The sequence below is a fragment of the Epinephelus lanceolatus genome, chromosome 20 (genome assembly GCF_041903045.1).
Source record: "Epinephelus lanceolatus isolate andai-2023 chromosome 20, ASM4190304v1, whole genome shotgun sequence".
NCBI classification, from domain to species: Eukaryota; Metazoa; Chordata; class Actinopteri; order Perciformes; family Serranidae; genus Epinephelus; species Epinephelus lanceolatus.
The window spans coordinates 8,063,046-8,176,225 of NC_135753.1; the positions used below are offsets into that span (position 1 = coordinate 8,063,046).

At 40.5% G+C, this 113,180-nt stretch overlaps 3 protein-coding genes across 13 annotated transcripts; all 3 read right to left on the reverse strand.

The window, feature by feature from the left end:
• Positions 1-453: 453 nt before the first annotated feature.
• On the reverse strand, positions 454-41,858 carry LOC117264967 (uncharacterized). Of its 6 annotated transcripts, XM_078162760.1 has the most exons (10): positions 41,479-41,858; positions 28,271-28,588; positions 27,872-28,132; positions 27,351-27,641; positions 5,092-5,192; positions 4,971-5,018; positions 4,398-4,561; positions 1,380-1,556; positions 1,026-1,285; positions 454-904 (listed from the first exon to the last, which is right to left on the reverse strand). In XM_078162760.1, exons 1-7 carry the CDS (start codon positions 41,546-41,548, stop codon positions 4,484-4,486), a joined length of 1,167 nt encoding a protein of 388 aa, XP_078018886.1. In that variant the 5' UTR covers positions 41,549-41,858; the 3' UTR covers positions 454-904; positions 1,026-1,285; positions 1,380-1,556; positions 4,398-4,483. The 6 variants fall into 6 exon arrangements, with proteins under 6 accessions (XP_078018886.1, XP_078018884.1, XP_078018885.1 ...); XM_078162758.1 differs by lacking the exons at positions 4,398-4,561; positions 4,971-5,018; XM_078162759.1 differs by lacking the exons at positions 4,398-4,561; positions 4,971-5,018; positions 41,479-41,858 and adding an exon at positions 28,709-29,841.
• Positions 41,859-43,120: 1,262 nt separating this feature from the next.
• On the reverse strand, positions 43,121-66,700 carry LOC117264509 (meprin A subunit beta-like). 4 transcript variants are annotated; one of them, XM_033638505.2, is made up of 16 exons: positions 66,569-66,700; positions 63,666-63,795; positions 63,533-63,560; positions 63,078-63,128; positions 62,945-62,988; positions 58,461-58,536; positions 58,223-58,340; positions 55,618-55,796; positions 52,775-52,993; positions 52,180-52,329; positions 49,420-49,635; positions 47,824-48,080; positions 45,539-45,749; positions 45,264-45,440; positions 44,913-45,169; positions 43,121-44,778 (listed from the first exon to the last, which is right to left on the reverse strand). In XM_033638505.2, the coding sequence occupies exons 2-16, from the start codon at positions 63,705-63,707 to the stop codon at positions 44,737-44,739; spliced, it is 2,067 nt and encodes a 688-aa protein (XP_033494396.2). In that variant the 5' UTR covers positions 63,708-63,795; positions 66,569-66,700; the 3' UTR covers positions 43,121-44,736. The 4 variants fall into 4 exon arrangements, with proteins under 4 accessions (XP_033494396.2, XP_033494398.2, XP_033494395.2 ...); XM_033638507.2 differs by having other exon boundaries at positions 43,121-44,781; XM_033638504.2 differs by having other exon boundaries at positions 44,898-45,169.
• A 16,730-nt stretch (positions 66,701-83,430) lies between these two features.
• Positions 83,431-99,331, reverse strand: LOC144458924 (CD276 antigen-like). 3 transcript variants are annotated; one of them, XM_078162766.1, is made up of 8 exons: positions 99,203-99,331; positions 96,526-96,557; positions 96,316-96,416; positions 90,842-91,162; positions 90,281-90,541; positions 89,888-90,178; positions 87,863-87,962; positions 83,431-87,366 (listed from the first exon to the last, which is right to left on the reverse strand). In XM_078162766.1, exons 3-8 carry the CDS (start codon positions 96,380-96,382, stop codon positions 87,348-87,350), a joined length of 1,059 nt encoding a protein of 352 aa, XP_078018892.1. In that variant the 5' UTR covers positions 96,383-96,416; positions 96,526-96,557; positions 99,203-99,331; the 3' UTR covers positions 83,431-87,347. The 3 variants fall into 3 exon arrangements, with proteins under 3 accessions (XP_078018892.1, XP_078018891.1, XP_078018893.1); XM_078162765.1 differs by having other exon boundaries at positions 96,522-96,557; XM_078162767.1 differs by lacking the exon at positions 96,526-96,557 and having other exon boundaries at positions 99,203-99,323.
• Between the last annotated feature and the right edge of the window lie 13,849 nt (positions 99,332-113,180).

Genomic DNA, 113,180 nt, shown 5'->3' on the forward strand with positions numbered 1-113,180 from the left:
CCTTTGAATGCTGACTGGCCTAGCATTGGCCAACTCCAACATAAGGTTCAACAACTACTAATACAGCTGTGCTCCATAGATGCTCATGTGATTGTTTCAGATTTTCCTTATTTTCAGGCTGATTTTGTGGATTTTGAGCTAGTCATGGTTGAACGCTGTGACTGGAGGGATGTGTAATAGTGATACTCATACTTAGAGTTTGAAAAGAGATTATAATTATTATTATTATATAAATTAGATATTTCTTCAGGGTGACAGCAGGCTTCATGCTCGCTCCAACAGCTTGACAAACCACCACAAAGGGGCGGGGCTTGGTTAAGGGTCAATTAAAAGTCTTCAGGCTGCCTAAGTAGCCTCACAGCTTACAAGGTTGAAGACCTTGGAAAGTAAGCACAATATTTTAATTCCAAAACGTTGAGCTGCAAATCTGGAAATGATGAAAGAAACACATGGTTTTAATATGCATACTCTTGGAGATTTTATTTCAAACATAATTTCAAATAAAACATAAAAACTAGTAGTAGACAAAAGTGCCTGAACATTGGAGCAAACAGAGCAGTTGCACCCCCACTAGGGAGCGAAGGTGTGTTTTTGCATCCCCACTTTTTGATAAAGAAACTTTGCTATTTTTAAACATTTGAGCTAGTTGGAATCAAAAGTACTTACACCTGGCTGTTTCATGTAGTATGAATTAAAAACTACAGTGACTACAAGTCACTGTACTTTCCACACCATGAATTTCATGGACCTTCAGTGGTTGGACCGCCTCCCAACTCCCCACTGGATCAGAAAACTTTCCAGGGGGAATAAATCAGAGGGGCTGTAGGTGCATTGTGCAGAGGGCTGGCTAGCAGTAGGCTGACAGCCAGTGATCAGTCCTTGACATCTGGTTGCCCACCTTCGTCTTGTGGAAGTAGGTGTGGGTTGGAAATATGATAGGCATGGGGGAGGACATCAGTTTGCATTAGCACAGTAAATAATTTCTATGATATGAACTAGTGCTGATCCTAATGTTTAATACTCACTTCCATGAATCCAGGTATATCCTGTAGGATCGCCACCTTGTCGATCTGCTGTCTCCTCCTCCTCATCCCCCAGGTGTTCCCTATGATCAGCACACAAACCACCAACATAGCTGCTGCCACAGACGTTGCCACAGCTGTAACCAGTATGGGATTATTAGCGGCTCCCTGCAGAGCACCTTGGTCTGCAGCCTTCATCAGACCTGCATCAGCTTGGACTGCAGAGCGGGGAAGAGGCTGAGATACCAACAGATCAGATATATCTGAGGACAAACAGATAACAACTGTGACGTTTCAGAGACAGGATGATATATAATATGGTTGTGTGTGATATCTTGGTCCTGTCTGACTCCACACCTTCCAGACTGAAGAGGAAGAAGGCATCGTCTCCTTTGATGAAGTTTCTGCTCTTTTGTCTGCTGTGGCTGTTGAAGGCACTGGTTCCATAACCTGGGCCTCGATAGTAAAAGCTGCCATCAGACTCACGCACTTTAGAGCCCACTGTCCTGGGATTATCCCAGAAGTACTCAGTGCCTGTGAAGAAACAGGTGAACTGTCAATCTCTCTTTGACCAACAAAGCAGCAATAACAGGTGAGTCGAGCTTGGTACACTAAAAGTTATCCCCCGTTCTCTTACTGAATGGCATATAAAACATTTTGCTTTCAAAAATAAAATGCCCCAAGTGGTGAAAAGGCTGCTTTTTTAAATATTTAGCATCATACTTTTTTCTGAACAAAGAAAAGCTAATTTTAGCCCTGTAGTCGTTCAGAATGTGTCATTTTACCCACAAAGTTAACTTCAAATTTATATTATTTATGTTATTCTATTGTAACAACAGATGTATGTTCTCATAAACAGACAACATATCACATGATTTACATGTGTTTCCGAAGTATTTTCTTAGTATACAGAAATATATTAAGTACCACAGATCTTATAAGCTGTAGAATCTTTGCACAAAACTGCACAAGTGAGTCACTTTGGAGCATGTATCTTATTTTTTATTGATTGATTGATTTTTATCTCATTGTTTTATTCTTATTATATTGAACTGTTTTTATTCTTTTAACCTATGTCTTGTAGGGAATTTTGCTCTTGGCGTTTTTAATTATTTGCTTTTATTTCATGCTTTTATTTCATGAATTGCAGCACTTTCTGTCGATTTTTAAATTTCTTTGTTCTATTCTATGTTTTATGTTTTGTTTTGATTGTTCAAACTGTGATGGATGTTTTGATTCTCGCACTCTCGCAGTGACATGACGCTGTGTTGTGTTGTGGCAATATTGGAATATTCTTTCTAACTTCACACCTCAGATTGACACTGACTCAAGTGACATCACTCGAGGACATTTATCAGCCTGCACACAGCTCCCTCTGAAGGCACATAGACATCACACTAGATTTTACACATGAACTAGCAGCTGCTGTATATAAGGCACGTGTTCATCACAAGCAGTGCAGCGTTCAATAGAAGTTTCTCCTAACCAGAGATGGGCAACAATACATCAAAATGTATTTTTTATTTTTTTTAAAGATATTTTTTGGGGTATTTTGCCTTTAATGGACAGGACAGGTAAGCATGGGCGGTGACATGCAGCAGGAGGCTGCAGGCTGGATTTAAACCTGGGCCGCTGTGGCAACAGCCTTGTGTATGGGGCGCCTGCTCTACCCACACCGATGCCCCATCAAATTGTATTTTGATACAAAATACAAAATACCCCTCAAATAAATGTATAAAAATAAAATACAAAATACTGGTGCCAGAAAATGTATCAAAATAAAATACATGTATTTTGTATTTTTAAATACAGAAAATACTTTTTTTCTTTTTAGCAGCGAGCTGCAGCTTTATAGGTCACTCTGTCGGTCGGTCGGTCGGTTGGTCAGTTGGTCCACAAAGCTTTTCATAAATAACTCAAAAAGTCCTTGACCAAAAATGCTCAAAGTTTGTATACTGCAACTAGAGACCATGAGTAACTATACCAGAGAGAATGCCCACAATTCGTCCATAGGTGGCGCTATACTAACTTATTCAAATCTTTTTGTGAATAACACAAATAGACCTTGACCAAAAATGATCAGAATTTACATGCTGCAATTAGAGACCACAAGTAGGCTAACTATGCCAGAAAGAACAACCATGATTCATCCATTAATGGCGTGATAGTAGCAAATTTGGTCGCAGCTATTGCAAATTTGTGCTTGTTTTCTTACAGTTTGGTATAGCAGAGTATTCAGGTTTGGGCTATAGGATATATATCACAGGGTGTATTTGTGTGTTTTGGTTTGTGGGTCTGCCCTTTTATTAGTTTGGTTTTGTTGTGGACATTTGTTTGATTAAGAGTGGTTTCTGTTTTGAATTAATAATTGTGACTCTTATTTTAGGGGAGCAACACTTAAGGCTGCACTGTCATATTGTTTATTTAGGAGCCATCTACAACAGATTACAGTTAGACTCTGAAGTAACTTACCATTTTTTTTTTTTACATGTAGGCTATACCGCTCCACTTCTGGATGCAGCCTGGCCCAGCTGATTGGCAGCTGGTGAACTGGACTTTTTAAAACTTTAATCGTGGACTATTTTAGCAAAACTTTTATTTAGTTTTTAAAATAAATTCTTTGTAAAGACTTTACTCTCTGTGTGCTAATTGGCAGAAAAATTCGGGGTTTCACTCCCCGTGACACATACACAAAGCTCTGTTGAACCTCACAAAAAGGCAGAACAGTCACAGAACGAAGTGTAACTAAGCCATTAAAAGAAAACAACTTGATTATGTATACTGTATATATTAATCGGACTTAACAGCCCATAAACTTTTTTGTATCAACAAATAAATTATTTACAGACACCGTGATAATAACATATGAATAGCATTAGGCCTATGTGTACTATAAAAGTCATATAAATAAAAACATCAAGCTCTGCACAGAAAAATGAATAAAAATAAATGGTTAATCAATACAAAAGTGAACAGGTAGGCTAACTTAACAACAAGTGAGTAGCCTATACATTTCTTCTCTTTCGTTGGCCAGTGGGATGGTAGAAGGGTTAGGGTTAGGCTATTTTGGTTCTTGAGACCCAACCACTAACAACAACAAACAACTTTATTGATCCCACGTGAGGCAATTCATTTGTAGCATACTCATCCCAAGCATCAACCACAAAAACATACAGTTTCCTATGTTATGCACAGTCCAGTAAAACAGGCCACTAGGTCATTGAATAGCCCAGGTTTAAAAAAACATATAGATAAAAATATATTTTTTAAAAAAATAAGTAAAAAAATATGGTTACATCCAATATTATAAGAATGTGTAGCCCATTATTTTTGTTTTTTGATTCGTGAAGAAAGTATTTTGAGTATTTTGCTCACAATAATTACAAACAGTCACACTTCAGTGCAGCGCAGTGTGATCTTGATTCACTGCAGCAGTGGGTTGATAAGCAGCTTGTAGGAAGTTACTCAGGGTCAAACGTTTGCTGCTTCCACACTTTGACTTTGTCTCTTGTCAGGCATTTGTTGATTTGTAGGCTATTCTGTAAAAAAAAGAACAGAATTTATAACAATTAATTTCACATCAAAGTGAAACTCAAAATAAACTTTATTTAAGCGTCTTCAGTATAGAGAATAAAATAAGGTGAATGACATAATTTGGGAACATTTAATGTCAGTGTCAGATTAAATTTGCAATTCTGATGAACTGCTGTAGCCTACAGTAAATTAAACTACACAACAGTATAATTAGCTCGACTGCAGCCAGCTACCATATCAAAATGTTTCTAACATGTAACTGCATCAATAATAATAAAACCAATATTATAAAAATGTAGTGAGAAAGACCATCATAGTGAGTACTTTTATTTTTAAAATGTGGTCTGGCTACTTAAATAAAGGATCTGAACACAGCAGCAGTGCTTCTGTATTTAATATGGAAGATATACTTACACTTTGAGTGACATGTAGTTCCACGTGCTGTCTTCTTAGTGTCTGAGTCTAACACACAACATCATCAGAACAACATAGACAAATAATAATTAGCAGATTAAGACAGAATGTGTTTTCTTACCTTTTTATATATGCAGTAAAACACAAGACCTGCTATCAATACAACCACGACTCCAACCACCACGACTCCAACCACCACGCCTACAATAACTCCTGTAGCTCCTGAAACAGAAGAAGAGTCAGTGTTATGTTGGGAATAGAATGATGTTATGTGTTTTACTATAAGTTGTGTTTCACTATATAAGTTTTAGATGTGTGAACAATGAGAATACTGAGATGATTTCAGCTGATCTGAATGTGTTTGCTTTGCAGAAGTGGAGAAGTACAGGAGAGGAAGAGACATGAAGTCTGAGGAGCACATACCGCAATGCTTAGATAACTAGTTTCATATATGGTAAAAAGAATAGAAAGTGATGTACAGATAGTAAGGTACAGCACGTGTAGGGAGTTGTGTTGTCTCTTGTCTTTCAAAACAGGAACTACGCCCCCACCGCCAGCGGGAAGGAGTCAGATTAACACGAGGCAGGGGCGTGGTGTGGTGAAGGAGGAAGTGGAACTGCCAATGAGAAGAGGACAACGCCTTGCGTGCACAATGACACTCTGTTACGCTCAAATATAGGCCTACTGGGTCAGGGGAAGGACAGGAGGTCAGACTTCGTGAACTGACACACCTTTGTTGTTCGTCAGGGACGTGAAGTTGAGACCCAGAGCTCTGTAATTTTATTCCTTTATTGCTTAATAAACTACATTAACTGAGACCGAATATCTTCTCCTATTGCTTCATTAAAGAACACGCAGGACTGAGCTCACACATAGCACACTGGAGAGTAGGATGAGACTCTTAGTCCATCAATTGGTGACCCCGACGTGATGAAGCCGGAGGAGTGACGGGACAAAAGACATTCAACAGCGGAGGACAGCAGTATCGTGACAACACTTGCCGCGGCCTAAAAAGAAGGTAAGCAGACGCCTGTTTTATCAAAGTTCTGCAATTGGAAACACTAAAACTTGTGTTGTCATTGTACTAAAGTCTCCTAGTCTAAAATGTAAAGGAATAAAATTAAAACAAAACACAAAAGTGAAATGCCCCGGGGCAGGGTGAAAGGCCCTGGAGCAAATCATAAATTTGACTCCTAAATACGAAACATAGTCGGGTGTAAGGCCCTGGAGCAAATCATAAATTTGACTCCTAAATATGAAACATAGTCGGGTGAAAAGCCCTGAGATTAGGTTTTCCATCTAATCTCTAAAAAAGAAAAAGACGAGTGTCCTGAGGTGGATAAGCTCGGGGGGAAACCCATAAGGTTGCTCCTTAGACAGCTGAGAATATAGTCTGAAGACACGGGTTGTCTGAGGTTGAAAGACCTTTGTGTAGATTGTTACAACACAAAAAAGAGGTTACAGAGTTCTGAGGGCAGGGGAGCGTTTTCCATGTGATCCCTGAATACTATCGCTCATGTTGAGACATCTATTCAATGGTCCGCAGAACCACCCTGATATTGGGAGTGTAAATAAATAAGTCTTTTAAGGGGTTATTGTTTTGTGGGTGGCTTACCGACAACCAGCTATTTTTACGGGGCGAGAGAGTTGTGTAGAGTCTATTAGAGGTGACTCAAATTCCTGTTCTCTCAGTGCCTGAGCGGTGGTCGTGTTCTGTGGGGAAGAAAAAGAGGAAGCTGTGTAATTTTGCCTTAAGATAGAAGCTAGTTGTCGCCGAGCCATAGGCATCCCGCACCCTCCTAGGAGAGTGGCGTAGAAGCTTGGATGTGTCGGCCTGCAACTGGTGGAACTTAAGCAGCGAAATCACAGCGATAAAAGGGGAATAATAAGCCCGCGTGAACTGCATTGTAGAGCGGTCACGTGGCACAAAGCATTGTGTACAGTTTTGTTTTTTGAATAATAAGCCTGCGTGTACTGCATTGTAGAGCGGTCACTTGGCACAAAGCATTGTGTATAGTTTTGTTTTGTTTTTGTTTTTTATTGTGTGCAGCAGTACCTTACCGGTAGAAACAAGTCAGAGCGGAAGAGGGACAGAGAAACGTGATGATCGGCGAATTCGACAGGGACTGTCGCGAGCAGGGAGGCTGCCCTCCCATGCTGGTAAAAACTCAGTTTAGGGAAATTTGAAAACAGTTGTTGTCAGGAGTAGAGGATAAGCGGAGACAGGAAGTTGGTAGAGAGTTTGATGAGCTGTGGAAGGCATTACAGGCACAAGGTGAGTTGCCTGGGGATGATGAGGAGGGAAACGTCACAAAGAAATTGCAGGCTGCAGAAGTAAAAGCACAAAATGATGTGGAAGAACACGCTAAAAAGGAGAATGAACCTAAATTTATAAAGAGAAAATGGAAAAATCAGAAAGAAATGAAGGAGCGCAAACGAGCTCTGCTCCATCAGATGGCAGTTACAGCCATGGCCTATTGGAAAAACACAGACAAAAGTCACAAAAAACAAAACAGAGATAAGCAACCTCTGTCTGCTCCTGCAAAGGATCCAGCCTCACCCCCACCAGAGCCCACCTCTAATAGGTTGTATCCTGAGCTACCCCAAACACCCACAGCTTCAATTCCCCCACCATATTCAGGGAAGAATATGCAAATGCCAATGTTGATGATTAAAGACGGTGTGCTTAATACAGATGTGACAGGGGAAGAAGAGTATGTGAAGGCCAAAGAGGAAGTGATGAAGGAAATAAGACAGGGAATACTACAGGTGGAAGCATTGAGACAGGACGTGATGAGTATTGTGGTGGGCGCGCGGAATGTGCATCAGGAGACTCTGAGATCCGCAGACAGTAGTAGGGACATGCAGGATGATGTGCGCAGCATAGAGAGCAGAGACAGCAAGAAAAGCATGAAACAGAGCCCTCTTTCCTCCAGCACCCCTAAAGTGGAAGCAACGGAGGAGGAGCCGAGACCACTAGCAGAGGCAGTGTTTCAGTTGAGGGCACAAAGAGAGAGGTCAGATAGAAGCAACAGAGAAAGGAGAAATGAGGAAAGGATAGAAGAACCAGAGGAGTGTTCTGAGATAGAGGAGATGGAGGATGAGGAAAGTCAAGGATGGTCAGGGTCAGACTCTGAGGGTGACTATGATACAAAGGCTGTAAGACTAACAGGAATAATGAAATCAATCAAAATGCCACACAGTGCTGCGAGCTCACGTTCAGGTCGTCCACGTTCTCCTTATAATCTCCGACAAAATAAGAACAAGCCAAAAACATTCGCCATGCCACTCCTGGAAAAGACCCCAGGAGGAGGAGAGGTATACCAACCCTTCTCCTTTACAGATATGCACTGCATCCTAGATAAGATGCCCCCGCCATTAGAGGGAGGAGGCCCCTGGATGGAGCATTTCTGTAAACAAACCATGGGTCACAAATTAGCATTAGGGGACTGGAGAGCGCTATTGGGACAACAGCTCTCCAGCTGGGATTTAACTGCACTTGAGACGCTGGCAAAAACAGTTAATTTAGCAGATAAAGAGCCATTCGCCCACCATGCCACTGCTATCGGTTGGGCCATGCGACAACAGTTTCCCATTCCGTCTGGCGCCATGCACACGCTCACATTTCACATCAAACCTGACGAAAACACCGCAGCATTCCTTAGCAGATGTAAGAACACATGGGTAGATGTGGCTGGAGTACACCCAGGGTCCTGTGACCTACAAACCACCCTGTTCAGAAAGGCCGTGTTAGAGGGACTGCCCACGAAGGTAAAAGAATCATTAGAGAACAACCCTGACCTTCCTGGCTGTTCCACTGAACAGTGGGAGAAACACCTCACACACCACATGAAAAGACACAGAGCTAAGCAGGCGGAAGAGATATCCTGTGATCAATGCGAAGGTTTGAAGCTCCTTTGAAGCAACACTTTGCCCAGAGTACGTTGGAGTAATATAAAGCCAGGATACTAGAAAGACTCGCTTGCAGAACATTTACACTCCATATTTACTCTTATATTTTACACGTTTATATTTACCTTTTTGCAATACAAAATGAAGAAATGAAATTGTTATTAGAATTATTAGAATTAGAACCACGCCACCATAAGTGGTGTGTGTTGGGAGTTGTTGTGTTAACCTGTGTTATTGTTTTACCTCTGTTGTATTATGAGTCTTCCCTCAGAGACAAAGCCGTAGAACCACCACGAAACCGAACCAGGAGAAACACACCAGGGAGTGGAACGTCAGACTCCTGCATAGCTAAGTATGGTGGAGTAGAATTGACATACATAATGGGGCAAAGTACAGGGTTCCAGTTTGACTTGTGCTCCGTAATAAACTGTAAAGGAAAGGATCACCCCTAACAAAAATGTGGACAGAATTAATTATGTGCATTACAATGTTCTTAGACTGGCCAACAGCACTAGGGACGCAGTTGGGGGACTCTCTGAACAACTGGCAGCCACCTCCCTGATGACAGTACAGAACCGAATTGCGTTAGACATGCTTTTGGCGGAGAAAGGGGGTGTCTGCTCTATGTTCCAGGGCCTCTGCTGCACCTTCATCCCAAACAACACAGCTCCGGACGGGTCAGTAACTAAGGCGCTAGAAGGGCTGCGCACGCTCTCTGAGGAAATGCATGAACACTCAGGCATTGATAAACCCCTGGGTGGTATCTTCGAGAAGTGGTTCAGTAAGTGGAAAGATTTAGTGGTATCGGTATTCTTGTCTCTGGTGGGAATGCTCGTGGTGTTAGCATTATGTGGTTGTTGTTGTATCCCATGTATCCGGTCACTCTGTGAAAGAATCATAGTGACAGCTGTGGAGAGAAAACATCCACAGCCCCCACCATATCAAATGACTCAAATGGAGACGGCCACCCTGTTAGGAGAGCCGCCTACTGATTCAGATTCGGACTCAGACTCAGGAGAAGACAAGGTGTGAGTGGTCTCATGTGTATGAGACCAAAAGGGGGAGTGATAACTTTTTGTTTCAAAAGAAACAAAAAGTGCAGTAATCAAAAGACCTAAAAAGGGGGACCTGGATACATTGGGACTGAAAAAAAAAGTGGCCTCAGTCCTATGAGGCCAAAAGGGGGACTGTTGGGAATAGAATGATGTTATGTGTTTTACTATAAGTTGTGTTTCACTATATAAGTTTTAGATGTGTGAACAATGAGAATACTGAGATGATTTCAGCTGATCTGAATGTGTTTGCTTTGCAGAAGTGGAAAAGTACAGGAGAGGAAGAGACATGAAGTCTGAGGAGCACATACCGCAATGCTTAGATAACTAGTTTCATATATGGTAAAAAGAATAGAAAGTGATATACAGATAGTAAGGTACAGCACGTGTAGGGAGTTGTGTTGTCTCTTGTCTTTCAAAACAGGAACCACGCCCCCACCGCCAGCGGGAAGGAGTCAGATTAACACGAGGCAGGGGCGTGGTGTGGTGAAGGAGGAAGTGGAACTGCCAATGAGAAGAGGACAACGCCTTGCGTGCACAATGACACTCTGTTACGCTCAAATATAGGCCTACTGGGTCAGGGGAAGGACAGGAGGTCAGACTTTGTGAACTGACACACCTTTGTTGTTCGTCAGGGATGTGAAGTTGAGACCCAGAGCTCTGTAATTTTATTCCTTTACTGCTTAATAAACTACATTAACTGAGACCGAATATCTTCTCCTATTGCTTCATTAAAGAACACGCAGGACTGAGCTCACACATAGCACACTGGAGAGTAGGATGAGACTCTTAGTCCATCAGTTATTAGCAGAAATCTCATTTAACTCCTACTAATACTACTACCATAAATAACCTGGGGGCAATTAAATCAAAGTCAGCTCTCTTTAAAATCCTGGGGACTCAGAAGTTTTATTATCTTACCAGTAGAGGGCTCTTGAATGCTACTAGAACCTCCTCTCTCTTCAGACCTCCAACAAGCTGCAATAACATCACAAAGGCTGATATTGTTTTTCACCTGATGAGTCTCTGTGTGTGTGTCATCAGGACAAAATGTGGTCCAGGTCACACCAATTGTAACAAGAACTATTACAGAAGCTGTTCTGAATATTGTGCCAAGTGATTTTATGTCTGTGTCTGGATAGATTTTGTCAGTGTGATAGCATCACAGTGAGTGGTGTGTAATTGAGATCAAAATAAAGGCTGAGTTAAAACATGGGCGTGGTCCCAAAAAGGGGGCCAGATGTAGGGCAGCAACCCTGGCCTATACTTGTTTCAAGTTGTGGATCCCTGTATCGCAAGTTCATAATGAATACGTCCACCCCATTTATGAGTTCAGAATTCAAACTGGTTAGCACAGCAGAAAATTCATCACCACACACCTTTCATTTCAATGGATTTTCTCCTTCAGTGAATCCTGGAGGAAATAAGCTCTGAAAGGACAGTCAAAGATAATCTCAATTTCTGATGAAACTAGAGCAAAATAACTGAGCTAAATGACAATAACCTGCTGACCAAACCCACATTATCTTATCACTGTTTTTTGTACCTACAACAGCTGCTGTTAAACCGTTGGCTGGAGTTTTCAGCAAAACCACCAGCTTAACTGTCACTGAAAGCTGTCTACCCTTGAACCCATGAGAAGCACTGTTGGACAACCACACACAGGAAAGATTTATGGTCTGGAGGAAGTATTGACAGTATGTTTCCTTTTTTACTTTAAGAATGAGGAATATGTGGTTATCTGGCTGTAGATTCAGTAACTTTTGCAATACTTGCTTTTATTTTCTCTTACTATGTTTATTGTTATGTGACAGTTATGCACCAAAACACCAAGACAAATCTTTTGTACAGTGCCCTCCAAAAGTATTGGAACAGTGAGGCCAATTCCTTTATTTTTGTTGTAGACTGAAAATATTTGGGTTTGACATCAAAAGATGAATATGGGACAAGAGATCAACATTTCAGCTTTTATTTCCAGGTATTTACATCTGGATCTGATACACAACTTAGAAGATAGCACCTTTTGTTTGAACCCACCCATTTTTCATGAGAGCAAAAGTATTGGAACATGTGACTGACAGGTGTGTTTTGTTGCCCAGGTGTCTCCCAATTACATTGATTATTCAAACAATAAATAGCACTGAATGTCTGAGCTCAGTTTCAGATTGGGTAGGATAGGTTTTGCCCGTGCAGACTGCATTTAGAGGTGGAACCAACATGAAAACCAGAGAGCTGTCTATGGGTGAAAAAGAAGCAATTGTGAATCTGAGAGAAGATGGACAATCAATCAGAGCCATTGCACAAACATTGGCCATAGCCAGTACAACCATTTGGAATGTCCTGAAGAAGAAAGAAACCACTGGTGTACTAAGCAACAGACGTCGAACAGGTAGACCAAGGAAAACATCAGCAGTTGATGACAGAAACATTGTGAGAGCTGTAAAGAAAGACCCTAAAACAACTGTTAGTGACATCAGCAACAACCTCCAGAGGGCAGGAGTGAAGGTATCACAATCTACTGTTCGCAGAAGACTTCATGAACAAAAGTACAGAGGCTACACCAGAAGATGCAAACCACTCATTAGCAAGAAGAATAGGAAGGCCAGGCTGGAATTTGCCAAAAGGTACAGAGATGAGCCTCAAAAATTCTGGGAAAAAGTTTTATGGCCTGATGAGACCAGAGCCGCCCCTCCCTAAACGCAGAACACGCGCTGTGCGTAGGGCCTCATCTTCCATGGGGGGCCACATTTTGCGCGAGGGGACGCATTTGCGCATATGCGCAATGGATGCGCACATGCGCTACCGTGAGGCGCGCGTAGAATCAGCTCGAGGAAGGAGAGAAGAGACCTGACCGCCCATGCGTCGCTGCAGTGATTGACAGCACTCGACATATGAACAATAAGAGGGGTGCGCCGGCAGGCACTTGCAGAGCTGCAGCAGGTGAAGAGTTGTCGACATGTCGTCCCAAAGAGCCTCGGGAGTATGTGCGGGGACGGTAGGGCGGGCGGGCTCCACGGAGGGGGAGACCCGAGCCTCGGGGGTATGTGCGGGGCCGGGAGGTCAGACACTCCCAGAGAGGGGAGAGGGAGAAATATAGCTAAATAAGATGAAAATAGAAAAGAATGTCTCTGTATTTTATTTCTGTTTTCAGTGTTTAATTAAGGTGGGAGAGGCGGAGGGCTGAGGAAGATCGGACGCCTCCAGAGAGGGGAGAGGGAGAAATATAACAAAATAAGATTAAATAGGAAAAACCTGTCTCCCTCTTTTATTTTATTTTCAGTGTTTAATCAAGGGTGGGGGATTGAGGTGGTGGAAGTTACTTTCTTTTGATGAGTAATTGATGGCTATTTGTGACTCAGATTTGTTTATTTATTTATTTCAGTTTGAAGTTATTTTTATTTAATATTTATTTATTTATTTCAGGTTGAATTTTTTATTTTATTTGACTCATACAGCCAAACTACTGTATCTACAGTACATTTGTTATTGCCAGTAAAGGTTGTCAAGTTAAATGGCAAGTTGTTGTACGGTCATTTTGTACCTATGATACATTTGGGATGGGGAGAGATGGGGGCCTCCAAATAAAATTTCGCTTAGGGCCCCAATTTGGTCAGGGGCAGCCCTGGATGAGACAAAGATTAACTTTTTCCAAAGTGATGGAAAGGCAAAAGTTTGGAGAAAGAAAGGATCTGCTCATGATCCCAAACATACAAGCTCATCTGTGAAACACGGTGGAGGTAATGTCATGGCTTCTTCTGGGACGGGCTCTTTCATCTTCATTGATGATGTAACACATGATGGCAGCAGCAAAATGAACTCAGAAGTCTACAGAAACATTTTGTCTGCTAATTTAAAGAAAGATGCAACCAAACTGATTGGGAGATCCTTCATCATGCAGCAAGATAACGACCCAAAACACACTGCTAAAACAACAAAGGAGTTCATCAGGGGCAAGAAGTGGAAGGTTTTAGACTGGCCAAGTCAGTCTCCAGACTTAAACCCAATAGAGCATGCATTTTACCTGCTGAAGAGGAGACTGAAGGGAGTAACCCCCCAAAACAAACAACAACTGAAAGAGGCTGCGGTGAAAGCCTGGAAAAGCATCACAAAAGAAGAATACAAAAGTTTGGTGATGTCAGTGGGTCACAGGCTTGATGCAGTTATTGAAAGCAAAGGATTTGCAACTAAATATTAAGTCTCATTCACTTTAATCTATTTTAAGTTTATATGTTCCAATACTTTTGCTCACCTAAAAATTTTGTGTTCCATTACAAATAATGCTATCTTCTAAATTGTGTATCAGATCCAGATGTAAATACCTGGAAATAAAAGCTGAAATGTTGATCTCTTGTCTCATATTCACCTTTTGATGTCAAACCCAAATGTTTTCAGTCTACAACAAAAGTAAACGAATTGGACTCACTGTTCCAATACTTTTGGAGGGCACTGTATATGAAAAGCTACTTGGTAATAAACCTGATTCTGAGGTCTAACATACATTACCCTACATTTTACAAGGAGATCATTATGGAAGCTGGTTTCAAGATAACATTGTACATGCACAGTCAGTAGTTTCTGTAGCTTCTGCAAATCATAGTCAGAAACAGAACCACACCAAAACATGGTTTTGCTTCTCTTTTTGTTCAGCACTGTATAAGCTCTTTATTTTGACCTGAATCACAGTTAGTTTGTTGCCATTTTGCTGGTGTGACAGAGGATTCTGTTGACTTAGTGAAAGACAGAGAGAGAGAGAGAGATATTGATTGATTGATTGATTGATTGATTGATTGATATTGATTGCTTTTGCATGACTCATCACTCAGGAGATGTAATAAATTTCCCACTGCCTTTTCCTGTCGTCACCTTGATAACTTCTATGAGCGATGGTATTCTTGGTATACTTGGATTCTTTCTTCAGCCTGTATTTTTATCAACAGGTGGACTGTTGAACATGTGATAGTTAACTCTGTTGTTATAACATAGCCTAAATATAATTGTTATTTATCAATCTTATTTTTATTTGTTAATAAGTCCTTTTTTTCTTAATTAAATATTTCCTAATCACGTGAGGGGGAGTCACAAAGGAAGACATATTATTCACATTAAGGAAACATTTGAGTTTCCGTGAAAAAAAAAAAATTGCATAAGAGAAACTGAGATTATCTGGGTGGTTTGGTAAAAATCCCATCAGTACATAGACTGATCCAGCAGCACACACAATTTTTGGGAAGCATCTCACAGAGTGGATTAGCCGGTACACAACAGCGTCTGTAGGAGAAAATCACTGCAGAGAAACGTGTCACATACCTCCTCTAACGGGAGTCCACAGGACAGACAGTATCAGGAAACAAACGACGGAACCGTTAATCCCGATCATTCTCCGTTCATCCTCCCCTCTGTATCACTGCTGACCATACAGGAGACTTCCTGAGTGGTTTCGGTTTGTAAATCCGTCAAATGGTTTCGACTCTTTATTGAATCCGAGAAAAAACAACACCTCAGATGATTTCTTGTCAAACTCCGCAGTAAGGAACTGACTGAACTTATTGAACTTATTAAGAACTGCTGGATCACTGGTGACGGACCGCTGCGCAGCTGAAAATCGTGCTAGAGACAACCCATCGATGACGTCACGCTACCCGTGCTGAGAGTCCACAACAGTGGAGACAGTCAGTCAGTTCTCCTACCGCTACATTTCCACACACTGATACTTCCTGCTCCTTTGGGAAACAACATAAACTGTTTCTCATCGTTTAATAAGGTGTAAAATATCCAAAAGATTTTGGACCAATTGGAATCTCACTTCTTTGAAACTTGATTCAGTTTGCTCTTGACATTATTTGTTATCATGATAATCCAGATAATAGGGCTCTGAAATATCTGATTAATCTTGTTATTCTAAATGCTGAACATTTTACTCACAGACAGAAATTCTCTGAGTCACCTCCTGAATCTTTATCTTTTCTCCTAGAATTTAAGTCTCCTCTCAACTCACTCACCCCCCACCACCAAATCACCACCAAATCACCACCAAATCCTCTGACAGAGGATACACTTTGTTCTCTGTATGCTTTTACCCCTGTTTCAGTCTTGAAGTACTGTTACTCTCCACATATACTTTTGTTGTACTTATTTGGTTTCATATTTTTACATGTGCTGTTATTAAATACCTGATGTATTGACAGCAGTGGAGACAGAGCTTCACTTTGAGACCAATATTTTACTTATAGAGAAAAATATTCCCAGAGTTCCTCTACCTAAGAGACTGAGAGAGACTTCAGTCCTACTTGGAGAGAGGGAGGACAGCTGCAGACTGACAGTAAGATATAATGTAGCAGCCTGTCCCCTGTCTCACATCTCACACCTCCGTCTCCATCTGTTATATAGTCTACATGTAAGCTATATGTCATTCACATCTATGGTCCTGTTGGTATTTTTATATAGTTCTATAGTTCATGAATGTTTAGAGTCATCAGTGTTTTATTAGACTCAGTAGAAGAAGTCGCATGTCCCTAATACAACTGGTCTTAAATTAGCAACGTTTTCTTGATTAATCTCTCAGTGAACCTTTTGTTTTTATTCATTTCAGACAATTATACTAATTCATCCTACAATTTGATTTTCAAATGCAGAAAAATAAAAATTCACTCTGTCAGTGTCGATCCAGTGTGGCATGTGTTTGTAATATACTGATTCATCAGTTTCCTGTTTTTAAAGTTAACAAGCAAATATGCTGAATCAAAAGCACTCTGCTGGCCATTTTTAATGTAAACTTTCAGGTGATTAAAACTGTGATATTCACTGAAACAATATAGAAGACGTGCCCTTGGTGTCCTCAAAGGTAGCTATATCCCTAACAGAATGTCTTATAAATATGTATTGCCTTTCCTCTGAAGGTTCTCAGGCTCAGAAGTCTTTAGGCTGGAATGATGCCTTCCAGAAGGCTCAAAATGGAGCTGCAGCTGAGCCACAAAGACACGGCGTCTGAGGGACGAGTCTTTCACAACCATGTTTTCCATTCACCATTCACCAAGTCCTGCCTTTGAATGCTGACTGGCCTAGCATTGGCCAACTCCAACATAAGGTTCAACAACTACTAATACAGCTGCGCTCCATAGATGCTCATGTGACTGTTTCAGATTTTCTTTATTTTCAGGCTGATTTTGTGGATTTTTGAGCTAGTCATGGTTGAACGCTGTGACTGGAGGGATGTATAATAGTGATATACTTAGTGTTTGGAAAGAGATTATAATTATTATTATTATTATTATTATTAATATAAATTGGATATTTCTTCAGGGTGACAGCAGGCTTCATGCTCGCTCCAACAGCTTGACAAACCACCACAAAGGGGCGGGGCTTAGCTAAAGGTCAATTATAAGTCCTCAGGCTGCCTAAGTAGCCTCACAGCTTACAAGGTTGAAGACCTTGGAAAGTAAGCACAATATTTAAATTCCAAAACGCTGAGTTGCGAATCTGGAAATGATGAAAGAAACACATGGTTTTAATATGCATACTCTTGGAGATTTTATTTCAAACATAAATTCAAATAAAACATAAAAACTAGTAGTAGACAAAAGTGCCTGAACATTGGAGCAAACAGAGCAGTTGCACCCCCACTAGGGAGCGAAGGTGTGTTTTTGCATCCCCACTTTTTGATAAAGAAACTTTGCTATTTTTAAACATTTGAGCTAGTTGGAATCAAAAGTACTTACACCTGGCTGTTTCATGTAGTATGAATTAAAAACTACATTTCCCATCCTAACCAAGCTGTTTTCTCATATGAACTCCAGACAATGTTTAAAGATTGAGATCTGAATGTGCCCTTTCACACACGTGACATACTATAGGAGACTTTCTGTGACAGACGCATTCTTACAATGGATGTATAAAGAGACCTGGATACAGTATTAGCAGTGGAGCCCCATTCATTCCTATGAATGTTGGTCAGTGGCGCAAGAGGCCAAAAATGTTCAACTTCCATTTGTAAGATAACCCAGAGCTTTCACATCATTGGGCCCATAGAGCAGGTGCACTAGAAACTTTCCTATCAGAGCAGCTAACTTCCAGTTTAGACCTGCGCTAACTTCAAGGGGAATAAAATTATTTAAGCATGCAGTCCCTCTACACTCTTGAAATCGGACTGAATCAATCAAATCCTGATATTTAAACAAATCATTTGCAGGGGATGTGATGCTTGAAAACTGTATCCATTGGTTTACAGATGTCTCTTTCACAATGTAAATCTTTGGGCCCAACTCATCCCAACTCATCAAATACCGTTGCTTTGCCAGTAGACACACATGTCAAAATATGATGCACTCGGCACCCTCCTGCATCTGTTTTAGATGTTCATGTACAGCATGTCAATTTATACTTGTTACATGCATTGTGTCTTATACCTATATTTTCACAGGAAATGTACAGTTCTGCTCTTTAAATACATACAAATTTTTAAACTAAACTGACAATGTAGGTAAAACACTTCGTTGTCAGATTGATTTCCTCAGGCTTTGGCAACAAAAGCATGTGGTTAGGTTGAGACAAAAAAACATCATGGTTTGGGCTTAAAATTCACATGCAAAATGAACAGCTGCCTCCTGTGTGACAGTCTGGAGTTTGTTCTGAAGTTTTAAACATAAGCAGAAACCTTGCTGTAGCACAGATGAGCTATTAAAATCCAGGTGTTTTTAATGAATTAATCTATCAATAATGTGAAATGGTGCCACATGCATATCTTAAGAGGTTACTTCTCCAACACAAAAGACACAAAGGAGGACTGAGTAAATCATGCCTACATGTGTGTTGACTCAGCAGAGATAACATTAAATGAGAAAAGTTGAGCTGCAATTGAGTAAATATTTGAAAGCAATACAGAATGTCTGAGAGCCTTACTGTATTATAATACATTATATCTTTATATTTTGAATTGTTACCTGACGCCTGAATTTTGTGTTTTCCTTGATGTAAATAAAAACATTTCCACCATAAATTGGAGCGTAAAAATTCACCAGAATGCAGGAAATAAAGTGTTTGAGGCTTGAAAATTTCTGGCTGAAGATGTCTATCATTTTTCCAACTTAAACGTAAAAATTAGATGACACCATGCTCACTTCCACATGACGAAAACAGGCTGCCAAATGTCAAGGCCTGATAATTAGCTGCGAGTGGTACACACTGTGGCACACTGGGTGCTGTATGAAACAACACAACCTGAGTTCATCAGTGGCTTAGGACACCACCATTGCCAAAAATCACAGAGGAGCTCTACCCCTCTCATCCCTCTCCTTAGAGGCAGGGCATTGGGTGGGGGGACATGGGGGAGGACATCCGTTTGCATTAGCACAGTAAATAATTTCTATGATATGAACTAGTGCTGATCCTAATGTTTAATACTCACTTCCATGAATCCAGGTATATCCTGTAGGATCGCCACCTTGTCGATCTGCTGTCTCCTCCTCCTCATCCCCCAGGTGTTCCCTATGATCAGCACACGAGCCACCAACATGGCTGTTGCCACAGATGCTGCCACAGCTGTAAGAAGCATGGGATTATTAGCAGCTGCCTGCAGAGCACCTTGGTCTGCAGCCTTCATCAGACCTGCATCAGTTCGGACTGCAGAGCGGGGAAGAGGCTGAGATACCAACAGATCAGATATATCTGAGGACAAACAGATAACAACTGTGACGTTTCAGAGACAGGATGATATATAATATGGTTGTGTGTGATATCTTGGTCCTGTCTGACTCCACACCTTCCAGACTGAAGAGGAAGAAGGCATCGTCTCCTTTGATGAAGTTTCTGCTCTTTAGTCTGCTGTGGCTGATGAAGGCAGTCGTTCCATATCCTGGGCCTCGATAGTAAAAATTGCCATCAGACTCAAGCACTTTAGAGCCCACTGTACTGGGATTATCCCAGTAGTACTCAGTGCCTGTGGAGAAACAGGTGAACTGTCAATCTCTCTTTGACCAACAAAGCAGCAATAACAGGTGAGTCGAGCTTGGTACACTAAAAGTTATCCCCCGTTCTCTTATCAGAGAACTTCTCATTGGGGTCAGTGGGGACCATTTTGTGCATGGTCATTTGCTGTCTATTGTCAGATTGTTGATCCATCAGGGCCATAGTTGCCTGCTGCCACAGATACAGCCACTTGAGTTTGTGGTCGTCGGGGCCTGAAATCAGGTGGAAGAAGGTGGCCAAGTACCCTGGACGGTTACTATTTCCATTTATGTAGACACCTACCTATAGATCACAAAGCAATCCCATTGGCTATTAGTTTGATGACAAATCTGGCCTCTGGGGGCAATGGCCGATATTTCAGGGGATCCGTTTTAGACAGTGGAACCTGATATCCAGGCCAAGACTTCCTTTTTTTATGCGCCACTCATTGCTTACAGCTCCATTAGCAACTTGAGACACAAGATTATAGTTGGATGGACATTTCGACTAATCTTTATACAAATGTGTTTTATTCTATTAAAGGTAAAGGAAAATACATTAATGGATGTAAAAAGGATTATGGGGAATGTAGTTGCACAGCCATATTACCGGCTCTGTAGGAGAATGCAGATATATAACTACCGTGGCATTCCCACGATGGTATCGAGAATTTATTTCATCGCACCACCGCGAAATTCGATATATCGTTACATGCCTATAATGAACTAATAAATATCAATTCCTGTGTAGTTTTCTGTTACAAATAATAGTCGGATAACACTGCACAGTCAACAATTTGCATACCATATGATTTTTTTCAGTGTCAAAGGTGTTGTGGCACACAAAAGGTTGAAAAACACTGGCCTAGGCAAAAGAGCCTAAATGTTTTTTCCTCCTGTCATTTGCACCCACAAATTGCTTGCAAGATGACTTCTTGTCCAGTAAGTCAAGTTTATCCTGATGGACAGTGGCGACTGGTCAATAGAGGGCGCTAGGAGGCCGCCCCACCACTCTCCCCACATTTCAAAAATAAAATAAAAATATTTTGCAATATATATAAAATTTTTCTGATGAGCAAGATAAATATGGTATAGTTAGTGAGTAAAATGTATCATCTGCAATAAAACGTAGATTAAAAATGTTCTACGTTGTCTTAAGTTACTGATTGGTCAGTTGTTTCCTCCCTGGGGCGCAAGAATCTTTGCCCATAGACTCTCGTTTTAAGTTGTACATGCACAGTTCGCTCCTCTTCAATACAAGAGATAGGAGCTGTCGGGGTGCAGCTCTTCTACGCCCAAAGCTGAATGCAGCTGATTTACATCCCACCGAATCACTAGCAGGATGACAAGTCAGTCACTTATATGCCATTTACTGAATGGCATATAAAACATTTTGCTTTCAAAAATAAAATGCCCCAAGTGGTGAAAAGGCTGCTTTTTTAAATATTTAGCATCATATTTTTTTCTGAACAAAGAAAAGCTCATTTTAGCCCTGTAGTCGTTCAGAATGTGTCATTTTACCCACAAAGTTAACTTCAAATTTATATTATTTATGTTATTCTATTGTAACAACAGATGTATGTTCTCATAAACAGACAACATATCACATGATTTACATGTGTTTCCGAAGTATTTTCTTAGTATACAGAAATATATTAAGTACCACAGATCTTATAAGCTGTAGAATCTTTGCACAAAACTGCACAAGTGAGTCACTTTGGAGCATGTATCTTATTTTTTATTGATTGATTGATTTTTATCTCATTGTTTTATTCTTATTATATTGAACTGTTTTTATTCTTTTAACCTATGTCTTGTAGGGAATTTTGCTCTTGGCGTTTTTAATTATTTGCTTTTATTTCATGCTTTTATTTCATGGATTGCAGCACTTTCTTTCGATTTTAAATTTCTTTCTTGTATTCTGTGTTTTATGTTTAATTTTGATTGTTCAAACTGTGATGGATGTTTTGATTCTCGCACTCTCGCAGTGACATGACGCTGTGTTGTGTTGTGGCAATATTGGAAGGGACACACCCCCCCATACTCCCCAGTTCCTATGCCCTTGGTTGGGAGGATGGAGGCTGGTAGCTGATGTATCCTGGAGCCTCTAACCTGCAGCAGAGATGAGCAGCAGCTACAGAGGTCTCACTTCTTTGTAACTTCACACCTCAGATTTTTTTAAATTTCAAACTTGTAGTCTTAATGTGACACTGACTCAAGTGACATCACTCGAGGACATTTATCAGCCTGCACACAGCTCCCTCTGAAGGCACATAGACATCACACTAGATTTTACACATGAACTAGCAGCTGCTGTATATAAGGCACGTGTTCATCACAAGCAGTGCAGCGTTCAATAGAAGTTTCTGCTAACCAGAGATGGGCAACAATACATCAAAATGTAATTTTTTTTAAGATATTTTTTGGGGCATTTTGCCTTTAATGGACAGGACAGATAAGCATGAGGAGGGCGGTGACAAGCAGCAGGGGGCTGCAGGCTGGATTTAAACCTGGGCCGCTGTGGCAACAGCCTTGTGCATGGGGCGCCTGCTCTACCCACACCGATGCCCCATCAAATTGTATTTTGATACAAAATACAAAATACCTCTCAAATAAATGTATAAAAATACAATACAAAATACTGGTGCCAGAAAATGTATCAAAATAAAATACATGTATTTTGTATTTTCAAATACAGAAAATACTTTTTTTCTTTTTAGCAGCGAGCCGCAGCTTTATAGGTCACTGTCGGTCAGTTGGTCGGTGGGTTGGTCCACAAAGTTTTTTATAAAAAACTCAGAAGTCCTTGACCAAAAATGCTCAAAGTTTGTATACTGCAACTAGAGACCATGAGTAACTATACCAGAAAGAATGCCCACAATTCGTCCATAGGTGGCGCTATACTTACTGATTCAAATCTTTTTGTGAATAACACAAATAGACTTTGACCAAAAATGCTCAGAATTTACATGCTGCAATTAGAGACCACAAGTAGGCTAACTATGCCAGAAAGAACAACCATGATTCATCCATTAATGGCGTGATAGTAGCAAATTTGGTCGCAGCTATTGCAAATTTGTTTGGTATAGCAGAGTATTCAGGTTTGGGCTATAGGATATATATCACAGGGTGTATGTGTGTTTTGGTTTGTGGGTCTGCCCCCCCGCCTCCTGTGGTCAGCGCACTGATTGCTGTGACTAGCAGCCACGGAGCCGTGAGGAAGCATCCAAGGAGAGAGAGAGAGACAGAGAGACAGACAGACAGAGAGAGAGAGAGAGAGAGAGAGAGAGAGAGAGAGAGAGAGAGAGAGAGAGAGATGTGGGATATTCGGAGGATCATGATCCAGAGAGACATCTACAGCTGTGTTCACCCCCCATTAGAGTCTATTTAATTGTTTTCTTTTTATTAGTTTGGTTTTGTTGTGGACATTTGTTTGATTAAGAGTGGTTTCTGTTTTGAATTAATAATTTTGATTTATTTACTTTAGGGGAGCAACACTTAAGGCTGCACCGTTGTATTGTTTATTTAGGAGCCATCTACAACTGATTACAGTTAGACTCTGAAGTAACTTTTTTTTTTTACATGTAGGCTATACCGCTCCACTTCTGGATGCAGTCTGGCCCAGCTGATTGGCAGCCGGTGAACTGGACTTTTTAAGAGACTTTAATCGTGGACTATTTTAGCAAATCTTTTATTTAGTTTTTAAAATAAATTCTTTGTAAAGACTTTACTCTCTGTGTGCTAATTGGCAGAAAAATTTGGGGTTTCACTCCCCGTGACATATACACAAAGCTCTGTTGAACCCTGCAAAAAGGCAGAACAGTCACAGAACTAAGTGTAACTAAGCCATTAAAAGACAACAACTTGATTATGTATATATATACATATATTTATTAACCGGACTTAACAGCCCATAAACTTTTTTGTATCAACAAATAAAATATTTACAGACACCGTGATAATAACATATGAATAGCATTAGGCCTATGTGTACTATAAAAGTCATATAAATAAAAACATCAAGCTCTGCACAGAAAAATGAATAAAAATAAATGGTTAATCAATACAAAAGTGAACAGGTAGGCTAACTTAACAACAAGTGAGTAGCCTATACACTTCCCTCTTTCGTTGGCCAGTGGGATGGTAGAAGGGTTAGTGTTAGGCTATTTTGGTTCTTGAGACCCAACCACTAACAGCAACAAACAACTTTACTGATCCCACGTGAGGCAATTCATTTGTAGCATACTCATCCCAAGCATCAACCACAAAAACATACAGTTTCCTATGTTATGCACAGTCCAGTAAAACAGACCACTAGGTCATTGAATGGCCCAAGTTAAAAAGTTACATCCAATATTATAAGAATGTGTAGCCCATTATTTTTGTTTTTGGATTTGTGGAGAAAGTATTTTGAGTATTATGCTCACAATAATTGCAAACAGTCACACTTCAGTGCAGCGCAGTGTCATCTTGATTCACTGCAGCAGTGGGTTGATAAGCAGCTTGTAGGAAGTTACTCAGGGTCAAACGTTTGTTGCTTCCACACTTTGACTTTGTCTCTTGTCAGGCATTGTTGATTAGTAGGTTATTCTGTAAAAAAAGAACAGAATTTATTACAATTAATTTCACATCAAAGTGAAACTCAAAATAAACTTTATTTAAGTCGGGGCGTCGGTGGTGTGGTGGATGGTGCCGGCGCCCCATGTATAGAGGCGATGCCTCGCTGCAGCGGTCGCAGGTTCGACTCCGACTTGTAACCCTTTGCTGCATGTCAACCCCCACTCTCTCTCTCTCACCCCATTTCACTCTGTCCTGTTCATTAAAGGTGAAAAGCCCCAAAAATAATCTTTAAAGAAAAAAAAAAAACTTTATTTAAGTGTCTTCAGTATAAAGAATAAAATAAGGTGAATGACATAATTTTGGAACATTTAATGTCAGTGTCAGATTAAATTTGCTATTCTGATGAATTGTTGTACAGTAAATTAAACTACGTACTGTAACAGTATAATTAGCTCGACTGCAGCCAGCTACCATATTAAAATGTTTCTAACATGTTACTGCATCAATAATAATAAAACCAATATTATAAAAATGTAGTGAGAAAGACCATCATAGTGAGTACTTTAATTTTTAAAATGTGGTCTGGCTACTTAAATAAAGGATCTGAACACAGCAGCAGTGCTTCTGTATTTAATATGGAAGATATACTTACACTTTGAGTGACATGTAGTTCCACGTGAGGTCCTCTTAGTTTCTGTGTCCAACACACAACATCATCAGAACAACATAGACAAATAATAATTAGCAGATTAAGACAGAATGTCTTTTCTTACCTTTTTATATATGCAGTAAAACACAAGACCTGCAATCAATACAACCACGACTCCAACCACAACGACTCCAACCACCACGCCTACAATAACTCCTGTAGCTCCTGAAACAGAAGAAGAGTCAGTGTTATTAGCAGAAATCTCATTTAACTACTACTAATACTACTACCATAAATAACCTCACATTAAGATATTGTCATTGAACAATCCACATTCTCACACACACCGATTTTTAAGAAACTTCTGGGTAGGGCTGGCTGGGAAATACATTGATATTATATCTTGATATGAGACTAGATATCAGCTTGAATTTTGGATATCCTGATATCATAAGTGTCTCTTCCTCATTTTAAAGGCTGCATTACAGTAAAGTGATGTAATTTTCTGAATTTACCAAACTATTCGAACTGTTATTTGTCTCCATCCACTGAGTCATTATATCCATATTACTGATGAATATTTATCAAAATCTCATTGTGTAAATATTTTGTGAAAGCACTGATAGTCCACACCACACTATCGTCGCAATATCAATATTGAGGTATTTGGTCAAAAATATCATGATATTGATTTTCTTCATATCGCCCAGCCTCACTTCTGGAACATTTTGAATACTGCTCACTTGTCCATCTCACAGAGCAAATAATATTTTTCCATTTCTACAAGTGGTAAATGGACTTGTTCTTGTAAAGCATCTTTCAAGGCTTCTGAAAGCACTTTTACACTACATGCCTCATCACCCATTCACACACACATTCATACACTAGTGTCAGAGGATACCATACAAGGTAATAGTAATTATGATGCATTTCATTTATGGGCGCCTTTCAGGGCATTCAAGGACACCCTACAAGACAAAAAACAAACAAAATCAAATCCTGGTTTTCTTCAAATCTCCTAAAACTCAACAGTGACAAACTAACAAACGCAGACTAACAAACAAAAAAACATGTTACTCATAACAAACCAGAAATTAAATGACCATAGGTCATTGCTCTGCTGCACATTTCATATTTTACTGTGTTGATGATTGATTTTAATTTTAATTGTCTTTTACTTGTTCTGTAAGGTGACCTTGAGTGCCTTGAAAGGCGCCTTTAAATAAAATGTATTATTATCATTATCGTTAAAAAAAAAAAAAAAAACAAGCAGCAATGTATCCACAGATCACAAAGTCAAACAGTTCAGTAATATGCAATAATAAGTTAATGAAATAACTAGACAAGAATCCAAATTACAAATATTAGGTATAAAATCATGATCATAAACTCATAATGCGTGTCACACATTAAATCAGACTGAATACGTCAGTTTGAGAGGGTGTGTTTTCAGATGGGATTTGAATGTGGACAGGGAGTCAATATTGCGGATGTCACAGGAGAGAGAGTTCCAGAGCGGCTGAAGGTTTTAGAACCCATGGTAGTCAAGATGCAGATGGTGATGTGAACTGGATTGCAGAAGAGGATCTAAGAGTATGAGAAGGTGTGTAGATATGAAGGAGTTCAGAAAGATAGAGAGGGGCTGGGTTATGATAAACAAATTAGTGAACACCCAAGCAAAGCCCTAACAACCACATGACAACCACCACCACGCAACGTTTTAACAATGAGCTATGATGCCCTCGCAGCCACCTACAAAGTCCAGCTTACTTACATCCAGTGGTTGGATAGTTTGACGGCCGCCCTGTTTGGTTCATCCTGCTGTCGCTCTGTTTTCTAAGGCTGTAGATCTGTCTGAGGTTAATAAGCAGCATGGAACACACTGAGGTCAGGTGTGCATCATGCTTAAAATCATTTCTGAAGTTAACTGGCAACATATGAGGGAGGCGAAAATTGGGGTGATGTGACCTACGATTTGTCCCGGTGAAAATTCTCAGTCATCCAGGTCATGGTTATCTTAAGTGCTATCTTGTAGGCAATAAGAAATGCAAGCAAGTCCAGCTGCCTACGAGATAGCACCTCCAACCTGTGCACTAAAACACCACATGGACCAAACTGTCAGTCTTGCTTGTTCTGATCATTGCAACACCAGAAAAACTGATAAGCTGCCTCTTTGACCTCTGGTTGAAACCCTGTCCAAATATTAAACCTCTAATTTTCTTGCTGATGATTTGAATGACAGTTGTTGCTCAGACAGACTGTATCTTACCTTCCTCTATCATCAAAAGAGTGTTTGTCACATATGTCTCCTCATCATCACTGAGCTCACAGGTGTATATCCCCTCCTGAAATGAAGATAAGTGCTGTAGTGTGAGGCTGCCTGACTCAGACACACTCTTCACCTGCTGCCTCCACTCCTTTGACACTGTGTAGAGGACGTTGGCCCTGGTCTGGTTCAGGATCATCTGACTGTAGCTGAACCTCCAGATGAGGCCTGTTCGGGAAGCATTTGAAGTGGTGCAGAGTATTGTTGTTTCACTGCTGGAACCACTGACAGAAGCTGAAAAGAAATAACACAAAAAGCAGGTTTTGTTTGTGTTCCTGTTTCTTTCTCTGTTAGTTTGCAGTAAATCAGAGAAGCTAACAACCAAATTTCAGTTTAACTGAAAATAGTTTCATCACAGCTGCAGGTTTTATACTGTGTAGGTGCAGTCAGAGAGGAATCTTTCTTTACTCAATGAAGGGCTGATATCAACATGACAATCATGACAGATTAGAGATAACACTCACGCAGTTGCCTCAAACTGGCTCTCCTCCTGTTTCTGCGAGTGCTGACGGTGCAGCTGTAGACAAGATCAGTAACTGAAACTGTCAGATAACTGTTGATGTTGTAGAGCTGCTGTTCAGTCTGATGGACTGTGGTTTTGTTCTGGAGGGTCATGTTGGATGGAGGGTTGGTGGACCAGGTGAGCTGAGGCTCAGGGTAGATCCCCTCTGAGCTGCAGGTGATCCTGTTTTCTACCTGCTGAATGTCGACCTTATGGACTGGAGCTGCAGAAACAGAGGATCTTAATGGCATATACGGATAAATTCACTGATAATTTAAGATTTAAAATGTTTTCTTTTAACAGTTTCATACAGTTTATTTTAAGTCAACGACTGTGTGTGTTTACTGTGTGTTTCTCATACCGTCCACTTTCAGGTTGATAATTGACTCCTTGACTCGTCTGGTGGTGCTGGTGATGCACTTATATGTGTTCTGGTCCTGAAGCTCCACCCCTGATAGCTGCAGCGAGGCATTTCCTCTGGAGATCTGGTCCTTGAACAGTGACGTCCTGCCTCTGAAGCGCTGGTCCTGCTGTGCCAGCCGGTCTTGGTTGAGGAAGTAGGAGTGGACACGAGGGTCTCCTGCTTTCACCTGAATCCAGTGGATGACTGCTTCAGTGCCGACCTGGAAGCTGCACGGTAAGATGCAGCTCTCCATGAAAACACAGGACACCTCAGCATCTGAGAATGAAATAAAGAGACACTCAATAAGGTGTGACATTGGGGTGGGGTGGGGGGGGCAATTAAATCGAAGTCAGCTCTATTTAAAATCCTGGGGACTCAGAAGTTATCTTGTCTTACCAGTAGAGGGCCCCTTGAATGCTCCTAGAACCTCCTAGCTCAGAGTTCTCTCTTCAGACTTCCAACAAGCTGCGACAACATCGCAAAGGCTGTTATTGTTTTTCACCTGATGAGTCTGTGTGTGTGTGTCATCAGGACAAAATGTGGTCCAGGTCACACCAATTGTAACAAGAACTACTACAGAAGCTGTTCTGAATATTGTGCCAGGTGATTTTATGTCTGTGTCTGGATAGATTGTGTCAGTGTGATAGCATCACAGTGAGTGGTGTGTAATTGAGATCAAAATAAAGGCTGAGTTAAAACATGGCCGTGGTCCCAAAAAGGGGGCCAGAGGTAGGGCAGCAACCCTGGCCTATACTTGTTTCAAGTTGTGGATCCCTGTATTGCAAGTTCACAAAGAATACGTCCACCCCATTTATATCAAAGAGTCAGAGGCCGTTTACATGTTGCCGGCTATTTTCATAAACGGACATTTCACCGTCTCTGTTTTTAAAAAGATCTTCGTTTACACTTACCCGTGTATATATACACAAGAGCATGCCAAACCTGTAGGTGGCAGTGTAACGAGAAGCTCAAGCCTTCCATGTATCCATTGTCACCATAGCAACATAGGTTGCACTTTTGACACAGGCGCAAGTTCCGGTGCATGCTGTGACGTCGGCTGCCTATAACTCCGTTTATCTCCGTTTATCTCAGTTTACATGCAAACGCGCAACCGGAGTTTTCCAAAATCTCCACTCTGGCCGGAGTTTTTAGAAAGACTCGTTTTCAGAGGAGAAATCTCCGTTTGCGTGTAAACGAAGGGCACAAACGAAGGAAGACGTCTCCGTTTATCAAAATCACTGTGTACGTGTAAACGGCCTCTCAAACTGGACACCACAGCAGAAAATTCATCACCACACACTTTTAGGCCCTGTTTAGACGACAACGGTTTCTCTAAAAACAGAAAAGTCTGTCCTTTGCGTTTTAAAAAACTTCTGCGTTTATATTACGACGTTATTGAAACGATCCCCGTTCACACAGAGCCGGAAAATCTACTGAAAACACTGTAGTATGCACACTAGGCCAATGGGTGGCAGTGTAAATTTGCAAAGCAACACCACGGCATGACGTCATGCGACGCGCTGAAGCGCCTTCCTCTACAACGCGGTGATTACAAATCAAAACAAAGAAGTCACAATGGCGAAAGCATGCACAGATAACTTGAGAGTAACAGATCTACACTTCACTTCAAATCAACAGGGTGAGCAGCACAAACAGAGCTTGGCATTGTTGTTGTGACGGTCGGCATGCCTAGTGACTGGAACCGTAATGTGCATGTGCGAAGTCTCCGTGTCAGACAATGTTAGTACACTAAACTTAGCTTTATTAAATATCAGATTTCTGGCTGGCAAGTGTAATTGTAATTTCATTTTCTTTGTGTATTCTTTGTGTTTTCAAATACTTCAGAATGTCTAGACCTCTTAACCTCACACCTAGATACAAAATCCTGCAGGATACGCCAGGTGTGAAACACACCCTAGGGGGTTGGAGCCAATAGCTGCGGCAGACGAAAGAGTTTGAAAACAACGGGTAGGGGCACTGCTCCCTGCCGCAGACAGAAGGGTGTGAAACACACCGTAAGAGGCGTTCCTCAGGTATAAATGTTTAGGCTTTCCTATGTTCGGGGTCTTTTGTCATTTTGACCGCTCGTGTGATGACTGACCTTTTCTTTACAAAGAAAATAAAAACCTTGTCAGTCGGCAGAAGTCTCTATTTCATTATTCACCAGCAGCAGAGAATTTCCACAACAATTTGGTGTCAGAAGTGGGATCCCTTGAGCGATCGTCTGGACGGGACGCGGACAGTGACAGGCCATCCTGGAAAGAAAAAGATTTCCAGCCTCCAACCTCAAATCCTCTTCTGAGAAGGGAGGACTGACCACAAACGCCCCAGATCGTCGCCGCTGGGATTTCCAAGAACGCAATTCAGCTAAATTCATCTGGTGAGCACTGAAATATTGACATTTAACTTTTCTTTTCTTTAAAATTTGGGTTTAAAATTGGCATAACATTTCCGTTTCTCATGTTATCCACAATCGATCTTCGGCTTTTGTCGCTTGTAGCCTAAACGAAGCGAGCGGCTTTTGTCGCTTGTAGCCAAAACGAAGCGACCTGCTTTTGTCTCTTGTAGCTTAAACGAAGTGACCTGGTATTTTCTATCACTTGTGGCCGTAACTAAGTGATCCTTACAGAGACGTCTGTATTGTAATAGTCGTGCATGACCTCCATTTGGAATGGGGAGTAAAAATTCCATCGAGGTTGGACCTCCGGTGGGGCTGATTGTGGATATTATGAGAAGGAAATATGGGGATAAAAGTCTAAAATATTTAAATGTCTGGACAGCTGAGTTTGGTTTCCCAATAGGGGGATCCCTCAGTTTAAAAAACATATCAAAATTAGAAGAAAAACTGAAGGGCAAAGAACAAGAAATGAGAAGGAAAAAGAAAGTTTCTGTGAAAAAAAAAAAAAATTGAAAAATTGAAAAATTGAAATTATAGAAGGTCAAAAAGAATGTTTACAGATGTGGAAAGGAGAAGCTTTAAATGTGAATAGGTTGAAACCAATAAAAAGCAAAATTCACACACACAAAGAACACCAGACTTGCAGGTCTCCTCTCTCCACAGTTGGCGGCTTTGAAGCTGGATCCAGATCTCAACGGCAACCCACCATTTCATCCTTCATTCAACACCTACAGTGGCCTTCAACTACCTGATGAGTCAAGCGATTCTCCAGATGTATGGGAAATTCATCTCTGCAATTGTTTCTTAAATGGACTAAAACCGGACATTGCCTCAGCTGTTACAAGTGCCTGCATCGTTTGGAATGATGCACGCCTGTCCGAACTTCGCAGACACGCCATACATGCCCATGACCAAATACCCTAAGATAAAGAAAAAAAGAAGAGACAACACAGAAGGAGCTTCACATGGCAGCAATAACCATGTATAACACAGTTATACAACATGGACAACCAGGTCATGAACTTAGAGGGAAAGAACGCGGCCGACACAAGAACTGGGGAAGAAAAACTCCAAATGATGTCTGTTTCCTCTGTGGCCAATGTGGACACTGGAAACATGATTGTCACAGAAATACCTCATCAACCTCAGCAGACAAGTCGGACTGAAAATGGTTGGGGGTTGTTGGAGAGAGATGGACTCCTGCTGACAAGCCAAGCCAACTTGTGGGGCCGGAAGAAGGTACTGCACCACACTCAAACACACACACACACACAGACACACTGAGCAGATTAATACACAAGCTATTGAGAGTTCAGACAACACATATGCAATTGCTCTAACATATGTTCACTACACATCTGATCATTTCAACAAGTTTCCACAACATACATTGACCATCACAGAACAAAATGTTGTATTCTTAGTTTGACTCAGGAGCCACACATTTCTGTGATAAAAGTTTTAGAATTCACTAAAAAAAACAAAATTAAGTGGAGATTATGTGTACTCTGTTGGTTCATCAGGTCAAACAATTAGAGAAAACATTACTATCCCACTCAAATGTGCGGATGAGTCAAATACAAGCTCCAAACATGAATTCTTGCTCTCTGAAGTCTGTCCCATTAACCCGATGGACAGGGACTTGATGTGCAAATTAGGCCTTTGTCTGATCTCAACCCCAGACGGTGTCAAAGTTCACAGACTATCGGATCTAGAGCCAAATTTTCCACACTCCTTTGTTCACCACACCCCAGACCTACAGTATATCAATGGAAATTGCAACCATTAGCTGCCTCTGAGATTGTGACTTTAGCTAGAGAAACAGTTTCAACAGCTACAATAGATTTTATGACACCAGAGGACCTGCATTGCACCTCTCATGTGTCACCAGGACCTGATGAGCCATATGAGGAAGGTTGGTTGAGGGAGAGATTTGACAAACTCACATTGACACACATTTATTGAACACAACACAAGTGTGCTATATCAGTCTCTCTCACACCAGCTCAATGTGACATATACCATGGACCATTCAGTCCCACACCTCACACTTGCAAAACACACAGATAACTGGGAAGATTTGGGCCCATTTATAAAATCATGTCAGCGCGCAGCCGATTGGCAAGAAACATCTGATCGATCTATTTTATTTTCACCAACACTGCAGTGCTACTCTAAAACTTTAACATCTGTTGTGCACACTCAAAGAAAAATCCAGCTGGTACCTAAAAGCACTTCTAAATCTTTTGGGGTTTTTTTGTCTGAAGAACAATCTACACAGCCCTATAGGAGGTCCCTAAGACACTGTGGGCTGTCCGTAAGTATGATGTTGGCCTCATCAAAGACTGTGAACCTGTTCTCATCACTCCAAAATCAGACTTTAGACCTTGCAAGGCTCAATATCCACTTAAACAAGAAGCCATCAATGGCATACCACCAGTCTTTGAGTCTCTTAAAGCAGCAGGAGTAATTGTTCCCTGTGATGACTCTCCAGTGCGCATACCTTTGTTCCATTTAGCTCCCAAAATTCAATGCTGCTGTTTGTAAATGCCTTGCTCATACTAACAACTCAGATTCTGTCTCTCTAGGAAACGCAAGAGCCGATGCCGCTGCAAAAAGAGCTGTACTCCAACCCACTATCCTTGATACTTTGTTTGTTTCAACTCCAGTCTCTATTCCCAGCTCTCTTACAGCAATACAGTCCTTGCCACACCACAAGAAAAGACGTTGTGCAGACGCTGTGGTGCCACACAGGAAGAAGCAGTGTGGCGGGGCCCCGATGACAAACCTTGCCTGCCCAAACATTTCTTTCCTCACTTTGCGAAATTGACACATGGATTGGACCATGTGTCAAAAGGGGGGATGTTGGATGCCATAACTCAACACTGGTTCACCAAAGGGTTTTCAGTTCATGCACAGAAGTTTTGTCAATCATGTATGGTTTGTGCAACAGATAACGCAGGTAAAACCAAAACAATCACACACGCCGTTCACCCACCACAAGACAGACCATTCCAACATTTGAATACCAACTAAACTGAGCAGCGATAATGGCTCACACTTTGTCAATTCTGCAATAACCCAAATCAGTAATTTTCTTACCATTGACCTCAAACAACATTGTGCATACCACCCGGCCAGTGGAGGTGCTGTCGAACAAGAAAATTGCACTCTGAAATCAAAATTGGCCAAGTGTTGTGAGGAAACGGGACTGCCATGGACAAAAGCTCTGTCTATTGTCCTAATGCATATGAGAATGAGAAAAAGGTCCAGAGTGAACATGAGTCCCTTTGAAATTCTTTTTGGCAGACCTCCATCCCTAGGAGTGGAGCCTGTAACCAGGCCACTCCCCTCCACTGGCCTATGTGAGGATGACATGTTACAATATTGCAAAAACTTATCTTCCACTCTCTCTCTAATCTCTCAGCAGATGAAATCAGCCCTTCCACCACCAGCTTCCACATCACTCCATGATTTCCAACCTGGCGACTGGGTGGTGATAAAGGACCTAAGAAGGCAACACTGGCACTCCAAATGCTGGCGAGGTCCATTCCAGGTGCTCCTGACAATGCATACAGCCACGGCAGGAAGGTCCCTGAGCCAACAGAGGAACTCAGCTGTCGATGCGAGGACGGACAACGCCAGGACGAATGAGCTCATCAGAGGACGACACGAGGAGTAACTCTGTGAATTCATCAGACACCAACTAGATGTGCAGGACTAGCAACGCAAACCTTTTCCCACCAGACTACACCATGCACCACCTGATCCTGACCCTATCATGCGATGCTGATAGAGGTCTACACCTACAAACCTGCCAAGACTGTCACTCTGACAGAAGGACAAAGTGTAACATTCAGCTGTACTGTTTCACCCTGAAATTTGACAATCAGGTCAAATTCACACATATTATGAACGTTAACAATGCCGATCAAAATTCAGCCTCATTTCACATTCCTGATCCCCATCATTACCCCAGCTCAGACTCAGACTCTGATGATGACATTTTATAAATAATGTTTTCTTTTTTTTTTTGTTTTTTTTGTCCTCTCTCTCTCTCTCTCTCTCTCTCTCTCTCTCTCTCCTTCAATTTTTACATACGTATTTTTTGTTCCCTTTCTTTTCTTTTTTTTTGTTTTAGTGATTAATCAATAATCAAAAGGGGGAATTGTAATTGTAATTTCATTTTCTTTGTGTATTCTTTGTGTTTTCAAATACTTCAGAATGTCTAGACCTTTTAACCTCACACCTAGATACAAAATCCTGCAGGATACGCCAGGTGTGAAACACACCCTAGGGGGTTGGAGCCAATACTTGCAGCAGACGAAAGAGTTTGAAAACAACGGGTAGGGGCACTGCTCCCTGCCGCAGACAGAAGGGTGTGAAACACACCGTAAGAGGCGTTCCTCAGGTATAAATGTTTAGGCCTTAACCTGTTTTAACCTTGTCGGTCGGCAGAAGTCTCTATTTCATTATTCACCAGCAGCAGAGAATTTCCACAACACCAGTCACTATTAATTAATGATTTTATTATCAAGAGAAACCTTGATTTTATGTTTTTAACTGAAACTTGTGTGGCATCACAAGGGGACATGTAATGGAGGGACGCTACATTCCCATACAGGAGCAGCTGCCACATCACAAAATGGCAGCCGTGGCACACACTACGGCCTAATCCCAAACCACTCCCTACCCACTACCACTTCACTACCGAGTGTCACTCCAAATCAAGTTACACTCGCAGCTGCGGAGGGCACTCCTGATTAAGGGGAAGTGTATGAAAGAGAAGCCAAACCACGGGACGCCCTCACCACTCTACCGGAAGAAGGAAGCAGATGTAACCATGGATACCGACATACGCTTTGTGAAAGCAAAATAGAGCAACAGGCTATATAAAAAAAAAAAAAAACATTTAAATATTAATTAAAATGAGTTATATTAAAAATAAACTTGGATAAGTCAGATAAGAGAATTATAGATTTTTTTTAAAAAAAAATCATGAGAATGGGATGAGGAATTTTTTTAGACAGTTTTAAATAGTTTATTTGAGCATATGGACGTGGAGGTTTTCATCTTTTGACACCAAACATTCTGAGTTTGTTTGAGACTGTAAAGTCAGGGTGAGGAAAAACAAATGTGAGTGTTTGATCTAAAATATTTTACAAAGTAGTAGTACGTTGTTTCCTCCATTGTGATGTTGCGCTTCCTGCTGGGACACACTGGGTGCGTCCCAAGTCTCTTATTTTATACTGCTAACTCCTAACTCCTTACTTTAACCGGAAGTCGTTCAAGGTCCGCCATCTTTAAGGCTGTCTCATGTCTCTTATTCCTGCCAGTAAGGAGTTAGCGTTAGGCGTTAGGAGGGATCTGTTAGGTGTGATGAGTAAGGTAACACGAGAGGTTCCTAACAGGAAGTCTTTTTCAGCTTGAGGCCATGACGTATAAATACCCGCCCCCTTTATCTGGCTCATTTGAACAAGATGGCGGAGAAACAGCGCAAGTGTACCCGTTACATGCATTCTTTGCAATGAAACGCTGTAATTCACATGCCTACGTGACTACAAAGAGTAACGTTAATGATATTTCCTGCAAGACTGTCATGTTGTAATTAAGTTTATTTCATTCACAACCCGTTGCATTATTCAGCGGACTGTCTGTGATGTGTGGCTGTTAAATGTGCAGCTGCTTGAGTGATATAACACCACGCACACACACATACACAAACACATTTACCCATCATTAATTGTCCTGCATGTTATGTGAGTGGAATAATGTTTAATAGGCTGTAGGTAATTATTAATATTAATATTAATTATTATTATTACTTTCATTAATGTTGTTGTAAGCTACTGTCATTACCGTCTGTCCTGCATCTCTCTCTGTCTCTCTCTCTCTGTCTGTCTCTCTGTCTCTCTCTCTCTGTCTCTCTCTCTCTGTCTCTCTTTCTGTCTCATTGTGTCATACGGATTACTGTTAATTTATTATGCTGATCTGTTCTGTACGACATCTATTGCACGTCTGTCCGTCCTGGACGAGGGATCCCTCCTCAGTTGCTCTTCCTGAGGTTTCTACTGTTTTTTCCCCCGTTAAAGGGTTTTTTTTGCGGAGTTTTTCCTGATCAGCTGTGAGGGTCCAAAGGACAGAGGGATGTCGTATGCTGTAAAGCCCTGTGAGGCAAATTGTGATTTGTGATATTGGGCTTATAAATAAAATTGAATTGATTGAGGCAGACTGACAGGTCTGATGTCTTATTCACTCAGCAGCTGACTTGTTGAATGATGGCGAGTGGATTTAATAATAGTGATAATAATGATGATGATAATAATAACGATAATGATGCTCATCACAGTGACAGTGGCAGGGCTACAGACTGTTCTTTAATTGCCACAAACTTCGGCAAATGACTCAATAACAATGGTAAGGGGGGGGGGGGGGGTTACGGCTTTGATCAGCGAATATAATGGGACTTGGGATGTAAGCCAAATGCTGGCTCCGTTATGCAGCAGATCCAGCTGTGCCGCCGTCATCAGGACAGGACGTCGCTTCACGTGACGCTTCAGAGTAAGGCCGTCTCATGTCTCTTATCAGCAATCCTCACTCCTCACTCCTAACTCCTGACTCCTTAAATGTTTTCCTAAGTGGGAGGGACTAAACAGTTAGGTTAGGTGGCTAGGTTAGGTGGTTAGCAGAAATTTTAAGAGACTTGGGACGCACCCACTGAAGAAGACATTGGCCCAATCCCAAACCGGCCCCTATCCCCTCGCCCTATTCACTCCCCCTCCGTTTGCGCGGTCACGCGGAGCTTCGCCATATTAAGGGCTGTCCCAAACCAATTATCCCTGAGTGCGAGTGGACTGCTCAGCCCTTAGATAGCGAGTGTGCATCAGTGCAGGCTTCTGATGAGCCCAGCAGGAAGCGCAACATCACAATAGAGGAAACAATGTACAAATGAAAGAGTTCCGTCTTTCTACTTTGTAAAATATTTTAGATCAAACACTCACATTTGTTTTTCCTCACCCTGACTTTATAGTCTCAAACAAACTCAGAATGTTTGGTGTCAAAAGATGAAAACCTCCACGTCCATATGCTCAAATAAACTATTTAAAACTGTCTAAAAAAATTCCTCATCCCATTCTCATGACTTTTTTTAAAAAAAATCTATAATTCTCTTATCTGACTTATCCAAGTTTATTTTTAATATAACTCATTTTAATTAATATTTAAATTTTTTTTTTTTTTATAGCCTGTTGCTCTATTTTGCTTTCACAAAGCGTATGTCGGTATCCATGGTTACATCTGCTTCCTTCTTCCGGTAGAGTGGTGAGGGCGTCCCGTGGTTTGGCTTCTCTTTCATACACTTCCCCTTAATCAGGAGTGCCCTCCGCAGCTGCGAGTGTAACTTGATTTGGAGTGACACTCTGTAGTGAAGTGGTAGTGGGTAGGGAGTGGTTTGGGATTAGGCCTTTCTGTCGAAACGTCTGTGTTTCTGGTAACGCCACCCAAGTTGGTTTATTAAATTTACCAAAAGGACATTTGTGAGTGCTGGCTTCTTTTCTTTTTCGCATTTCCTGCTGGGCTCATCAGAAGCCTGCACTGATGCACACTCGCTATCTAAGGGCTGAGCAGTCCACTCACACTCAGCGATAATTGGTTTGGGACGGCCCTTAATATGGCGAAGCTCCGCGTGACCGTGCAAACGGAGGGGGAGTGAATAGGGCGAGGGGATAGGGGCTGGTTTGGGATTGGGCCTACATCTCCCAGGAAGCATCACCACTTGGACAGGTGTAGGTGTTTAAGCCACCTGATTAAAGCAGGTCTGAAAAAGGCGAGAGGAGAAGCAGAACAAAGAGAGCAGGAGGACAGAGAGCAAGGGGCTGGAAGGAGCTGGACAACCCAACCGTCGAGGAAAGCACTGAGCACAAGAAAGGACTTGGAAAGAACCCACCTGAAAAAGGAAAGTGGACACTTTATGTTGGACTTTTGATGATAATTCTGTTAAGTTGAGAAAAACCACTTACTCCGTTGGGACGCTTTAAGTTGGATCTTGGACATTGATTTGATTTGAAGTACTTATCTGAGTTACCTTTTTACCCTGCCCCTTTGGAAAATAAAACTCCATCTTGTTTTGAACCTGACATTTTGCCTGTTTTTCCAGTTTTTATTGCACTGCCTCATCCTAGCCTGCCCTGGTGACCTCTCATGACATTACACTTGGTTAAATGAAAACAACAGTACAGCAGTACAATTGAATCAGCCCCCCCAAACTTCCATTCTATCAGCTCAGTTAGAGAACTTAGGAAAGGAGGTGGAGTAGCCACTTTATTTAAGGATGTTTACCAGTGCAAACAGTTGTCATATGGGAAGTTTGAGTCTTTTGATGATTTTAATATTCATATTGATAATCCCAAAGATGGCAGTGCGAAAAAACTTTTCTACATCCTGGACAACTTTGAACTTTCCCAGCATGTAACAGAGCCAACACACAATAAGGGACATATTTTAGATCTAATTATCTCCAAAGGGCTCAACATTTCTGAAGTTGTGGTGACTGATGTTGCCTTTTCTGATCATTACTGTGTTTTCTTTAAAATGGCCATCTCCGCTGACACCAGTAAAATTACAACAGAGGTAATCAGAAAACGCTATATCAACGAAAACACCTGTACACTATTCACCCAGGACTTTATACCCACACTAGCTCTGCCCTCAGTCTCTGTCAATTATCTGGTTCATAGTTTCAGCTCTAAAGCTATGAATATAATAGACAATATTACCCCCATGAAGGTCAAAGTTGTCTCTAGTAAGAAAAAACCACCATGGAGGAACGCCACACAGGTAAAAGCTCAAAAAAGAGAATGTAGAAAAGCAGAACGCAGGTGGTGAAAAATCAAACTCCAGGTTCATTATGACATCTATAAGGAAAGTCTGCACATCTATAACTTGGAGCTAAAAAGGGCGCGGCAGTCCTTTTTCTCTGAGATTATCAACAAAAATAACAACAATGCACAGACTTTATTTACTGTTGTTGACAGACTGACAAACCCATCAGCGTCAGTCCCTCCTCAACTGCTATCCACCAAGGCATGCAATAACTTTGCTTCTTTTTTCACAGACAAGATTTTAAAGATAAGACAGACAGTCTGTAACTCCAACACAGTGGCTATTTCACCTGTGCCCTATAAGACTACTCCAGTTAATCTGGCACCTTTTCACCCATTAAATTATGCTACTTTGACAGACACAGTAAGAAACCTTAGGTCCACTATCTGCTGCCTTGACACTCTGCCTACAAGCTTTTTTAAAGATGTTTTTAACTGCATAGCATCAGATATACTACAGATAGTCAACTGTTCTCTTCAGTCAGGCCTTTTTCCAACGGCCCTGAAGACTGCAGTCATTAAACCTCTCTTAAAAAAGCTTAATCTGGATGCCTCAGTAATAAATAACTACAGGCCCATATCAAACCTACCATTTTTAGGAAAGATCATTAAAAAGGTTGTTTTTCAGCAGCTTAACACCTTCTTGGAGTAAAACAATTCCTTTGATGCTTTTCAGTCTGGATTTCAAGCACATCACAGCACTGAGACTGCACTTGGAAAAGTTTTAAATGACATTCATCTGAGCAGTGATGCATCAAAGATTTCGGTTCTGGTATTACTGGACCTCAGTGCTGCATTCGACACAATTGACCATAAGATACTGCTCGACAGACTAGAAAAGTTTGTGGGACTTTGTGGCACTGTGCTAAATTGGTTTAAATCTTATTTACAAGACAGGGATTTCTTTGTGTCACTTGGCAATTATGAATCTGTGTGAATAAAAATTACATTTCTGTCTAAACAAGATACAGAAAAACTTGTTCATGTTTTCATTTTCAGCAGGCTGGACTATTGTAACGGTGTCTTCACAGGCCTGAGTAAAAAATCAATCAGACAACTGCAGCTCGTCCAGAACGCTGCTGCCAGAGTCCTCACCAACACCAAGAGAGTGGAGCACATTACACCAGTGCTTAAGTCACTGCACTGGCTTCCTGTTTGTCAAAGGATAGACTTTAAAATCTTGTTACTTGTCTATAAAGCACTAAATGGTCTCGGGCCTAAATACATCTCTGATAAATTGTAGCCTATGTTATGAAGCATCCAGACCCCTCAGATCATCTGGAACAGGTTTACTCAGTGTTCCCAGGATCAAAACCAAACAAGGTGTAGCAGCCTTTAGTTTCTATGCTCCCCGCCTGTGGAACAAACTTCCAGGATATCTGAGGTCGGCTGAAACTGTCAGCTCATTTAAATCAGAGCTTAAAACATTACTATTTACTGCAGTTTACCAGTGAACTAGATATGTATCTTATTGTTAGGCTAATCTGTATGGGGTGCCGTTTGTAAAGTGTCTCACGCTGAAAATACCATCAACATTTTGTCACATTTAGCTTCAAACAATGTTTAAAAAAGTATTGTGAATTTTTTAACGTCACCTTTTACCACATTTACAGCAATATTTGTTAACTTAGAAATATATTAAATAGTTAAATCTAAATATTAAATGTGGCACCTAAATGTTAAATCTAAATATTAAATCTAAATGTTAAATCTAAATGTTAAATCTAAATGCTAAATATAAATATAAATCTAAATGTTAAAATGTTAAATAGATTTAACATTGCTTTTGCTTTTAGCTTTTGTAAAGCACACTGAATTGCCTTGTGTATGAATGGTGCTATATAAATAACATTGCCTTGCCTTGCCTTGCAGAGAAACGTGTCACATACCTCCTCTAACGGGAGTCCACAGGACAGACAGTATCAGGAAACAAACGACGGAACCGTTAATCCCGATCATTCTCCGTTCATCCTCCCCTCTGTATCACTGCTGACCATACAGGAGACTTCCTGAGTGGTTTCGGTTTGTAAATCTCACACTGGGATCCAGACCAGTATCTGCTGTCTTAAAATGGTTGTGACTCTTTATCCGAGAAAAAAACACACCTCAGCTGATTTCTTGTCAAACTCCGTAGTAAAGAACTGTCTGAACATCCCAAGGAGCGGCTGAATCCATAAAGAGCACCGCACATTGTTATTAAGAACTGCTGGATCACTGGTGACGGACCGCTGCGCAGCTGCAAATCGTGCTGGACTACCCATCGATGACGTCATGCTGCCGTGCTAAGAGACCACAACAGTGGAGACAGTTGGTTAATTCTCCTACCGCTACATTTCCACACACTGATACTTCCTGCTCCTTTGGTGAACAACATATAGAAACTGTTTCTCATCGTTTAATAAGGTGTAAAATATCCAAAAGATTTCGGGCCAATTGGAATCTCACTTCTTTGAAACTTGATTCAGTTTGCTCTTGACATTATTTGTTATCATGATAATCCAGATAATAGGGCTCTGAAATATCTGATTAATCTTGTTATTCTAAATGCTGAACATTTTATTCACAGACAGAAATTCTCTGAGTCACCTCCTGAATCTTTATCTTTTCTCCTAGAATTTAAGTCTCCTCTCAACTCACTCAGTTTGTGAGAAAATGCAGAAAAATAAAAATTCACTCTGTCAGTGTCGATCCAGTGTGGCATGTGTTTGTAATATACTGATTCATCAGTTTCCTGTTTTTAAAGTTAATTAGCAAATATGCTGAATCAAAATCACTCTGCTGGCCATTTTTAATGTAAACTTTCAGGTGATTAAAACTGTGATATTCACTGAAAATATATAGTAGACGTGCCCTTGGTGTCCTCAAAGGTAGCTATATCCCTAACAGAATGTCTTATAAATATGTATTGCCTTTCCTCTGAAGGTTCTCAGGCTCAGAAGTCTTTAGGCTGGAATGATGCCTTCCAGAAGGCTCAAAATGGAGCTGCAGCTGAGCCACAAAGACACGGCGTCTGAGGGATGAGTCTTTCACAACCATGTTTTCCATTCACCATTCACCAAGTCCTGCCTTTGAATGCTGACTGGCCTAGCATTGGCCAACTCCAACATAAGGTTCAACAACTACTAATACAGCTGCGCTCCATAGATGCTCATGTGACTGTTTCAGATTTTCTTTATTTTCAGGCTGATTTTGTGGATTTTTGAGCTAGTCATAGTTGAACGCTGTGACTGGAGGGATGTGTAATAGTGATATACTTAGTGTTTGGAAAGAGATTATAATTATTATTATTATTATTATTATTATTATTATAAATTGGATATTTCTTCAGGGTGACAGCAGGCTTCATGCTCGCTCCAACAGCTTGACAAACCACCACAAAGGAGCGGGGCTTAGTTAAGGGTCAATTAAAAGTCTTCAGGCTGCCTAAGTAGCCTCACAGCTTACAAGGTTGAAGACCTTGGAAAGTAAGCACAATATTTAAATTCCAAAACGTTGAGTTGCAAATCTTGAAATGATGAACGAAACACATGGTTTTAATATGCATACTCTTGGAGATTTTATTTCAAACATAATTTCAAATAAAACATAAAAACAAGTAGTAGACAAAAGTGCCTGAACATTGGAGCAAACAGAGCAGTTGCACCCCCACTAGGGAGCGAAGGTGTGTTTTTGCATCCCCACTTTTTGATAAAGAAACTTTGCTATTTTTAAACATTTGAGCTAGTTGGAATCAAAAGTACTTACACCTGGCTGTTTCGTGTAGTATGAATTAAAAACTACATTTCCCATCCTAACCAAGCTGTTTTCTCATATGAACTCCAGACAATGTTTAAAGATTGAGATCTGAATGCCCTTTCACACATGTGACATACTATAGGAGACTTTCTGTGACAGACGCATTCTTACAATGGATGTATAAAGAGACCTGGATACAGTATTAGCAGTGGAGCCCCAATCATTCCTATGAATGTTGGTCAGTGGCGCAAGAGGCCAAAAATGTTCGACTTCCATTTGTAAGATAACCTGGAGCTTTCGCATCATTGGGCCCATAGAGCAGGTGCACTAGAAACTTTCCTATCAGAGCAGCTAACTTCCAGTTTAGACCTGCGCTAACTTCAAGGGGAATAAAATTATTTAAGCATGCAGTCCCTCTACACTCTTGAAATCGGACTGAATCAATCAAATCCTGATATTTAAACAAATCATTTGCAGGGGATGTGATGCTTGAAAACTGTATCCATTGGTTTACAGATGTCTCTTTCACTGCTTTGCCAGTAGACACACGTCAAAATATGATGCACCCTTCTGCATCTGTTTTGGATGTTCATGTACAGCATGTCAATTTATACTTGTTACATGTATTGTGTCTTATACCTACATTTTCACAGGAAATGTACAGTTCTGCTCTTTAAATACATACAAATTTTTAAACTAAACTGACAATGTAGGTAAAACACTTCGTTGTCAGATTGATTTCCTCAGGCTTTGGCAACAAAAGCATGTGGTTAGGTTGAGACAAAAAAACATCATGGTTTGGGCTTAAAATTCACATGCAAAATGAACAGCTGCCTCCTGTGTGACAGTCTGGAGTTTGTTCTGAAGTTTTAAACATAAGCAGAAACCTTGCTGTAGCACAGATGAGCTATTGAAATCCAGGTGTTTTTAATGAATTAATCTATCAATAATGTGAAAAGGTGCCACATGCATATCTTACTTGCATAGGTTACTTATCCAACACAAAAGACACAAAGGAGGACTGAGTAAATCATGCCTACATGTGTGTTGACTCAGCAGTGATAACATTAAATGAGAAAAGTTGAGCTGCAATTGAGTAAATATTTGAAAGCAATACAGAATGTCTGAGAGCCTTACTGTATTATAATACATTATATCTTTATATTTTGAATTGTTACCTGACACCTGAATTTTGTGTTTTCCTTGATGTAAATAAAAACATTTCCACCATAAATTGGAGCATAAAAATGGAGGGGCTGTAGGTGCATTGTGCAGAGGGCTGGCTAGCAGTAGGCTGACAGCCAGTGATCAGTCCTTGACATCTGGTTGCCCACCTTCGTCTTGTGGAGGTGGGCGTAGTTTGATCCAAAGTGGGTTGAAAATATGATAGATAGATTCCTTTAACCGGGACATCATGGAGTGGTGAGAGGAGATGTAAAATGTTGGGATGGCTGCTACTGTAATGAAAAACATATTTAGAACAGATCTTTTAAACACAAACTAAGAACATGACAGTTTGCTTCAGTTTGCATTAGCACAGTAAATAATTTCTATGATATGAACTAGTGCTGACCCTAATGTTTAATACCATGAATCCAGGTATATCCTGTAGGATCGCCACCTTGTCGATCTGCTGTCTCCTCCTCCTCATCCCCCAGGTGTTCCCTATGATCAGCACACAAACCACCAACATGGCTGTTGCCACAGATGTTGCCACAGCTGTAAGCAGCATGGGATTATTAGCAGCTGCCTGCAGAGCACCTTGGTCTGCAGCCTTCATCAGACCTGCATCAGGTCGGACTGCAGAGCGGGGAAGAGGCTGAGATACCAACAGATCAGATATATCTGAGGACAAACAGATAACAACTGTGACGTTTCAGAGACAGGATTATATACAGTACGGTTGTGTGTGATATCTTGGTCCTGTCTGACTCCACACCTTCCAGACTGAAGAGGAAGAAGGCATCGTCTCCTTTGATGAAGTTTCTGCTCTTTAGTCTGCTGTGGCTGATGAAGGCAGTCGTTCCGTAGCCTGGGCCTCGATAGTAAAAGCTGCCATCAGACTCACACACTTTAGAGCCCACTTTCCTGGGATTATCCCAGAAGTACTCAGTGCCTGTGAAGAAACAGGTGAACTGTCAATCTCTCTTTGACCAACAGCAATAAGAGGTGAATCCAGCTTGGTACACTAAAAGTTATCCCCAGTTCTCTTACCATCAGAGAACTTCATGTCGGGGTCAGTGGTGAGCATTTTGTGCATGTTCATTTGCTGTCTGATGTCAGATTGCTGATCCATCAGGGCCAGAGTTGCCTGCTGCCACGGACATGGCCACTTGAGTTTGTAGTCATTGGGGCCTGAAGTCAGGTGGAAGAAGGTGGCCAAGTACCCTGGATGGTCACTTGTTCCGTTCATGTACACACCTACCTACAGATCACAAAGCAGTATGAAGCAATCCCATCGGCTATTAGTCTGATGACAAATTCAGCCTCTGGTGGCATTTCATGGGATCCATTTTAGACATTAGATATGCTTGAAACTGATATTAGCCAAGACTTCCACTTTTGTGCACCAGTCATTGCTTCATAGGCGTCATTTAGGTATGGCAAGGTATGGCAGCTGCCATACCTTGGAATTGGGAGAAAAAAAGAGAGAGGTTCTGTAGTCATCTTACTGGAGGCGCACTGGCTGGTTGTTTTCATTGTATTGCACTTAAATAGGTCAGTAATATGCTCATCAGTGAATACGAGTGTTATTGAATCAAATTGTTTGCCACTTCGCTCCTCCGTGAGTTATGAGTTATGTGAGTTACCGTATCTGTGTGTTAGACAGCCTGTCTAAATGATGTCTTGAAGCCTGTCTGATTGGGTTTTTTTTCTTCATGTCGGCATGTTAAGCTTGTATTTTCGGTCTCTGGAGACACTCCAATAAATTCGCCTATACAGTATTGTACCAGATTGGCCTTTGTTTTACTGTGTTTCATACACCGGACCCCTTGGTTATCTTCTAGAAATGGGCTTGTAATTAATTTATTTTCTTTATTTTCTGTGAAGTTAAACACATGACTAATGATAATTAAACGTCCGCTCGCTGTCCGTGGTGCTGAAATATGCACCGAAATAGGTCCGATATTTTCACTGCTCTCACCAAGTCGTGCATTACATGCAGACATGAGATATTATGAATGTGAGAAACAGCTTCATGTCCTTTGAAACAGTTTTCAATAGCATAGTATGTACTTCTGACAGGTCAAAGACCAAAGTGAAGTTTTATATAAGTTCATATTTTTGAAACTCCATCATCAGTAGCTCTGTGACGTCATGTCATACCCTTTGTTAACACATTATTTTGAAAAGCAGGCGCAGTCATAATAATTGTATCCTTCGGCTAACTTTGCCATGCCATCTGCTTATAGAGAATAAGTAATGTTAAAGCCTCAGTGTGTAAAAATGGTGAGTAACAGTGACATCAGCGGTCAAATTCTAGATTGCAGCGCTCACCCGCGCTCACTCGCTCACCCCTCCCATCGGGTAAGTAACGGTGGCCTTGTAGGACAAAAAGCCTTGCACTGGTTTTTTGAGTTTTTCAGGAGTACCTAGCAACGAGGTGAATATTTATTTAGCAATCTAAACCATGTTACGATATGTTATAGCTTACCAGTGAGATATAGGTTATCTGTGAGATATATGTTAGGAGTGTTTTATTTCTAATTGTTTTGGTAACGCGAGCAACCGTTAACACAGTAATGCTAAAATAACACGTTTTATATGTGATAGTCATGGCACAGTGCGGCAAATGATTTTAAAATATCAGATTGAATTACCTGTCTAGCAGAAAGCAGGCAACCTCCGCATCCCTTGTGAAATCCTTTTCCTTCAGGAGTTCTTTCCACCACTGGAATAAGCAACACCAACACTCGCGTTTTGTCCCGCCCTCGCTTATCTGATCTTTTTCTTTTATGTGATGGCGTGGTTTCCCTCTTACGGGGCAAAACATATGTGTGATCCTCGATCCATTTAAAATGTGACAGAATCATAAAAGTACAAAGCAGGTTCACGCAGAAGCGCCCCGGATTGATCTTCACCTTCACCTTGACCATTAACGAAAGGCGAAGCATGTATATCCCTTTCGGCCACTGTATTCAAATATGGCGACGCAAAAAGGCAGCCTCCAGCAGACCGCACCCTGCCTGTGTATATGTAGAGAAATCATTCTGAGCCTATGAGAAAGCTTCCATTTGTATGTGAATTGCATTACACTTTAGCAAATATATATTTATGAAAGCAATAGTTGATATTTGCTAATAAACAACCACGTAAATTACACATTGTAACTTTAAAGTACTGTACAAGCATGTGTTAGTAATTTTAGTTCATTGACCATTAACGTAACACCTCCTCAGAACAGATGTTGTTCAATTATAGCAACTAGAACTACAATAGGTGTGTCAAGCTTTGGATTTCTTCAGCATCGAGAGAATCAGATATTTAAAAGGCATTACCTGGAAGGAGTAACCAGCTGGTGACAGAAAGCGAGGGCTGTACAATTTTTCTCCTGCTGGTGTGGTGGCTAGCAGGCCTGTAATGTTGCGGATGTGCCAGGTGTGTTGGGGACACTTGGTGGATGACAGGTTAATGTCATCCAAAGAGAAACCTCCTTTTGAGGGTTTCTTTCCCCTCACACCCTCAAAAACCACACGGGCCTTCTGTGTCATATTCAGATTGATGTTATGCAGTTCCCAGGAGCCCTTGACACCTCCTGTAAAGAGCACAGATAAAACAGAGATGAAACACTAATTTAAAACCATGGTTGGGGTTGTAGGTAAAATATTTGAGTTCTTGATTTGACCTGAGCTGATCTATTCTTACTATATATTATATTTGTTTTTGTTTGATACATGCTTTGAGTGTTATCAGTCCATTTAATGGTCATTATCAGTTGTCAGGGGCATAGATTTGAGGTATAATGTCCTATCTTCTCTATTTATATTTACTCTTAGTGGTGACCTCTAGTGGCCATAGATATAATGTCATAAAACAAAAACCAATCTCTTCAAAAGACAGTAGCTGTATTCTGAATACCAGCAATTAAAATTGTAATGGAATACAGATACTCATGTTTTGTATTTTGAATACATAACGCTGTTACTTGTGTTCTGTTACCCTCTGACCCTGGCTGTTTCTGCCCCTTGTGAAACCAGGAGTTCATGCTGAATTTTTGAACTGACATGACTAATTAAATTTATGTTACATACCTTAGGTCAAAACAGTTGTACTTAATTGAATCCAAACCACGATCTCTTCCTTAACCTGACCTGTAGTTTTAGCACATAAACCTTAAAGTGAAATCTAACAAAACTGTAACTAGAGCTCTAAAGTAAAATTATAACATGAACCAAACCAACTCGTGTGGGTTGAAGCCCAAAACTGGCCTGTCTGATATCATCACATAAAATACTGACCCTAAGCCTGAGCCTGACCAAACGAAACCCTCCAAAAAGCACTGGTCGGTCTGTAATGGCTGGGACACACCGGCTGTGTGGCAGAAAAGGGATCAGCTTGGTGGATCACTGAATCTCCACGCTGTATTTCCCCACAAGAGAAGCTCTCTGCTCTGGCCCGGAGGAAGGACAGAGAGCCTAGGACTGAGCCTGGCTGCTTTCTCTCCTTCACTACCTGCCAGATTTGATGCCACACAGGGTGCTCACTTATTCAATATTTTTTATTTATTAAAAGAAAAAACCCAGCTCGAGCCCTAATTGACCTGTCACAGTGCAGCCTGTTGGGCTTTGGGTTGAGAACTGTTACTACAACCATTTCATAGCTTTTGATGTGCACATTCTGGCCTACTGGTAGGTTCACTTTGCCCCATTTGAAGCACTTTAATGGTAGTGACAACAACTGATAACGGCCATTTAATGGTCTGATAACATTCGTGAAGGATGTTGTTGAAAAATGAGGGACTGCAGGTGAACACAGGGGCAGTCAAAGTGTTGCTCTGAGCCGCTGATGTCACAAACTTCCAAATTGTGCATAGAGAGGCTTTAATGATAACAACACTGTACATCACACACAACATGTAATATTTCATTTGTTACCTGAAATTCTCTTGAAGAGCTTTAGTTTACCGCTGGGGTTGGCCTTGTCATACTGTCGCACCTGGATATTGAGAACATCATCAGCTGCCCCGCTGTTATAAAGGAAGAACTGCAGACACTGGGCACCAGGTTTGGGGTAAAGCCAACGACTCTCCAGGAAAGCACGGGCACCACATGTAGCAGAGGCTGTGCGGAAGTGCATGAAGTAGCCTTTTCCTGAAGGAGACAACAGTTCAGTAATGTTGGGCCTCAGAAGTTTGTCGTGTTATATTTTATGGTACCATATCCAAGGACTGGCTTTATCATTGTCAATTCAGCAAAGTCTCCTCCAGGTCCTACTGCCTGCACTATGAGTGACTCAGAGTTTTGTGGGTAGCCTTGTAGCTTAGTATGAGCAACAGTAAATCTCAGAATTATGTCTCAGCTTTTTTTAACAAGCAATGAAGGAAACACGCTGTAAATTATATCTATTAAATCAGTACTATGATAAAATAGTACTAAATCAGTGTTTTTTGTTTTACTTATATATTAAGTTTTAATTGTCTTTTGTCCAGCCATATCACTAAGGTTTACTTACATTACTTTTTTGTAAGATTTTCCTTGTGTCCCTTAAAAGAACTGATGAAATCACTGAATCGTGAAACTTACTGCCTCTAGTCACTAGAAAAGTGAGCTGTATTTTTAAAAGGAAATTAAAGACTGATATCTTAATTTAAAAAATATGTGTTTGAAGCCTAGAAAGCCACCAGAAACACAGCAATGTCAAGCTGCTGTGGTTCCCTCCACCTCCACAGTGACCGGGTCAGCTCATATACGACGTCACTTAAGACACACTGATACCTCTGAAATGTGTTGCTCTGTGAAATCTTCAGGCATCTGGGCTTTTTTTTTTTGTTTAATTTTGTGTTTCAATTTTGACATGTGAAGCACTTTGGGCTACAAGTTTGTATGAAAAGTGTTATATACATTTCAAATTTGTAAGTTTATGAATTTATATTTACCTTCAAACAACAATCATTGTGTTTACTGCCAGCTTATGTTTTGTACAGGTCATGTTATAAAATCACTTCAGGCACCTTTTTGTTTTTAAATATCTTCAAGCACAACACACCAAGTATGAACATGAAAAAGAATTGTTTTCACAGGAAATACAGTTTCTACTCGTTACATGCATAAAGTCTGTCATAAAAATTTAATTAGATTGTAGGAAAAAAAAACTCATTTTCAGCTTTACTTACTTAAGGTTAGGCAACAAAAGCATGCAGTTAGGTTTAGAAGAAAACCTTATTTATTTATTAATTCATTCGTTTTCCGTAACCACTTTTCCTGTTGGGGGTTGTGGGGGGGTTGGAGCATATCCCAGCTGACACTGGTCAAGAGGTGGAGTACACCCTGGACAGGTCGACAGACTATCGCAGGGCCAACATACAGAGACAGACAACCATTCACACTCAAATTCACACCTACCTCAGTGGGTCACCAATTAAATTGCATGTCTTTGGTCTGTTGGACGAAGCCAGAGTACCCAGAGAAGGCCCACACTGACATGGGGAGAACATGCAAGCTCTACATAGAAGGGCTTCCCCACCCTGGATTCGAATCACCCACCCTGGATTCAAATCAGGAACCCTCTTGCTGTCAGGCCACAATGCTAACCACTGCACCACCGTGCTGCCACCATTAGTAACATTTGTTACTCACATGATGTAACTGGTATTGTATGATACCAATACTAGCACACTACATTGTTACTAAAACAACTTGATCAACTTTTGGTTTCACAAGGGACACAAATAGTGGTCTCCCAGGTGAAAGTCTGGAGTTTGTTTGACCCATCCATCTCCACTCCCACCCACCCTATGTGGACTTTCTTGCTCTTTATACTATGGTAGTTGCCCAGAGCATCAAGAAATGCGGCTGCCTGTCGCATCCCATTCCACCACTCAAAAATGTGCACGTGTCTCTGAGGCTGAAAGGCCACTGACCAAGAGTCAGTGTTTGACGTGTTGGGAATGAGACTGGGTTACTACTTCCCTAAAATTGAGAGTTCTGGATATTTCGTAACATATTTGGTATCCTGGAAGTGTTCGGAGTCAGGCTGTTCTCACAGTTTGTGTGATTCCCTGCAAAAAATAACGCAGCCAAATTCATACATATCCCAGATGTTTCGAAAGGCTGCGATCACATGACCAATGCACTGACAGGAGTAAACAAGTAAAGTTAGGCTGGTGGATGGGTCACAAAAACCTGGACTTTCCCCCCAGACTTTCCCCTGGAGTCATATGTTTGGAACGGTGTGAACTTTGAGTCATTTTATTTTAGATTATTTTTGGGCACTTTTGCCCTTAATGATAAGACATCTGTAGATAGATAGGAAAGGTGGGAGGGAGGGGGGATGATATGCAGCAAAGGGCAGCAGGTCAGAATCGAACGTGTGCTGCTGCAAAGGACATAACCTATATGGGGCACACACTCCACCAGGTGACCTAGAGGTTGCCCCTGAGTCATTTCAAGGTATTTTCCTAAACCTAACCTCAGTAACTTTACTTTCCTAAACCTAACCTTCATAACTTTACATAAGATATGTAACTGTATGTTTAGTACGAAAAAGTTATTTGTGGGGCACTAATTCGTACAATATCTTAAGAACCGCTCTATCAGAATGCTTTGTTGGAGTCTACAGTAGATTTTAAAAGGAATGTCCAGGACATTATAAAAGGTCCAACTCCATAACAAACATTTGTTGTGATTGACTGTCACCTTTGCACTGTCCCATGTTGGAGAAGTCAGTCTTAGGCCCTCCACGGGCACTACTACGTCGTTCCCACTTTGCGTGGCCAGGAGCCTGAATCATCCCACAAATGTTCTCCTCCTCAAAGTCACAGCTGTCCACAAAGGTAGAAGACTTGGCTGCGGAGAGGAAACAGACACTTCAATGCAGTGCTTGATAACTGAAGGGAAGGTACTGCATGTAGAGAGCAAAAATGCCACCACACAAATATGGTTACATCGTCAACAGAAGTTAATCTGGACCCAGAAGAACATGAAACAGGCAAGATCTGGCAACCCTCGGCAGAAAGACAATGAAAACTTTCTTGATAAGAGAGGCTGTGATGATAAATAAATGATCATTGAGGTTGTGAGGTTTGATGAATTAGAGGTTATTGTCAAAGATTATTGATATCTATTATCATCATCTCCTGCAAGATAAACTCTGACCTGTCTTTTACCTCTGTGGGATTAAAATATATTTTATTTTATGAGGTGATTTAGTTTATGGATTGTTCAAACACTCAAAGTGCAAGTTGTCTGATTTATTGTTTGATGAACACAATGACGGGTTGACATGACTCACTGCAGTTGTAAAGACGGTTGAGCTTGGTTAGGTCACTAGCACTGAGCCCCATCTTCTGACCAATCACATCCATGAACTGGGGGTTCTTGGTGACGATGGTGGGCTTGGAGCTGATGCTGAAGGATGTCTTGGCGTAGTGCATGACAGAGCCGTAGTCGTAGGGAACGCCGAGCGCGCTGGACACTGTGTCATTGTATTTTATGAAGTTGTGCTCTTCACCTGGGGAATGCAGTTTTTGTTTTTTAACAAGACTAGATGGACCAACAGTACAGCAAACTACTTCCCCTCTATTGTAAAAATGTATTCAGATAGAAGGCATGTATTTGGAGAAAAACACAGGAGATAATAAATACTTTCATTCATTGAGCGCGTTTACATGCACACTAATAAACCGATCATTATCTGATTTCTGGAGTTACCTGATTATTCAAGTGGTCATGTAAACAGCATAATCCGATAGGCTTTATCGGATAAAAGCCATTATCTGATTATGAGAAATCAGATAAACACACCTAGCTTTTTCCCCAATAGTCAGATTATTCAGTGCATGTATACCCTTTAATCTGGTTTCTTTTGGGTTTTGCTATTTTATACTCCCACTCCACTACATTTTAGAGGGAAATATTGTACTTTCTACTCCACTACGTTAATCTGACAGCTTTTGTTTCCTTTCAGATAAAGATTTTACATAAAATAATATATTTTTATATTCTCAGTGTTTAAATTGTCACTTTTATTTTATCTTACTTATATGTTATGCACTTTGTGTGACAAGTTTATATACAGTACAGGCCAAAAGTTTGGACACACCTTCTCATTCAATGCATTTTCTTTATTTTCATGACTATTTACATTGTAGATTCTCACTGAAGGCATCAAAACTATGAATGAACACATGTGGAGTTATGTACTTAACAAAAAAAGGTGAAATAACTGAAAACATGTTTTATATTCTAGTTTCTTCAAAATAGCCACCCTTTGCTCTGATTACTGCTTTGCACACTCTTGGCATTCTCTCCATGAGCTTCAAGAGGTAGTCACCTGAAATGGTTTCCACTTCACAGGTGTGCCTTATCAGGGTTAATTAGTGGAATTTCTTGCTTTATCAATGGGGTTGGGACCATCAGTTGTGTTGTGCAGAAGTCAGGTTAATACACAGCCGACAGCCCTATTGGACAACTGTTAAAATTCATATTATGGCAAGAACCAATCAGCTAACTAAAGAAAAAGGAGTTGCCATCATTACTTTAAGAAATGAAGGTAAGTCAGTCCGGAAAATTGCAAAAACTTTAAATGTGTCCCCAAGTGGAGTCGCAAAAACCATCAAGCGCTACAACGAAACTGGCACACATGAGGACCGACCCAGGAAAGGAAGACCAAGAGTCACCTCTGCTTCTGAGGATAAGTTCATCTGAGTCACCAGCCTCAGAAATCGCAAGTTAACAGCAGCTCAGATCAGAGACCAGATGAATGCCACACAGAGTTCTAGCAGCAGACCCATCTCTAGAACAACTGTTAAGAGGAGACTGCGCCAATCAGGCCTTCATGGTCAAATAGCTGCTAGGAAACCACTGCTAAGGAGAGGCAACAAGCAGAAGAGATTTGTTTGGGCCAAGAAACACAAGGAATGGACATTAGACCAGTGGAAATCTGTGCTTTGGTCTGATGAGTCCAAATTTGAGATCTTTGGTTCCAACCGCTGTGTCTTTGTGAGACGCAGAAAAGGTGAACGGATGGATTCCACATGCCTGGTTCCCACTGTGAAGCATGGAGGAGGAGGTGTGATGGTGTGGGGGTGTTTTGCTGGTGACACTGTTGGGGATTTATTCAAAATTGAAGGCACACTGAACCAGCATGGCTACCACAGCATCCTGCAGCGACATGCCATCCCATCCGGTTTGCATTTAGTTGGACGATCATTTATTTTTCAACAGGACAATGACCCCAAACACACCTCCAGGCTGTGTAAGGGCTATTTGACCAAGAAGGAGAGTGATGGAGTGCTGCGGCAGATGACCTGGCCTCCACAGTCACCGGACCTGAACCCAATCCAGATGGTTTGGGGTGAGCTGGACCGCAGAGTGAAGGCAAAGGGGCCAACAAGCGCTAAACACCTCTGGGAACTCCTTCAAGACTGTTGGAAAACCATTTCAGGTGACTACCTCTTGAAGCTCATGGAGAGAATGCCAAGAGTGTGCAAAGCAGTAATCAGAGCAAAGGGTGGCTATTTTGAAGAAACTAGAATATAAAACATGTTTTCAGTTTTTTCACCTTTTTTTGTTAAGTACATAACTCCACATGTGTTCATTCATAGTTTTGATGCCTTCAGTGAGAATCTACAATGTAAATAGTCATGAAAATAAAGAAAATGCATTGAATGAGAAGGTGTGTCCAAACTTTTGGCCTGTACTGTACAATACACTTATATATTGCTCTTTGCAGTACTTTTACTCCGAATCTACCCAAAGTATAAAATTGGCTCCATGTATTTGTTAATGATAAAAACAAACAGTACTGTAAGAATATAAGCTGTCAGCATGAGTGCTTTATTTTGCAAATATATGACTTGCGTACTTTTCAAGGTTTTTCAAGGATATGAGTACCTACTGTAACAGGAAGTTTGAGTTTTATGTCATGTACTTGAGGAGAAATCCAACTGAAGGACTGAATCATGTAAACCAGGTTTTTCTGATTATCAGATTATTGAAGTGCACGTAAACATGTCAAATCGGATTATTACCATTACCTGATTATTCCCAGTTATCTGATTATTGTGCGCATGTAACCGTGCTCAATGTCTGAAGTTTCTACATAAAGATTCACCGATCATTGATCAATGTTACCTGATTTGATGTTTCCCCACATGATGGTGATGTAATCATCACGGTCAGCTCTGGACTGCTCGTGCCAGAAGCCCAGAGCGTGCAGGAACTCATGCTCAACAATTCCTAGAGTATCACAGTTTTTACCAATGGACAGCTGCTGCTTCCCCACACGCTGGTTGCCTACATGGGAGGAGCATCTATACAGAGGGGGGAAGTGACACACACTTTTTAATGAGTGGTCTTTTAAGCTGCAGGAGAAGGTCAGCATTCAAAAGCTTTAGTTCAGAACTGGCCTCAGTGTCAGAAGACTATTTGTGCAAAAACCTAAACTAACAGTACATTATACTTGAATTAATGCTGCATATTTATTAGGTTTTTATTGAAATTCTCTGTGGCTTAAAGCAGTAAAATACACTTTGTTTTAGCCAATTGACCCTTTGCTAAGCCCCGTCCCTTTGCGTTAGACTGTCAAGCTGTCATAGAGCCCTGCACTCCACATAGAAATAATATCCAATTTTTGGAACACGGAACAAAATTAGGATTTATTGGTAATCCTGTTTGTTGTCACCCAACAACTACAAGTCCAATATTCACTCTTTTTTATTTCTTTATTTATTTTAGCTCTGATAAGGTCTCTATCAACCCCTGAGAAAAATATTGCTCTACCTGACACCTCATTCACTTGCTGGTGGCTAACTTTGTCTACTGGGCAGGTAATGTGTAAGGCGTGTGCTGTAAAACCAAAACAACCAAAGCAAACCCATCCTCATACCTAAACGGCAGAATAGGTCATTTTCCTGTGTTTCCCAAAATGACATATATGTAACTGTTAACAGTCACAGGTTTAATCAAGAGGTTAATGTTGTGAAACAGTCAGTTACTTAGTTAGGTTTAAAGTTTTAAAATGATTTATATCAGGGTTTTGTGCTTAACTTAAAATAACTCAGTGTTGACTAAGTGAAAGTCCCTTGTTTGTTTGACCCACCCTTCCATCCCGACCTCATCCCTGCACAGACTTTGTTGCGCTTCATACTACGTCACAGATGATTCAGAAAGGTTGTGTCCAGATGGTTACTTTAGAATCACGAAAAACTGCAGCTTGATTTGTTACATCATTTTTCCAATGATCATTTTAACCCAAACCATTATCTCTACCTAATCCTAATCAAGTGCTTTTTGTGCCCAATCTATTCAAACTGCAACCACAGCGTTGTCATAGAAAACAGCGAGACAAGAATGTTTCAAACAGCTTGGGAGAGTTTTGCAAATCTAAGCTTACCACCTAGACACGACCGTTCAGAAAGAAGACAGCTCACTTTAGAGTCATTTCCTGTATCTTTGTCACATGGGTTTTGCCACTGCCCCGTGGCGGAGAGTGGCGGTCCTGAGGCTGTTCACTCCAGTGAGAGAAGTAAATGTGAACACAGACTGACCGATTCTTTCACGTCATAGTCACCAAGGTAAATTTTCGACCAATTTTTGGCAAGCTACATGTCTTTTGAACATTCTGACACTATAGTAGCATGTTTATATAAAAAAAAACCCAAAACAAATAAGGAGAAAACTAACTTTGACATTAACCCAGTGCAACATTGTATCAGCTGTTGCTAAATCTCATGAGAGTGTGTTGCTGAGACATGAGACGTGTCTTGAACAAATATTAAGCTAACAGATAAAAACAAGCTACAAAATAAGGAGCAAAAATCACATTCATAATGTACAGTATCTAGTGTTGTGTTATGTTGAATCTGCTTTCATCCAGCCACTCTACGTTTACACCACTTCCAAATGAGTTGGGGCAGCTGTGCGCACTTAGAAGACTTGAAATGTATACTATCTTATACCAGTAGCGCTACTTTTAATGTGTCATCTTTTGTTGTAGACCAGCTTTTGACCCCTAACTTGATACACATTAGGTCACTTTCCCTCCAGGAACCTCCATCTAAAAAGATTCTGGCCCCAGATCTAAAAAAAACTCCTGGATCTAATAATGTATAACTTTGGTCATGCATTAAAACTCTCATAAATGACATAGTTGATCAAAAATGCAAATTTTGGGCCCCCTGTGTCATTCAAGCAGCACATTTTATGTGATAACGTGCAAAAGACAGCAAGCGCATCAGTAATCACTTTGATGTTATAGCTGGTACAGGTGGAGCTCATTTTAATGACTTTATATACTGCTGGGTAATTTAATCTATAAAAATCTATCATTATTTCTTAGTTAATGATATTTTGCATTTATGATCTGAGTCTACAAAATATCGAAAGCAGACAATAAATGTAGTGCAGTAAAAAGTTTCCCTCTGAGATGTAGACAGGGAATTAAATAGTAAAAAATAAATTATTTCTCCATTTTTCTGGGAACCCCCTGGAACTCCCTTTGCGACTCCTGGCTGAGAACTACTGTCACAGGATATCTTTGCCTGTATCACCTGACTTTCCTCTTTGCTTCTGTCATAATTATTACGGCCACTAGAGGTTGCCACCTAACAGTGAACAGAGATATGGTCTGCTTGCACAGACGACCTACACGGCCTTCATGGGGGAGGATGGTTTGAATAAACACTGACATAGTTGTGTCCAGTAATACAATTTTTATGAAGCGAACAGAGCAGCTCACCCGCTCCCTTTGTACACAGAGATGTAGTTCTTCTCTGTTTTCCATGGTGTGAAGTCAAGGCAGGTCTTCAGTCTGTACTGGTCAAATGCCTTCAGGATCACTCCCTTTGCATTCATCTCTACATGTTACAAAGTGTAACACAAAGAAACAGATGAAATAGCCTCCTAATTTGGTGCATAACCATACTGTAAATGTAAATACTGTGAATGTGAGTTTCCATAATAATGCAGTGTCTTACCCAGGCTGTCCTCTAGGTAGTAGGGAACGGTTGTTGGCCAGCGGTACTTGTCTCCTATGATGGTGTTTCTGAATGTCTGATAGGAATGAAGAGAACAATGCATTATGCAACAGAGATGAATAAAGAAGAGAAGAGAGCGATCTCTCTTCAGTGATCTAACTTAAACCTTATGTTTTCAAATTGCTTGCGTTCCGGCCATGTAAATTAGATAACCTTCAAGCCAAAGAGGTAGTCCATCCTATTAGAACACTTCACCATCTGTTAGTTTGTAGTAGTATAAACTGATCCTGTCAACGAGGGGAATTATTGCTCAGTGGCTTTCCAAACAATCAATTGAAAAATGAGACACAAAATGAGACCTGAGACCAATGAAGTTGTATTATCTCTCAATGCTGAAATGACAACATCTCTACATGGGCATTATTTTCATTATTCAAAGGTTTTATCGTCACATTAATACTGTTCAAATTACCCAACTTTATGTCCTGCATATACAGCTCAAATTCAGAATCGGAGTTGTGTCTTAATTCTTAGTGCACCATGGGGCATTTTGAGGACAGAAAAAGATTTTTACATATCGTAAATGGTGGATAAATTATTATCCCAGGGGACAGGACAATATATGACTTTATTATAATCTATGACTTTGTAAAAACAGGCTGCATACACAGTAACCTCAAAAACTCCAAAATTAAGAAACCACAAAACATACAAGAGACACTCATGTTGTTTTGCACTAACATTTCAGACACACAGGGTTGGGGAATGATGAATACAAGTTCACAAGCGCCTAATTTTCAGGGCACAACAGCTGCCCTGAGATAAACACAGTTTAACTTTTGGAATGTTTCAGCACCGCCTGTCATGTAACAAAGATCGACCAATCACAGCCAAAAGATATTTTTCTTTCATCTGTAAATATCAGTCTGTAATTAATATGGAGAAGAGGTTGTTTATTTTAGCGCAGAGGTGACAGAGCTTTACATCTGTCCCATGGATGATAGGCCTACATACAAACAACACCTGGACAAAGATCAGCTCTGCACTCAGGATTTCAGGTAAATAGGCTATGATACAGTGCTGGTTAAGGTTACTTTGCCGCCGTGTTCTTGAAAGCTGCCACAGAAGAGGCACAAGAGTAGTGCCCATTGCCTGACCTCACGTTTTCCAGGACGTAAAAGAAGCGGCATGTGTACAGCGTCTTAAGTTGAGCTTTTGTTGGATACATGGATGAATTACTGAACAGGCCTACTGCAGGCCCAGGGGCCCAAAGCATCAGTGGGCTCTCCTGGCCTTTACTTGCAAAATTTTAAACATCAAATTAACATGAATCAACCAGAAAGAGACTCAAAATGACAAAAACAGACACAAAATGACAACAAAGGGAGACAAACCCACAAAAAAGATGCAAGACAACTACAGAAAGATGCAAAATCACCACAAAGTCTGTGCGTCTTGCTCCTGTGTAGGAGAGGTTGCGGGCCCTTTGCATATCTGTGCTCAGGGGCCCACTGTCTTATTATCCACCCATGTTGGTTTGAAAGCGCCACAATGGACAAGGAGCTGATTCATGAATTCAAATGAAGATGCATTCACATTCCATCCCAGAAACCTAAACAAGGTGGCAGCTGGCTGGAGAGAGATCGCCAGACAGCTGAACATTTCTGGTAAATAACCATCACTGATAACAACCTTCTAACTGTTAGCTGTATAGTATGTCATTTCCAGTAAATCTACTCGCTCATCTTTGAAAAAGTTACGTCTCCAGTCGAGCTGATTAAAGTTGTTGTTTTCATGTCTTGTCTAGTTTAATTGTTGACATGTAAAGCACTTTGTAACTCTGTTATAAACAGAGATTATTATTATTATTATTATTATTATTATTATTATTATTATGGGTAGCCTATGTGGTTTGTTTACATGACGTAACAGAAGTGCACATTTAATAACAGATTCAGTGTGAAGAGAGAACGATATTTGGTTGCTGTTAGGACATAGTGTAAAATTCACAAGACGCATTTCCCATAGACAGCAGTCAGGACACTGTTGTGTGTTTTTGGCATGTAAATATCAGACCCACACAAATGAGCTCAGCAAGATTATTGTAAAGTATTCTTGAAGTAATCCAAAGTATTTATATACTTAGTTTGAGTAATGGAATGTTACAAAGTTCATTTTAGGGCATGTATTCAGTAATCTGTAGTGTAATACTTTTTAAAAGTAATCCTCCCAACACTGCAGGAACACCGTAACACTGTGATTAGCCTACTGCATGCATTTCAAAGACCATCCAAAAGCCCTATAAACAACAGGCATCTAAATAATAAGCTACAACATACTATATTATTATTGAATATAGCCCAGAGAAACATGTGGTAAAGTCTACATCAAGCAGGCAACACATTCCCTCATTTAGCAGCATCATCATAAAAACATTTAGGCATGAAGATAGTAACAACAATTGCAACAAAGAGACCAAACCAAGCTGTTATAATTAACAATCAAAAAGCCTTATACTCCTGAGATATGTCTTCAAGTGACATAAACAGATGAAGGAGCGTTCATCACTGGCATATCATTAAGAGGATCTTCATGGCAGTGTTCGTTTGATTAGAAGTCTGCAGTAAATCTGCCGGATGTCACTAATGGCATAAGGAAATGTATGCAAGGTGTATATAGGATTATGGCTGCCGGCTCTACTGTAGGGAGATATGTACTATTTCAGATAGTTGGAAAGTGTGTTTTTTAACATTGTTTGCCCTTTTTTCACTTAAAAGGATGCTCAAAAAAGCAAGAATTACTGCCTTGTAGTTGTGTGCCTCTGCGAACCAGTCAAGCTGCAGTTACATTTAACATCCATGTCTGTCCAGAGTCATGTAGCCATGACAGCTGACATTGACAATACTGCAAAGAAGCTGCATATTCAAAAACACGAACGCTTCACACACATCTTGGACACCCAAGATTAGTGTCACTAATTCAGTATCTGACCAAATGTCTCCCCTTCTGTTATGGCCAGAAAAGTGTTTTGCAGAACATTGTGACATCACAGTGAAGTTGACCTTTGACTTTTTGCATAATAAAATGTCATCTCTTCATCGTGTTATCCTATTAGACATTTGTGTGAAGTTTTGTCATAATTAGTGTATGAATTCTTGAGTTATGGCCAAAAATATGTCTTGTGAGGTCACAGTGACATTTGACCAACAAATTCTCAACATTTGTGTCAAATTTAAGGAAGTTCCCTTTAGGCTTTCTTGAGATATTGCGTTCACGAGAATGAGATAGATGTAAGGTCACAGTGACATTGACCTTTGACCCTTTGACCACCAAATTCTAACCAGTTATTCTTGAGTCCAAGTGGACATTTGTGCCAAATTTGAGGAGATTCCCTCAAGGTGTTCTTAAAACAATGCATTCAAGAGAATGTGACGTATGAACAAATGTACATAAGGACTCAAAATCATAATGCCGTTGACCATGGCTGTCACTGGTGCTGAGGCATAGAAAGATGTATGTCCTCTCTGTGATGCAATAGAAGTATTTGGTTCCTAACAAAATGCAGGGTTAGATGATCCCTATATGTTTTAGTGCCATTTTAAATGTTCTTAGTATATTTTGCGGATTATTGGAATAATATTGTGAATTGCAATGATTTTGGCTATAGACGTGACATGATTTTTTTCATATCATTCCATAACTAATGATCATGCAATGGTAATCTAATCTGAGAAGACAAAAACCTGTTCTGCTCACTTATCTATGTAAACACAATGTATCTACCAATTTTTGGATTTTTTTTTGGATTTTTTTTGAAATTTTAAGGATCATCAGTGACGATGGAAGTATGGATGGACATTACCTTTCTAAAATAAAATTTGTGTGCAAAAAGATATTTTTCTGTGCTCAAAATGTCCCATCACACACCCGATACTTAGACACAAATGAAGCTCCAGCTAAAGTTAAGTCAGGAGGACTATACTTCTGCACGATTATGTCTGTAATTTATTCCTCATACCATCTGCCATTCACCCTGCCATTCTGTCAGCTGATTACAGTTAACCAATGGCACGGCGACACACATTCTCTGCTTCTTGGTTTAAATATGCTTCTCTTTCTGCCTGTAGGTCTTTCATGCTGTGGTTGTACATTTCCTCCACCTCCATCAGCGCCTAGTCTTCTCAGAGTCATTAGCCTCATCATCCATCAGTCTCAGAGTCATCAACCACCACCACCACCGCCAGTGTCTGGACTGGCTGGTGGTGGTGTGGTGGTTACAAATCTCTCTGGAGTCCAAGCACCTAAATCTTCTGTCAAATCTTGATCAGCACATAATCTGTTAATCTCCACACCCTAATCTGTATTAAATAATTATCTTTACTTCATTCATCTGTCTCTCCTTACTCAAATAGGCCCAAATATGGAAATTATTGAAGAGTAATAGCAGCCTCTGGAGTCTTTGGTGCCTGTGTACACCAGCTTACTTTGTCCTGTTCGATATCTCCTTCCAGCAGGTTCAGCCCTGCAGCTGCAACAGAAAATCGTATCGGTTTATGAAAATCCTCAGAACCATGCACAGATTATACAACAAAGCAAAACAATAATGTGTCCACAAACCTTCATTGATGTCAAAGATGTCCCAGTCATGACCTTCATCAACATCAGTTTCTGTAGATGTAGAATCAATAAGGTGCTGCTCAAAAACGGGACTACAGAAGTATCTTATTAACATAATTATTATTGTACATGTGCAATAAGTGTTCCTCCCTGTCCCACAGACCTGAGACGTGTTTACTTTAAAAGGTAGCATATGTTTAAAATGCTTATTTATTCTTAAATTAAAAATCTGAAATTCTGGTGCCTGGCCTGAAGATTTGAAATGAATTTCTAAATTATTCTGAGTGACAGCCCTTTAGCCAAAACAGATTTTTTTCAGCCTGCCAAAAGATCTCAAGTGCATAGGGTATTTGAAATCTTCTCACTTTGAGTGTATCTAACCTCAGCCTAAGTCAAGTTTTTGTCCCCCTTTTGACAGGAATTAACATGAGAAACATTTATAACATGTGACTCACCTGTATCACCTGTAAGCTTAGCTGTTGCCTGGTAAATACATGAGAAAATACATCATAATCAATGTCAATGTTTTGCACTAGAGATATAATATGACTGTTAATGTTGCAAAAAAAAGCAAAAGTTTACTGGTACCAGTCCAAGGCCATAGAACAGAATGATGCACCTGAGTGCCATGGCTCCAGCTGCAGACACACTCAACCTGCCTCAGCCCTGCTGCGCCTGGAGAAATGCTCTTCCTTTGTTTTAGAACATAACCGATGATCTATCAGATAATAAGGACATTTACAGACAGTGTCATAAGTTGTACGGACAAGCAAACATGTTAGGTCACAAATCAAATATGTGTTCAGTGTCTGCGAAGACCTTGATTTCTAAAGCTTTTTGTACCCCACTATTCACTGTCCACCTGTGGTGTTGCTATAGAGTGCCGCAGGAATGAGTCCTTAAACCCAGAATGAGTTAACGTTTTAGCAGTCCCAGTTCCCTCCTCTTAAAGTCAGTGAGTTTTTTTTGGTTAGATCTCTGAAATAAGGTCTGAGGTTTTCACAAGTTTTAGAAACTTTTGTTCTGTTCTCTCTTTCACATGGTGGTTGCTAACAAGTGGCTAAATGAGACTATAGAACATCATCACACTGAGCACGACTTTACAACCTCGTTGTGGTGGCAACTTTAAGTCATGTGACCGTAGTGTAGTTTGTTCATAGACTGTTAGCATTTTAATTCTGGTGTTTGCATTTATGCTTCAAAAAACATAAAAGTGGTGTTTATTTGTCAAGTTTTTCTTGCTGAACAAAACGTGTCAGCAGACGTGGCCAGATGTTGTTTGTTTCAATAATTTTATTTTTAGTTTTTAAATTTAAAAAAATGTAGAAATATATGCACATCACTTCTGGGTTGAATGAAAAACTTTAGAAAAAAGTTTTGTTTTTCTAAAAAAAATTAAAAAAAAAAAAACTCTCATTAGGCTCCAATTTTGGAGCCTAATGAGAGTGTGCGGGCTCTTTCTCTCTTTTTTCTAAAGTTTTTAAATTTAACCAGTGGCATCAATTCTCAATTGAAAACGTGCTGTGTGCCTGACAACTGCATCTGAGTCGATCCTCTGCCCCTCCCACTTTAACTTCACCTCTTGTCACAATCACCACAACATCCAAGCCGGCACGACTCATCCTTACTCATCCAGAGGCTAGCGGCATAATTGACCTTGTCTAAGGGTCCAGACTGAATATGTGTTACCTGCCCTGACCGGTATTCCCCAGTCGTCGAACCCCGATCTTCAAAGTCATTAACCTTAACCACACACAGCCATGTCTAGGGTTTACAGAAGATGGTCCGAAAAAGAGAAAATCTCCAGTGAGCAGCAGTTCTCTGGGTGAAAATGCCTTGTTAATGCCAGAGGTCAGAGGAGAATGAACAGACTGGTTCAAGATGATGGAAAGGCAACAGTAACTCAAATAACAGCTCTTTACAACCAAGGTATGCAGAAGACTATCTCTGAACGAGCAACATGCCGAATCTTGAAGCAGATGGGCTACAGCAGCATAAGACCACACCGGGTGCCACTCCTGTCAGCTAACAACAGGGAACTGAGGCTACAATTCACACAGGCTCACCAAAACTGGACAATAGAAGATTGAAAAATGTCGCCTGGTCTGATAAATCTCGATTCCTGCTGTAACATTCAGATGGTAGGGTCAGACTTTGATGTAAACAATATGAAAGCATGGATCAATCCTGCCTTGTATCATAGGTTCAGGCTTGTGGTGGTGGTGTAATGGTGTGGGGGATATTTTCTTGGCACACTTTGGGCCTCTTAGAACCAACTGAGCATTGTTTAAACACCACAGCCTACCGGAGTACTGTTGCTGACTGTGCCCATCCCTTTATGACCACAGTGTACCCATCTTCTGATGGCTACTTCCAGCAGGATAACGCACCATGTCACAAAGCTCAAATCATCTCAAACTGGTTTCTTGAACATGACAATGAGTTCACTGTACTCCAATGGCCTCCACAGTCACCATATCTCAATCCAATAGAGCACCTTTGGGATGTGGTGGAATGGGATCATAATGGATGCGTAGCTGACAAATCTGCAGCAACTATGTGACACTATCATGTCAATATGGACCAAAATCTCAGGGATGTTTCCAACACCTTGTTGAATCTATGCCACGAAGAATTAAGGCAGTTCTAAAGGCAAAACTGGGTCCAACCTGATACAAGATAGGTGTACCTAATAAAGTGGCCACTCCACTTACTTGTTATCAAACCGTTATCAAAGTTATTAAACATATGTGACATAAATGAACTTCAGATTGGTACTTGTGTATTTCAATTTCACAATTCACTTTCCATTTCCCTTTAAAGCTAAAATAGGTCTCAGAGCCACTGTTACCGCACCACATCTGTTGTATGGTCAGTTTTATAGAACAAACCTTGGCTAGTTTTCAATTAGAAGCCCTGTTTACCAGAAATTACATTTATATACAGCTATATATGTTTTAAAGGAAATGTAATGCAGAGCTAATTTTCTATCAACGTAATGAGGAATGTTGCGAATTAACGTAATTTTTAAGTCACAAAAATGTTGATACTGAGCGTATCAGCAAAATGTATATCATTTGTTTTCCGCCACAATATCTTGCCTAAACCTAAGTAAAGAGTCTGTGTTATGGTGTTTTTTTTGTTGCCTAAGCCCCTGACAGGAGACTTGACACGAGGCCAAGGTTCTAATATCAAGATCCTGCACGTTATACGTCTGCCATCCTTCACAGCCACCTCCTTACAAAGCCTGTGCAGTACATGAATGTAGTGTTCTTTTTCCTTTTATCGGGTATTGTGAAAATAATTATGTCTGTTTGTAAGTTAAGCATATACAGCTGTCTTTAATGTCAATGTTAAGTTAGTTCTGTTCACAAGCCCTGAGAGGATTTTCCATTCCCCCTGTGCATTTTTTAAATTTATTGTATTTTTTAAAAATCTTATTTCATTTCATGCACAAATAAAAAATTAAAGTGAGCCACTACATTTCTTACCTACTGAAGTTGCTAAATGCCTTTTTAGACTGGATTTCAGCCGGCCGTCTCTCCTGGAAGGTGATGATGTTCTGAGAGAAATGTATCTGCTGTTCACTGAGAGGAACACTGCTCTACACAGTGAAAATTAAACTGTCTATGCTGTCTTCACCCAAATGATTGCTGACTCTTATATGTGATGCTTAAGCCAGCCCCTGCTACATCACTTCCTGTGACAGCAAATGGAACAGTGTAGTGAAATGGGCAACAGTGTGATTAGCTTCTACCTGATTTTGTTCAGGCTGACTTTTTATGTCATTTTACACCAATTTTGAAGAATGGCAAAGCAACTCTAAAGCTACTGTCAATTCTCACATCAGGGCAACAGGTCTTTAAACAACACCAAAGAAGGTCCACATACTGTAGTTCTCTTAAGTGCAATTTATTGGTAAATCCACAACTAATGTTTCAAGCTGAACGCTATTCTTCAGACTGTTGTTTGTTACTGTTCTTCTTGTCCAGTGCCTGCCTTAAATGGTTTTTGGATGTGCACGACTATCATGTGTGTAGGTCTTGAAAATGTTTTTAAAAGGATTTATTACCTTAAAATAAGACGATCAAAGTCTGACATTTAATTTACTACAGTCGTAAATCTTGTCTCTTGGCTGCTGTTGGCAGTTATGTTAGTTATTAAGTGTTTCTCTGTGTGATTGCAGGCTGTCAGGAGACGTTCTACATCCCTAAGCTAAAAATGGAATTGTTACAACAGTGGATTTTGCTGCAGGACCATCAGACCTGCGGTAAAGACTGACTATGTTTACATGCACTGTTGTTTCTTAAATAGCGATGATGTGAAGGTGATGAAGAAGTCTCCGATGACACCATCTTGCTTGCATAAAAAAAGGTTTATTACAAGAAGTACAGCATCTATCAAGCATCTAGAATGCTTGGAGAGGCAATGCCATAAACAATGCCAAAAACATTGCCATCATTGAAATCCATGCATGTGTGCAGTTATGCAATTTGAAATTAATTAATTTGTTAGCTAAAATATGTGGCTGTATCATATTAAAAGCACTAGAAAAGTCAAAGAACAAAATCCTAACAGAGCTGGCAGTGGTTTCAAGGTTACTGTACATGTTATGAAGCATAAAAAGAATAGCATCATCAACCCCCACGCCTCTCCTGTAGGCAAATTGCAAAGGATCCTGAAAGACTGACACCTGCCTAGTCAGGTGAGCCAAGACAACTCTCTCAAAGCACTTCATAATGTGCAATGTGAGGGCTATAGGTCTCAGGTTGGCAAGGTCACAGGACACATTGGCTTTCTTGGGAATGGGGACAAGGCAAGAAGTTTTCCACATAACTGGGATTTTAGCACAGACAGAGGACAGAGCCAGTGAAAACAATGAATGGAGGACTGTGCACAGCTGGTCAGCACAGACCTTTTGGGTGCGTGGATGAACACCACCAGGGCCTGCTGCCTTATTGTCTTTAATACACCTTAACTGCTGTTGAACCTCCTCAGTCTTAAAAGCAATGGCTGGACTACAGTCCTCAGAACTGCTCTGCATAAGGGAGGAGAGAATATTCTCATGTGAAGCAGAAAAATCAATATCATCAAACCTGGTAAAAAAAAAACACAGGTTAGCATCATCTGCTTTTATCCCAGAGCCACGCCAAGTTCCCTCTGAGCGACTCTAATCCTGTCTTTATCATCACTATAAAAGGCAGCTTTCTTTTTGTTAATTGCAGCCTTAACCTCTCTAGTCACCCATGGTTTATTATTGGGAAAAAATAAAATTTGTTTACAGAGGATTACAGACTCGACACAGTAATTAATATGGCTGGTAACTTTATCAGAGATGCTGTCAAGATCATTATCTTTATCAAAGAACACAGTCCAGTCCATGCATTCAAAGCGTTCTCTTAATGATTCACAGGCATCTTCTGACCAGATGCGCACAGTTTTTGATATTATCGGCTGTTACACCCGCAAACGTAATAACAGCCCACAAACGTAATAAACCACAAATGTTATACAAATCTGCAGCTTTGAATGTAATAATCCCTCAAATGTAATAAATTTCCCACAAACGTAATAGCAGCTGCCTACTACAAACGTAACACACAATTTTCCACAAATGTAATAACTATTACATTTGCAGGAAATTATTACATATGTGGGAAGGTGAAAATCTAAACTGTAATAACTTCCCACAAATGTAATATGAGACTGAATAATGATCTTTGTGGTTGCTGTTGTTTGTTTGTTTACTTATACACCTGCCAATAGTGATGCATGTGTTGACAAGCAACCCGCAGGTCGGGTGGGGCAGGTCAGAAAGTGACAGAGCAGTGTTCTGAGTAAGTTAGAAATAACTTACAGAAACACACACATACACACACACACACAAACACACTGGTCATTCCTTGTCAGTTCACAGAATTATTCTGTGGCAGCAAATATGTTGTTTAATTGGATTTATTTTCTTTTCTTCTGCCTCTTGTTAATACGGATTTAATGGGAAATTTATTACATTTGCGGGATTATTACATTCAAAGCTGCAGATTTGTATTATGTTTGTGGTTTATTACGTTTGTGGGCTGTTATTACGTTTGCAGGTGTAACAATCGGCTGTTTCTGAATCGCCAGTGAATATCTGGGCAACAAAGAAATTAAGTTATGGTCCGAATTTGCCCAGCGGAGGAAGTGTCTTAGCCACAAAGCTGTCCTTAACATTGATATAAAACAAATCAATAGTTCTGTCACCTCTCGTAGGACGTGACACCATTTGTTTAAAAGATGGTAAAGTGGAGGAGATAGAGCAGTGACTGAAGTCCTCATTTATAATAACCAGCACGTCTGGCGAAGAACGCTGTAAGTCATGTGTGATTGTTGATATTGTCTCTGTGGCCAATTTCCCATTGCCAGATGGAGGAATGTAGACTACCAGGACAATCACATGGGTCAGCTCCCTGGGTAAATAATAAGGAGGCAGCTCACCACAAGGAGCTCAATGTTAGGGTCACATACTTTCTCCGTAACCGTAATATGATTGGGATGGCACCATCTATCATTTACATATAAACAAACTCCCCCACTTTGCTTTTTGCCCGTCCTTTTTTCATCACCGTCCATCCAATGAAGTGTAAAGCCTTCCATATTCACATGAGACTCTGGTATCCTGTCAGATAGCCACGTCTCTGAAAAACAGAGCAAACTGCTCCGTCGGTATAGGCGATTGCACCTCAGACAAGCTGACAGCTCATCCACCTTGTTAACCAAGGAGCGGACATTCCCCATAACCACAGAGGGAAGAACTGGTTTATATCCTTGTCGGCTGTTTCTGACCCGGACGCCTCCTCTGCGGCCTCTCCTTCTCGATCCAGCCCTGGGCTTGATTCTCAACAAGTCAGCATCATGATCCAACAAAGTTGGTGCGGAGTGCCACAGACGAAGAAGCTCCTGCCGGCTGTAGGTAATGACAGGCGGGCCTAACTCTCTCCCGACATGGAGTATTTGCGCTGTTTTCCAAACAAATAAAGTCCACAGCAGCACAATGCAGATAAACAAGCGATAATTAAATATAGCCATAATCATGTCATCAGGGGTTGATCACACGGGTGAACAAGAAAGGCCGTTAAAAACACGTAAAAACACAAAGACAGCACAATGGTCTTTCGATTAGCTGAAGAAAAACAGGATTTGTTCCTATACAAAAAGCCAATTTTGACCTTCAGTTTGCTCGATAGGTGTTATGAGTTTTAAAAGTGAGTCTGGTATCCAGCCACAGTCCCAAGTATTTATAACATTCAATAGTTTCAATTTCAGAACCCTGAAAGGTTCGGATATGGGTAGTATGTTGAATACTGTTTAGTGATCTAGAGAATAGCATACATTGGGTTTTGGCTGAATTCAGAACAAGCTTATGTTTGATGAGAGATATCTGAAATTTATCAAAAGCAGACTGTAGATTTTTTAGTGGCCAAAGTAAGAGAGCGGCATATAAAATAGTGTCGTCTGCATAAAAATGTACATTACAGTTTGAGGTGGCACGGATTATATTATCTATGTATATGGTGAATAAAAGAGGACCAATAATGGATCCTTGTGGTACACCTATTGAGACATTAAGGGAGCTTGACTTAGAGCCATTGGAGACTACTACCTGAGTTCTACCTGAGAGATAATCAAAAAACCATTTAATGGACTGTTCATCTAACCCAATTAAGCAAAGTTTATCTAATAAAATATCATGATCAACTGAGTCAAATGCTTTAGATAAGTCAATGAAAAGTGTAGCACAGTGTTGGTGATTGTCCAGGGCTTCAATGATATTCTTAAGTACGCATACTGCAGCTGTTGTTGTGCTATGATTTGACCTGAAACCCGACTGCTCTGACTGTAATATGTTTTTTTGACTCCAGAAACAGTCTCAGTTGAGAATTTACTAGGGAATCCAGGGTTTTTGCTAAACAGGATAATTTTGAGATTGGACGGTAGTTATTTAGGTCACTACCCAGATAGCACACATACATCTGGCTGACGTCGGCCTAAGGACGACACATCGGCCCTTAATTTCTAACAGCTGACAAGCGTCGGCCGCATGGGCGGATACCTTTAAATTTAATACTCTTTTGTCCCAGCTCATCAAATGTCTCTGTTACGTCGGCTTTGGGTCGGCCCATACCTGCCCACATACAGAAGTCGCCACGGTAGGCGGAATTTCATCTTTGCGGTCTTTGTTTCGAACTGAGCTTGCAGGGAGCAGCATCTCATCAGTTGGTTTCAGGTAAGCTAATTGGAATTAACTGGCAGAAAATAGCTGTGTTGTTTATTCTCTGACCGTTAAAAGAGGTTCCTGGTGAGTGGTGAGCCACGACTGAGTGTATATAGCTTAGCACAGGTCCCCACCAGCTAACGTTATCTTTCATTAACTGCTAGTTTAGCTCATGTTAGCTAACACGCTACAACTGTGATGTTTTCATTTTATTTTCTCTAGTTGACGTTGTCTACTTATGTGGTTATTGTGAGCACTCGTTCTGAGTTAAAAGTGGAAGTGCCCGAAGCTCCCACCTGTGGTCCTGGGCAGGGCTCGAGACTTGGGATCCACTCATAGTGAAGTTTAAGGATGCCTTCGGTATGTTGTCAATGTGATTTTATGGGCAATTTATCAGTCAATGTCTCCTCCTCTGCAAAGCAAACTGACCCGGTGGCTACAAGTAATAGCGCAGTTTTGAAACCACTGTATTTCCGAGATGAAGGACTGATTGTTGAGCTGCTGTTAACAGGTAACGGAGTTAACGGATCCCGTTATTTAACCGTTTCAACACTAAATTAAGCAGAGTGAGTATGGGGTGTTGCTGAAAATAACATCAACATTTTGCCACATTTAGCTTCAAACAATGTTTAAAAAAGTATTGTGAATTTTTTAACGTCACCTTTTACCACATTTACAGCAATATTTGTTAACTTAGAAATATGTTAAATGTTAAATCTAAATATTAAATCTAAATCTAAATGTTAAATCTAAATGCTAAATCTAAATCTAAATGCTAAATCTAAATCTAAATATTAAATCTAAATCTAAATGTTAAATATAAATATAAATATAAATATAAATATAAATATAAATATTAAATCTAAATCTAAATCTAAATGTTAAATCTAAATGCTAAATATAAATATAAATGTTAAATCTAAATGCTAAATATAAATATAAATATAAATGTTAAATCTAAATCTAAATCTAAATGTTAAATCTAAATGTTCTGGGTGAAACTAAATATTTAGCTAATATGCAAATTCACAGTGCCGGTCACCGAAAGTAGATTTAGATTTAATATTTAGATTTAACATTTAGATTTAGATTTAGATTTAGATTTAATATTGAGATGTAACATTTAACATTTAGGTGCCACCTTTAATATTTAGATTTAACTATTTAATATATTTCTAAGTTAACAAATATTGCTGTAAATGTGGTAAAAGGTGACGTTAAAAAATTCACAATACTTTTTTAAACATTGTTTGAAGCTAAATGTGGCAAAATGTTGGTGTTATTTTCAGCGTGAGACACTTTACAAACGGCACCCCATAAGTGACAGACCCAAAGCCTTCAATCTGGATAAAAGACTAAAGAGCTAAAATGCTAAAAAAAAAACACAACAAAACAACAAGGTGATTCCCTCCGAAGGGACACTAACAACTCAAAGTACACATCAAATAAAATTTCTCCAAACACGTTTCTTGTTATTTTAGGTAGTTATTATCACGCTAATGTATGTTCAAGTGTCCATTTCCCCCAATAAGTTGGTTTTAATTCGTTATTTGATTCTATAAACACAGTCTGACCATCTCAAGCTTTTATTTTGGTACTTTCGGTGACCGGCACTGTGAATTTGCATATTAGCTAAATATTTAGTTTCACCCAGAACATTTAGATTTAACATTTAGATTTAGATTTAGATTTAACATTTATATTTATATTTATATTTAGCATTTAGATTTAACATTTATATTTATATTTAGCATTTAGATTTAACATTTAGATTTAGATTTAGATTTAATATTTATATTTATATTTATATTTAGATTTAGATTTAATATTTAGATTTAACATTTAGATTTAGATTTAGCATTTAGATTTAACATTTAGATTTAGATTTAATATTTAGATTTAACATTTAACATATTTCTAAGTTAACAAATATTGCTGTAAATGTGGTAAAAGGTGACGTTAAAAAATTCACAATACTTTTTTAAACATTGTTTGAAGCTAAATGTGGCAAAATGTTGGTGTTATTTTCAGCGTGAGACACTTTACAAACGACACCCCATAAGTGACAGACCCAAAGCCTTCAATCTGGGTAAAAGACTAAAGAGCTAAAATGCTAAAAAAAAAAAATAAAAAAAAAATACAGAGGTGAAGTTGGGATTTGTTTCTTGAAGTTATGTGCTTATCGTCTTTTCTGTCTCTTGCAGGCTGCCAGGAGAAGCAGACTGGCCATCAGATATTGTTTGTGGAAATTTGAAAATAAAGTTTGTCAAATTGACTTTTGTCTCTTCATTGTGCACACTTACACACAAAATAGGGTAACAGTTAGCTATTTTTGAATGTTACCATTGATTTCTCACATTGGATGGTGAAATATTTGTAGTTTGAAAGGTCCGACCTAAATGAATAAAGGTTGTAGTTAACGAAGCCTATGACTAATAACATAGAGGGAGCGCCCACTGAGCACAGCTTCTTTTATTGATTGTTTTTATTGATCGTCGTGTGGTGGTCATTTTCGATTAAAGGCCGACGTCTCTGCGACGTATTGGCAATGATTAAACGCTCTCCCTGCTATGTCTTAACAATCTAAACTTGATACATCGGGCCAACGTCGGCCAGATGTATGTGTGCTATCTGGGTAGTATCACCACCTTTATGTAAAGGAAATATTTCCAGATTTTGGGAATCTTTCCTGTGATAAATTAAAATTAAAAATGTGAGTCAGCAGTGGTGCAATTAATTGAGCACTGAGTTGTAGGAATAAAGGATCTAAGTTTTATTCACCCATAGATTTGTTAGGGTTTAGACAGACCAATTTATTATAAACCTCACCTCACGTGCAAGAGAAAACTTATTTTCAGAGTGTCAAAGATATTCCCAGCTGAAATGAAATGATGAGTAAAAGCCTTACACATATTTGATTTGTCTGTTATGATTTGATTTTTAAGGCAAATTTTAGAAGGGAGTGAGACGGTGGAACCATTCTTTAAGGATCTGACAGTTTTCCAGAACTGAGATGAGTTACCAGAGGTATTCACAAAGGACGACAAATAGAATTCAGATTTGGCTTTTCTGATCAGTCTGAGACAATTGTCTGAGAACATATTATCCACCTAAAACTGATTGGACAAAAATACATGCATGTGTAATGAGGGAGACCTTTTGCACTCACACTCTCTCCCTCCCTCTTACATTCTGCCACACCCTCTGATCAACCTATTGAGACCAGGTGAGACTTGATTACCCCCTGGTCTAACCACTCATTAAAAGTAGCTGTGTGCAGCCAGCCTCAGGCTTGCCTCATCTTTCCTGGCCCCATGTTTGAGGGAGATCATGTCACAATAAGGGTATGCATCTTACCTGCCTCCTTTCTAGCTGTTACCTGTGTGCATGTTAAGTGTCTCTCTGGCATATTCCCAGGCATTGTTTGCAGTAGGACCTGACTGGAGGGTAGTATTCACCCCCATCCCCCAACACCACATGAGTGTGGCATGTGTGTGTGTGCCGGAACACAATTGTTTGGTCACTGTAACCTGTTGCCCAAGGTATGCTACTGTATTGTACCACAATAGCCAGAATTGTCTCTGTCTCTCTTTCTGTCTCATTGTGTTATACGGATTACTGTTAATTTATCATGTTGATCTGTTCTGTAAGACTGTTTTGCACGTCTGTCCGTCCTGTAAGAGAGATCCCTCCTCAGTTGCTCTTCCTGAGGTTTCTACCGTTTTTTTCCCTGTTAAAGGGGTTTTTTGGGGGAGTTTTCCCTTATCCGCTGTGAGGGTCCTAAGGACAGAGGAATGTCGTATGCTGTAAAGCCCTCTGAGGCAAATTGTGATTTGTGATATTGGGCTTTATAAATAAAATTGATGATTGATTCACAAAATATTCCAGTTTTTGCCCTTATTCCAAAAAGACAATATTCCTACCATGGAAAATGTTGAAGAGTAGTGAATAATGAAGGAGATCATAGTCAGAATGACCAAGCAGTTAACCATACATGTTGCTTTTGCTTTGCAAAAAAACGAGAAGTGTACCCAAAAAAAACAAGAAGTGAAATATTTAAACTAGAAGTATGCTATTATGAGATTGAACAGCTTCCACATTTTAAATTATTTGTGTTAGTGTGTATGTAGTGTTCTCACTATGTCTGTCTTCTAGTGGTTAACGAGAGAAGGTATTTGTGAGATACGATAATCGAGATGTCATTCTATGTGTTGGTTTCATTTTTTTTTTTCCTTTCTGTACTGCTGTGTGCATGCCAGAATACTCTCTTCAGGCCTGCTCAATAAAGAAGCGCTTGATTAAAGCATGAGTCTGTATTCCCTGATACCCTCATTTTACCACAGCAAACACTAGACCTGCATCACCGTGGGGAGATTTTCCAGATTTCACTTGGTGCTGTGACCCGGATGGGAAAAGAGGTTCAAAAGCGTCAACAATTAGCCAACTGCAGGACTGGAGAGCTAAAAACATTGGTGAAAGTTAAGGGAGAACCTTTTTAACAGAATTTCCCAAATTTGAGCTTTGCCCCAGTTCATTAAGTTGGTGAAGTGTATATTTTCTCTGGCTTTGGCCCCATAAAAGAATTGTGTTTAAGGATTTATTGTCTCAGAGAGTGTTTATCTGTTGGTAGAAAAGTAAATTCCTACAGCTATTGACATTGACAGTTGGGCGGTGGTTCACGCTTCTTCATGTGGGTTACACCCAGCTGTTGATGTATTCATTGATAACTGGGCCGTGGTACACGCTTCCTCATGTGGGTTGCACTTATAGCTTTTGAGATATTGGTAGGGGCCCCTGCGGCAACAGCCTTGTACATGGAGCGCCTTCTCTATCCACTAAGCCACCAACGCCCCAACAACCAAAAAAAAACCCAAAACCAGTTAAATAAACAAATCCTAAAATACAAATACATATATATCTACACACACAGGGTAAACATTTTCAGGATCTTTCTGGTCTCCTTTACTCTCACAGTCATCACCTCACATCCTTTTGTTATCAGACATTTGTCATAATCAAAACATGACCTGTGACCATGACAAGAAAATCCATCAACAGCACTTCTCCCACCAACCATTCATCACTTATAGCAACCCACCTGACTTCCCTGTCCAAGAGTTGACAAACAGGATGGTTCTCCATAACCTCCTAAACCAAAGCCATGGAATAGTACATCCATGAAACTCCGAAGTCCCAACCTGACAACATGAATGACTCACGTGATCACATAAACAGAGCCTGACAACGGCTCACCCAACACTTCCAATCATCAGTTATATCCTCCCTTCACCTCCTCTGGTGGAGCGAAAGTGTGTCAGGTATTGTCAGCCACAACTCTCAGCATGGCCGGGTACAACATGGTGTATTGTATCTCCTGCAGCCGCTTTTTCAGGCCATCAAACTTTTTGCAGCTCTGAATAATGTCCTGTGAGAGATCCTGGAAGAAAGATACCTGACACCCAAAATTAGAGTCACCAATTCAGTATCTGACCAAATGTCCCCCATCTGTTCCTGAGATATGATTTTGAATAAAGGCCAGAGAAGGGATTCATACAGAACATTATAATGTCACAGTGAAGTTGACCTTTGGCCTTTGGATATAGAATGTCATCACATCATTACTTGTCCTGTCAGATATTTGTGTGAAATGTTGTTTTAATTACTGTATATATTTTTGAGTTATGGCCCAAAATGTGTTTTTTGTTGTCACTGTGACCTTGACTTGGCCACCAAGATGTAATCAGTTCATCCTTCAGTCCAAGTGGATGTTTGTGACACCTTTTGAGAAAATACCCTTGCGATCTTCTTAGGAAATCACATTGACAAGACTGACACCCAGAAACCTCTCAAACAAACCAAAATAAGAAGAAAATACAGGCAGAAGGCAGGTTCTCTGCAGAAAAAGACACCGCCACACACTGCTCGTGAGTCATGAGTGATGGTCTCAAAGGACTACTTATGTATGAGACAACATAGCATTTTTTAAGGAAAATCCTGCATAGTTTACCTTTTAATAATATTTATCAGCCCCCAAAGGACACTGTGGGATTTTTTTTTCAAAAGTTCTTTTCTGTTTCCTTGCAATGTTGAGCATTAATTTTCCTCACAATACTTTTTGCACCCCCTCCAATTCATAGAGGAAGGCTGAAATAATATTATGTTCTAGTTACAGCTGTTCATCTTACTGATTAAATAGTTTGTGGTTTAAGAGACTGGCTCAGCCTTTTTAGCACGTATACATCCAGTGATATCATCATCTAAAGTCATTCTAAGAGCCATGTCTCCATTTGTTTGCCTTTGTGTTAATTTTCAATGTATTACACTGTTTGTACACTGGGTGGCAGTAAGCTACAGTGGGACCAAAGAGCATGGATACCAAGAGGCGAAGCTCCGTTGAATTTCTGCCAATGGCTAACGCCATTTTGGACTGTTGAGCTTGGACTGTTGCGCCCAGACAACATGCAAGATGTCAAGGAGAGAGGAGAAAAAAGTAAAAGAAAACAGTGTAGTGCAGTTAACTGCAACAACTATCGGTGGAACACCCCGCACCTGGCCTTCCACCGTTTCCCGAAGGATTCAATTCAATTCAATTTTATTTATAAAGCCCAATATCACAAATCACAATTTGCCTCACAGGGCTTTACAGCATACGACATCCCTCTGTCCTTAAGACCCTCACAGCGGATAAGGAAAAACTCCCCAAAAAAAACCCCTTTAACGGGGAAAAAAAAACGGTAGAAACCTCAGGAAGAGCAACTGAGGAGGGATCCCTCTTCCAGGACGGACAGACGTGCAATAGATGTCGTACAGAACAGATCAGCATAATAAATTAACAGTAATCCATATGACACAATGAGACAGAGAGAGAGAGAGAGAGAGAGAGAGAGAGAGATGCAGGTAATGACAGTAGCTTACAACAACATTAATGAAAGTAATAATATTATAGTTATAGTTCTGGCTACTGTGGTACAATATGTTGAAAGTATGTATTAGTATCAGACAGTATACTTGTGTGACAATAGTCATATGTGTATAATAACAGTAGAAGTATGACTAATGACTAATGATGGCAGCAGCAGCAGGAGGCATCTGGCAGGACCACGGCAGCAGCACAACCACACACGTCACACTGTCCAGGCACCGCTGCGGTATGAGTTATTCTGAGAGACAGTGGAGCACAAAGGCTCTGGAGAAGAAGCCGAGTTAGTGACATCCAGAATGGCCGAGTTAGCAAGATGCAGTAATAGGATGAGAGTGAGAGAGAGAGAGAGAGAGAGAGAGAGAGAGAGAGAGAGAGAGAGAGAGAGAGAGGGAGAGGGAGAGAGAGGGAGCCCGGTGTATTATAGGGGGTCCTCTGGCAGACTAGGCCTAAGTCAGCCTAACTAGGGGCTGGTACAGGGCAAGCCTGAGCCAGCCCTAACTATAAGCTTTATCAAAGAGGAAAGTCTTAAGTCTAGTCTTAAATGTGGAGACGGTGTCTGCCTCCCGGACCGTAACAGGAAGATGATTCCACAGGAGAGGAGCCTGATAGCTGAAGGCTCTGGCTCCTGATCTGCTTTTGGAGACTTTAGGGACCACGAGTAACCCTGCGTTCTGAGAGCGCAGTGTTCTGGTGGGATAATATGGCACTATGAGCTCTCTAAGATATGACGGAGCTTGACCATTTAGAGCTTTATAAGTTAACAGTAGGATTTTAAATTCAATTCTGGATTTTACAGGGAGCCAGTGCAGAGAAGCTAAAACAGGAGAAATATGATCTCGTTTCTTAGTTCCTGTTAGTACACGTGCTGCTGCATTCTGAATTAGCTGGAGAGTTTTTAAGGACTTACTAGAGCTACCTGATAATAGAGAGTTACAGTAATCCAGCCTTGAGGTAACAAAAGCGTGGACCAATTTTTCTGCATCTTTTCGGGTCAGGATAGGCCTAATTTTCGCAATATTACGCAGATGAAAAAATGCAGTCCGTGAGGTTTGCTTTAAATGAGAATTAAAAGACAAATCTTGATCAAATATTACTCCGAGGTTTCTTACGGTAGTGCTAGAGGCCAGAGCAATGCCATCTAGAGAAACTATGTCATCAGATAAAGAGTCTCTGAGTTGTTTGGGGCCAAGAACAATAACTTCAGTTTTGTCTGAATTTAACATCAGGAAATTGGTGCTCATCCAATTTTTTATGTCTTTAAGGCAGTTATGGAGTTTAGTTAATTGATTACTTTCTTCTGGCTTCATCGATAAATACAACTGTGTATCATCCGCATAACAATGGAAGTTTATAGAGTGATTTCTAATGATGTTACCTAAAGGAAGCATATATAGAGTAAATAGGATTGGTCCGAGCACAGAACCTTGCGGAACTCCAAAACAAACTTTGGTACGTAAGGATGATTCATTACGAACGTCAACAAATTGAAAACGATCAGATAAATAAGATTTAAACCAGCTTAGTGCTGAACCTTTTAGGCCAATTAAGTGATCCAGTCTCTGCAGTAGAATTTGATGGTCAATTGTGTCAAACGCTGCACTAAGATCTAATAAAACAAGAACAGAGACGAGTCCTTTGTCTGAAGCAATCAGAAGGTCATTTGTAATTTTAACTAGAGCTGTCTCAGTGCTATGATGCACTCTAAATCCTGACTGAAATTCCTCAAATAAATTATTATCCTGGAGAAAATCACACAGCTGGTCTGCGACTACTTTCTCAAGGATCTTTGACATAAAGGGAAGATTAGATATTGGTCTATAGTTGGCTAACACCTCTGGATCCAGGGTGGGCTTTTTTAGGAGAGGTTTAATTACAGCTACCTTAAAAGACTGTGGTACATAGCCTGTTAATAGGGATATATTGATCATATCTAATATATGAGTGTTAACTAAAGGAAAGACCTCCTTAAGTAGCCTAGTTGGGATGGGGTCTAAGAGACACGTTGATGATTTAGATGAAGAAATCACTGCGGTCAATTCTTGAAGAGAAATTGGGGAGAAGCAATCTAAATATATATTAGATTCTACAGCTGTGTTTGAGGTTAGATAGGTAGGCCTACCATCCGAGGGCAGGAGGTCATGAATTTTGCCTCTAATAGTTAGAATTTTGTCATTAAAAAAGCTCATAAAATCATTACTGCTAAGGGCTAAAGGAATACAAGGCTCAATAGAGCTTTGACTCTCAGTCAGCCTGGCTACAGTGCTGAAAAGAAACCTGGGGTTGTTCTTGTTTTCTTCTATTAATGCTGAGTAATAGTTTGCTCTGGCATTGCGGAGGCCCCTCTTATAAGTTTTGAGACTGTCTGTCCAGATTAAACGAGATTCTTCCAGTTTGGTTAATCGCCAATTCCTTTCAAATTTTCGCGATATTTGTTTTAACCTACTGGTTTGAGAGTTATACCAAGGAGCAAACTTTCTTTGCTTTGTTAACTTCTTTTTAAGAGGAGCTACAGAGTCGAGCGTTGTTCGCAGCGAGCCTACGGCACTATCAACAAAATGATCAATTTGGGAGAGGTTAAAGTCGGCACGGGAAACCTCTGTTACTGAAGGTATTGGTATTGAATTTAACGACGAAGTAATCTTTTCCTTAAATTTTGTGACAGCACTATCTGATAAACATCTAGTATAGTAACTGTTGCTAAGTGGCGTGTAATCGAGTAAAAAGAAATCAAAAGTAATCAGATAATGATCTGATAGCAAGGGATTCTGTGGAAAGACTTTTAGGTTATCAATTTCAATTCCATACGTCAGAACTAGATCGAGGGTATGGTTAAAACAGTGAGTGGGTTCATGTACACCCTGACTGAAGCCAATGGAGTCTATTAATGAGATAAACGCGGTAGCCAGGGAGTCATTATCAACGTCGACATGAATGTTAAAATCGCCTACAATAATAACTTTATCTGATTTAAGAACTAAACTGGATAAAAACTCTGAGAATTCAGATACAAATTCAGAATACGGGCCAGGAGCACGGTACACTATAACAAATAAAAGTGGCTGCAAGGTTTTCCAGGTCGGATGTAAAACACTAAGAACGAGGCTTTCAAATGAATTATAATCTAGTTTAGGTTTAGGGCTGATTAACAGACTAGAGTTAAAAATGGCTGCAACTCCCCCTCCTCGGCCGCTGCCTCGAGGAATGTGGGTATTATTATGACTGGGAGGAGTGGACTCATTTAGACTAACATATTCATCTTGACACAGCCAGGTTTCAGTGAGACTGAGTAAATCAATATGATTATCTGATATTAATTCGTTTACTAACACTGCTTTAGACGATAGAGACCTGATATTTAACAGTCCGCATTTAATTCTCCTGTTTTGTCTTTCTGTCACAGAAGAGGTTTTAATTTTTATGAGGTTGTTATGCACAACTCCTCTTTGTTTAATTTTAGATTTAAATAATTTAGGTGGTCGGGGGACAGACACCGTTTGTATAAAACTATGAAAACTATGGCTGGGTAACTGAACTAGAAGCTCAGAGAGGCGTTTAGGACTGCAACTCTCTGTCCTGGTCTCAACTCTGGGTTGTCAGGGATTTAAATTACTAATAAAATTTGCCAGGTTCCTAGAAATGAGAGCAGCTCCATCCAAAGTGGGGTGAATGCCGTCTCTCCTAATAAGACCAGGTTTTCCCCAGAAAGTTTGCCAATTATTAACAAAACCCACATCGTTTGCTGGACACCACCTGGACAGCCAGCGGTTAAATGATGACATGCGGCTAAACATGTCATCACTGGTCAGATTTGGGAGGGGTCCAGAGAAAACTACGGAGTCCGACATCGTTTTTGCATATTCACACACCGAGGCAATATTAATTTTAGTGACCTCCGATTGGCGTAACCGGGTGTCATTGCCGCCGACGTGAATAACAATCTTACTGAATCTACGTTTAGCTTTAGCCAGCAGTTTTAAATTTGATTCAATGTCGCCCGCTCTGGCCCCAGGGATACATTTGACTATGGCCGCTGGTGTTGCTAATTTCACGTTCCTCAGAATAGAGCTGCCGATAACCAGAGTTTTATCCTCAGCGGGTGTGTCGCTGAGTGGGGAAAAGCGGTTGGAAACGTGAACAGGCTGGTGGTGAACCGTGGGCTTCTGCTTGGAGCTGTGCTTCTGGCGAACCGTAACCCAACCTCCCGGCTGAACGGGAGTTACCGGAGGACAGTTAGCAGAGGCTAAGGCTATGCTAGGATCCCGACAGAGGTGTACGTTTTAAAGTGTTTTAATATCAATTCAATATGCCAGTTTTCGTGGGAAGATATATGTATATATAGGCCTATATATGGCCTCTTGGACCATTTATATCAGAACTGATTACTGCTTTAGCATTAAAATATATCATATTGAAATAGCTTATATATTATTATTATTATTATTATTACTGTCCCCTTACTGTACAAACTGTAAATAAATCTTTATTCCTGACTATGTGACGTTGCCATTAATGTATTTCTAGTTAAAATATTGATTTTTTATTTTTTTTTTATTTTTGTAAATTGGCTTATGGGGTGATTTTGAAGGAGTAAATAAGTTAATCTTCTCATAAGTGGATGGAATATGTAGAGATGCCATCTCGGCCGTTTTTCCTCGTTTTGTTTTTTTAAAGTCTATATTTTGCTTCACAAAAACGTGGAAAAAGCAGCTGTGACCAAGCTATCACGAGGTGAGTAGCATTGTACGCATAATTAATAGCGATATACTTCAGTTTGTCTGTGTGTTTTTGTATGCAAGCTGGTCTGCTGCGGTTTGCTGACGGTCCAAAATGGCGGCGGTAAGACGAAACACATAGGGGAATTTGTTGCTATGGGGCGTTCTACTGAGCTTCGCCTCTTGGTATCCATGCTCTTTGGTGGGACTGCATTTATACTGGAAGGGTAATTGCAGCCAGGTGTGTTTCACGCAGAGGGAAGCGTGCAGATTTATGACCATGGCCTGCAGGTAGCGTGGCAGTAACTTAAACTTGGTAAGGCTACTGAATGGACGGATTAATAATGTGCTTCCTGGATGCAAGACAAGTTGTAAAGTGTCGGACTCGAGGCTCATCCTACTCTCCAGTGTGCTATGTGTGAGCTCAGTCCTGCGTGTTCTTTAATGAAGCAATAGGAGAAGATATTCGGTCTCAAGGTAGTTTATTAAGCAGTAAAGGAATAAAATTACAGAGCTCTGGGTCTCAACTTCACGTCCCTGACGAACAACAAAGGTGTGTCAGTTCACAAAGCCTGACCTCCTGTCCTTCCCCTGACCCAGTAGGCCTATATTTGAGCGTAACAGAGTGTCATTGTGCACGCGAGGCGTTGTCCTCTTCTCATTGGCAGTTCCACTTCCTCCTTCACCACACCACGCCCCTGCCTCGTGTTAATCTGACTCCTTCCCGCTGGCGGTGGGGGCGTGGTTCCTGTTTTGAAAGACAAGAGAACAGCACAACTCCCTACACGTGCTGTACCTTACTATCTGTACATCACTTTCTATTCTTTTTACCATATATGAAACTAATTATCTAAGCATTGCGGTATGTGCTCCTCAGACTTCATGTCTCTTCCTCTCTTGTACTTCTCCACTTCTGCAAACACATTCAGATCAGCTGAAATCATCTCAGTATTCTCATTGTTCACACATCTAAAACTTATATAGTGAAACACAATTTATAGTAAAACACATAAAATCATTCTATTCCCAACAAAAGCAATAAATGAAGTGGTTAAAAGCAAAGATAAACCTTTGTGGACATTTTGGTTTGTGTGTGACACAGCTGATGCCTACGACACTGCTGACAGCAAGTTTTTCACTGCTGGAAAGATGGTGTTTTTATAAAACTAGGCTGTCTGTGTCATAGAAAAACATTAATTCATTTGAACTTAGCATAATATCACCAGAGAGAACACAGAAAAAGGGCTGTGACATTCACTTTTGCTCAGTAGGTAGAAGACCTACAACCACCAGAATGCACTGTGTTGCACTGGTAAATGTCAAATTGCGAGTTTGGCCTTTAATCCAGAGGAAATGATATGTGGATGGGCAGGGTACATACTCAAATCACAGATAAACGGTAAGCTAAAATATGTTTCTGAAAACATTTGAAGTGAGAAATAGCCAACGCAGCAACAAAATCTTGGTTTATTTTATCAGCACTGCTCCTCAGTATTTTCACCCTCCATTTTTACAAAACAGGCAACAGTATGGTGTCCGCCTCTTGTTCACAAAATCTCGTTTTACAGCAAAACACTACACTAAAATATGTTTCTGAAGACATTTTAGGCCAGAAATAGGAAATATAGTGACAGAATCTTGGTTTATATTTGTCAGCACTGCCTAGTTTTACAGTCTGATTGGAGTTTGGTTTGAGTTTGACAGAGAGAGGTCTACATCTTTGTGTAGGTGGTGGTGGGCATATGAAAATCAAGAAGACTCCAAAAGGAAAGGTCATGAAATATCCATATCCATATGAAATAAATAGCATCCATCCACACTGACCTCCTCCTTACATGGACTTTGTCCCTCTTTGCTACCTGACTTCCTCCTTTGCTCCCATCATTATCACCACAGCTTAATATTCTGGCTGCACAGAGGGTCCATACAGCCATCTTCTTGTGTCACAACAACATTTAATATAAATGACTAAATAAGTAACAAAGTTTAATTTTGGGAAACAAAATCATTCTAAGTTGTTACTCATGATTTTATTACTCAAAAATCAAACACAAACAACTTACAAACAAAAAAACAAAAAACAAAATCCAGAAATCTCTTCTGTGAAATAAGTGTTTGAACGTTAACAGAAAATCATGTGTTCATGTAGAACCCCATCGCCAACAGCAAGATGCTGACTGAGAAATTTTCAGGGCTTTTAAAGTAGCATCTTTATCCTTTTTAGCTGCAAAGGTATACAGTTTTTAGCCCAAAATGCCTTCATTTCTGTTTCATAGCACCATTGTACATAATTAACCACTAGCTGGTAGCAAAGCTGCATATATTAAGTCTGTGGCTGATAAGATTCTGACTTGTGCTTTTTAAAGGACAACCAGAGCTGCCTCTGTTCCAGCTCAACAGTCTCTGTGAGTCTACTTTTGTTTTTACCTCTTCATCATTAAGTCTGAGTGGAGCATCAGAGCACCAGTTAGAGCAGGAACAACATGTTACAAGAGCTGGGGTCCGTTTCACAAAACAGGTTCAACAAACTCTGAGTCAAATCCTGAACTCTGAGTTGATCTACTCTGAGATAGGAAACTCTGAGTTTCCGGTTCCAGAACAGCTGATTTGATTCAGTTTAATCAACTCGGAGTAGTTTCACCTGGAGTTAAGCGCGTGCACCACAACTATAAAAAGCCAGCATCAATGGAGCCCCGATTCGACGAGTCACCATGGCAACGGGGACGGGGAGGGCTGCGCTTTTCACCCCACTAGAATTAGAAATCTTAATGCACTCATACGGCGAGTTTGAACACGTTTTCAAAAAGAAGTGCAACACCGCTACAGCTGCAAAAGAGAGGGAGACGGTGTGGGAGAATGCATAAGTTTAAATGTTGTCCTTTGCAATCACAATAATATTACAGGGGAAAACTGCTTGAATGGTAGCCTATTCGTTTATTTCATTTAGGTGCAATCCCGCGGGGGAGAAGCGCACTTGGCAGCAGTTTAGGATGAAATATAAAAACATTGTTCAAACAGGTAAGACCTCGGCATAATCTCATGGGGGTACCTCATTTTGATCATGTTTTACATTGTAAAGTAAATATTAAGTGGCTGTTTGACTGTGCAGTTGTTGTATCCCCAACATAATGCTGTTTTCACACACATAAATGTCTTCTCATCTATATCATGTTCTGTTAAATAATTAAGCCTATTTAAACTAACACAGACTTCTACTCAGCCAACAGAAAGAAGGCAGATGCCCATAAAATGAGCACACTTTTCTGACCGCCCTGCATACAGTTGCCTTACTCAAGTGCTCAGCATCTCCGACATTGTACAAAAAACTTCCATTTGCAAAGAAACAGCGCATTTTTATACAGTCTATGAGCGCAACACACAATATCTGCTGGGATGTGAGAGCATGACTACGATTGGTAATGTTGCAAATGTAAGGACGGATTAGGTTGTGTATATAGATGATGGACTGTGACGTGAAACGGTACCGCTCAAAAAGATAATTGTGTGGAAATGCTAAAACATCTATGCGTGGTCTGATAACCATCTCCCGACGAATATTTAATTCTCTGCGCAGTCTTCATCCACGGGATCGTTATCAAAAGGACATGCCATGTTAGTGAAAAAAGTCGCCACCTACTGTGCCTAATGGACTTCTAATATACTTACTGTGATTTTTTAAATGATTTTTTTTAATGACAGACGGCAGAACTAGGCTACGCCAAAACTCGCCTGCTGACTGAATGAATGAGGAAATCAAATGGAGTGTGTGGCTCTGAAAGAGGGCGGAGACAGAGAGAAACTCGAGGTTCATTGAGAAAAACCTGGTCCCGACCAGGTTAGGTTCACAGAGTCTGTTACTACGGTAACTGACCGAGAGCTTAAGTTACCTCTCTCTCTGAAACAGGCTAGAGTTACCCCTCTTTCTCTGGTTTGAGTTACCTCCCTTTTTGAAACAGAAAACTCAGAGTTTCCCTCATTTCAGGGTTAACAGACTCTGAGTTTTCACTAAACCTGCTTTGTGAAACGGACCCCTGGAGTCTCCAATAGAATCCTTGCCAAACAGATTGTGTAGTGCAAAGCCTTAAGCTTAAGCCATTAAGCTTATGAATTATAAATGTGTTCTCAGTGCAGTAAATAAGTGCATCAAGTATAAGTTCATTCTTCAACCCCAGTGGAGATGTTTGTCTCTTTGTTTGGCTCAAGCTCTCTTTGTTTATAGTTCCATTTTCTGCACAGTACTAGATTAATCTCTTATTGTTCCCATTCATATAATACATGGTCACTTCAGAGCAGCACAGCGTGACCAGTCTTCATTTCAACGGAGAGGTGTGGTGATACGTGCCTTCATCTTTGTCCTTCCCTGCTTTTATGTGTCTTATCTGTCAAATGACCCCCTGTGGTCTGCAAACAAAATCAAATAATATTCAGTGCTGAAACACATCATACTCAGAATTACCTCTCATTTTTTTGTCTTAAGTTTACATTTTTATCACATTTTCTTTGATTATCTTTTAAAACTGAGAGAATGTTAAATTCGATCTTAAACTGTGAATTAATTCATATAGAATATAACGTTATTGTTCCATGAAGGGAATTTGTCTTTTTCTCACAAATCAGTACACGTTTACATCAATAAATGCAATAAAATGATCTATAACAACACATCTCACATCACAAATCATCAGCAGTACAGCACTACATGTGCTAAAGTTATTGATTCAATTTGTGAATTGCAGCACGCCCCGTCTCAGAAATTGATTTGGAAAAAATTACACTAGACATATTCATTCAAGTACAACAGCATTGTGCTTTAACTGTTTAACACTTCATTACAGTGCACCAGGACCACTGTATTCAGTACAGAAGGTATGTACCTTAGGTAGGTACCTGTAGATACCTGTTTTGACGTAAGAAGAATACCAGGCCTCCGATTACTGCAAAAGCTAAAATGGCTCCAATCACCCCGCCTACAATTGCTCCAACATTAGTTGAACAGTCTGAAACAAACAAAAAAGAGTATGACAATCAAGTTTTTACAAATCAAACTTCTGCAAGTACAGTAACAAATACTGAAGCATCAAAATGTCAGGTAACTTTTTACAGTGATGTAATGCTCTGTTTATCAAAGGAACGGTGTGTAGAGCGCAAGAGCTGTTGCGGGCTTTATTTCCAAACTCTGTTAATTTACATAGTCACATGTGCAGGTGGTGAAGATGTACATAAGGTGACTGGAGAAGGAAAAGAGTGTGGCAGCCACTGCAGTTTCTGCGGTGTGCTCTGGGTTTGCACAGTTGTGTTCACTGCAGTGATTAAACACATGAGTATATGTGAAAACTAAAGTTGGCGAGGCAGGCTGATGAAATAAAGAGTGGAATTCAATGTGAGATTTGAGTTAGCTTATAATTTTTTAAAAACTGAAAGGTGCTTCTGTAAAATTAATGGATCATTAGCATATGCACAAATAACATGCTGGGTTGAATGTATATCACAGGCATTATAATGTATAATAATGCCCTGTACTTTTAATTTCTGTCTCCAAAATGTTTGTATACATGGGTCAGAGTTTTGCCACAGGTGCACACATTCTCCCGTCAAGTTTGTTTTTATAGATCACAACTTATGTGTGGTGTACGTGTCTTTCAGGCATTGTTTTGTGTGTACGCAACGTTTATAGATGAGACTTATTCACATTAAATATTAATATTTTTTCAGTGCTGTGCAGCTCGTTGCAGATGGCCTGCCAACTACATTGGCTGATACAAAAATGCAAATGGCCCTATCGACAGTAGTTGCAGTATTTGGTTTGTCCATTCTGGGATACTGTAGAAATACGGCAGTGCAACATGGTGGACTTCATGGACGAGGACCCACTCCCTATGAGGATATAAATGACTCATTTTAAGGTAATGAAAACACAGTGATTCTTATTGTCAGGTGATTATACACTACAGAAAACTAAAAAATACTTACTATATCCTTTTTCTGCCAATATATCCCCCTTAATCAGGAGTGTCAAACTCATTTTAAATCGGGGGCCCCATATAGCCCAATATGATGACAACTGGGCTGGACCTATGACACCATCAACCATCGCATGATAACTAGACATCAGGTATTATCTTGTTAATTTTTATTTCCAGCAACCCAAAAATCAAAGAATAAAGACATTTCCCTCACAAGTTAGTGGTATATACTTTTTAATTTATAAGGGACACCGGTTATTCTTCTGAATATAATCCAATTAAGTGTATTTCCATAACATTGTATATATTTTATAAAACCTCATTTTGAAAACCTAATGTAGTCACACATCCTAACGCTAACTTTGCTAAGTCTGCTAGCTCTCCCCTGTCAGCTTAATCTGGGCTGTTCAAAGGCATTAATCAGTTATTCAAGTAGTAGCGTTAGCTGATGTGACCATGGAGATTAGAGTGATTGCCAGCTTGACCACAGTTTATTCTGCTATATTACTAACTGTATTGACTGGCTGAAGCTGGGTGGCTTTGCTAACAGTGCAAACAGATAGGATAAGCATAAGTGACATGACAGCTGTTAGTAAAAGAAGTGTATTTGCCTTTTAATGGAATGGAATCTGTATTTATTAACTTTACCCTTAATCCTACACACTGGGCCTTTAAATTATGTAAAAAGCCTTTTTGACTCCATCTCAAAATTATTTACAATTATCGATGAAAAAAGCAGTAAATCCTAACATAGAAGAAGCTGTCACCACATGATTTTTGCATTATAGATTATAAATCACTTAAAACAATTAACCAGTTGAATTGTTGATCAATTTTCTGCCAATTTAAGAATTGATCCATAACTGGTTCCTTGATGGATCCAAGCACAGAAGGTCATAGTTTATTATGTAAAGGGTCCAAACAGCACCCAATTTCCCCATTTCTAGACTTGATCTTACCTTCTATAATCTTTAGATTAATGTTGGTTACATATGTCTCTTCATCATCACTGAGCTCACAGGTGTATATCCCGTCCTGATTTGAAGATAAGTGCTGTAGTGTGAGGCTGCCTGACTCAGACACACTCTTCACCTGCTGCCTCCACTCCTCTGACACTGTGTAGGGGACGTTGGCCCTGGTCTGGTTCAGGATGATCTGACTGTAGTTGAACCTCCAGATGAGGCCTGTTCGGGAAGCATTTGAAGCAGTGCAGGGGATTGTTGTTTCAGTGTCTGAACTATTGACAGAAGCTGAAATGATTCAACACAAACATGTAAAGAAGTTATGACATATCTGGTATTTCTTAACAGAATCTGGTTCCAGATTAAATCAGTCTTCTTAGAAACACTTACTTTGTTTGAACAAACTGGCTCTCCTCTTGTTTATGCGAGTGCTGACGGTGCAGCTGTAGACCAGATCAGTAACTGAAAGTATCAGAGAACTGTTGATGTTGTAGAGCTGCTGTTCAGTCTGATGGACTGTGGTTTTATTCTGGAGGGTCACATTGGATGGAGGGTTGGTGGACCAGGTGAGCTCAGGTTCAGGGTAGATCCCCTCTGAGCTGCAGGTGATCCTGTTTTCTACCTGCTGAATGTTGACTTTAATAACTGGAGCTGCAGAAAAAACAAGGAAAGGGTGGGGGGTGGGGGGTGCAAAACAGTCATCTTTATAGAAATAAGACTTTTATTAGAGAGCATGTGTTGAAACTCAAAAGCAAATAGTATCAAGAAGATATACAGTTTCTGAGAACCTAAATTTGTATCCTTACAATAACTATCACTGCTTTACCACTTGAAGTCTCTTATTCTAGTGTTTTTGTTAAAGATGTTTTTGGCTGAATCAACATTGTAAATTTCTCATAAAATAATGATACGAAATTAAGGTACTTTTTGTCCGCTGTGTGTTTCTCATACCGTCCACTTTTAGATTGATATAGGACTTCTCCTCCTTGCTACTTAAGATACTGGTGTAGCACTGATATTTGCCCTGATCTTGAACCTCCACCCTTGTCAGGTGGAGTGAGGCGTTTCCTCTGGAGATCTGGTGTTTAAACAGCGACGTTCTGCCTCTGAAGTGCTCATCCTGGAGGCCGAGCTGGTCTTGGTCGTAATAGTATGAGTGGACTAGAATGGCTCTTGTTTTCTCCTGATACCAGTGGATGAGTGGACCTTCACCTGCCTGAAAGCTGCACCATAAGATGCAGCTTCCCATGAAATCACAGGACACTTCGGCATCTGCAACACATTGGGTAAAAAGTCACAACTTAAAGGGACAGTCCACCCCAAAATCAAAAACATATTTTTTCCTCTTACCTGTAGTGCTGTTTATTGATCTAGATTGTTTTTGTGTGAGATGCTGAGTGCCTCCAGTATAAAGGAACTAGATGGCACTTGGCTTGTGGTGCTCAAAGTGCCCAAAAAAATACATCTGAAAAACTCATCCGCAATGTCTCTTTCCAGAAATTATGACCAGGGGCCTGTATCACGAAGCGAGATCAACCTTTCCTGGGTTACCCAGACCTATCCTGGGTTGACTAACCCTGACAATGGCAATCAGGATAATCGGTATCACAAGGCTGGATATCAACTCGGTAAATCAACCCAGGGTTGCTTTATCAAGAGCCGTGAACGCGCACGCAGCGGACCAATCACAATCATGAGAGAAGCGCAGCGTCACTGAGCGTCCTCACAGAGCGCCGTATGTGAGGGGAAAAAAAGTATTTCTTGTGAGGATCAGAGATTAATTCTACTAAAATATGAGGAGGAGAAAAGCAACATTACAGAAAAGGCCAACACCGTGGCAGCTGCAGGAGGAGGAAACATGCATGGCAACGCATAACGGGATGAATAATGTTTAGATTAGTTTATGTGCACATAATGTTAAAAACAGACATTATAAAATTTACAAGATTAAAAAAAGAAAAGTGCCAGAGAGGTTAGAAGCCACTAAAAGCTTATCAAAGAAATTCCCCTGTCAAAACATCAATGAAATCACATAATAGAGAAGAAAAAAAAACGGGTCAGGAAAGAAGAAAGAGAGGAGGAGAGAGGGAAAAATCAAACCAAAACAAGGTAGCAAATAAAATTATGTGTAGGTTAAATTACTCATCACTAGTTCAAGTAGCTACAGTACCTGTACCTGTACATCTGACACTGATCACACCCTTGAATCCCATGAAATCAATGCTGCACAGATGAATTGCGTGTATTACAATTATCGTCTAACATCATTGCGTCTGATAAATTGGTTTTCTTTGTCATAACGTTATATATGCTACAATAAAGCTTAAAGCCGACGTCACAATTAAATCATATCAACACCAAATTGATAGTCTGAATAAAATCATCCTGATATTGAGCTGTGTTAGAAATTAACAGCTGCGCAAAAATATACCTAGTCTCTTTAAAAAACAAAAAGGAAAATCCCTCAAACACCATGAATTGTAGACATGATAGGCTACTTTCCACATTTCCAGCAGCAAAGCTGTCCATTAGGCCCATTATCTTTAACAGGGATCATTTCCTCCAACAAAAAAAAAACGTTTGTGCTATTAAGTGTCTGCAAATTATCAGTTTCTTTCTTATGAAGGGGTGGGATGAAATTTCGACTTCTTTCCACTCCTTTTTGAACAATCTTTTCATTGTCTGTTGTTGTTGCTTTCTTTTCTTTTTTAATGTTCAAAATAAACTTTCAAATCAAAATCAATCAAATTAATTAAACTTCCCGTCATGACTGGGCTGCATTTCTGTCAGCGGAGTCATTTTTTTCCGAACAGCTGATTGGCCAGTAGGTGGTGCTTTTTATAGGATCAGATTCAACCCTGAACTTACCCTGCTCCGGAGCAGGATAGCCATTCAGAGTAAGTTACCATGGTGATCTACCCCGATAAGAACTGAACCGGCTTCGTGAGACCAAAAACCCAGGGTTAACCCTGAAGTTACCTTGCTAAGACAAAATCCTGCTTCGTGATACAGGCCCCTGGTTACTCAAGATAATCCACAGACCTTGTTGTGAGTAGTTTCTTGTAGGAACTATTTTCTATCCACCGAACTACACCTGCCAACTGTATCACTGTGCTGAACGAAGCATGCATCTACTGCTAGCTCACCTAGCACCACTGAGCGAGCTAAAGTTACCACTTAACGGCCATGGGCTTTCACAAGTACAAGCCTCTCATCCATGAGCAGATGCAGGCTTCCTTCTGTGCAGTGAACAACACAGAAGCAACTCAAACAGGAATCTTAAGAAAAAACATGACTGTAAGAATTAGCTTTTAGTTATTAAATCCTTTTTAACCTGTGATTCTTTACAACCAAGCAATGACAGTTTACAATGGCCTGTCAGGTTGCCAACTTAATCACCATTAAAAATTTGCTGGAATTGTATGTTTCTGCAAACCACGGATACATTAAGTAGCAGATAGGGGGAAACTTTATGTTTCAACAATGCCGTTGTTAACACACAGTTAGGGTTAGGCAAAAAACAACAACATTTGGTTATGGGTTAGAAAAAAAGATTATGTTTTGACTTTAAATACCTGCTTTTGGGGGCACAAACCCCACTGTGAAAGCAGTGATGTAAAAAACAAGCATTTTCCATGAATGTTGGGCCGTTTTCCCGGCGTTTATACACACAGAGGCGGATTGGCGAGTTGATCCGAGGGGCCCAATTTTCCACCTGGTAGGGTAGAGTAATATTGGCGGACCCGCCTCACGTGTGACCCACTGGCGGTGGATAAACAGGAAACAGGTGATAGCAGGAATTAGCGAGCAGCTAGTAGCAAGAGGGAAACACAAACCTGACAGACACTGTAAAGATGAGCAACTGGGGAGACAAAGAATTGCGCACCCTTCTTGCCCTTGCAAACGAAGAGCCCATTAACCGTCAAATGACGGGGGTGGTAAAGGACGGGCCGACTTATGAGAGAATCGCAGAAGGACTGACCAGCCTGTTTACGTCACACGCTGAGCTACACGTTTTGTTACTTGCTCACATCCCTCATTGCCCTGAAAAAGGTGCATTCTGTATAAACAAAAGTAGGTAGGTGGCATTAACAGTTTGTTTACAGTACTCTATTCTTCTCTCCAAGAGCAATTGAGAAATAAAACGTCAAACTCACCACCTGTTATAGCTCAAACTGGATTATGTGATCATACCTCTGCCATCTCTGACAGCCATCTCAAGGTATTTTTTTTCTTTTTTCCTTTTCAACTGAGCACGCTAACAGTTAGCTTGCCTTGCTCTGTTAAAATACTGTCAACGTTAACATGTCCTGAGCTAGTTTAAGGTAAACATCTGCTCCTTCTAAAGATGATTTCTGATTTCTGATGACTTATTAAGAGATACTAACACATAATTCAGTATTAACTGTAGCTCCATGTAAAGTGAATAAATGTGATGTTTCCCAGCTAATCCCCCACTCATCTGCGTTAACGACGCAGTTTACACATTTTTTCAACTTCTGATTTATTAAAAATTGTTCTGAGCGAAACATGATACTGATTTCGCAGCAGACTTCAGTAATAGTAATATAAAGTAGTAGTACAAGAAATAACTTTTGGCATTCATTTTTTCATACGATATAAAGGAAGCATGGTAAATCAGTAACACATTCTCAGCCCTAATGACTAAATATATATTTATGTTGCTGAGTTTATTTTATAACGCGCAATTTTGTAATGTAGGTTGAGAATATAGTCAGATGGGGAAATACAGGGATATCATGTACTGACGTTGAGTGACGGACCTGTCATTCTACATGTCATTCTCTTCTGCATATTCTCATATAATACTTTTTCACTATGTCTCGTGAAACTCTTGTGTTTTTATTTCTCATATCAATGGTACCTTAAGCAGCAGGAACAATCCATTTGTGTTCTGGTTACATGTTCAACACACAGTTGCTGAATACAAAAATTTAGCTTAGACTGGTTGTTAGTCGTTACAGACACAGGTATCAGAGCTCCGCCAAGACATTTTAGAAAATGCTGAGTTAACATTAGTTAAATATTTGTTAAAAAATAAATCAGTATTTGCTAAACTGAAGGCAAATTACAAGGAAACAAGGAAGGAACCAGTGCTAGCTGACCACGGACAGTCTATGAGACTAACTAGCTTACTGCTACTTTTGCTATCTCACTGGATGTTGCGCACATAATCATTTCTATAGTAGTGCCCTCAGGAATAAGGTGGGTAAGCTTTACTTTTTAATGTGTTAAGATGGAGGAATCAGGAATATATTATTTTAAATATACATTTTGAATCTTTAACATAATAAGTACTTTCATTCATAACAACAATAACCATAAGAATGCTGCTCACTACTGCTAGTAATGATACATGGGTTGGGATCTGGCAGCAACAGTTTTCAGGAATGAGGAAGTATTGTCATCAGGAATTTAAAACACGAATCCGTGCCGTGCTTACTACAGGCCGTGTTAAAAGAAAAGTGGGCAGGTCAGATGTCATCGAGTGTGTGAATGTGTTGTGACAGGTTATGCAGGTTACTCTCAATGAAAATGTTTGTTTTTTTTATCCAAGATTTTATAATTAATCTGGACTCTGCCACTTGACGTTTGACCTAAATAAAGACATTTTAATATGTTGTATCTCTTAGTAGATATTACACGTATTGTTTATTAATTACTGTATGAGTTTAAAGTTTAAACTCATTTAAAGTCTGCTCAGACTCATGCTGCGCAGCTACATATTGTTGAAAACAACAGAACTTTATTTTAAACTCTAGTGGAGAAGTTTTCAAAGACACTGAATATGAAAGGCTGAATTAGTGGTAAATGTGTCTAAAATGATGCACAAAACATCCACAGTATATCAGATGCAGGCATAAAAACACACAGTGTTCAATAGTCTTACCATCTAACTCTAGTGGTTTACAGCCAGATGCATGTAGTTGCAGTGTTATCTGGCAACATTCTGAGATGTTAGATTTGATTTAGATTTGTTAGATTAGGTTTGTCTCCACCCCGATACAGTACAATGTTTAGTGTGCTCAGACCGGTGACACTTAGCAGCTGGTTGTATTTCCAGGGAGAAGTTACTTTGATAAACCTCAGTCAAAGGTCAAAGGTTCGTTTATTGTCACTCAGTACATGTCTGCACACTACAGAGCGAAATGTGTACTCAGGTCCCGATACAATAAAAAAGGCAATAAAAGAGGATAAAAAACATAAAAACATACATACGTGTTTTTTATCCTATTTTATGTCCTTTTTATTTTTATACAGTCACTGCTGTTAACAGTTTTCATGTGATAAATATCACTAAGCAGAACAAAAAAACTCAGTTCTTGTCCTGTTTTTTCAGAGGATAATATCTTAAAACAAAACTATCAGACCAATTAGGTACCGACTGTGAACGTTTCACTCACCTCCTCTTGCAAGACTCAGCAGAAAGGTCAGGACCACCACCAACACGACACACTTGACCCCAGTCATCCTCCTGTTACCTTTCCTCTGTTGACACTGTACACTGTGATGGAAAGAATGTACAGTACATTCACATAGGTAAAAACACTCACATCAAGACCGTCTAACTGGTCTGACTTGTTATCTGAAATATATCAGGTGTACTCACTTACTAAGAGTCATGAGTCAGGGAAAATCTTTCATGCTAGAGATGAAAGAGAGGAGAGACTTTATTGTGACACATACAGTACAGGCCAAAAGTTTGGACACACCTTCTCATTCAATGCGTTTTCTTTATTTTCATGACTATTTACATTGTAGATTCTCACTGAAGGCATCAAAACTATGAATGAACACATGTGGAGTTATGTACTTAACAAAAAAAGGTGAAATAACTGAAAACATGTTTTATATTCTAGTTTCTTCAAAATAGCCACCCTTTGCTCTGATTACTGCTTTGCACACTCTTGGCATTCTCTCCATGAGCTTCAAGAGGTAGTCACCTGAAATGGTTTTCCAACAGTCTTGAAGGAGTTCCCAGAGGTGTTTAGCACTTGTTGGCCCCTTTGCCTTCAGTCTGCGGTCCAGCTCACCCCAAACCATCTCGATTGGGTTCAGGTCCGGTGACTGTGGAGGCCAGGTCATCTGCCGCAGCACTCCATCACTCTCCTTCTTGGTCAAATAGCCCTTACACAGCCTGGAGGTGTGTTTGGGGTCATTGTCCTGTTGAAAAATAAATGATCGTCCAACTAAACGCAAAGCGGATGGGATGGCATGTTGCTGCAGGATGCTGTGGTAGCCATGCTGGTTCAGTGTGCCTTCAATTTTGAATAAATCCCCAACAGTGTCACCAGCAAAACACCCCCACACCATCACACCTCCTCCTCCATGCTTCACAGTGGGAACCAGGCATGTGGAATCCATCCGTTCACCTTTTCTGCGTCTCACAAAGACACGGCGGTTGGAACCAAAGATCTCAAATTTGGACTCATCAGACCAAAGCACAGATTTCCACTGGTCTAATGTCCATTCCTTGTGTTTCTTGGCCCAAACAAATCTCTTGTGCTTGTTGCCTCTCCTTAGCAGTGGTTTCCTAGCAGCTATTTGACCATGAAGGCCTGATTGGCGCAGTCTCCTCTTAACAGTTGTTCTAGAGATGGGTCTGCTGCTAGAACTCTGTGTGGCATTCATCTGGTCTCTGATCTGAGCTGCTGTTAACTTGCCATTTCTGAGGCTGGTGACTCGGATGAACTTATCCTCAGAAGCAGAGGTGACTCTTGGTCTTCCTTTCCTGGGTCGGTCCTCATGTGTGCCAGTTTGGTTGTAGCGCTTGATGGTTTTTGCGACTCCACTTGGGGACACATTTAAAGTTTTTGCAATTTTCCGGACTGACTGACCTTCATTTGTTAAAGTCATGATGGCCACTCGTTTTTCTTTAGTTAGCTGATTGGTTCTTGCCATAATATGAATTTTAACAGTTGTCCAATAGGGCTGTCGGCTGTGTATTAACCTGACTTCTGCACAACACAACTGATGGTCCCAACCCCATTGATAAAGCAAGAAATTCCACTAATTAACCCTGATAAGGCACACCTGTGAAGTGGAAACCATTTCAGGTGACTACCTCTTGAAGCTCATGGAGAGAATGCCAAGAGTGTGCAAAGCAGTAATCAGAGCAAAGGGTGGCTATTTTGAAGAAACTAGAGTATAAAACATGTTTTCAGTTATTTCACCTTTTTTTGTTAAGTACATAACTCCACATGTGTTCATTCATAGTTTTGATGCCTTCAGTGAGAATCTACAGTGTAAATAGTCATGTAAATAAAGAAAACGCATTGAATGAGAAGGTGTGTCCAAACTTTTGGCCTGTACTGTATGAAATGATATTTTCCTCAGTGCAAAACAAAAGAATGAAACATAAGGTGTGAATTACAAAATACAAACACAGGTAAAAACATGTAGTGCATTAATCAAAAAATATAAACACAAGTGGTGAAAATAAATGTAAACAAATATAAACTGATAAACAACAGAAACAGTTTTGTGCTTCCTGTGAATATTTAAGTTGTAAGGTGCCATTAGACAGCTATGGTGCAGTAGATAGAGGTAAAGAATGAAATGATGTGTGTGTGTCCTGACTGGTTCTGCAGCACCTCCAGTTAAAGCAGAGAACATAATGTCCTTAATCTTGTGCTTCTTTACAGCAGATTAATTTAACTGTAGTCCACTTGTTGCCTACAACTGATACTTTATATTTGATTCTCAAAAAAATATTTTCCTAATCCGCTATATTGTTTGTAATAAGTCCCCACTTAATCCTTAACTTTTAAAAGACACCAAATATGAAGAACTAAATTTTAGGTAAATACGTTTAAAATGATGCACAAAACATCCACAATATCTCTGATGCAGCCGTAAAAAACTCAGAGTTTACTGTGAAAAGATTTTTCCATCTAACTTTCATGGTTTGTACCCATATGCATGTAGTTTCACTGTTATGTGGCAACATTTTAAGATATGTGATTTTAGTTGCAGTTAATATTTATTGTGCTCAGACCAGTGAAACTCAGCAGCTGATTGTATTTCCAGGTGGAAGTTACACTGATAAACCTCAGTCACAGCTGTGACAGCTGTGACTTAAATGAGAACACTGTCACTAAGTAGCACAAACAAAACTCAGTCCATGCCCTGTTTCAGAGGATAATATCTTAAAACAGACCTTTTAAGTCTTACTTCCATTCATTATATTTCCTTCTGTCTTTCCTTTCTCTCATAAAGGTAACCAAGACATGTCTGTTATTTCTGTTCAGACTGGAATCAGATCAGACAGACTGTGAATGTATCACTCACCTCCTCTTGTAAGACTCAGCAGAAAGGTCAGGACCACCACCAACATGACACACTTGACCCCAGTCATCCTCCTTTTAAATTTCCTCTGTAGACACTGGACACTGTAGTAGAATGAATGTACTGTCATACAGGTAACTATGCTCAATGCTGCCTAACTGGGCTGACTTGTTATCTGTTCCATGAACGGAAGTCATAAATCAGGGCTGGCTCACTGTTAAAGACTGGGTGTGGACTGTGACACCTTCCACCCCTTTTATAATCCTTAATATCTGTATAATTATAGTAACTTTTATCTTTAAATTGTACCTTTCAAAATCCAAGCTACAAAGTGCTTTGCATGTTAAACAAAGAATAAAAAGTAAAACATAGAATAAGTTAAAATAATGTAAACCATTATAATAAATAGCATCAGTTCAGAAAATGAGGTGTTAGTGGATCACAGATACAGGCAGGAGACTTTAAACATGCTCACTACAATCTTAAAATATATCCTGAAGCTCACAGGTAACCAGTGACGGAAAACAAGGATTCACTTTGTGTGTGTTCAAAGCCTGTCAGCAGTGTTTTATTAGATAACATACATTTATTCATTGAAGAGGGTTGATTTAATAAAAAAATATGTAAGTCTTTTAATCCAATGAATCAGTTTATTCAAACTGAGGATCTTGTTCGTGGATTTTTGATTTTCTTTTCAGGGTGATGGGTTAAAACAGAGGAAACAGACATTGTGAGCCTTAACTGAAAACCTTAACAGAAGCTTTGGATCTAAATTAAAAAAAAATGAAAATGAAAATGGTGGATTTTGATGTTTCCTGGAATAAGAAGATGTGCCTGATTAAATAGTTTGTGGTTTAAGAGACTGGCTCAGCCTTTTTAGCATGTATAAATCCAGTGATATCATCATCTAAGTCATTGTAAGAGCCTTGTCTATGGGAAGCCGTTTGAGCATTTATTCCATATCCTTGATATCAGGTGTCAGTGTCGTTCACTAGTTCGATCATTGTCAGTGCTAGTTGGACATCTGGTCACACTAGTTAGACATTTTGTCCAACTAGTTGAACAAAGAGTCTTACTAGTCACTCTTTTTTAGCAACTAGTGACACTTTTTTCAAACTAGTAACAACTTAAGCCTGACTAGTGAAGCCACAGAGCCATACTAGTGGCACCAAAATCCAAACTAGTCAGCTTTATGACAGACTAGTGGCCCACTGGGCTGAACTAGTAATGCTTAAAGTCTTACTAGTGAACTAGTGAGCTGCAAAAGCTCTGACTTGCTAACTAGTAGCAGCTATTCACCTCACTAGTTTGCTAGTAACCTCAAATTTTTTACACTAGTTACACATGTAAGAGCCAAAATCATCACTAGTGTGACTAGTAAGGATTTACACCTTACTCGTTAAACTAGAAAAAGTCTCATTGACCTTACTAGTTAACTAGTGGGGCTTCAAATGTTTACTAGTTGAACTAGTGGAAGCTGAAATACTCACTAGTTATACTAGTAACACCTTATTGAGCTCACTAGTTAACTAGTGAGTTCTAAAATGTTTACTAGTTGAACTAGTGACGCTGACATGCTTACTAGTTGAAGTGTATTTTGACTTTTCTAGTTAACTAGTGAGTCAAAACACGTTACTAGTTGTACTAGTGGAAGCCAAAATGTGCACTAGTCACACTAGTAACACCAAATGCTAATTAGGGGGCGGAATAGGATTATAAATGGATTCATCTTATTGGTTCTCCAACAAGAATATCACCCAGGGGAACTTAACCCTTTAAAGCCTGGGGAACTTTTAAGTGTAATTGCCAGCTCCTTGGTAACTATAAATGCAGAGTAAAGCGAACTATCATGGACAATGAAATAAAAACAGTGAAACCCCAGACGTATGTCTTTGTTTCCTATTGTGAATGAGTATAAAAATAAAAAAGCAACTCTGCTTCTTTCCTTTCATGGTCACACAAGTATTTTATCAATAAAAATCCAAGGAACATTCAATCACAGTCTCATTAAAAAAATAAATAAATAAAAGCCCACTGGTAATTAAACATTCTTGATGAACTGCTGCACTACACACACACACACACACACACACACACACACACTGTCCTGCAGTGCTGGACATGAAACGAAACGAGGATTCCCACTAGTGTTACTACTAACACTAGTTTACTAGTTGCAGTGGTGCTAGTAGCACTGGTAGCGCTAGTGTCACTAGTGCTACTAGTAGCACCACAGACTGCAAACTAGTGTTACTAGTGTTACTTAATTCAGCTATTGTTTTTGAAATATTCTTCAAATGTCTATACAAGCCTACACAGATATGGTGGCAGAAACTCACCTGTAACTCATTGCTACTTTTTACCTGATACAGTATTTGTATTATTTTAGTGAATTAATTTGTCACAGTGTGTAGGCAGGTCCTGCAACATCAGTGCTAGTGTGGTGAGCATGGACTTTTGGCTTTTATTTTATGAACATTTCCGGAGTCTACTTCCTGTGTGGGTTGTTTGCTGCTGTGTTTGCCTGTCTCCAGAGGCTTCTCCCTTCCCCCGCCCTGCACTGAGGCTGAGTGCGCACACCTGTGACTCATCGGCAATCAACGGGCTGTTAAGACTGCCACCGTCTCTAGCCTCAGTGCCAGAGTATTCGCTTCTGCACGCAGTGGTATCTCGGCTCCTCTGATCCTCCAGTGAATTAAGTATCTTGCAAGTTTGATGGTGTTTTTTGCTCGTCGTGTGTTAACCCTCGTTCTCCTGCCTTTTTTGTTCCAGTGTCTCCCTCCGTGCCTCTCAGCAGCCCACAGCCCAGCACTCTCACCTGGTTTCCCCGGATCCCGCAACGCTAAGCCCGACGCCCTCTCTCGGATCTTCAGCGCTCCTTCTGACACCAGTGAACCGGACCTCATCCTTCCACCCACCTGCTTCGTCGGTGCCGCCACCTGGGAGGTAGAGGCACTTATCGAGGAGGCGCTGAAGACGCAACCAGACCCCAAGACTGGACCCCCGGACCGGAGGCTCGTTCCAGAATCCGCCCGTTCTCAGGTTCTTCAGTGGGGACATTCATCGAAACTCACCTGCCATCCTGGGATCCAGAGAACGCTCCATTTCCTCCGCCAAAGCTTCTGGTGGCCGGGGATGGCTCGGGACGTCCGGGATTTTGTGGCCGCCTGCTCTGTCTGCGCCCGAGGCAAAGCCTCTCATTTGCCTCCAGCTGGTCTGTTGCGCCCTCTACCCATACCATCCCGTCCCTGGTCTCACATAGCTCTGGATTTCGTCACTGGACTACCGCCATCTGAAGGTAAGTTATCCTTACCATCATAGACAGATTTTCCAAGTGTGCATTACGTGCCTTTACCCAAGCTCCCCTCAGCTCGTGAGACCTCAGATCTCCTGGTTACCCATGTCTTCAGACTACATGGGATACCCAGTGACATTGTGTCGGACCGTGGTCCACAGTTTTCCTCCCAGGTTTGGAGGGATTTCTGTAAGTCCCTGGGCGCAACAGCTAGCTTGTCCTCTGGCTACCACCCTCAGACCAACGGCCAGACAGAGCGGGCCAACCAAAGCTTGGAGGCTGCGCTGTGTGGCGGCTCACCAGCCGATCACCTGGAGCTCCCACCTCCCGTGGATCGAGCACGCGCACAACTCCCTCACCAGCGCGGCCACAGGTATGTCACCCTTCATGTGTTATGGCTTTCAACCCCCATTGTTCCCTGACCAGGAGCGAGCAGTGGCCACCCCGTCGGTGAGGGAGCACATCAGGCGCCTGCGGGAGGTGTGGAGGACCGCCAGAGCTGCACTCACCCGCAATGCAGCCAGGACTAAGCGGATAGCGGACGGACACCGGTCTCCTGCCCCTGAGTACCGTCCCGGTCAGATGGTGTGGCTCTCGTCCCGCGACCTCCCACTACAGACTGAGTCACGTAAGCTGTCACCCCGTTTCATTGGTCCCTTCCCTCTCGTCAAAGTCATTAACCCCTCTGCTGTCAGACTCCAGTTACCGGACTCTCTTAAGATCCACCCTACCTTCCATGTGTCCCTCCTGAAACCTGTCGCTTCCTGTGACCTGAGCCCTCCGGCCGTCCCCCCTCCACCCCCCCGGATCATCGATGACCACCCCGCCTTCTCTGTGTCCAGGATTCTGGATGTTCGGCCCCGAGGACGGGGTTTCCAGTACTTGGTCGATTGGGAGGGGTATGGCCCGGAGGAGCGATCATGGATCTCCAGGAAGCTCATTCTGGACGCATCCCTGCTGAGATTTTTACGCTGCTAACCCGGACAAGCCTGGTAGGACGCCAGGAGGCGTCCGTTGAGAGGGGGGTACTGTGGTGAGCATGGACTTTTGGCTTTATTTTATGAACATTTCCGGAGTCTACTTCCTGTGTGGGTTGTTTGCTGCTGTGTTTGCCTGTCTCCAGAGGCTTCTCCCTTCCCCCGCCCTGCACTGAGGCTGAGTGCGCACACCTGTGACTCATCGGCAATCAACGGGCTGTTAAGACTGCCACCGTCTCTAGCCTCAGTGCCAGAGTATTCGCTTCTGCACGCAGTGGTATCTCGGCTCCTCTGATCCTCCAGTGAATTAAGTATCTTGCAAGTTTGATGGTGTTTTTTGCTCCTCGTGTGTTAACCCTCGTTCTCCTGCCTTTTTTTGTTCCAGTGTCTCCCTCCGTGCCTCTCAGCAGCCCACAGCCCAGCACTCTCACCTGGTTTCCTCACTCTGCACCTCGACTCCGGATCTCCTCAGTTCTCTGCACAATTCTGACACAATAAACCTGTTAACCCTCTTCCCTCTGTGTCTGCATTTTGGGTCCTATTCCTCACTGCCATCACAGCTAGCCCCTGATCAAGACTGCCCTGTAGATTTTACAGGACAGTCTCGGAGTTAACATCCATATGGGAGCAGAGCGACAGTAAAGGAACAACGTACTTCAACACAAATGTTCAAATGCAAAAAATAAAGTCCTTACCTGAGTGCCACGGATGTCATCCCTAAATTAGTCCCGGATCAAGACTGCCCAAATCTACAGGGCAGTCCTGATCCAGGGCTACATCAGTGCTTACTCTTAAACTCTGTTTTCATACTTTAATCTTTTAATCAACTTGCCAGATTCTCCACTAAATTTCAGCTTTTTTCAGACTTCTTCTGGTTTAATTTGCAATTAAAAGTGTGATTTAAATATGTCTGACAAATCAAAAGAGAGCAGAAGTTAATTAATGGTCACTGGTCCTTAATGTTAAGTTACATACTTTACTAAAGTTATGTAGGTAAGGGGAAAAGGAAAATTACATATCTTAAGTTAAGGAAAGAAACCTGGTAATGTCATACCTTTAAATAACTCAACGTTAACTTGGTTTCACACAAAGCACTAACACTGACCTCCTGGGGGAAAGTCCTGTGTTACTTTGACCCATCCAACACGCTAACCTGCTTCCTTATGTGGACTTTCGCTCTTTATAGTACTTCCTCCTTTACTCCCTTCAGCATGGCCCCCATGAACAGCACCAAGCTTTGAAGCAAATTACACATAGTGGCCAGAAGTAGAATTACACTGTATGGGTCTGTAAATGGGATGCCATGGGGCCCAAAAACATTTTGTCCTATAGACTTACATTGGGAAAGAGACATCTATAAATCAGTGGATACATTTTTTTAGTGTGTTCAATGCAGTATCCAGGTCAGTGCCATCAACACATTGCTCACATGATCGCAGCTCTCCCAGTTACATGGCTTATATATGAATCACTGACTCATGATTATGTGGGTTATATATAAATTCTGGTGCAATAGGCCTACTTTTTGCAGGTATACCTACAGGCACTATTTAACATTGTTAAGCAGTGACAGTTTGGTTAAGACAATCAAACTATTTAAGGTTTTAAGAAAAGATGTAACTTACGTAGCAAACAACAACTACTTTACCAAAGGTCAACCTTGTTATGGAGCGACATAACATACACAACTACACTGACTTTTAATTTCACATGGGACAGGAGCAGCAGTCTCCTGGGACAAAGTCCTCAATTTATTTCACCCATCATCCATCCACACTGACATCCTCCTTACATGGACTCTGTCCCTCTTTGTCACCTGACACCTGTCACCATGGCTGCTAGAGGTCGTAGGGTCATAATAAGCTGCCTGCACAGAGGGTCCATACAGCCATCTTCTTGTGTCACAACAACATGAAATATAAATGACTAAATAAGAAGAAAAATTTAATTTTGAAAAAAAAAAACATTCTTTGTTCATGAGGAGTTTATTACTCAAAAATCGAACACAAGCACCATTTTCTGCACAGTACTAGATTAATCTCTCATTGTTTCCATTCTATAATACATGCTCACTTCAGAGCAGCACAGCGTGACCAGTCTTCATTTCAACGGAGAGGAGTGGAGATACGTGCCTTCTAGTGATGCGCGGGCCAACCCGCAGGTTACCCGTGGGTCGGGTTGGGTCGGGTCAAGAAATGTTCACTTTATTGGCGGGGCGGGTGGGGCGGGTCATTAAGGATTAAATATGTCGGATATAGCCTACTTGTTAACAACACTGTTGTAGGTTAGGTAAATACACGTTACGTAACGTAACCTGCGACCTGATGTCACAAAAGCGCCAAGCAGCAGCCACAACAAACCAGAATCCATGGAGCCACTTTTGTATTTCAAATGACCCCCAGTGGTCTGCAAACAAAATCAAATGAAATTTAGTGCTGAAACACATCATACTCAGAATTAACTCTCATTGTTTGATATTTTTATCTGAGATAATGTTTAAGTCTATTTTAAACAATGATTCAAATTCATATAGAATACGTTATTGTTCCATTAAGGAAATTTGTCTTTGTCTCACAAATCAGTACATGTTCAATAAATGCATATAAAATGATCCATAATAACACAGCTCACATCACAGATCATCAGCAGTACAGCCATACATGTGCAAAAGTTACTGATTCAATTTGTGAATTACAGCATGCCCCGTCTCAGAAATTGATTTGGAAAACAATTACACTAGACATATTAATTCAAGTACAACAGCATTGTGCTTTAACAGTCAAAACTCAATGACAGTTCACTGCATTCCATTGATCGACATGAGTATACCAGGCCTACGATTACGGCAAAAACTAAAATGGCTCCAATCACCTCACCTACAATTGCTCCAACATTAGTTGAACAGTCTGAAACAAACAAAAAAAGAGTCTGTTAATCAAGTTTATACAAATCAAACTTCTGCAAGTGCAGTAACAAATACTGAAGCATCAAAATGTCAAGTAACTTTTTACAGTGATGTATTGCTCTGTTTATCAAAGGAATGGTGTCCAGGATTAAGAGGCTTCTAGCAAAGAAAATTGCTGATTGCAACCAGCTGAATCTTCTCCATGTGCAAAGCTTAAACTCCTGGTTAGGATTCCATCAGTGTTTGTTGTTGAGGAGGTTTTAACAGGGAGCCAAATCACCCAAAGAGGTCTCCTCCTCTCCGAAACACATGAACAAGGGATCACATTTGTAAAACCGTGTGTAGGATCCATACTGAGAGTGTATGTGTGGACAAAAGCTGAAAATGGCATGCACCAAAAAAATCACCAGTTTCCCCCGACTCCAAAATGTTTGTATGCATGGGTCAGAGTTTTGCTACAGGTGCACACATTCTCCCTTAAAGTTGTTTTTTATCAGGGCGCCCACTAGCTCACCTAGTAGAGCAGGCATCCCATGTACAAAGGCTTTGTCCCTGCTGTAGCAGTTCCAACTCTTCCAACTCTGGCCCTTTGCTGCATGTCATCCTCTCTCTCTCTCTCTCCCCATTTCATGCGAGACTTTCCTATCTAATAAAGGCAAAAATGCCATCAGAGTAATCTTCCAAAAAAAAGTGTTTCTACTGATCACAACTTTTGCGTGGGAAGTGGCATGCATGTCTTTCAGGCCCTGTTCTGTGTATATGCAACGTTTATAGATGAGGTAGTAATTAAAACTGGTAAAAACACTGAATCAAGCATTTTCACATTAAAAATCTGTTTCTCTGACACTGTGCAGATCGTTGCAGGTGGCCTGCCAACTACAGTGGCTGACCCGACAATGCGAATGGTCCTATCTATAACCAGTGTTTGGTTTGTCTGTTCTGTGCTACTGTAGACACATGGCGATGCAACATGGTGGACTCCGTGGCTGAGGACTCAACCAGCAGCCAAAATATTAACAAGTGTTTTTCTGCTGATTTCAATTAAGAGATCCCCATCAGTCCTTGCTTTGACAAATTTCCCCATTTCTAGACTTGATCTTACCTTTCTTTATCCTCAGAAAGGTGTTGGTTACGTATGTCTCTTCATCATCACTGAGCTCACAGGTGTATATCCCGTCCTGATCTGAAGATACGTCCTGCAGTGTGAGGCTGCCTGACTCAGACACACTCTTCACCTGCTGCCTCCACTCCTCTGACACTGTGTAGGGGACATTGGCCCTGGTCTGGTTCAGGATGATCTGACTGTAGTTGAACCTCCAGATGAGGTCTGTTAGTGAAGTGTTTGAGGCAGTGCAGGGGATTGTTGTTTCAGTGTCTGAACTATTGACAGAAGCTGAAATGATTCAACACAAACATGTAAAGAAGTTATGACATATCTGGTATTTCTTAACAGAATCTGGTTCCAGATTAAATCAGTCTTCTTAGAAACACTTACTTTGTTTGAACAAACTGGCTGTCCTCTTGTTTATGCGAGTGCTGACGACGCAGCTGTAGACCAGATCAGTAACTGAAACTATCAGATAACTATTGATGTTGTAGAGCTGCTGTTCAGTCTGATGGACTGTGGTTTTGTTCTGGAGGGTCACGTTGGATGGAGGGTTGGTGGACCAGGTGAGCTGAGGCTCAGGGTAGATCCCCTCTGAGCTGCAGGTGATCCTGTTTTCTAACTGCTGAATGTTGACTTTAATAACTGGAGCTGCAGAAAAAAACAAAGAAACTAGAATTACTATCTCGTGGATGTATGCCTCTGCGAACTATTCAGGTTGCACTTACAGTTTACATCCATGTCTGATTAGACTTATATGTAAACATGATAGTTGACGGTGCTTCAGTTATGGATGTTGCAAGGAAGTTACATATTCTAAAGCGTGGATACTTCATATCCATCTTCAATCCAGCAGCACAGAAGATCTATACAATCAGCACAGTTTCAAGGTGGACACCCAGGTTGGAGTCACCAATTCAGTATCTGACCAAATGTCTCCACTTTGGAATAACGTCCAGAAATGTGTGATGTCACAGTGAATTTCACTTTTAATCTTTTGGATGTAAAATATCAGCACTTCAGTATTTTATCCTATTAGACATTTGTGTGAAATTTTGTCATTACTTAAATATATGAATTAGTGAGTTATGGCCAAAAACATACTTTGTGGGGTTACAGTGACCTTGATCTTTGACCACCAAATTTGAATCAGTTTATACTTGAGTCTAAGTGAACATTTGTGCCAAATTTGAGGAAACCTTCTTAAGGCCTTTTTGAGATATTGCATTCCTGAGAATGAGATGGATGCAAGGTCACAGAGACCTTTACCTTTGACGGCTAAATTGTAATCGGTTTATTGTTAATTTTGCACCAAAGTTGAGGAAAGTCCCTCAAGGTACTCTTGAGGTATCACATCCATGAGAATGACATGGACAAGGTCACAGTGACCTTTGACCACCAAATTCTAATCAGTTCATCATTGAGTCCAAGTGGGTGTTTGTGCCAAGTTTGAAGAAAATCCCTCAAAGTGTTTTTGAGATATTGCTTTCATGAGAATGACACTTAAGCGAGGTCACAGTGAATTTGACCTTTGACCACAACATTCTCCACTGTTTATTCCTGAGTCCAAGTGGACGTTTGTGCCAAATCTGAAGAAATTCCCTCGAAGTCTTCTTGACATATTGTGGTAATGAGAATAAAATGAATGGACAACATGAAAACGTAATGCCTCCGGCTATGAGCTAGCTATGACCACCCATCTTCTAACCGCTTCATCCTCTTGAGGGTCACAGGAGGGCTGACACAGGGCTGACACATAGAGATAGACAACCATTCACACCTACGGACAATTTAGAGTTATCAATTAACCTAATCCCCAATCTGCATGTCTTTGGACTGTGGGAGGAACCCGGAGTGCCCGGAGAGAACCCACGCTGACACGGGGAGAACATGCAAACTCCGCACAGAAAGGCTCCCACACCCAGGATCAAACCGGGAACCCTCTTGCTGTGAGGCGACAGTGCTAACCACCACACCACCGTGCTGCCCGAGGCATGAAAATGATTAGCTTAATATAAAATAGCTTTAGATGTGGTAATGTGAGAAATAACAGTTAATTGTCGTGAAAATGTACATCAACTGGGCCCCCAAGGCTTAAGTTCCTGTAGTTTTAGTGTGTATTCACTGCTCATGCTAATTACAACAGTTCTTTTTCTCTTTATTCCAAACCAAGCACAGGTGTAATGTGTGTCTTCAGGGAGGTCCTATTCGTATCAAATGGAAAAATACCAAGATTTATTTTTTGTGTGTATGAGAATTACAACTTTTTCATGCTGATCCTTCATGATAACTGGCAGTCTTATTCTATTTGCAGTGAATATTATGAGTTTCTCACAAAAATTAATGAACTTTTCTGTTTTGTAATAATCACATTAAAATAGTTGACACTTTTAGTCATCTGTTTAGTGTTGTTCTGGAGCTGTTTCGTTCACAAATCTCACCATGTGACTTAATGTTTTACAGCTATGAGAAGCTAATTCTGTTGCATATTGCATTGTGGGACAACGATTTGGCTCAGCATGAAATAGTATGTATAAGAAACCACATGCTGTCAGTATGGAATATTCATACAGTATTCATGCACAACATAGGTCAGTTAGTGGCTGTGACAGAGAAAACCAGGTATCAATTAATATGTCTACCCCATTATATGATAGACTAAATAACAGAAACATTTTTTCTGCTTAATGCAACACAGTTTAACAGCAGCACAAACTGCAGCCTCCAAACTATGCGAACAAAACACACTGGTGTTTTCTGTGTTAGTGTGTGTTTTTCATACCATCCACTTTCAGGATGATAAATGACTTTTCCGCCTTGCCAGTGATGGTGCTGGTGTAGCACTGGTATCTGCCCTCATCCTGAATCTTCACCCCTGTCAGCTGCAGTGAGGCGTTTCCTTCAGAGATCTGGTCCTTAAACAGAGATGTCCTGCCTCGGAATTGCTGGCCCTGGTGTGCGAACTGGTCTTGGTTTTTGTAGTGGGAGTGGACTGGAGTGTTTCTTGTTGTCACCTGAGTCCAGTTAAGGGCCAAACCTTTACCGGCCTGGAAGCTGCACAGTAAGATGCAGCTCCCCATTAAAGCACAGGACACCTCATCATCTGCAACACACCAGATAAAGAGACATCCATCAAAGTTTAGGTCAGGGTAAGAGGCAGCGAAATCCAGTGAGCTTTCTTTAAAGGCCTGAATTTACCTTTCAAAACAGTGTTGCTTTGTAAAAAAACAAAACAAAAAAAACAAATAATCTTCAGTGAAAGCATGTCTGTAATAAATATATATATATATATTTTTAGCAAATATTAAACTGATTTCTCCATTTCTCACACCTGTGTGATCCCTTAAAGCCAAGGACTGGCAGTTCATAGCAACAGATGGCATATGTTTCCTTTCTATAGTTTTTAAAGAAGGTAAAACCCTCTCTGATTTCATAAGAAAAGGAATATGAATAAAATCATAAAAACAGACAAAATCTTATTTAGCAGAAATGTGATTATCTGACTTTTTCTTATAATTCTCTCATATAATTTCTCTAATCTCACAGCCCATCAGATCTCTCCTGCAAACCACTCTGGGAGAGTTGCGTATTCCAAGATTATTTTTTTTTATATCTAACCAAATGTTCTGTCAGGTCAAAAAAGGACATCTTTAATTTTTGTATGTACTTGTACATGAACACATTAAAGGAAATGGCCACTTAAGAATGAAAATACAGACAGTACTTAACTGACCCTCATGCCGACAAGAAGTCCAGTGTAGTTTTTTAATCCACAGATCCACAGATAATTTGGTTAGATATTAAAAAAAATCTTTTTTTCATTCTAAAGTGGCCATTTCCTTTAACATTAAAGGGACAGTGTGTAGGATTCTCTCCCATCTAACCTTAAAATCGTTTTTTTGCATTCAAACAGATGGCGCACTCTAGCGCCTCACTGTTTCAAATGTGTATTGCAACTAAGGTAGCCGCTGTGTACCAAAAAGCAAAATAGTGAATTATACCTGTCGAGAAGAAAGCAGGCAATGTCAGCGTCCCTTTTAAAACCTTTCTCCTTCAGCAGCTCTTTCCACCTGGGAAAGGCTACCCCAATGTTGACCCCCATTTTTTAATTCGCCAGTCACATTGTCTTATTGATTCCCTTTTGCACTTTCTTGGCGACAAGGATTCTGTCTCCTGTGATGCTGCATATGCATGATCCTGCATTATGCTAAGAGAGTGTGACTTTGTTTCAGATTTGCCAGGGTAGTAGCGAAGCGCCTCTTGCTCTTCTCCTTCGGCTCCTCAGTCACGCAGCGCTGTCCTGGCTCTCAACATAAATGCCAAAGGCGGTGCTGTATGTCCCTTGCTGGCGGAGGTATCTCTAAGATGCCGAAACGTAATGGAACCCCCCAGACGACTTACCCGCACAATGTACAAACAAATATGAAATTCTCCTTTTACAAGAATAAGTCAGATTACTGGTGGAGGTAATAATACACCAATGATGACATATTTATGAATGCAGACATCGATTTTTGCCAATAAACAACTGAAAATGCTACACACTGTCCCTTTAACACATAACATCCAAATATCTGAACAATTAGATTTTTTTTGTTTTTTTTTTAGTTTGAGTGTAAATCTATTTATTGTATTTCCTGGTGTTCTTGCCTCTTCTGGTGAAAGTAACCTAGACAACACTATGTACCAGCTTTAAACATGTCTGTTCAGGCTGGAAATCAGACGGGCTGTGAACGTCTCACTCACCTCCTTTTGCAAGACTCAGCAGAAAGTTCAGGACCACCACCAACACGACGCACTTGACCCCAGTCATCCTTCTGTTACACTTCCTCTGTCGACACTGTACATTGTACTGGACAGAATGTAAATCTACAATGCTCACACCAAGGCCACCAAACTGGTCTGACTTTACGTCCTTTCACTAAATATCCATATAATTATAATACCTTTTATTTTAAAATTGTACAAAATCGAAATCAAATTACAATGATGAAAATGAGGATTTAGTGGATCATAGATATAGGCAGCATGCTTTAAAAATTAGCACTATAATCTTAAAATATATCCTGAAGATCACAGGTAACCAGTGAATGGAAGTGAAGATTGGTGTGATGTGTTAACGTCTCTAAGTATGCGCTGAAAGACTATTAGCAGTGTTGTGTTATGTAGTTATAGACTTCGGATGTTTTGCCTGCTGATACTGTTTCTGCACCATTGACTGTCATTAAGGGTTGCCTATCTAAAACCATTAAAGACTGAGGGTGAGATTAGCTTCAGATGGTGTACTGTAGCTTCCAAGACTGCTCTGTGTATCGGGTCCCTTTCTGCAGCTGTACAATCTCATCTTAGAATTCTTGTTGTTACATTTGTTCAGGCTTTGTACTTAGATCAACATATCAAATAGATTACCTGTACATGTTTCTTCAGTTTAAGAAACAATGCCAGACCCAGGTCTGTTCACAACCTGAGCTAGTAATCATCAGCACGCTTTTATATCATCAGTTCCGGACTACTGCAGTTCTCCTTTCACCTGCCTCAGCAAGTCGTCCAGAAAATTGCTGCATGGCTGTTGACCAGTTCCTGCAGGATGACTCACATAACACCCATCTTATCCTCTTTACAGTGGCTTCCCATTATGTTCAGAATACATTTTAACTTTCTCTTATAGCCCTGCATGGTCAGGCATCTGTGGACATTTC

Bases quoted from the DNA above. Each gene is read 5' to 3' on its own strand.
- LOC117264967 (XM_078162758.1), bottom strand. From the start codon at position 41,548: ATGATCGGGATTAACGGTTCCGTCGTTTGTTTCCTGATACTGTCTGTC. The intron at 28,589-41,478 runs GTATGTGACACG...TTTCATTCTCAG, and splicing joins GTGGACTCCCGTTAGAGGAG to ATGCTGAGGTGTCCTGTGTT. The intron at 28,133-28,270 runs GTATGAGAAACA...CTGTTTCTGCAG, and splicing joins TATCAACCTGAAAGTGGACG to CTCCAGTCCATAAGGTCGAC.
- LOC117264509 (XM_033638504.2), bottom strand. From the start codon at position 63,707: ATGGCACTCAGGTGCATCATTCTGTTCTATGGCCTTGGACTG. The intron at 63,129-63,532 runs GTGAGTCACATG...CTACATCTACAG, and splicing joins TAAGCTTACAGGTGATACAG to AAACTGATGTTGATGAAGGT. The intron at 52,330-52,774 runs GTGAGTCATGTC...TCCTCTCCGCAG, and splicing joins CAACCGTCTTTACAACTGCA to CCAAGTCTTCTACCTTTGTG.
- LOC144458924 (XM_078162765.1), bottom strand. The intron at 91,163-96,315 runs GTGAGTGAAACG...AATGTGTTGCAG, and splicing joins GCTGAGTCTTGCAAGAGGAG to ATGCCGAAGTGTCCTGTGAT. The intron at 87,963-89,887 runs GTAAGATCAAGT...TGTTTGTTTCAG, and splicing joins TAATCTAAAGATTATAGAAG to ACTGTTCAACTAATGTTGGA.